Consider the following 144179-nt stretch of genomic DNA (forward strand, 5'->3'; position numbering starts at 1 on the left):
TGTCTACATTTTTTTATTTTTTTTTACTATTTTGGTTATGATTTTTGGAGTTAATGAACACTAATCAAGAGATAGGTGATTACAGTAAAGATGAAGTAGTTTAAGTGTAAGATGGAGTTTTTACATTGTTATATGAAGTGATTCAAATTTTGTTTGCTTCAAATTTGGATTATTTTTTTGGAAGGTTTAAATTAAAATATGAAGTTATTAAATACTCAGATGAAGTAATAAAAGTATAAGATGAAATTATTGTTACGTTATGAAGGTTTAAATTAGAATATGAAGATATTAAATTATTATTTGGGATAAATTTTGGATATTTGATTAATATGTGTATTTTCAATTGTATTAGACCAGAAGTGTGATGCCAAGAAGCCTGTTACGAAGAGGAATGTCAAGGCCAGGCGCACAGCTACATATGAATGGGAAAATGGATGCGATGTTGGCGAAAGTTAAAACAAGAAGATTAATTCAAGCATACACTATCCATTTTCATTGTATATTAAACCAATCGAATAAGATTTTACATATGTATTTTGAAATCTTATTCGGTTCACACTGATTATCTATTTGGTTCTACTAAACTTCCATTGGTTTCAATTTTTTGTGTATCATGGTGAACCAAATTACTAGTATTGTGGAACTAGTTCTCAATTTAGGATTTCTTGGTGCTCTTCATTCAAGATGAGTTTGGATTTTTTTCAATGGTTCAGATCTGATTCATTTTAAATGTATAAGGGGAATTGATTACAATATAAGATGAATTGAATTCTTAACAAGATGAAGAAATAATGTCATAAGATGAAATTATTTATTTTAAATTGTTGAAATTTGTTTCATTATAACTAAAATATGTCCACTTCTCAAGTGAAATTATTACACTAAATGATAAAGAAATTTGATTATAAGATGAAGTTATATAACACAACAACCACTCCCCATAATCCATTTTTCTTTTTAAATGTATTATATAATGCTCTGATTTCTTTTTAAACTGAATAAATTTAATTTCGGATTCATTCTCTTCATCCTCTTGGTTATCTAGTGTTGGAATAGAACCCAATGATCAATTGAAGACGCATGAATTGTGTGAAATTACAAGCGTGACTTGACAATGGAGATGTGATTGTAAACGTAAATTGATGATGGAGCTGTAATTGCAGGCATGAATCAATAGAGATGAAATCCCAAGCTTGAGCAATGTGTGTGGCAGACAATCTATGAATCTCGTTGATCTACCTTGTTGATGTGGTGGTGATTGAATCCTTCATTAATATTGGTTGAGTGTATAAGAAAAGAAAATAGTGATACTATCTATCTACAATAATTAACGTGGGATAATGGACAAATTTTGACAATATATTCCATATATAATTGTGAATGATATTAGGAAAGAATTAACTACTGAAAATATCAGTCTACCAATACAACCCCTAAGCCGATTTTTAAGATTAAAAAATTAAAGATTTGAATGATTTATTATATCCACAGGATTATAAAATCGGATGGCTGAGATTTGGTCTCTGGTTCGGTCTTTAAAATTAGTTCGACATTGAATACAATCCTATATATATATATATATATATATGGGTGCGTTATAATGATAACCCCAATTTCCGTAATAACCCTATAACTAAATCTGGACCACACATTTTTAAAATCACGCGGTCTAGATTCAAACTTAGATTTACTTCATAAAAAAAGCGTGGGGGTAAATATGTCATTTCGCTCATGATAAAATTTACGTATCCAAATTTCGCTCATTTAATTTCTGAATTTCGCTCATTTTATCATTTTATCAGTCAGTCAAAAGTATCATTTTATCAACTCAGAATATCATTCTATCCGGCAAAACTATAATTCTATGCAATAAACCTAACATATATCATTTTATCATTTTATCAGTCAGTCAAAAGTATCATTTTATCAACTCAGAGTATCATTCTATCCGGCAAAACTACCATTATATGCAATAAACCTATCATTTTATCATTTTATCATTTTATCAGTCAGTCAAAAGTATCATTTTATGAACTCAGAGTATCATTCTATCCGGCAAAACTATCATTCTACGCAATAAACCTAACATATATCATTTTTCTTTTTATCATTTTATCAGTCAGTCAAAAGTATCATTTTATCAACTCAGAGTATCATTCTATCCGGCAAAACTATCATTCTATGCAATAAACCTAATATAATCGGCACAATACATAATATACAAACCTACAAAGCAGTAAACGTATCATTTTATCAACTCAGAGTATCATTTTTATAAGGTTACTGTCATTTTATCCGCTTAGATTATCATTTTATCAGGTAAAAGTATCATTTTATTAAACAAAAATGTCATTTTATACACCAAAAATACATATCATTCTATCTGCTGAAAGTATCATTCTACCCGACAAAACTATCATTCTATCGGCTGAAAGTATCATTCTATCCGGCAAAACTATCATTTTATGCAGTAAACCTAACATTTATAAGCTAAAAGTATCATTTTATCAACTTAGAGTATCATTCTATCCGGAAAAACTATCATTTTTATAAGGTTTCTGTAATTTTATCCGCTTAGATTATCATTTTATCAGGTAAAAGTATCATTTTATTAAACAAAAATGTCATTTTATACACCAAAAATACCTATCATTCTATCGGCTGAAAGTATCATTCTACCCGGCAAAACTATCATTCTATCGGCTGAAAGTATCATTCTATCCGGCAAAACTATCATTTTATGCAGTAAACCTAACATTTATAAGCTAAAAGTATCATTTTATCAACTCAGAGTATCATTCTATCCGGCAAAACTATCATTCTATGCAATAAACCTATCATTTTATCATTTTATCAGTCAGTCAAAAGTATCATTTTATCAACTCAGAGTATCATTCTATCCGGCAAAACTATCATTCTATACAATAAACCTATCATTTTATCATTTTATCAGTCAGTCAAAAGTATCATTTTATCAACTCAGAGTATCATTCTATGCAATAAACCTATCATTTTATCATTTTATCAGTCAGTCAAAAGTATCATTTTATCAACTCAGAGTATCATTCTATCCGGAAAAACTATCATTCTATGCAATAAACCTATCATTTTATCATTTTATCATTTTACGTGATATTTGGCGAAATTCAGAAATTAAATGAGGGAAATGACAGTTTTACCCCCGCGCTTTTTTTTATGAAGCAAATCTAAGTTTGAATCTCAAAACTATCATTCTATGCAATAAACCTATCATTTTATCATTTTACGTGATATTTGGCAAGATTCAGAAATTAAAAGAGAGAAATGACAGTTTTACCCCCGCGGTTTTTTTTATGATGTAAATCTAAGTTTGAATCTCAACCGCATGATTAGAAATATGTGTGATCTAGATTTGGTTATAGGATTATTACGATATTTAGGGGTTATCATATGATCACGACTCTATATATATATATATATATATATATATATAGGGTAGTGATCTATGGCAAACACCCCTTAACCAAATAACTAGAGAACAAATCATAGCCACAAGATCAAGAAAATCAAGGGCTATTATTAATACATGTAATTTTTTAATTTAAAGGAGAAATTAGTTCCCCTATCACTAATTTACTTCATAATAACAAGGCGGGGGTTTAAAGGTCATTGCACAAATAAAATTAGGGTTAAACTCTAATTAGTCGCTCATTCCTGAAAATCATTTCTCCCGCTCTTCTATTTTCTTCTCTTCTCTACTCTCTTCTTCTCCTTGAGGGAGGTGGCGGTGGGGCTGTAGAGGAGCGAGAGAGGTTTTTATGGGTGGTGAGGTCGTCGCCGACGGAGGAGCAGGCGGTATCTGAAGCCGCCGGAGCCGGATTTGGAGGAGCTGCTGCCGGTGGGGTTCGTGGAGCGGATGGGGGAGGGGGATGGTGGTAAAGTTTGTGGAGCAGATGGCGGCGTGGCCGATGTACGCGGAGCATCACTTCAACAAAGTGGTGTTCGTGGAGTACATGGAGGTGGCAGTGAGGGCGGTGGAGGATGAGGAGGGGATCCTGTCGACGGAGGAGGTGGAGAAGCAGGTGGTGGAGCTGATGGAAGGGGCAGAGGAGGTGGGGAGGGAGGTGGAGAAGAAGAGCGTGGAAGGGAGAGGAGCCATGGTGAATGGGGGATCTTCCCTATCTGGGTGCGTGATTGAGAGAGAGAGAGTTGGGCGAAGACTATATCAGTTGATAGCAACTCATGATGTATGATGAACCACCATCTCAAAATTTGAGCAAACTTATCAATTCAAATTTAATCAGTTGTACTACTACTAATTTCCAGTTCACTTATCCAACTATCACGAAGGAAATCATGAGTTTTAATTTCCAATTCACTTAACAATAGTAATAGTAATGTATTTTGTTAGAATAAGAGTGATGTGTTTTGTAAACAAGAGTGAAGTAAAATCAGAATAAGAGTGATGTGTTTTGTAAACAAGAGTGAAGTAAAATCAGAATAAGAGTGACGTGTTTTGTAAACAAGAGTGAAGTAAAATCAGAATAAGAGTGACGTGTTTTGTAAACAAGAGTGAAGTAAAATCAGAATAAGAGTGATGTGTTTTGTAAACAAGAGTGAAGTAAAATCAGAATAAGAGTGACGTGTTTTGTAAACAAGAGTGAAGTAAAATCAGAATAAGAGTGACGTGTTTTGTAAACAAGAGTGAAGTAAAATCAGAATAGCAGTGATGTGTTTTGTAAACAAGAGTGAAGTAAAATCAGAATAAGAGTGATGTGTTTTGTAAACAAGAGTGAAGTAAAATCACAATAAGAGTGATGTGTTTTGTAAACAAGAGTGAAGTAAAATCAGAATAAGAGTCACGTGTTTTGTAAACAAGAGTGAAGTAAAATGAATAAGAGTGACGTGTTTTGTAAACAAGAGTGAAGTAAAATCAGAATAAGAGTGATGTGTTTTGTAAACAAGAGTGAAGTAAAATCAGAATAAGAGTGATGTGTTTTGTAAACAAGAGTGAAGTAAAATCAGAATAAGAGTGATGTGTTTTGTAAACAAGAGTGAAGTAAAATCAGAATAAGAGTGACGTGTTTTGTAAACAAGAGTGAAGTAAAATCAGAATAAGAGTGACGTGTTTTGTAAACAAGAGTGAAGTAAAATCAGAATAAGAGTGATGTGTTTTGTAAACAAGAGTGAAGTAAAATCAGAATAAGAGTGATGTGTTTTGTAAACAAGAGTGAAGTAAAATCAGAATAAGAGTGATGTGTTTTGTAAACAAGAGTGAAGTAAAATCAGAATAAGAGTGATGTGTTTTGGAAACAAGAGTGAAGTAAAATCAGAATAAGAGTGATGTGTTTTGTAAACAAGAGTGAAGTAAAATCAGAATAAGAGTGACGTGTTTTGTAAACAAGAGTGAAGTAAAATCAGAATAAGAGTGACGTGTTTTGTAAACAAGAGTGAAGTAAAATCAGAATAAGAGTGATGTGTTTTGTAAACAAGAGTGAAGTAAAATCAGAATAAGAGTGATGTGTTTTGTAAACAAGAGTGAAGTAAAATCAGAATAAGAGTGACGTGTTTTGTAAACAAGAGTGAAGTAAAATCAGAATAAGAGTGACGTGTTTTGTAAACAAGAGTGAAGTAAAATCAGAATAAGAGTGATGTGTTTTGTAAACAAGAGTGAAGTAAAATCAGAATAAGAGTGATGTGTTTTGTAAACAAGAGTGAAGTAAAATCAGAATAAGAGTGATGTGTTTTGTAAACAAGAGTGAAGTAAAATCAGAATAAGAGTGACGTGTTTTGTAAACAAGAGTGAAGTAAAATCAGAATAAGAGTGACGTGTTTTGTAAACAAGAGTGAAGTAAAATCAGAATAAGAGTGATGTGTTTTGTAAACAAAAGTGAAGTAAAATCAAAATAAGAGTGATGTGTTTTGTAAACAAGAGTGAAGTAAAATCAGAATAGCAGTGATGTGTTTTGTAAACAAGAGTGAAGTAAAATCAGAATAAGAGTGACGTGTTTTGTGAACAAGAGTGAAGTAAAATCAGAATAAGAGTGACGTGTTTTGTAAACAAGAGTGAAAAAAAATCAGAATAAGAGTGATGTGTTTTGTAAACAAGAGTGAAGTAAAATCAGAATAAGAGTGATGTGTTTTGTAAACAAGAGTGAAGTAAAATCAGAATAAGAGTGATGTGTTTTGTAAACAAGAGTGAAGTAAAATCAGAATAAGAGTGATGTGTTTTGTAAACAACAGTGAAGTAAAATCATGCTAAGAGTGATGTGTTGAGATAATTACAATTAGTATATTTTAATTGGAAATCTGAATTTGATTGTGTACATAATTGTTCACCTAATTTTTGGCAAGATACAAAATGCTCAAACCATGGTAGTGGCAAGCAATAAAAGACAATACAAAGATATTTCAAAATCGAAACAACAAAAAGTTGTGACATTAATACATAGATAAAAACAAATGCTCTATCTTAAACTTCTACATAAGAAATTCACTACATACACAAAACTATATTAGTGACCACTCCTTTAGCAAGTCAGTGTTGAGATCACAGAGTAATTAACCATGAAGGAAAAAAGTTCGAGGTTGAAGCAGCTGATATCAATGGTGAGTTGCATGACCAGAGCCAAATGCATAGCCGTCAGAAGCAAAACCGACGCCATGAGAGCGCTCCTCATGCTCACATCGCTCACGCTTCTCTCCAAGAAGAAGAGCTTCTCCATCGTCACCATCACCACCAAGATCAACCACATTTTCCACCACCACCACCACAAATCTGGTGACGAAATCGACGACAATGATCCGAGCAAGGCGATCGTCCTCTACAGTAGCAACTCCGCGGCCAGCTGCTGCAAAGACATCAGCGGCGGATGTGAAACTATAAGAGAATTCTACGGTGGCGGCGACGACGATGATGATAAATATCCAGATCTGAGGCACTCGCTGTTCGAGGAGGAGGAGAAGGAGCTGGCGGAGCTGCTGGATTATCCGAATTCGCAGATTTGAATGAATTTGATAGCATGTAAGACGCAGGTTTAAATTCATAATGTAATTTCCTAAAATACCCTCAGCATATTTTCTATAATTAAAATAAATAATATTTATTCCATTAAAATGTGTGGCTGAGATTTGATCTCTAGTTATACCCTTAAGAGTAGTTATATCTTGATCACTATCATATATATATATATATATATATATATATATATATATATATATATATATATATATATATATATATATATATATATATATAGGGTTGTGATCAATGTCGAACCAATTTTAAAGACCGAACTAGAGACCAAATCTGGGCCATTAGATCTAGTTTTTTTGATGAGATGTGCTGCTGTGTAAATTTTTCGGTCTTCATTACAAGCCCATTTTACTTCATTGTATAGATTTATTACTTCATTCCGTACGTAATACCTTGAAACTACAACATGTTTTTACTTTCTTGCAGTAGGTTTTGAAATGATTCAACATATGTTTCATTTGAATTCATTGACCTGAGTTTTTACTTTATTTACATTAAAAAATGCAATTTATTCAAGTGCGTTTATTACTTCATTAGATAAGGTTTTTACTTCATTCCAGTAGGACTTCACATACTTCATTCCAATAATTTATAGCATCATTCCATGTGTTTATTACATCATACCAGCGTTGTGGCGGTGGTGATAGATATTGTAGAGAGAAAGAACGACACGTGACGGCGAAACCGCATTTACGTACTGGAATGAAGTAATAATCCTACTGGAATGAAGTAAAAACCTACTGGAATGAATTTAAATCTTTGTAACATGTTTGTATGACTTATTTACCTTCGGATGAATTAAAATAGGCTCGTGATGAAGGTGAAAATAAATTATAAATTTGTGTCTCTCATCCATAAAAAAACTAGATCAAAAAACTCTAATTTGGTATGGTTCGGTGGTTCGGTCTTTAAGAGTGGATTTGTGAATAATGGGACTTTATATATATATATATATATATATATATGTCCATGATCAATTGAGATTTTTTACGCTAATTGAGAAATGAGATGCAACATCAGCCACTCATTTTTATTAAATGAGTGGTCCAGATTTTGCCACATAAAAAATATTTTTAGATTAATTTATTATGAAAGGGTATAATGGTAATTTCGTGGTTTAGTTTAGGGTTCTTCAGCCTTCAATCGCAATTTTGGTGAGATTGGCGATTTCTGTGAGATCTCTCTGATTCAATTGATTCCAACACTTTCTGATTCAATTGATTCGAAAATTAGAACACAGACGATTTCAACGATCTCTGATTCGACGAATCCTCAGCATATCAATTTTTGAAAAAAATGACTAATTCGACGGAGTTTGGTTGAATCTGAAGTTTTTAGGTTGATTTTATCGACTTTGATTCTGTTTTTATGCTTTATTTGTTGATGCCCAGTCGAATTTGTTTCTAACCAGTTTCTTTTTGCTTTTTCATCTTTAGCTTCGAGTTCAATTCGTAATCAATACCTAACGTGTTATCTGATGGATTCTTCATCTTATTCCGAGCCGACGTCGACGAATGGTGAAGGTAATTTGGATTGGTTTTCATTAACATGACTTTTTTGTACTTTGTTGGTGAATTATACTTTGTTGACATAAATGCACATCTATTGATATTTGAATTGATGTTCTGTTGACATAAATGCAAATCTGTTGACATGATGTATTTTACATGTTAAATATTATATATAGTTATGCTCTTTGTTGACATACAAAATAGATGTATGCAAAATGCACTCTCCCCTGGCTGAAGAGCCCCTGTTGTGGTGTTTGTTGGTGGAGGAAGGTGTTATGGGTAGGGTTGATAGTCCATGATAGGTAGTCTAAGATGTTAGTGTTGGTGTGTTGGTGCTGCGTATTTTGTGATTTTGATTCTGGTGTGGGTCAGTTAAGATATGCTAGTTAACATTATGTTCTGGTTTGAATTGATGTTCTGTTGACATAAATGCAAATATGTTGATATGATGTAAGTTACCTGTTAAATATTCTATGTAGCTATACTCTTTGTTGACATTTTGTTGACATACAAAATAGTTCTATGCAAAATGCACCCTCCTAGGGCTGAAGAACTGCTGCTGTGGTGTTTGTTGGTGGAGGAAGGGGTTATGGGTAAGGTTGAGAGTCCATGATAGGATGTCTGGTATGTTGGTGCTGCTTATTTTGAGATTTTGATTTTGGATTCTGGTGTGGGTCAGTTAAGATATGCTAGTTGACATTATCTGTTTTAGGTTGTTGACATATTTTCCCATTATGTCGTAGGATATGTTATTCCAATTTGCAACGTTGAGTTGAGGCCTTATGAAGGTAAAAAAATTTCTTCACTTGATGAGGGAATTTCCTTTTATGAAAAGTATGCTCAAGAGGCTTGTTTTGATTGTCGAAGATTTGGAAATAGGTCTATTGGTGGTGTTATTACTTTTCAGTATGTTGTTTGCAACAGACAAGGTTTTCATACAGTAGATCCGTTGGATGTCGATGTAAGTATATTTGAGGATGTGAACGTGTCAGATGATGATGAAGTAACTTCAAACAAGAAACACAGACGTGGCACAAAAAGGTGTGGATGTGGAGCAATGATCAGTTTCAAGTTTTTTTTCTGATTGTGGTGTTATATATTATCTTGTGTATCAATTCATTGAGGAACACAATCATGCTATGGTTGACAAAGATCATAAGTGATTTATAAAAGAAAATCGCAGTATGAATGATGTTCATCACAAGTTTGTTGAAGATTGCACCAAAGCTAACATCGGTCCTACTTCAACTTTCAACTTATTAAAGGAGTTTTTAGGTGGTTATGATGTTGTTGGGTGTACGTTGAATGATGTTAGGAATTGTTCTCGTGATATTAAAGAGAAACTGAAAGAAGTGGATGTTCAAATGATCCTAAATCAGATGCAAGAGAAGAAGAGAATTTGTGAAGGCTTTTTTTACAAATATCAATTATCACCTGATGATAATAAGTTAGTGAGCTTATTTCGGTCTGTTGACATTTGGTTATAAGTTGTTGACATTTCAATACAAGTTGGAGTCAGGCTTGCCTCTGTCCTCCAGTCTTGGCTGGAGGGGTAATTACAATTACAATTCATGTTTTTAAGGTTAATTACAATTAAAAATTATGTCAACTATATATACTAGCCATGTCAACAACTAATATAACTATGTCAACTATGGTGCATATCGTGTCAACGGCACATACATGTCATGTCAACTACGGTACATATCGTGTCAACTACACGTACAAGTCATGTCAACTGCACGTACAACCATGTCAACTACACGTACAACCATGTCAACATCAAACATTAATATCACTTTTTGTTTACTTCTTCTTTCTACGATTAAACAACTCCTTGTACTTGTTGTTTAGCTCAAGCAATTTGTCCATGTTTGCTTCTATCCAATCATGAGCCAGTTGTAACATCGGCGACCTCTGGTTATTGTAAATTGATGAAATCATCGTGTAGCAATACCTTCCTCTGAGTATCTAGGGAATCTTTACACTGCCCGCAGAGAAGCCAATATCCCATTCACTGCCCTTTTTGTCACGACCGCATTTTCAAAGGATAGAAAACACGGTTGATCGCGACTAGGGGAGGATTAAAGAAGCGGAGAAGAAAGGGGAAAACACAAATCGACACTTGCTAAAGATAGCATAGTCGGGGAACCGTGACTAGGGGTGGGGGTGTAAGAAGCGGGAAAAGAATTAAGGGAAAATAAAATCAGACATTGGTTGCGAGACATGACTAATTCAGTGCTGATACATAGAAGAAAGATACTCGATCATGAAAACTCGAGTAATTGTTTGTAAAAATTTCAAAATATCAGAGTTTTGAAGAAAATAGACTTGAGTCTTTTCATATGCACAATGGAAGCAAATGAACGCGGTTCCATGTATGAAGACATGAACCTCTGAGAGTCAAAATCTGACTGAATTAAATGCCTTGTCTCAATAGCACTTCATCCACCACTTCGATGCTCAACCTGCACATTTAGAAATATATGCAGGGCTGAGTACAAAAGTACTCAGTGAACACATTGCCGAAAAATACAAATATACATTTGACAATATTGTCAAGCCATCATCACAGTAACACTCAGGGGGTTATTGAAAAGGCCCGAGCTTACTAAAAATATTCACATTGGACTGTAGTCCCTTTTTCCTGTACTTAGCCATATCTGATCACATTGTGCCGTCGAGATGGTGTTCTCGCACGGTCACCTTCTCTGCCCATCATGTCAGAGGTATTCTTGTGCCGGGAAGGTGGCCACCTTCCTCGGTCACCTGCTCTGCCCAACATGTCAGAGGTAGCTTGTGTACACTAGTCCGAGCGGGGACACCACCCTCACTGGGACCCGAATTCGACTTATATCATTATTCATAATTCTTTTGGCCTTATCCAAACAGATAGGCATCATACAAAAACATTTATGGCAAGACAACATCTTTAAGAATCACGAACATGTGTTCGTGTTTTCATAAAATACGATTTGTATTTTTAGTATAGGAAAGCTCACCTTGATCGTTTAGTCCCCTTAACTTGAATATTTCGTTCCGACTTTACTTGCGAACGTACTCTTTTGAAAATATCACAATATATACTAATCAGACTTCAAGAAATTCTTAAACTTTAATAGGAATGCATGCCTCCTAATTAATGTCTTTTATTTTTCACTTATCCTTAAGAAAATTTCTAAAAAGCATATATTATCATTTAGTACTCCTTCATTCGCTATTCCAAGCTCCGACTAAAGTGATATTCCATACACTACTACAAATTTTACGCAAAATTATAACAATTCATATCGCAACTAATTATTTTACCTTTCTTAACCATTTTATTCTTTAGTCCAAAATCCCTTAGAAATTAATTCCATCCGGTCCAACGGCGCTTCTTGCTCAATGATAAATCTTGACCCAATAATTAATTATTCTAGCCTAGCTGTAAAATCCACAGACTAGCCCATAGTCTTTGGGCAAAAAAAAAAATAGAAATTTACCCAACTCTAATTAAATTAGTGGCCTAACAAACAAATCCCTTGGCCCAATAAATCTCCCATGTAAATCACCACATCTGTCTCTCTCTCCCTCTCTCTAATCCCATTCCTCAATTTCATTCTCCCCCAATCTGAGAACCCCAAACCAAATCCCAGTGTTCACTGACGGAAATCAGCCGGTTATCTTCTCCATCAAGACCCCCAACTTCTCCCTCCATCACTCCAGAACTGCGCCATCTCATTTCTCTCGATATCTCTGTTCTCCGGCGAATTCACGACCGGAGCGTTTCTCTCCACTTCCGTCGAGTTCCCTCCGGTTTTTCAGATCTGGAATTCCTTGACTCGTGAAGGAACGACGCTTCCAGCCGCTCGTCTCTCTCTTCTCCGGTGAAACGCTGCCCCCCTTGACAGCAATCTTGGAGTCCGTCGTCGTCCCGCGCCGTTCGCCGTTTCTCTTTCACGAGGCAGCCACAACATGCACCGGAGCTCGCGCTCGCTCCCTCCGTCGAACGCCCTCCGGCGAGTGTTTCCCCCTTTCGGCGAAGTCGGCGGTGGAGAGGAGGCGTCGCCTCCCTCTCTCTCTCAGCCGCGGCCAGTAGCTAACCCGCCGAGTTTCCGGGATTCTGCCGTTGCCGGACTGCTCCCCTTCCTAAGCTAAGTCTTCACCCCCTTTTTCCCTTCTCACTCGATTTATGTCGAGTTACGCAATATTTTGATGATTAAGAACTTTGTCTAGTTGTGATCAGTTAAATCTAGCTCTTTGGTTTTATTGTGAGTTGTGCAGTAGCTATGGTATTGAGATCCTAAGTTCTTGTAATCCTATCATGATGCATCGAGGGTATTGATTGAAACTTGAAATTGGGGGGAGTATACCTTCAACGGATTTTGAGAGAATTATCGATAGCTCCCTCTCTCGAATTTGGTTCTCGATTTCTGCCGGAAGAAGATCGAATGAGTTGACTTAAAAAAAACGTATAACATAAAGGAAGTTTGCAAGATTACCTTGAGTAGGAAATTAAAGAATAATTCTTGTTTTGTTGCAGAGACTAGAGAAACGAATGGCAGCAAAAATTATAGAGGAAGAAGATTTGGTTGAGATGTGGGAGAGATTTAGGGAGCAGGGAGATAGATTTATGGAAGAGATGGGAGGGACGGTGTAAGCAAGTTGCCTGACATTCCTATCTCTAATTAAATGCAACATTTAATGCTCTGTCTGAAAAAAAAATCTGTTCTTTTTTTTATTTTATTTTTATTTTATTTGTTTATTAAATTAATTATTTGAGTATTTGTTCACTTGTTCATTTAATTTGGTGTAGGTATAATCGGTTCAAGTTCGTGGCTGTCCACGTTGAAGTACCTGATTTTCGTAGAACGCAGGATGTATAGATTAAATTTTGTTGGACTTTTGTTGGATGTATCGGCCATTAAAATTTTGATTATGGGACTTGATTCTTTTATTATACATATATATATTTTTTTATATACTTGGCTGACGTTAGAAACATCAACGACGATCTATCGCAATTCGGATTTAATCGCATAAAGGTCACTTATATAGGTAATCAAGCTAATAATATTGTTTCTAATAATATCGGCTTAGCGGGTCGTTACACTTTTTGCCAACATAGGTCTCCATGTGCCTCATCAAATAGACACCACAGTCCTTCTTGTTCGTGCTTGTGGCCCACTCTAAAGGCAGAAAGTTGATTGAAGACTTGTTTATATTTTCTGAAATATCTAACATTTTCTTCTCTACGAAGTATGCTTAAAACATATCTTTCTGCAAAATATATAAATAACTAAATCAAACTACACAAACAAAGTTGGAAATTCAGTCAAATCTTCTAGTGCTTCCTTTTCTTTTTGAGCAAGAAGTATTGATTCAGAGATTGTTTTCCAACGATCAAAAGTATCAGGCTTGTCTTCATCAAACATCTTGGACAATAGTTGACACTTCTCATTCACAGACTCAATTGGCGTTGTTTGGCTTCCAACTGAATATCTAGCCATATCACACAACATTCCGAATAAATAATTAGTTTTGATGTGTGGAGGAGCTTCTTTAAGGGTCTTGACAAGATTGATCTTCCCGTAATTCATGTGAAAAATGTTTTTTACTACATTTTTTATGAAATTTTTTTGGATTAGTAGATTATGGGAAGACCCAACCCCACTGTCAGCAGGAATCTGTGGTTGAGGCACGTGTTCCTCCTGCTCCTCGTGTTCCTCATCCTCGTGCTCTTCCTCCTCCTCATGTTCCTCCTCCTCCTCCAAAATACATCTCTTCTTTATACTTCCTAAACCAAAAACTCCTTCACTGATCTCTTTATCTTCTCTATCCTGAAGATGTTCACTTTTCCATCCTTTCATTAATGGAAATGTGCGAGGAACATGACGCTTGTCTTGTATAACTCTATCTAAAGTAGCAGAGCTGCATATGTTAAAAAATGCATGTCAATTACTAGTGTGTAGTGTCAACTCAATATACAAGCCACTTAAATAACTAATACAACTTATGTCAACTATAGTACAATCTATATCAACTACACATACAAGTCATTTCAAAAAGTAATGTAATGCAAAATGTAAAACATACCATAAGGAAGGGAAGTGGTCCTGCAAAGGCGTTCTTCTCTGTCTTCGACCAATTTTTCATTGCAAACTTGAGCACAGAGATTGTATATGAACACCAATTGATATTTCTCACGCTATCCAAATCATTAATCACGTCCCCAAGCTTAGATTTTATCATTCCACAAGTTGAAGGCTCAATCAATGCGGATTCTAATAGGACCAAGAACAATCTCATGATCTGCTAACATAAGTTGTTGAACAGCTTTATGTTTCACGTTTCCTGGTTTAGAATCACATTCTTCTGCTAGATCCCTCATGAAACGTGCATTTCTTTTCCACTTCTCTCTGCATAAATTAATGTCACCTCGTGGAAATCCGTAAACAAGCTCCACATCTTCTTCAGTGATTGTAATACTCTTCCCATTATTCAGGTTTATCTTGCACTCTTGTTCATCAAAGCTCTTCAACAAAGAAAACGCTAATATGCTGGGAATGGAGTCAATTTTGAAATCCAGAATACTCTCAAACCCCATCTCCTTCACAGAATTAATCTGTGCATCATTCAATTTGCTTATTGCTTCAACAAAAAATAACGGCTTCCTTTTCACTAGAAGCCGTTTACTAAAGTAATTATTTCCTTTTTTCTGTTTTTTAACCTCCGTTTGCTTGTTATTTTGTCTTTTGCTTCTTGTCTCGGAAGCAACTAACTTTTCCTGGTCATTTCTTCTTTTGCTTCTTTTCTCAAAATCAATTAAGTCCATCTTCCTCTTTTCTGGTTTAAAATCAAGCATAATAAAAATGTCAATAATACAATAATATCATGTCAAATGTTTACATATAACATTTGAAGAGCATACATATGTTTTGTACCGCAATCCTAACAGCCATTCAAACAAGCATACACTATGTCAACAATTATGTTCAGCCCATTGACATCTTAACAGCCATACATATGACAAGGGCAAGCATACACTATGTCAACAATTATATGACAATGGCAAGTACACATATAAGTCAGCCATCGTAACAGCCATATATATAACAAGGGCAAGCATACCCTATTTTCTACACTATGTCTATAGCTATTGACATACTACTACAAAATGTCAACACCACTATGTCAACAGAGATCCTCTAATGTCAATAATCTTAAAAATTTAAATATATAGGAGTACGTAACTCGAAGAAGATTCTTCCTCTGTTTCTTTATTTCCCGCTTCTAACCCTTCGTCAATTTCCATAGCTAATCAACCCCCCCAAAAAAAACAGAAGTCGAACTCATCAGATAACTAAATTATGAAAACCTAAAAATAAAATTTTTGAATAATCAAACTTTGTTTTAAAAAACTAAAATCAAAGCCATACAATTAAAAAACGAATGAAATCTTTAACCTAAATGAGTCGGTTCAGTCGATTCGGTGTTGACCTCCAAATCGGACGCCATTTTTCCGGCAACGATCGACTGTTCAATCGGTTCCTGAATGTCAATCGATTCCCTTGTCATTGTTTTAGAAATTATTTGTTTAGGCAGGAGATAAAATCGGCTTTTAAATCTAACCTGTTGGATTTTGTAGATGAAGGGTTAGGAATTGAAAAAAAAGTCGACTTTCGATTTCTATCGACTTGAAGATTTAAGAGAAAGTGGTTGGGAGATAAATTTAATATAAATCTGCTTTTGAGAGAGTTGGGTTTTGAAATGATTTAGGAGAGAAATGATTTACTAAATTTATTACAACTCTGATTAACTCTGTTTTTGAGGAAGGAAGTTTTGTAAAGAATATGAACCGCCAATTTTTTTCCGCCATTTTATTAGAGAAACGATTTGTTGACATTTTAATACAAGTTGTTGACATTTGATATTTTGGCTATTGATATGAGAATTATTTTGTTGTTGACATTTTATACAATTTATTGATATTTTCTTATTTGTTTTTAACATTTGATTTGCTGTCTATTGACATGTATTATATGACCATAATTCATGTCCATGTGCCAAATAGGGGGAAAAATATTTGTTTTTGAGTTGTTGACATTTTATATGATGGCTATTGACAAGCTGCTGACATTTTTTTTAAAAAAATAACTCCTATATAATGGAGGAAATTACAAATAAACTCCTATACTATAGATATGAGGAAATTACAAATAATGTGTAAGCTCCTTGCCGCTATGACAAAGGCTCTGGACGACAAGCTGTTGACATTTTTGCTAAAAGTTATTGACATTTTATAACTTATAGCTTTATCTTACACTTTTCTTCATCAAAGCTCTTCAACAAAGAAAATGATAATCTACTAGGAATGTAATACAAGACACTCTCAAAACCCTTCTCCTTCACAGAATTAATATGTGCCTGAAGTCTTGTAGTTCTTAGTGTGTTTTTTTTTTGTTGTTGTGCATGTAGGGAAAAACCAATGCAATTGCTCGGTCAATACACCGCGCTTCTTAAATCCACTGGATCACTAGGTCCAGGAACTCAAGGAACACAGAGTATTTTTTTCGTTGAACACACTCGACTCTCCTTCAAAAATTAATCCCTCAACCCAGATTTACTATTAAATTAGTATAGGGAAGTGGGGTCGATCCCACGAAGATGGATTCGTGAAGTAGTGCTTAGAGACTCTGGAAACAAGCGGCTGCTGCCACGCAAAAGGGTTGAGGCTTAAACTACCACTAGACCTAGGCACGGAATTTAAATGCTAGACCTAGGACACCGAACACTTATCAAATCAGACATCATTACCGAAAGAAACAATTACTCACTAGACCGTGTAAATGACTAACTAAATATGACTAGGCAGAGATAATTAAAAAGTGGGGACCATGACATTCAATTAAAGCAAGTACGGTAAAAGCTGCAACTAACAAACTCATGCAGTTTCCTAACCAGCTCGGAAACGTAAATGAAGAAAACAGAGCACACTCCTAGATTCGAACAGAATATAGAAATCGGGACGTCGGAAACTTGCTACGAATCGGAAGTACATCAGATCTACATAAAACTAAACGAGATGAAACAAAAACTCGTAAGCTAGGCATAAAATTAAACCAACACGACTCAGATTCACGTCGAATGCTTAATCCACTCCGGATCCAAGCCATCCGAACTCAACACCCAGCACAATCAACTCCATAGCTCCGATTCTCACAGATCTGCTCAAATCAACTCCAAATACCAACAATCACAGACAACCCTACAACATCAGCAAGTAAAAAAACGATTCATCCACAAACAAACTCCATTCTCCCAGATCCAACCTCGAACCTGCAATAATCCAGAAAACAACCTCGAAAACAACCAACTCCAACAACTCAACTCAGAATTCAAGTAAACATAATCAACAAACATAGATCAACACAATCGGCATAAATGAAAACGAAACTTGCATAAAAAAAACAGCGAAATATCCAGAAAACAAAGAGGTCCGAGCTTCGAACAGCGAAGCTCGGTGAATGCAGCAGAAACGAAAACGGAAAATAAATTGTTTCTTCGCCCTCAAGAAGGACTGTGTTACAACCAGATTGAAGAGTATGTAAGCTATAAGTGAACCCCAAGATCGCCCTGAACTTCCCACGAAAGAACCCAAGTGTGTGAAAAAGTGAACTAAGCTACAGGCTGTTGGCGAGGTCTCCAACCGAGAAGATCCGTCCAGCGTGCATGCTTCTCCCTTTTATAGACGCGGACATAACCTTCTAGAGTCTTCGTAGAAATCTCTATTCTACCCTTCAACTCCGAGGCTTCCTCCGTCGAGCAATTTTTCCGCATAATGTCCACTTTTCGCCTTCTTCCTAGGTCCATGCAACTGTCTCCCTCCTTTGCTGGACCTGGCGAAAATCTTCACACACCTGGCTTAAAACGTGTGTTAGACCCAGAAATTTCACGAATTAAAGCCCTAGACCTATGCATGAAATTAGCCTTATCAAACTGCTCACACTTAAACCATGCTTGTCCTCAAGTATGAAAGACAAGAAAATGAAATAAGGCGAATTTCAATGCACGGTTCCCAAGAACGATTCTACAAACAAGATCTAACAAAAACAAAAACCTAGACCTAGAAAACTTACAGACTCGGAAAAGAAAATAACACACAAAGAACATAAAACACATACATAAACATGCACTAGTTTCAACTTTTAGGCGACTGTCCCCACAAGCTTAAGTTCTCTATGATCGTCTACAGTCTCCAAATCCTCCTTCTTCCTTCGTCAACCCAAACGGTTCGTCAGTTTGTCAAGAAACCTATGGATTTCCTAGCGGTTAGGTTCGCTCGATCACTCATTCCTCACCAGGGACGTTAGGATCGATTCACTCTCAAGTCAATGACACACCACTGATGCGTTGGGTTATGAGAGTTTCTCCTTTTTATCATCTCCCCTCTTTTCTGGGTCAGGCAAATATTTCCTCGGTCAGGTAATTTTTACTTCCTTTCCTTAGATAATTAAGCTTCTTTTTCCTCTTTTTATTTTCCCCCTGGACTTCGTCCAGCTTATACCTCCTTTTCTCTTTTTTTCCCCTGGACTTCGTCCAGCTTATACCTCCTTTTCTCTTTTTTTTCCCTTTATACTCTACTCCCTAAGCATCAAGTGGCTGCCCATTTTTTTACAAGTTAGCTCAAAGTGTTTAGGCTTATAACTCTCTTTATAGTAAGGTTGCACAGCCAAGTCATCTAAGGTATCCTCTATCGTCCTCACTTCATCCAAACCGCTTTTAGTTTATTAAGGAAGAGGGCATCAAAGTTGACGTGTATCCTATCTTCAATCGCTCTTACTAAGGGAATGTTTCTGCCTTATTGTATCCACTAGCTCATGCAACACGTAACACACAGACAAAACTAAAAAAAACTATAAGACTCACAGTCACAAACTGCACCTATTCCCTCCCCCTCCCACTTCACTCAAGCTTGTCCCCAAGCTATCCTAGTGAAGGGGGCAATAGGGAAGTACAAACATATAAAACAGAACACCGAACAAACAAACAACGTGCCAAAACAACAACTTCTCACACTTAGACCGTACACCGGGCTAAGTGGGAGAAAGCACAACAACCAAAACCAAACATGCAAAACAGCTCAACCCCTTCTCACACTTAGACCATAAATTGGGCTAAGTGTGGAAAGTAGCAACACATATGTACAGAACAAGCATGCTGGCACAGAACATTAAAACAAACAAAAAAATAGAAACAGAAAGCAATAAAAGACGAAAAGTAAAAGTTACTTGGGTTGGGGAAATTAATTCGGGGTCTAGCCCCCCTCGGGAGCCAGACTTGGGCGGCACGGCCTGTTGGGTCACTTTAGCTTTCTTTCTTGCCGGTGATTCCGGCTTCTCCTTCCTTTCGTCAGTTTGGCCGGGTACGGTCTTCTTCAAGGTCATGGGTATAGTAGAGGACGGGGTGATTAGAGGCTTGGTGACTTGTGGCTGCTTCCGGATAGATAGATCTCCCAGACTTGGCACCCTGTGTCCGCCACTAGGTCCAGGAAGTAATATTGGTGTGTCCGGGAACTTCTCGCGCAACCACTTCATCATTCTCATTATCAACGCGACACCCTCCGTCATCTTCTCAGTACATCGGGACGACATTACCACCAGATCAGAAACGCGCCCCTTGAGGGCCACCATTTCCTCCCTGACCGTCTGAACCTCTGTTCTCAATTCTTCAATTTCCGTTCGTACTCCGGCAACTTCCTTCCTTACGCTCTCAGCTTCACCACTGTCCTTCCCTCTACCCCGCAGGGCCACAATCCCTTCCATCACCTTTTGAATCTCGGATCTCATCCAACTGACTTCCTTTCTCATTGCGTCCACCTCCACAACCGGCTTCTTGGCATCACCTGCATCAGCAACGTCCTTCACACCCGCCACCTCTTGTTCTTGTTTGACCTGGGCCTCCGACTTACCAACTTCGTAAAAACAGACATCCCTCTTGTGCATAATTAGCAGTCCCTTGTTGAAGAAGTACTCCATATTGAAAACCTCGGGGGTAGACACATCTTCACTTCCCGGCAAGCCTTGTGGATCTTCATAATCACATTGCGCTGCAGATAAGCTCCCAGAAGGTGGCATGTGTATAGATGCCGGGAGGGATTGGTAGTTACTTGGTGGCAGGCTTGAGCTAACCAGTAGCCAAATGAACACGCACACCCGTGGCCATGCACAAGGAAAGTATAAGTTGGCGGTTGTCAAGGCGGTGTTGGCTGTGCCCATCAGATTGTAGTTGATGAAGGTTTGGGCGAACCTCAGAACCCTGTCTTCAATATGGTGAGCCTTCGAACAACTAGTTTTAAATTGACCCACCTAGTTTTAAATTGACCCACCCTCGGGTGAGTCAAGAACTCCCATGCGCTTTGCGCTTTGAAACCTGGCGTGAGCTTTGGTGGGCCAACCATTCTCTCATTCCATAATCCTTCGTCATCTTCTGTACGCGTCAGCAGACCCATCCGTAGAGTCCACTCCCTGATGCTCATCACATGCTCTTCATTGAAGAGCCTGAAGTTAATGGAATCGGCATCCAAATCGGTGGTGGATTTAAAACGGAAAGTCGAGAAAAATTCCCATGCCACGTCTATCGGAACCTCAAAGGTGCTATGCTTTAGCAACCAGTCAAAGCAGATTGTCTCTATATACCCCCGAAACTCGTCATTGCTTGAGATCCCCTTAAGCTCGGCCGAATCGTACATCTTCCCAGATTTGGCATGTTTCCCCACGGTACTCTTCTCCGCATATATTGCTGTACGTTTTGGGTCCTCAAACTTCCCCATCGCGTTCAGCAGTTCCTTAGTGATCCAGATTTCTTTCGGCTCAAAATTGAGCTCCACTTCTTGTTCTTCCTCGGAGTCACTGGACTCATTAAGGCTTTCCGACTCGGCATCGGACGGTACTTTAGCAGGTGGAGAGGGAGAGTGGTCAGCTGACTTCCCTTTTGCTTTCTTGGTTGAGGAAGGAGCAATCTGCTTACCTTTCCTCTTCCTCTCGACCGCGTGTCGGCGCTCCTCCTCGTCGCTCTCCCCATCGCCAGGTCTAGGAGAATCTGTCTGCTCAGGTGTTGTGGCCTCTCGACCCAGCATGTCCTCCTCCGTCTGCTGGACGGTTTCATCTATCGCATCAAGCAGACTCCGACGAGCCTGCCTCCTTGCTTCCCTTGCGTTTACCGGTGAACCGGTCTCATCGGGGACATCAATCAGATCCACCATTAGAGTCATCCCGTCGTTGACGGGTTCCTGTGCCTCGCCAGATACGAGGTCAACTTCCTTCTCAATCAATGGGGTTGCCCCCTCGATGTAAATAGGGGTTTCTACCCCAACCGGACTTCTCTTAACAAATTGGGCTTCGGCGCCCTCAACCATTTCTGGGGTTTCCCCCTCGACGAACTCCTCCGAAACAGGGGTTTCCCCCTCTGTAAACTCTTTCAAAACAAGGGTTTCCCCCTGTGTAGGACTATCAGTAACAGTAGAAAGATCCACCCCCACAGATTCAGGCAGGGTGTTTCTCTCAATAAAATCCACGGCGGCAAACATAGGATTTACCTCCTCAGTGACAGAGCCTAACCTAGGCTCACTTACGGCCAACAACTCCAACCCCGCGGTCAGATCTGCTTCTTCTTCGCGAGTGTCTGCGGTGGTTGGGTTTTGAACAGTGACGGCTTCTTCTGGTACAGCGGTGGTGGGTTCTGCGGCAGCCACCGGTTTGGGTGTTGAGACCCCTGAAGTTTCTGGTTGTGATACGGCAGATGTAGAAATGGCTGGTGCAGATTTCCCCATTACTGCCGCGAACATGGCAAACGCCTCCATCGCCTTTTCTGGCCCCCCAAATTTTTGTAGTATATCCGCCATATACGCCGCCGCACTTGAATCGGCAAATCCTGAAGTGTTTCCGGTACTTCCGCTTGTTATCCATGAAGAATTCTGTAGAAATCTTTGACAAAAACTTGGACAGAAATTTCTTTGATTAGGGTTAGAGAAAGAAAACCTAGAGAGAAATTTTGGGGAATTTTGTATGTAGAGAGATAGTGAGTAAGGAAAAATGAAAGGAGAACACAGTTATCAACCGATAAGTATGGGAGAGGACGGTTTGCAGGCGGTTGCAGATATGACGCAAGCGACCGTACGCCTTCCCATAAAGGTGTCCTTTGAAATTCGAACCGGTGCCAACTCCCTCTCAAAAATTTTGCTTCTCAACTCCTTGCCCTAGCAAATTCCTTCTGCAAAACCGTACTTAGGAAAAAACATTAAAAAAAAAGTAAAACGCCAGACTCCTCGGTTCTAGGGTATGACAGTATCAAAAACATTCCTAAAGAGTCTGGCATTTCGAAAATATTTTTGGAAGATTATTTTTTCTATTTTGTTTGGGTTTTTCTTGATTTACGAAAAACGATTAAATATTTACAAATTTCTTTCAAGTGTTCTCAAGATTCCTCGGGTAAGGGTATAAAAACTTTTCAGTCCCTCGACCCAGGAAATCTTTAAGAACACTTTCTTCCTAGACCCGTTTGCAGATATCAAGAAATGCGTGTAGCGGCACTTCGTCCACTACACACATCTCAGAGGCATCCCTAAACACCTTCAGACGATGACCATTGACAAGGAAGGGAGTAGAGTTTGAAGAACTTCCCTGGATCTCTACTGCTCCATTTGGACTTTAACTTTCCGGGCATTAACTTGAGCCGGGACTGGAACAGGAGAACCTTCTGCCCAGCTTGCAGTTCCTTGGTCCAGAGATTTTTATCATGCCACAACTTGGTCTTTTCCTTATACCACATTGCTGACTCGTAAGACTCAAGTCGTAATTCTTCCAACTCCTGGAGCTGCAGTTTCCTCTCTCCCTCACAAGCTTGAGGATTCATATTAATCTCCTTGACCGCCCAGTATGCCCTGTGCTCAATTTCCACCGGCAAGTGACACATCTTGCCGAATACTAACCTGTAAGGAGACATTCCAATGGGCGTTTTATATGCTGTTCTATATGCCCATAATGCATCATCAATTCTCTTGCTCCAGTCTTTCCTCGACGGATTCACTGTCTTTTCCAGGATCACCTTGATTTCTCTGTTTGATATTTCTGCTTGGCCGTTGGACTGAGGATGATATGGTGTGGAAAGGCGATGGTGAACTCCGTACTTTCTCATTAGAGCTTCAATAGTCCGGTTGCGGAAATGCGTCCCATTGTGACATATTATAGCTCTGGGCACTCCGTACCTGTTGAAAATATTAGCTCTAAGGAACTTCGCTACCTCTTTAGCTTCACACGATGTGGTTGCTTTTGCCTCTATCCACTTCGAAACATAATCCACTGCCACAAGTATGTAGGTGTTCCCGTATGAAGACGGAAATGGACCCATGAAGTCCATCCCCCAGACATCGAAGATCTCACATACAATTATCGGAACTTGTGGCATTTCGTCCCTCCTGGAGATTCCCCCGGTCTGTTGACACCTCACACAGTTCTGACAGAATTCAAAAGCATCCTTATTCAACGTAGGCAAGTAAAACCCACTGTCCAACACTTTCCTTGCGGTCTTCCTAGGTCCAAAGTGACCTCCACACGCTAGGGCATGGCAATGATTCAGCACGTCCCTCTGTTCCCACTCCGGGATACACCTCCGGATTACTTGATCGGCTCCCATTCGCCACAAATACGGGTCATCCCAGAAATAGTACTTAGCCTCGCTCTTCAATTTCATCTTCTGGGCCCGGGAGATTACTTGGGAACCGGGCACCTCTCCAGTGACTAAGTAATTTGCCAGGTCCGTGAACCATGGCTCAGTATTTGTCTGACATTTCCCTTTCTCGGTATCCCCTGGACCTATTAATGCCATGAGCTTTTCCCAATTGATGGGTTTAGGAAATTCTTCCAGATAATACAAATGTTCCTCGGGGAATGCATCTGGAATTGCTTCCTCGGTCTCCCCTTGAAAAATACGACTTAGGTGGTCAGCCACCTTGTTCTCAGTTCCTTTCTTGTCCTTAACTTCCCAATCAAATTTTGTAAAAGTAATACCCAACGGATTAATCTTGGTTTAGACTCCTTCTTCGCCAGCAAGTACTTAACAGCTGCGTGGTCTGTGAAAACGATCACCTTCGACCCCAGCAAGTACGGGCGAAATTTCTCAAATGAGTATACTACCGCCAGCATTTCTTTTTCGGTGGTGTCATAATTCTTCTGAGCTTGATTCAGTGTTTTGGATGCATAAAAGATCACATAGCTTTTTCCATTAATTCTTTGACCTAGCACCGCTCCCACGGCATAGTCGCTTGCGTCACACATAATTTCAAAGGGTAGATTCCAGTCGGGCGCGCTAATAATGGGGGCAGATACTAGTCTATCTTTCAACAACTGAAAAGCCTTTTTGCACTCCTCATCAAACACAAACTCCACGTCGTTATGCAATAAGTGAGTGAGTGGTTGAGCAATCTTTGCGAAATCCTTTATAAACCTCCTATAAAATCATGCATGCCCTAGGAATCCTCTCACCTCTTTCTGATTTGTCGGGTAAGGCAGTTTTGAGATGACATTGATTTTTGCTTGATCTACCTGTATGCCTCTTTCCTATACCACATGCCCTAGGACAATTCCTTCAGGGACCATAAAGTGGCATTTCTCGAAATTCAAAACCAAATGCTTTTCCTGGCACCTCCTCAGCACTATATCCAAACTCACCAAACACGAGTCAAATGAATTTCCGTACACCGTGAATTCGTCCATGAAAATCTCAATGCAATCCTCTAGGAGATCCGAGAAAATACTCATCATACACCGCTGAAAAGTCCCTAGTGCATTGCAGAGACCAAACGGCATCCTCCTATAAGCATACGTTCCAAAGGGACACGTGAAAGTTGTCTTCTCTTGATCCTCGGGATCCACATAGATTTGAAAATACCCACTATATCCGTCCAGGAAACAGAAATATTGCTTACCCGCCAGTCTCTCCAACATCTGGTCAATGAAAGGTAACGGGAAGTGATCCTTCTTAGTAGCCTCGTTCAGCTTCCGGTAGTCGATACACATCCTCCACCCAGTAATAAGTCGAGTGGGGACTAACTCATTCTTATCGTTCTTAACTACCTGTATTCCTGACTTCTTTGGTACCATATGTACGGGACTAACCCATTCACTATCTGGTATGGAATATATGATTCCTAGGGATAGCAGCTTCAATACTTCCTTTAGCACTTCTTCCCTCATGTTCGGATTCAACTTGCGTTGCGGATCCCTACAGGCCTTTGCTCCTTCTTCTAAACGAATGTGATGCATGCACATATCTGGACTGATTCCAACCAAGTCAGAGAGCATCCACCCAATGGCTTTCTTGTTTCTCCTGATTACATTCAGCAGTTCCTCTTCTTGTCTCTCGGTCAAGCTGCTGGTAATAATCACCGGGAAGTTTTCGTCCTCCTCCAGATAAGCATACTTGAGTCCAGGTGGAAGTGTTTTCAATTCTTTCTTGGGAACCTCTTTTTCCTGGGGCAAGGGATTTTTTTCTGTTGTCATTCCCTTCTTAGACTCAGTAGAACTGTTCATGCTCGCCACATAAGGTGTCTTCCTTGACCTAGCTAGCTCCGGAATTACACAGAATTCCAGGATTGCTTCCGCTAGTTCCTCATCTGATAACTCATTTGTGTTCATTGCTTGACACCAACTGGCTACTTCTATATCAATGGCATGACTCATCTCAGAATTCTCGATCTGTTTCTGCATTAACTCTGTCTCAAGATATTCCTGGACCAAGGGGTTAATAACATCTATAGCATGCAAATTTTCAACGTCAAGAGGTCTTTTCATTGCCTCATCTATGCTGAATGTATATTTCTCCCCATTGTAATCAAGGCAGATAGTACCGTCAAAAACATCAATGATGGTTTTAGCGGTGCGTAAGAAAGGTCTCCCTAGAAGTACTCCGCCAGACTCTGCAGACTCATTATCACTCATCCTAATCACATGGAAATCAGCTGGGTACAAGAAATCATGTACCTTTACTATCACATTCTCAAGCACACCTTCAGGACAAATGCATGACCTGTCTGCCAATTGGATCACAACTCTCGTGTCCACCATGCCTACCCCTACTAACTTCTTGTATATAGACAGTGGTAACACATTTATCGACGCACCCAAATCACACATAGCATGCTCGATTTTCACGTCACCAATAGAGATGGGTAAGGTAAACATACCTGGATCATTGCATTTCGAAGGCATCCTCCGCTTTTGAATCACTGCCGAGACATTCTCGCCTATCAAAATTTTCCCACTGGGTCTAGCCTTTCCAGCTATAAATTCCTTGATGAACTTGCTAAACACCAGCAATTTCAAGGCTTGCAGGAATGGTAGATTAATATCTAGTTTCCCAAAGATGTCCATGAAATCCACCGGCTCATCCTTCTTCTTCTTGGCTTCCCCCCGGCTTGGGAAAGGCTTCAGTCGTTTTCCTGCTCCTGTAGAGCTGGCGGCTGAGAATTCTCCAGTCTCCTCCCTTACTGCCTCGTTCTCAAACACTGGTTCTGGATCGAGGAAGAATGGTTCAGTTGACTTAGGCAAGGGTTTCTCCAAATATCCTATCTTAAGGTCATCCTTGACCAAGGAACTTTCTCCTTCCGAGTCCCTAGTCCTAGGAATTGTATCTTCTTCCTTACCTTCCTTGGGGCTTATCGCTTCCTTCGTTCTTAATACTGGCCCATCATATGCCTTCTCGGATCTCAAGGTAACCTGACTTATATTCGCCCTATCTGGTGGCCTTACTGAGGCGGGAATCTTTCCCTCGTTTTCCCTCATATCACTCAAAGAAGTGGCTATCTGGGACAATTGTTTAGCCAGCATATCCATGGCTGCATTTTGCTCCCGTTGAGCATCTTGAAGCTTATGCACTACGTCATTGTTCGATTGCAGGTTGCCTTGCATATGTTGCTGAGAACTGACGAGGTCGTGCACCATATCATCGATACTCTTTGGTGACTTTAGTGGTTGACTGGGCCCTGGCCCTATGCTCAGAGTCGGTCCACTCGCTTGATTCTGACGAGCATTTCCTTGACCGCCTGAAGAGTTGTTGTATTGATTTTCTTGCCCCTAGTAATTATTCTGAAAATTCCTTTGGTGCGGTGGCACAGAAGAGTTCCCTTGATTATTCTGATTTCTGTTCCCCCAGCTTTGGTGGTCTCCTTGGTTCCGATTGATCCAGCTGCCCTGCCCTTCTTGATTCCTTCCTGACCAGTTACCTTGCCTTTCGGGCTGAGGTGCAAACTGCTGACTTTGTTGTGGTGCTGGCTGATTCTGCTCATTGTCAGTCCATCTGAAATTTGGATGATTCCTCCAAGGTGCATCTCTCTGTCTTCCTGGATTCCAGCTCCCATCGGGATTCCAACTTCCCATTGCATTGACCTGGGCCTGATAATCTCCTTCCTGTGTCCCGTAATATTGCTGAATTTGACTATCTCCTGGACCAGGAGATTTCTCCTTCCCTTGTGAAGTCAGTGGATTCGCCTTCTCGAGCCTATCAATCCTTGCCTCCACTTTATCATCTTCTTGCTCTTTTACGGCATGCACCGACCCTCTTCTCACAGCATTCCTAGGGTTATCGTACGCCTTCTTGGCGTCGATCAACTTCCCCAGGATTTCCTTTGCTTCACTTCCCCTCTTTCTTGTGAAATTCCCCCCACTCGAGGAATTCATTAAGTCATTTGACTCAAGAGTCGCTCCTTCGTAAAACAGAGAGTAGGTATCTGCCTCTATCATTCGGTGGTTCGGGCATGCATCCAATAACCCCTTAAATCTCGACCAATACTGACTCAAGGATTCGTGGTAATCCTGCTTACACTCTAATATTTCTTTCTTCAGTGCATTCGTTTTGTTGGATGGGAAGAAATAATCTATGAACTCCAATTTGAAATCCCTCCATGTGCGGATAGAATCCGGGGGCAACCTTAATAACCACGTGTTAGCTTCTCCCTTCAAGGTAAACGGAATCGCACGTAGGCGATAATCCTCCTCTGTTGCATCATTCGGCCTCTTCTGAATACCACACAACTTACTGAATTCATTTAAGAATTAATACGGACACTCATTTCTACGCCCAGAGAACGTCGGCAAGATGCCGAGCACGTTTGTCTTGATCTCAATAGTTCTCTGGCGTGGATTCATCACTATGGCATGTGCTGGCTCTCCATCTAAATGGGCAGTGAGAGAGCCGATCCCTGGATCTGGATCTACTACCTGTGCCATGATTATCTCCTCTGCTTCCCCTGTTTCTGACTCTGATTCTGATTCGGGTGGAGATTCTGGATCTTCGCGTCCTGACGACGTCGAAGAGTCGTCGCTAGTGAATTCACTCATAAACGGATCTCCTGTGGTGAACCCTGATCTGGTGGTCACAGTAGAGGCTGTGTCCTTAACCCGCCAATTAAACAGGTCGTGCTTCCTCCCAGACGAGTTGCTCCAGTAGGTAGATCCTGAGCCTCTACTCATAAACTACAAACAAAAGAGAAAGGAAACAAATCAAAACTATTTACACCACAGACTCTGAACACTGACACTAAGCACGCCATCCATCTCCGGCAACGGCGCCATTTGAAGTCTTGCAGTTCTTAGTGTGTTTTTTTTTTTTGTTGTGCATGCAGGGAAAAACCAATGCAATTGCTCGGTCAATACACCGCGCTTCTTAAATCCACTGGATCACTAGGTCCAGGAACTCAAGGAACACAGAGTATTTTTGTCGTTGAACACACTCGACTCTCCTTAAAAAATTAATCCCTCAACCCAGATTTACTATTAAATTAGTATAGGGAAGTGGGGTCGATCCCACGAAGATGGATTCGTGAAGTAGTGCTTAGAGACTCTGGAAACAAGCGGCTGCTGCCACGCAAAAGGGTTGAGGCTTAAACTACCACTAGACCTAGGCACGGAATTTAAATGCTAGACCTAGGACACCGAACACTTATCAAATCAGACATCATCACCGAAAGAAACAATTACTCACTAGACCGTGTAAATGACTAACTAAATATGACTAGGCAGAGAGAATTAAAAAGTGGGGACCATGACATTCAATTAAAGCAAGTACGGTAAAAGCTGCAACTAACAAACTAATGCAGTTTCCTAACCAGCTCGGAAACGTAAATGAAGAAAACAGAGCACACTTCTAGATTCGAACAGAATATAGAAATCGGGACGCCGGAAACTTGCTACGAATCGGAAGTACATCAGATCTACATAAACTAAACGAGATGAAACGAAAACTCGTAAGCTAGGCATAAAATTAAACCAACACGACTCAGATTCACGTCGAATGCTTAATCCACTCCGGATCCAAGCCATCCGAACTCAACACCCAGCACAATCAACTCCATAGCTCCGATTCTCACAGATCTGCTCAAATCAACTCCAAATACCAACAATCACAGACAACCCTACAACATCAGCAAGTAAAAAAAACGATTCATCCACAAACAAACTCCATTCTTCCAGATCCAACCTCGAACCTGCAATAATCCAGAAAACAACCTCGAAAACAACCAACTCCAACAACCCAACTCAGAATTCAAGTAAACATAATCAACAAACATAGATCAACACAATCGGCATAAACGAAAACGAAACTTGCATAAAAAAAACAGCGAAATATCCAGAAAACAAAGAGGTCCGAGCTTCGAACAGCGAAGCTCGGTGAATGCAGCAGAAACGAAAACAGAAAATAAATTATTTCTTCGCCCTCAAGAAGGACGGTGTTACAACCAGATTGAAGAGTATGTAAGCTATAAGTGAACCCCAAGATCGCCCTGAACTTCCCACGAAAGAACCCAAGTGTGTGAAAAAGTGAACTAAGCTACATGCTGTTGGCGAGGTCTCCAACCGAGAAGATCCCTCCAGCGTGCATGCTTCTCCCTTTTATAGACGCGGACATAACCTTCTAGAGTCTTCGTAGAAATCTCTATTCTACCCTTCAACTCCGAGGCTTCCTCCGTCGAGCAATTTTTCCGCATAATGTCCACTTTTTCGCCTTCTTCCTAGGTCCATGCAACTGTCTCCCTCCTTTGCTGGACCTGGCGAAAATCTTCACACACCTGGCTTAAAACGTGTGTTAGACCCAGAAATTTCACGAATTAAAGCCCTAGACCTATGCATGAAATTAGCCTTATCAGTGCCCCATTCAATTGGCTTATTGCAACAACAAAAAAACAAAGGCTTCCTTTTCACTAGAAGCCTTTGAGATACATTTTCAGCAATCTGACTCTGTTTTTCATCCTCTACACTTTTCTTTTGTTTTTTCTCAACAATCATTAACTCTTTCTGAGATACCGGGTACTCCTTTTTCGCTTTGATATATCTATATCAATAATAAGTTCGGGCATTAAGTATACTCTGTTAATAAATCCAAAATGAAACACAATAAATCTATATCAATAACTCTTTCTGGTTCAATCTGCAGCCATCCTAATAGCCATTCAAACAAATCCTTAACTAGTTATTATAGCTATGTCTATAGTTATGTCAATAGGTATTGTATGAAATGATCCTTAACTATGTCAATAACTATTATAGCTATGTCAATAGTTATGTCAATAGCCATGTCAAACAAATCATATACTCTGTTCAAACAAGCATATACTCTGTTTTATAGCTATATCAATAGCTATTGTATGAAATGAAACACAATAAATCTATATCAATAACTCTTTCTGGTTCAATCTACAGTCATCCTAACAGCTATTCAAACAAGCATATACTGTTATTATGGCTATGTCAATAGCTATTGTATGAAATGTCAATAATCTTAAAAATTTAAACAAATCCTTAACTGGAAGGTGATGCTTCCAATTGTGATTCTACCATGGCTAATCAACAAAAAAATTCAGCAGAAATCGAATTCATAAGAAAATAAATCCAGATTTATTTTAATACACTAAAATCGAAGCAATATACTTAAAATTTGAATCAATTGCTGAACCTGAAGAAGTCGGAACCACCGCTGAAGAAGTCGGAACCACCGCTGGAGAAGTCGGAACCACCGCTGATGTGGAACGCCGATTCTCTTCGATCGGCACTTCAACTGATTCAGCTACAATCGGCGCTTCAACCGATTCTCTTCGAATTTGGTCTTCAATTGTTATTGTAGAAATTTATGTTTGAAGGTTTACGATTTGAATTTTGAAGACCAGCAAATTTGTGTTTGCACAATTGTATGAATTATATGAAGATCAGAAGATATTTCAGCGAGAGTTTTAGAGAGGGTTTTAGAAAATGATTTCAAAAATTCTGTTTGTTTTTAAATCTTGAGTATTTGACTTTAAAAATGGTGATAGGTGTGTACGTGTACCATTGGGAAGAAGAGTATTTCTTGTTTTTCTTGTTTAATCATTTTCCTAATGCTTTAGTTGGGATGGTTGGTTTAAAAGTGAAACATGAGGCAGCCTGTATTTTGGAATGGGGAATTTTATTCTTATTGTTTTAAAACCTTATTTATTCTTACTAATCCTAGTTTGAAAGTGCTTTTAGTTGGTAGATTTTTAAAGAAAATGGGATGTTAAAGTGCGTGTAAATATAAGGGAGTTTTTGTATTGTCATTAAATTGTTTATTTTACTTAATTGAAAGTGGCAGCAGTACTTAGGAAAGGGGTATGTGAACGTGTGTTTAGGAAAAAATGGTGTATGTTAATTTTTATTTGCTTTGTTATTATTTGAGTTTGGATTAATTGGCAGTGGAGGAGATACGTGTATTATTTTTGCGAATAGGAGTATACTATTTCCATCCTTGGACTCCTTAACTTATTTGGTTGGGCTTGTTTCTAATATGAATGGTTGGGGCGTGAGCGGCCAGAATTAATAAAAAATACCCAAGCCCCTAATCGTGAGAAATTGATAATCTTGAACGAGGAAAATAATTGGAGACATAGGATGCATGCATTTTATTTACTTATTTGAAAAGTGTGTTGATTTATGTATTATCTAAATGAAAAAGGTGAATCCTCGCAAGCGAAACGTGATACCAAGGGGAAGAAAATACTTGTGAATTAAGCAGTCGAGGTGGGCTTTCTTTTAAATTTCTTTTAAATAAGGACAATGTCCTAAATATTTTATCGATGGGAATGAAACTATGTTTATCATGCCGTGATTTGATTTTAACGTGCCTATCTGATGTGGCTTTTGCCATTATTATTTAAATCGAATTCGGGTCCTCGTAGGGCCACAAACCCTACTTGGATTAGTGTACACCTATGGTAGACTGTGTGCTAGCATATGGGTTGGCCGGTCTATTGACTTGGTTTGTGGCCACATTCCATGTCATGTCTGTGCATATATGGTTAACGTCTATGGGAAAATGACTGATCAGTCGACTTTTTACAATGTGAATGATTTTGAGTGCCTTGGGCCTTTCTAAAGCTAAACCCCGATGGTTACTTATGGATGGCATGATAAAACTTGTTTTGATAACATGTTTTCGGCATAAGTCCACTGAGTATTTTTATAGTACTCAGCCCTGCATGTGTTTTCCTTATGTGCAGGTTGAGCGGCGACGAGCAATTGGTGATGTTGAGCAATTAAAGTTGAAGTATTATTTGGTTATCTTTGAACTACGAGTGTCGTTGTGTCTCCACACATACGTCACTTTTTCTCTTGAATGCTTCCGCTGAGACATTGTTTTTTTTTCCTCATCATTTATTTAGTGTTGAACCTAATTATTTGGATATTTGAAAATTTGATATCTTTTGGATAATGTCCCTTGATCGTTTTTTTAAATATGAATTATTGGTCAAACTCTTTATTGAAACCCTAGTTTTCTACGTATTTATAAAACTCTAAAGGGCGGTCGTGACAAGTTTGGTGAAACATTACTATGGTAAAGCCACGTGGACCAAACGCCATGTTTAATTTTATCGAAAAAAATACAGTCGGATCAAATTATGAAAAATTATATAAAATTCAAAAGTTTATGATTCAATTGACTACTTATAAAGTTTATTGGAAAAAACAAAAGTACTATTATAAGTTGGTGATATAGTAGCTATTACTTCTAATTATAATCACTACTTTATCTTATTACCAACAATAAAAAAATTCCAATTCATATTTCAATCAAACGTACCTTAACAAACTTGTTGTTAAGAAGCTTTAATAAAATTAGAATATGCTGCCCTTAAACTAACCCACAACATAGTAGCTAAAATTAAACAACCATAATGCAATAAAATAAAATGAGTGATCTTCTTGTGAGCCTTAAAACTAGCACCATTGAGCTGTCACCTATTAAGCTTGATCCATTCAATAGCACAAAATCCAATTCATCCGTAAAACATACGCTGCCAATTTTCGTGTCCCATGCTTAAAATTATTTTCCTATCAATAATTTTATATCATCAACACTACTTTTTTTATTGCTTATTATTAATTGTCATTATTATCTTGACTATGAACTATTGAATCCTTACGGCACTGACCACTCTCTCATTCCAAAGGCAAGCCCTCTCTCTAAAGTTGGAGAGTTGTTTAATTACTTATTCGAATTCTTTGGTAAAAAGCTTTGAAATTAAAGTTCAGACATAACATAATGAAATTTAAACAATCAACGTCTCTTGATTTCAAACAAGCCAGTCCCTCAAGTCACCAATTTGGGTTTTTTTATTACTAGTTTCGAGGAAATATATTCATTTTTTTTATGGATGATAAAGTCTGTAAAGATATATTCGCTTTGTTGATATATCTAAAACATTAAATGGATCTAGTTGATTGAACTATATACTCACTCACATAATTATGACTAAAAACACTCGTATAGTTATAATTGATCTATCATTGAATTCATATTGCTGAAGCTTGAATAAATATAGCATGATAATGGTTCAATCAACAAAATAATTTATGAATTTCAATGATTTTGGAAATTACATAATTTATCCTTGAGATCTTCACTAGCCCTCTAAGTGACCCGAATCTTCCAACCGATTAATGAAATGAGGGAAAACATCCTAGCTACTAAGCTTTTGTATAGTATGCCCCAATGTATATATTGGTATAGTATTTCTAGCTAATTGAGAAATATAATAAATTTTAAAAATTATACAGTGATATAGTACTATAATAATGGTCAAATTTCTAAACTACTTTTGTTTGGAAGAGTGAGTCAATGGTAACTTACTTCAAGAGTGGTATTTTTTTAGCCCTTTGTTTTCTCTACTAATGTGATTGATCCATTATGTTTTGATTAATTAGCGTTTTAGTATGTATTTCATTGATAGTAATGTTATTAAGTGTATAAAAGACCATTTATTTTTTAAATTTATGCACGGTACTTTAAGCTTAAAATTTACTCTTTCTGTCGTTAAAATATAAATTCTTTCATATTTGGTCCGTTCCCTTGAAAAGAGAAACTCTTTTATTTTAGGAAAAAATTATCTCTAATAAGATGAGACTCATTTTTCATTAACCTACTTTTCTTTCTATCTCTCTTATTTTACTAATTTTACATTAAAATTCGTGTCATTTCAAAAGTTTATATTTTTAGGAGACGGAAGAGTAATGTGATTGTAGTTGTTTATGGTCGGTATTTCTATTTGAATGAGAGATTAGAATAAACCAATGTGAAATTAGTTCACATATGTTTGAAATTGGTTCTAAAGAAAATTAAAAATAGTTTGGAGACCCAATGTGTATATACATATATAGTTGATATTGGTGCAATAGGCATTCGGGAATTTGACTTCTAAGAACATAATTTAGTGTGCCCTTTCATAAACTAATTTATATGTAACTTCAAAATAAAATTTATTTATGTGTCCAACCTGCTTTATAGTATGTGCAATCATTTTGTAAGATTGTCGGGTGTCGTTTGTTCTCATTTACAAAAAGAATATTTCACATTCTTGCTATTTATTTGGCTATCTGTATTCAATTTAGTACTATCATTAAAAGTAACAATTTTTTTACTTTATTTATGTATATTTTTAGAATCAGTTAACCCTTTGTTATTTATGTATTTTCGAAATTATAGCATTGCAGTTGATGGAGTACGTACTAAACAAGCCCAACAGCAGTAAAGCCCATCAGCCTAAAGCCCAAGAAAGAGTATCAGTTCGGCATGACTAAAGAGTATCAGTCCGGCATGACTCAAGAGTTCAGTTCGGCACAACCACAGAGTTCGGCCCCAGCCTACAGCTCGGTAAAAGCCAACCAATCAAACTCTGCTCTCTGGTCGGCATCAAGCTCTACTCTCAGATCGGCAAAAGCTGCTCGGCAATAATTCAGCAGTTCGGTCTCAGTATTCGACTGAACTAGGAAATAGTGGACTCATGCAGGATTTCCACCTCCACTACACCCACGATCTATTTAGTGGTGTCAAGCAGTCATTAACTCATGCAGGATAGTGGACCCATGCAAGATCGCCACGATCTCCACGACATCCACTACCTAGTAAATAGCTGCATGCCACGATCTTGGTCCTTTGTATAAATAGAACCTAGATCAGATAGATAGGGTTACATTCTCTCGATCTCTAGAGATAAAATACAAAATAGCAAGTCTGTATTGTAAGCTGTAGAAAACAGATCAAGCAATACAACTCTGCCCTCTTTTCTTTCCGTGGACGTAGATTTACCTCAGTAAATCGAACCACGTAAATTCACCGTGTCGTGATCTGTGTTTTCCAGCATTCACTACATCAAAATTTTCGCGGATTCATCACTGGCGCCGTCTGTGGGAAACAGAGAACCAAATTTGTGATAAAGCGAATTTTTGACCCTTTTTCTACCCAAAAAAAAAAAAAATGCATTCCAGATCACACACTACCCGTAATACCGTTCGTGATAACCGTGAGGAAGCTAGTCCAGCTCGCAGGTCTGAAAAACGGCCTCGGGAGACATCTACCTCCGGTTCTCACGAAGAAGAAACAAGCCACTCCAGGAGTCATCACACCGAGTCTTCCCAGCAGCCCGATTTAAATGAAGCTGTCAAGGTGTTCTTGGCCGAGAAGCAGGAGGAGTTCTTAACCTTCCTGCAGAAGAGCCAACAGCCGGAGAAGACAACGGCGGATTCTCCCTCCTCATCCAGACATGAAAGTCACTACCGCAGTAGTGACGTGTCTTCCAGGAGAAAGAATCCTCAACCCCGACACGTTCCTGTTCCTCCTCGGTACCGGAACCACAGGAGAACTCCATCTCCTCCGTACCGAAGAGATGTTGGGTTCGCCATGTACGGAGCATTAAAGACTCCGTTCTCGGACGATATCACCCGAACTCCTTTGCCACGAAACTACCGGACACCGTCAATGACTTATGACGGGCTAGAGGATCCTCATGACTTCTTGGGACGCTATCAATATAATATGGCGAACCAGGGTCTCAATGAGGTCCATATGTGCAAGCTGTTCCCCGAGCTGCTCATCGGGAACGCCAGAAGGTGGTTCGACAGCCTTCCTCAAGGCAGCATTAGATCCTACCGAGATCTAATGGATGCTTTCCACAGGAGGTTCTTTCAGAAAGCGGAAGCCCGGATCACTTCGGCTCAGCTGCTTTCTATACGTCAAGGTCGCGACGAAAAGATCAGCGACTTCCTGACGAGGTTCCATAAGGAATGCCTACAAGTAGATAATCTCAATGATCTACTTGTCATTTCGGCATTCCAAAATGGAATCCTGCCCGGAGCTCTCTACAGAAAGCTCGTGGAATGCAGTCCGCAAACAGCTCAAGAGATGTGGGACATTGCGGACCAGTTCTCCCGTGCCGATGAGGCAGACCGTCGAAAACGGTCTTTAGACAGCTCATCTAGAGGAGACGAAAAGAAGCCCGATCATAGCGATCAGAGGTTTCCTCGCCGAACTCCTTTTGAAAGAATTCAAAGGGCACCGGTACAAGGCAGATTGGGACCACGTCTCAATCCTGAGAAGCCGCCCGCTCAGTTCGTACCCTTAAACAAGTCAAGAGCGGAAATTTTCGAACTACATTCCGATATGTTCGAAAAACCAAGGCGGATGACGAAATCGGCCGCGCGCCGACCTCAGGATCAATTTTGCTCCTTCCATCAAACCCACGGTCACGATACCGAGGAGTGCCGAAATTTGGCTGCAGGTATTGATGTTCTTGTGAAAACAGGAATGTTAAAAAAATACCAAAGCAAGCAGCCGAAAAAGAACAAAAAGCAGAGAGGTGCGAACTGCAATCCTCAGGATCCGAAAAGGCATGAGGATCCCGAAGACGACGACGAGCCGCAATATGATGGAGTAATCCTGACTATTGATGCTCTCCCTGCCGGGAAGACTAAGTCGTCCCTAAAAGCAGAACGCAGAGGTTCCAATCAAGAGGAGCCAACACATAAAAGGCTGAAGAAAGACGAAGTGATTACATTTTCAGACGCCGATCCCGTCCCAGCCATCTCTCCTCACCAAGACGCTATTGTCATTCAAGCCGGAGTGGCAAACAAACTGATCCACGGAGTATTTGTGGATACAGGAGCGTCAGTCAGCATTCTTTTTAAAGAATGTTTCGATAAAATGGAAGTGGATCCAGCTCGGCTCAGTCCGGCTCCACTTCCTCTGAAAAGTTTCGCCCAGGAGGACACCCGCCCTGAAGGTATTATCAGCCTTCCGATCACGGTGGGAAAAGCGCCTACAAGCTCCAATACGATGATCGAGTTCTTTGTGGTGAAAGCTCGGTCCCCGTACAACATCATCCTGGGGAGAGACTGGCTCAACACAGTTCGGGCCGTTTGCTCTACTTATCACCTCACCATCAAGATCCCCACTAAAGGTGGGATAGCGGTCATCCGAGGTGATCAAAAGAGAGCAAAAGAATGTCTGCAGATTGCGCTTAAAAGTGCCGAGCAATCAGTTCGGCACCATCAAGCATAGCAATCACAGCAACCGGAGTCAAAGGCAAGCGAGATGACCGAAGTCACTTCAGAGCCGAACTCAATGACCGTTCAGTTATACGAAGATGATCCATCCAGAACGATCAAGATCGGCTTCGCGGGAACGCCCCTACTCCGGGAAAAAACCATCCAGCTCCTCAAGGAGTATAAAGACGTCTTTGCATGGTCTCCGTTGGACATGACCGGAGTGCCCCCCGAGGTAATCACTCATCGGTTAAATATTGATCCTTCAATCCGGCCAGTAAAACAGAAGCAAAGACTCTTTGCGGCAGAAAGAAGCCAAGTCATCCATGACGAAGTCCGCCAATTACTAAAAGAGGATGTACTATTCGAGGTGAAATATCCTTCCTGGGTGGCCAATCCTGTGATGATCAAGAAAAAAGGAGGAGGATGGCGGATGTGCATAGATTTTACCGATCTAAACAAGCACTGTCCTAAAGATTGCTATCCCCTTCCGAATATAGATAAAAAAGTAGAAGCTTTGATCGGCTTCGAAATTTTCTGTTTTCTTGATTTATACAAAGGATATCACCAAGTATTGATGGATGAGAGTGACGCTCCGAAAACAGCTTTCATTACCGATTTCGGCATTTTCGCTTATAAAAAGATGCCATTCGGTTTAAAGAATGCCGGAGCCACTTATCAAAGGATGGTAGACAAGCTTTTTCGGCACCTGATTGGAAAGGAGGTCGAAGTGTATGTTGACGATATAGTCGTCAAAAGCAAAAGCACTTCGGAGTACGAGCACAACCTCAAGTCCACTCTCAACGTGCTCAAGAAAGCCAACCTCAAACTTAATCCCCAAAAGTGTACTTTTTTGGTAGATTCGGGAAAGTTTCTGGGTTGTTGGGTTTCAAAGGACGGACTCAAGGCAAACCCCTCAAAAGTTCAAGTCGTTCAGAACATGGCAATGCCGAAGTCCATACATGACGTGCAAAAGCTAACCGGTTGTCTAGCCGCACTGAATCGATTCCTTTCCCAAGCAGCCGAAAAGCAACTGCCGTTCTTCAAGGTGTTGAAAAAGGCACCAAAGTTCGAGTGGGGAGCCGAGCAGAAAAAGGCCTTTGACGAGCTCAAAAGTTATCTAGCCGAGCTTCCTATTCTCTCTGCTCCAACCGAAGCCGAAGTAATATTCTTATACTTAGCGGCATCAGATCAAACCATCAGCGCGGTGCTTGTACGAGAAGAAGGCCTAAAGCAGTTTCCCATCTACTTTACAAGCCGAGCATTAAGAGGTCCAGAAACAAGGTATCAACCTCTGGAAAAAATTGCTCTGGCGTTAGTAAATGCAGCAAGGAGACTGCGGCCATACTTCTATGCTCACAAGGTATGCGTCTTAACCGATCTGCCTCTTCGGCAAGTTTTGACCAAGCCAGAAGCATCAGGCAGAATCGCCAAATGGGCCATAGAGCTGGGAGAACACTCAATCGAGTACCTACCTCGGAAAGCCATCAAGGGACAAGCCTTGGCAGATTTTCTTACAGAGGCCAAGTTCGATCAAGCAATCCCTGTCATTGCCGAACAGAAAAATTCTACCAATGCCGAACTTGCACAGCCCTTGGAATCCGAAGTAGAGCCGCCAGACTGCTGGAGCGGATTCGTAGATGGAGCTTCAAACAAGATGGGAAGTGGAGCTGGTATTTTACTCGTCGCTCCCGACGGACACGAGGTAACTTACTCACTTCGGTTCCTATTCCCCACTACTAATAATGAAGCCGAGTACGAAGCCCTCCTGGCCGGGCTCCAGTTAGCGCAAAGTCTGCTCGTCAAATCTCTCAAAGTCCATTGTGATTCACAAGTCATAGTAAATCACATGTTGGGTACAAGTGAAGCTCGTGACGAGAGAATGAAGAAGTATTTGGACAAAGCGCAAAGCATCAGCCGAAGTTTCTCCTATTTTCGGATAATCCGCGTTCCCAGAGCGGAAAATAGCCGAGCAGATACCTTAAGTAAGTTGGCCTCAGATCCGAGCTCAAAGGCGGAAGAATTAATGCATCGAAGCATTGATGAAGCCGAGGTACATTCAGTATCCAGCTCGCCGAACTGGATGACGCCGATCTTGCAGTATCTGGATCAAGGACAATTGCCCGAAGATAAGAGAGAAGCTCGGAAGATCACGTGCCGAGCACTTCGGTACGAACTTCATGAAAGAGTCCTCTTTAGAAAGTCTTACCTCCAGCCGTTATTGCGGTGCGTAGGACCAGAAGAGACGGACTACATCCTCAGAGAAGTTCATGAAGGATCGTGCGGTAGCCACATCGGAGCCAGAGCTTTAGCTAAAAAAGTTCTGAGATGGGGATATTATTGGCCAACCATGGTACAAGAGGCAGTGCAGCTCGTCAAGAAGTGTACGAAGTGCCAAATTCATGCAAATATCCCAAGGATGCCGCAGACCGATCTATCCACTATGCAAAGCCCTTGGCCTTTCATGCAATGGGGCATAGACATAGTGGGACCACTTCCTCAAGCTCCTCGGCAAATGAAATTCCTAATCGTTGCCGTGGACTACTTTACGAAGTGGGTGGAAGCTGAACCATTAGCTACGATAACGAGCTCGAAGGCATTGGATTTCGTCTGGAAGAACATAGTGTGCCGATTTGGCATACCCCACATCCTCATCTCGGATAACGGGACTCAGTTCACCGACAAGACGTTCAAGAATTGGTGCCAAGAGCTGAATATTCAACAGCGGTTCACTTCGGTCTCTCATCCACAAGCAAACGGACAAACGGAGGTAACAAATCGTATCCTGGTGAAAGGGTTAAAAGCTCGGTTAGAACAAGCCAAAGGACAATGGGTAGAAAATCTCCCTCAAGTCCTATGGTCCTACCGAACTACACCCACAACCTCCAACGGTGAAACTCCGTACAGTCTGGTGTACGGCACTGAAGCCGTAATTCCGGTGGAGATCGGCGTACCCAGTCCCCGAACTCTAAATTTCTCCTCAGAAATAAATGACGACGGACTGAGAGCCGAGCTAGATCTTGCCGAAGAAAGAAGAGAATTGGCATGCATAAAAGCAGCCAAGTACAAGGAGCAAGTAGCCCGGTATTACAACCAAAGGGTGAAGAAGCTGCAATTTCAAGTGGGAGATCTCGTCTTGAGAAACAACGAAGTAAGCCGAGCAGAAAAGCTGGGCAAGCTCGAACCCACATGGGAAGGTCCGTATCGGGTGTCAGAAGTCCTCGGCAAAGGGTCTTACAAATTGGCTCACATGTCAGGAGAACAGGTACCCCGAACATGGCACATTTCCAACCTCAAAAAGTTCCATTTGTAAGAGACAGTCCGGTCAGTCAGTCTTGAGTCCTGTTCAGTCAATGTGCTTTATTTGGTTTACTTGGTCTTTATTTGTCTCTGTGCGTTTTGTCTGTGTGTTTTGTCTGTCTCTGTGCGTGTCGTCTCTTACAAATGTTACTGAGGTATCTTGTTCTTCGAAGGCTGATCCCCTTCTTAGAACATATATAAGCCCACGATTGTGAGTCAAAGCTTCTACAGAAGATACAAGACCACAATTCAGCTTAAACAAGCAGTTCGTCTGAAACGAGCTGCAACAAGCCAACGATTGTGAGTCAAAGCTTCTACAGAAGATACAAGACCACAATTCAGCTTAAACAAGCAGTTCGTCTGAAACGAGCTGCAATAAGCCAACGATTGTGAAGTCCAAGCTTCTAAAGAGGATACAAGACCACAATTCGGCTTAAAAATCAAGCACTTCGTCTGAAACGAACTGCAACGAAAGTCCGATTCTCGCGATAAAACTTGCCTGAATTAGGACAAGGGAAAGTCCGATCCACGCGATAAAACTCGCCGAATTAGGACAAGGGAAAGTCCGATCCCCAAATTAGGACAACGGAAAGTTCGATCCGAGCGATAAAACTCGCCAAATTAGGACACAAACCAAGTCCGGTCAAAGAAGAGTTCACTTCATCAGACCGAGGACAAACATCAACTCACCCCGTACCTTTATCCAGAATGCCGAAGTGATTCACTTCACTTTTCGGGGGGGGTAGTGATGGAGTACGTACTAAACAAGCCCAACAGCAGTAAAGCCCATCAGCCTAAAGCCCAAGAAAGAGTATCAGTTCGGCATGACTAAAGAGTATCAGTCCGGCATGACTAAAGAGTTCAGTTCGGCACAACCACAGAGTTCGGCCCCAGCCTACAGCTCGGTAAAAGCCAACCAATCAAACTCTGCTCTCTGGTCGGCATCAAGCTCTACTCTCAGATCGGCAAAAGCTGCTCGGCAATAATTCAGCAGTTCGGTCTCAGTATTCGACTGAACTAGGAAATAGTGGACTCATGCAGGATTTCCACCTCCACTACACCCACGATCTATTTAGTGGTGTCAAGCAGTCATTAACTCATGCAGGATAGTGGACCCATGCAAGATCGCCACGATCTCCACGACATCCACTACCTAGTAAATAGCTGCATGCCACGATCTTGGTCCTTTGTATAAGTAGAACCTAGATCAGATAGATAGGTTGACATTCTCTCGATCTCTAGAGATAGAATACAAAATAGCAAGTCTGTATTGTAAGCTGTAGAAAACAGATCAAGCAATACAACTCTGCCCTCTTTTCTTTCCGTGGACGTAGATTTACCTCAGTAAATCGAACCACGTAAATTCACCGTGTCGTGATCTGTGTTTTCCAGCATTCACTACATCAAAAATTCGCCGATTCATCAGCAGTATTATTTGTTTTACACTATACGTCTTTATCAACCATATTTGTGGTAGAATGTAAATGAGGATTTTTTATTTTTTATTTGGAAAAAACATGTAAAGGAGAATTTAAAACTATTTGGATGCAAACAAACAACTTGAAATTGAAAATGAAAATGAAAATGAAAAGAATATAGTATGTTTCTGTCACTACTAATGGAGTATAAATTAGTGCAAAGTGAGAGAGTAATTTGTCAGAGGAAATAAGCATTGCGCTAAAATTAAATCAATTTTCACAAGTTAACATTGTGAATGATTAATTTCTTAAATATTTTGATTATCCAAACAAATATTTAAGAAATTTGATGATATAATTAATAGTTAAAGTGATTTATTATAGTGTGGTCCCAAAACACAAAGGCGCAACCAGCTTCCACCAAACCCGATATAAGACAAAACCACTTAGAAGTGGTCAACGATTTTAGGCACCCATTTTCTATGCTTTTTCTTCGCTTGAGAATCACTCAATACTACCACTTTCCTTTATTTTATTTTATTTTATTTTATTTGAAATGACATCAATTTTATAGTTGGTCTGAATCAATGTTCTATTATATCATTTCGGGATCTTAGTGATTTAAAGTCTCATTTTTGTCCATTCTAAACAAGTAGACCTTATCATTCACTTAAACCATTACATTTACGTTTAACTATTTCTTATTGTTTTTCCCATTTCTTTTTAAATTTTTAACTTAATTTCCTAAAATCATCTATAATTACCATTCGTCATATATCATTTTTTTCCACACCAAATTCTCTATCTCACTCATTTTTCTCTCCAAATTTTCATTCTCAAATTAGGAGAACCAGCTGTACAAAGAAGGAGATCTGGAAGAAACTTCGAACGAATACGAAGCCACTGCTCGTCATGTTTACGTGCCCCCCGAGACGGGGAAATTGTTCGAAGTGTGGATCGCCACTTCGGAGGATCCAATGGTGGGGAACCAACAAAATCAGAATGAGTTTTGTACGAAGGTGACTGACACCTACAACAACAAGCGCCCGAGAGAAATGCCTTCCCCCCAACACACACACACAACGAAGATGCTTCGCTGTTATTTTGCTCTAGTTGACATGGACCTTAAAAAAAATTTCGGCGTGTACATGAATGATGAAATGCAATACCAAAGCGGAACAAGGGCATTCGACCTTTTGAAGGCGGCTATGATTTTCTTACAACAAGACACCGGGCAAGCCTTCAAGTATGACAATACTTGGGTGGAGGTCTAGAATATTAATAGGTGGGTGGGTGGCATCAAGTCCAACATGGACTCCAGGTCGTTAATGACGAAGAACAAGGCAGATGGCCAATGCACTTCAAGAGGTGGCGGTGGCCAATCCGAGCCGTACGAGGAGGAGGTCGTTAGCCAGTTCACGAGAGTTGATGCAGAGGCTTGAGCTCCAGTAGGCGACTTCGTCCGATTGGTGTGAAGGCGGTAAAGGTGGCTAGAGCTAGAGGCAGGGGAGGAGGCGAACCAAGCCCGACGACCAACTCTAGAGCGGTATGACCGTTTAGTTGATTGTGGTTCGCCGCAACAACGGTCGTCGCTTCTCATATGATGTTGTTACAATTTCGATGACGTTACCAAGGAATTGAGCATCTGAGGGTTCAATTGGGACTCCCCCTGTCGCCGCATCGCCGTTTGAGCAGCAACAAAAACCTCCTCCAATTTTTTTTATTTATTTTTCAAATTTCTAGGATTTTAAATTGTATATTTTTTTAATTTCTAGGATTTTCAATATTTAATTTTTAATTATACCATTTTTAATTTTTAGGATTTTAATTTATAATTTACAATTTTTTTAATTATGTATTTTAAATGGAATGTTTTTTGGGATTAAAATTAGATTGCTCAAGCTACTATAAGAAGAGGCGGTAACATAACAATTTATTTATATAAAAAAAAAAGATAATTGCAGCACTAAGTAGAAATATTTTAATAAAATGTTACTACTCCCTTCATCCCACGTTATTTGATACAAATATTTTTTGCATTGATTTAAAAAATGTGATAGTTATTTCTTTTTATCTCTCTATTTACTCATTCAATTAGACAAGCTCATAATCTAACCGATAAAAATATGGAGTTAGATTAATTTCTTAAAACGTAAGCTTTAAGGTGAATTAGCTTGGCCGTTAGCAAGGGCTTCTACTTAACTCTAATATTACAACCAAATACACTATTAATACCTGATAAGAGCTTTTATCTTATTGTAACATAGCTATTACATATCCGCTAACTAGACAAAGTCAGTTTTCGTATTAAAATACATACACTTATTATATAGTAGTACACTTTAAGATGTTTTTGTAACACATCGAATGTTACACGTTGTGTTGAAGTACTTTGCAATGTTGTGTAATGGGTGCACCGCACATTGTACGCCTACTCTGAGTGAAAATTTTACACAAGCGTTGCACTTGCACATGCCCTTAGGGCGTTAGCTGCACATTTTGGCAAAATATCGAACAAGTCAGAATAGTGTATTGGAAGCTTATCAATTTATCATTATTGTTGTTATTGTATAGTGTCTTATAAGCAACAATAAAATTACAATTGTATTTATTTTTTTAATTTCCAACCTGTCCTCTTCTTGTTTTTATCTTTATTTCAATTATGCTTTTGTTCCGAATTATGAATTTTCATTACCTAAGCTCAATTATTTAAATACTGACAATATGAGCTTTATAAAAGAGCAATGACTTCTTACTCATAAAGAAATTTACGGAAATAGATGCAGACTTAGTTTACCTCGTTTTGGAGTAACTATGAAAATAGATGCAAACTTATTAGTTGATTAATTGATTTATATAGGTTATTTACATAAGATAATAGGGTTAATTATAATTTTTATATTCTTTCATTTTTTTTTCTTTGAATATATTATAAGTAGCATTTCCTTTTATCACCTATTGATCGTATTTTTACTAAAATCGGATACTTTGGCTGTTAATTTCTTGAAATAAAGAAAATAGCTTTTGACCAAGAAAAAAAAAGTAATCCATGTATGATCATGAATGGAGGCAAAACTGATGCTAAAAAATTTGATGTACGATAACAAAATCCAACTTTTGAAAGAAAGAGAAAAAGATAAAGGCAAGATTTTTGAAAGAAAGAGAAAAAGATAAAGGCAATAGAGAGAGTAATGTTTTCATTTTAGAGCATCCGCAGCGGTGGCGGTTGGCGCCACCGCCGTCCGTGCCAGCGGCAAGGCGAAGGACCGCCACCGCTGCAACCGCGCCGCTGGCACGGCGCTGCTCGATGTATCGAGCACGTCCGTGCCAGCGGACGCACACGTGGCGGTCTCCGATTCGCCAACGGCATAGCCGTTGGTTTCAAACATTTTTTTATTTTTTTTTTAAAAAAATCGGATTTTTATTAAAAAAATCGATAAAAAATAAAAAAAAAAAAATTTTCACTTCCCCAAAAAATTATATCCGTTTATAACCGTTTTCCCCACTTTTTAATTTTTTTTATTTTTTTTACCCCAAAAATACACACTTTCATCTATAAATACCCCCAATTTCACTCCAAAAAATTCACACTTTCACTACACAATTCTCATCATCAATCTCTCATATCCATTTTCATCTTCCTCTCACACCCTACAACACCACTATGTCCGGTAACGACGACAACCCAAGCGGCTCTCACGGTTGGAACCCCGAATGGTTCGGTTCGCAACCGTTTCATAGTCCGGAAACGGAATATTCGGCCCCTCCTCTCACCCAAGATTCGGGCGTTCCGAGTGGCTACCGGCCATACCCAATCGACGATCAAGGTGCCTCCGATGGGCGCTACGGGTGGACACCGGAGCCTAGGCCTCGCGCCCCTTCCCAAATGCCGAATCCTCCATCTCGCGCCGGTGTCCGCACACCGTACTCACCGGCGGAGATGGAAAGATTGTTCAAGGCGTACTTGGAAATCTCCGAAGATGCGGTGGTTGGAACGAACCAATCCGGCGATCACTTTTGGTGGCGCGTCTCTAGCCGGTACAATGCACACCGGCCGCCGGGAACGATCGAGCGCAACGAGAGTATGGTGCGCAACTGCATCGGCCGAGCCAACGAAGAAATTGGCAAGTTCAACGGCTATTTCATCCAGGAGTCCCGGAATGCCGGGAGCGGCCGAAGCGAGGTCGACATCATCACCGCCTCGCTGAGCACCTACCAATCCATGAACGGTAAGTCGTTCAAATATCTTAACGTTTGGCAGGAGACGCGGACGCACCCGAAGTATAAGGGAGGCATAACATCCTCCTCTAGCGGCTCCTCCAAACGCTCACGGTCGGCATCCCTATCCGACGCCGGCGAAGAAGTGGCTAGCCAACTCGCCGAAGCTAACTTGGGTAGCCCCGATGCCCAACCAAGCAGTTCCCGACGCCGACCGCAAGGTAGGAAGAAGGCGGTGGCCGAACGATGTCGCGCCGCGACTCCATCTGCCCCTGCTCCCGAACCCGCACCCTATGTTCCACCTCCACCCCCGAACAACTCGTTGTGGGCCCTTTTGGCCCAACTCAATATGGCCGATAGGTCAACTATGACCCCCACGCAACTTCAAACGCACGAGTCCATGATATTGGGTCTCCAAAAACAATTGGGGTTGGTGCCGCCGGATGCGTAGTCTTCCTCGGGTTATATTAGCCAATAATTATGTAATTTTTAATTTTTAGGAGTTTAATTATGTAATTTTTAATTTTTAGTATTTTAATTATGTAATTTTTAATTTTAGGATTTTAATTATGTCTTTTTATTTTATTTGTAATTTGTTATTTTTATTGTGGTTTTTTTAATGAATTTTAGTATTATGAAAATGTTTTTGTGTAATTGAATTTTATATTAATTGTGCTCGTCCTTGCGGAAGTGCACAGTTGTGGGTGTTGTGCTCTTGCCAGAGAGCAGGCATGAATAGTACCGCCCGGGCCCACAACCGTGCCGCTGGTAAGAGCACGGTTGTGGATGCTCTTAAGAAATATACTTCGTATCTTTTAGAGTGAAACATCCCATAAATGAAAATATACTTATCACTTAGAATGAGATGAAGGAAGCAATAAAATAGTAATACGAAAAAATCAAGTTCCCTAAAAAATATTCTGAAATATAAAACATATGTTAAATCATTCTTATCTAATATCGTACTAGTTTTTAAAATTTTATAATACTAATAAACATACTTGAGTGTACATGTATATTCTAAAATTCTCCCAGTTTAATGGAGTATTCTACAATAAATATATATGAGTAATTTTTTTATTCCATACGTCACCCAATTAATGTTCCAATTTTGTTTGGTGCGAATTTTAGAAAATATTAACTTTATGAAAGAAAGTGAACAAAATATTAGTGAAAGATGTGTCCTACTCTTATATACTAGTTTTAATATAAAATGAGACTGAAATGAGTTAATGAAATATAAGATCTAATTACCAAAAAAAGTTAAGTGAAATGAGACATATATTGGCGGACAAGCTGAAAAGGAAAAATGAGACTTTTAATGAGGGACAGAGTGAGTATTATTTACTGGAGAAATCATGCATCCCTTTTTAGATTTTTAAAATAATTTTGTAATATAATTTATATCTCTAATTTTTTGTATGACATTGTTATGCATTATAATTAATTGATCATTAAAAATAAAAAAATGGTGTGAGTGAGATTAAATCCTTAGTTTGGCAAGTGAAAAACAAACCATTATACGGTATAACATTTTATTTTAATATTACGTGATACAAATATATTTATAGTAAAACATTTGAAGTAAGTTAAATTAAACAAAACAATAAGAGAACATTTAATTAAGTATCAAAACAAGATTAATCAAAGTCCAACAATTAAAACAGAATTAATCACATATTAGTACCAAATAATTCACCAAGTTTTCACCTAATAATCAAAATTCAAACAGAATATGCAAACCAATTCATAATATTCATACTTCATCCAACAAAAGTTACAAATCACACGCAATCAAGTGCTTTATTTTAACCTAACAACAAATATTTTTCTTAACTTCTATTAATTGAAAAATCAAAATCAAAATTTAAATTTAATCTAATTGCCCTTCTTATCGGTACTAACCGATCCGTTATCAAATCTAACTGATTAATGACTTTACTTAAGATCGGAGCAACCGTTTACCCAGGTCAAATTAGAACCCTTAAGAGCACTAGACGCGCGCTGGCCATATCCCATTTGTCTTATGCCGATGACATTATCATTTTCGTCAGGGCACACAGATAGTCCGTGGAGAGGCTTGTTCATTGTCTTGAGCACTATTCTGTCGTGTCGGGTCAGATGGTGAACAGGGGAAAGAGTCATTTCTACCTCTTTGAGAAGTTCGACGCTTGGGCGGCCGAGGTGGCAGCGGCGAGTGGATTCCAGCAGGGATTCCTCCCTTTCACTTACCTCGGTGTCCCTATCTATAAGGGGGGCTGAAGGCCGGCTACCTTTTAGATATCCAACAGAAGATGGTGGACCGGATTCACAGCTGGTCTCACAGACATCTTTCTCTTGGAGGGCGCCTCGCTCTGATCAAGAGCACCCTTGTCACCATCCCTCTTCACATCTTCCAGGTCCTGAAGCCGTATGAGTATTGGATGAAGGAGTTGGAGCAGATCTTGGCCCGGTTCTTTTGGGGCACGGTTGGGGAGCAGAGGAAGATTCACTGGGTTAGTTGGAAAAAGAAGATTTGTCTACCGTTGGATGAGGGAGGCCTCGGCATCCGTCATTTCCGCGAGGTCGTCAAAGCTTTCAGCATCAAGCTCTGGTGGAGATTTCTCGCGCAGGATTCTTATGGGCGCAGTTCACCATGCTCAAGTATTGTTTCCATGCTGGTCGTGCTTTCATTTCTCCTTACTCTGTGCATGATAGTCCTATATGGCATCGTCTCACGGACATTAGGGGTCAAGTTTATGGTCTCATTAGGTGCTCCCTCGGCGAAGGGCGGATTAGTTTCTGGGACGACGTGTGGGTCGGGGATCTTTCCCTTAGGACCTATTGTCCGCCTGGGACTGATCTCCCTGCCGCTGAGGTTTCTAGGTTTTGCCGTGATCATACTTGGCATGTTGAAAAACTGCATGATTATTTGCCTTTGTATGGTATGCCTTTGTATGTGTTGGATTCTATCAGGGTTGTTCCGATTGAGGTGGGCAGGCGGGATGTGATGCGATGGAGCCTCACTGGCGATGGCGAGTTCTCGACGGCCTCAGCTTGGGAGCTCATCCGGACACGGTCCCCTAGACATTTCGGACTTCACATGGTTTGGAATGCTGGGCTGACCCCGACCATCTCTGTCTTCATCTGGCGCCTCCTCCTCCAGAGGGTCCCTGTTGAGTGTTATGTTCAGGCCCGCGGTATCTCTCTTGCATCCAAGTGTCTGTGTTGTGTCTCTTCTTTTTCAGTTGAGTCGTTTCAGCATTTGTTTGTGTCGAGTCCTCTGGCGAGATCGGTGTGGGATTACTTCAATGGCTGGTTCCCTTACACTAGCACACACATTCACACGTGCACTGCTATTGCACTTAGATTAGGTTTTTGGTGGAGGTCCTCTCACATGGCCGCCGCCTTGCACATCAGCTTCATTATTCCATGTTTGGTATACTGGTTTATTCGGACGGAGAGGAATAGCTGCAAGCACCGCGGCATTTCTTTTCGTTCTTCACATGTTATTTGGCAGGTTGTACAACATCTGCGGATCTTGGTGGCGGTGGGTGTGCTAGTCCCCCTTCATTGGCCCGGTTGCACCCCGGCCGTTGACTTCGTGCCTTTGGCTCCTCCTCGCCGGCGAGTTCTACTGTCCCTGAGTGTGCTTTGGCATCCACCCGACGATCCTTGGGTGAAGCTGAACACCGACGGGGCCTTTATCATCTCGACGGGACAGGCTGGCTGTGACATCCCTAACCCGAAACGTACATCATTTTGCATCATTGCATATTTTATTCCGTATTTCAAATAAATCATGAATATATTATGTATAATATAAATTTGTTTAGTATATTAAATCATTGAATTAAAGTAGTAGTATATAATATATATATAAATAAGTATGTGTACAATATGAATGTGTGTATATGGCTACGTATAGCCATGCACAACTAATTATAGTTATAAATTAGTATGTGTAATAATAATGCGTGTGTATGTTTAATAGTATGTGTAATATTATGGGAGTGGGTGTGCATGGGACACGTAGGTGTTGTTGTGCATGGGACACAACACATATTTAGAGAAATAATTAGTCTTGTGCAAGGAAAATAGGTACTACACGTGTAAGTAGGAAAGGAATTGCATGACCTTTATGCTTATGTGTTTGCTTAAAAACAAAAGGGGTGACTAATGGCTAAGCCGACTTCTTTTCGACACATAAGAGATTATTATTGAGAAAATAGGGGGAAAGAGCATAAAAAAAAGTAGGAAGAGAACGCTCACCACCACAAGTACGGGAGAATTATTTAAGCTCTTTTGAGGTTTTTAATCATAGGATCGAGTGTTGTAGGCCGGGAAGCAGGAACATGTGCACGGTTAGATTACTTGTCGTGATAAGGTGTGTATAAATCACACTTTTAGTTTTACATGTGTTATGTGGTTGATTGTTATATATTGAATTGGAGTGAATTATTGGATTATATATTGTGAAATTGATATGATTATGAATTATTTGATATAGATGGTGGAATATGATATGGATATATGATTGGTGTGATGTTGTAAATGAATTATATGATAAAAATATGAAATTGATGTTTTACATATGGTATTGAAAGTACATGAATCATGTGATTAAAGAGGATCTGTGACAGCCTTGTACTGGATCTGAAATTTTAGAGGGACCTATGAGTCCAAATACAGAGGGACCTTCGGGTCAAATACAGAGGGACCTATGAGTCCAATTACAGAGAGACATTCGGGTCAAATACAGAGGGACCTATGAGTCCAATTACAGAGAGACCTTCGGGTCATAGAGGAATCCCGGGCAGATACCAGGCTTGACTGTTACAGAATAATAAACTGAATAGAGTGGCATATGCATATGAATATGAACTAGTTTGTTTTTAAATCATGGTATATATTGTTTCTGATTATATGTATTGATAAAAGAATATGCTTGATGTTTGTATCATGTGAGATTAAAGATGGAAATTTATATATACTGAGTTGTGGCTCATATAAACCACTAAAATTTTCAGGAATAAGATAGCAGTAAAGTTTTGACTGACATGGGTCATAGGAACTCCACGTGTTATTAGGTTCGGCGGCTGACGCATATTGGCAACCTTCTCCGTCTCATCTTTTTGCATGTAGATAAATGTATAGTATATAGAGTGGTGAGAGGGTTCCACTACTTAACAGGATATTTTGAAATGTGTAGCGGATAAGTGTTGGTTTGAACTTATATAATATGGATGTTCTATAAATTATACACGTGTATTGATTGCTTTTATGATAAGGGATTTATTTATTATAAGAGTATACGTCAGAGGGGTTAAGGTGTGACAGTTTAGGTGGTATCAGAGCAGGGATAAGGATCCCGCTGGGACATTGCATCTATGCATTGCATATGATACGTATTGGTTATAAGTATCATTTGCATTAGTATTATCATGAACATGTGTCACCGAGGAGAGAAGGGTCAGCCGCCCTGCATCATCAATTAATTATAGAAACATCTCATATGCATATTGCATCATATGGTGATTTCCAGTAAATACATTGACCAATGATGAGTCAAAGAGGTAGAAACATTAAATAGGACTGAAAAATGGAATTGTTGACTTTATGAGACTACTGATCCGGCCGAGGCTGAGATATGGTTGAAAAGGGTAGAACATGTGTTCAATCAGATGAGTTGTATATCAGAGAACGTTTTGATTACACAGTGTCTCTTCTTTGAAGCGATGCTTACTATTGGTGGGAAACAGTCCCACAAGCTATGATACAACAGTTCACACAATTTTCCTAGAGAATTTAATGATAAATATATGCAAGAAGTGTATTGTGATGATGAAGTAAAGAGAGAGTCTGTCTTTAAACAAGAACTATGTTTGTTGTTGATTATGAGCTGGCATTGTTTCGGTATACACGGTTTATCTAGACTGCGTGGTGCGAGTTAATTCAGTTGAGCTGCCAACGGATATTGATTCCCTTGTTCATACACAAATTTGATATTATCATGAGTATAGATTGGTTGTCACTTCATCGAACTAAGGCAGCTTGTCATGTTAAAGAAATGGTAATATAATCATCGAGACGAGATCAAGTGATATTTAATGGTATCGACCAATTGCAACTTGTTTTATATTAGCTACACCGGCTTTTTGATTTATTCGAAGTGGAAATCTTTCTAGAGTATCACCTGATCAAGAGACAAACTTCACTATTGAGTTACTACCACTGCATTTATTTATATTCACAATTATCAAATGTCTTTATTAGAATTTCAGGAGTTTAAGAAACAGTTACTTGTCAGACAAGAGATATGTATGACTCCATGTTTTACCTTAGAGATTACTAATATTATTTTCGAAGAAGAAAGAAGACACACTGCGACATTATATACACTATTGGAAGTCGAATCAAGTGACTGTGAAGAATAAATATCTATTACCGAGAATAGAAGACTTATTTGATCAATTTCAAGGTATGCAACTGTTTTCGAGTACTGATTTTCGATCAAGATACCATCAGTTGAAGATAGCTAAAGAGAATATTGCATAAACACCTTTTTAAACTCAGTACGACCATTATGAGTTTTTGTTATGCCTTTCAAATTAACTATTGCACCTACAATTATTTATGGCATTGATGAACGAAGTCTCTCAACCATTCCTATATCACTTAGTGATTATTTTTATTGACTTACGATTATATTTCACGAAGTACAGATGAGCATGTTAATCACTTGCAGCCAGTATTACAAGTTTTGCGAGATATACAGGTTATTGCAAGGTTGGGTAAGTGTGAGTCTAGCTAGATCATGTGGTATTATTGGGACACATGGTATCAGGTTGAAGAATAGAAATGGATATACAGAATATTGAAGTATTTGTCAACTGAAAATGATTCTCGATTATGGTTGAATTGATGAAGATGTTATTACGGAAGAGTTCTCCTCTTCTATGGAGTGAAGCATGTCAAAACAGTTTTTGATAAGTTGAAGCATTGATTGACTATGTCGTCTATATTGGTTAGTTCCACAGGTACATGATATTATGTTATTTACAGTAATGCACTGCAACATGGATTTGGTTTCTTCTATTAAAAAAATGGAAAGTTTATTGCTTATGTGTCAAGGACAATCACAAGTACATGGAGCTTCTTATTCTATTTCTGATCTGGATTTAGCAGTGTTGTTTTCCTTCGAAGATTTGGCATCCTTATCTGCATGGAAAGACTTTTTGAATTTCGGCCGATCATGACAGATTGAAATATTTGATGAGTTAGAAGGAGTTGAATATGAGACTAAGACATTGGATGTAATTTCTTAAAGAATATGATTACACCATCGTAATACCATCTTAAAAAGGCGAATGTTGTTACAGATGCTTTGAGTTACAAGTCAAGCAGAGTGATTACATATATACAAATATCATTATTAGAGTATTATTGTTGGTCGAAGAGGAAGAAGAAAGTCGTAGAGTTTGTTTCGAGGTGTTTGACGTGTCAACATGTTAAAGCAGATCATCATATGTCTACAGGGTTGTTAAAGCCTTTAGTTATTATAGTCTTGAAATGAGAACGCAATTACGATATTTTGCTAGAGGTTACTAAGAACACAAAAAGGGAAAAGATGTTGTTTAGATGATTGTAGACAGACTAACAGCACATTTCTTACCGATCCGATAGATTTCTTCGTTATATCACTTAGCTGAAAAGTATGTGAAAGATGCAGCACAGTTATATGGTATTCTATCTTTTATGTCTAGCAGAGGTCTGCAATTTACTATCTATGGAGACATGATTATATTTTAGTAATGTTTTTTTACCATCAGAAAGATGGTAAGTCAGAGAGAACTATAAAGACGTTGGAAGAAATGTTTTGTGCTCGTGTTATTGAATTTCAGGGTTCAGGGAATGAGTATATTCTGCTGATAAAGTTTGCGTATACTAACCAGTTTCATTTATGACACTGTATGAGACATTGTATAGTAGAAAATGTAGAAGTTCTATATAGAGATTCTAGAAATGTCAGAGATTATTCGAGAAACTGTCCAAGATTGACATTATTAAAAGCATGTTGAAAGCGACATGGGATAGACAGAAGAGTTATAAAGGTAAGTTGAGTCCTTGTTATATTGGTCCAGATGATATTGCCGAAAGAGTTGGACCGTTAGCATACATGTTAGCATTACCTCCAGAGTTAGAGCAGATTCATAATGTTTTTCACGTCAGCATGCTTCGACGTTATCGGTCTGATCCGTCACATGTTCTGAAAGGTCCTGATATAACAGATTTCTGAGAATCTGAGCTACATAGAGGAACCAGATAATATTGTAGACTGACAAGTTAAACAATTGTGAAGAAAAGAGATCCCAATGGTCAAAGTTAGTTGGCAGAATCACAGGGTCAAAGAGGCTACTAAGAAAAGTGAAGAAAAAAAATGAGAAAGAACTATCCACATCTGTTTACGGGTTAGTGATTTTATTAGATGCATTAGCTCATGGGGAAAGCCAATTTTGCGGACAAAATTCTTTAAGAGGGGAAGAATTGTGACATCCCTAACCCGAAACGTACATCATTTTGCATCATTGCATATTTTATTCCGTATTTCAAAATAAATCATGAATATATTATGTATAATATAAATTTGTTTAGTATATTAAATCATTGAATTAAAGTAGTAGTATATAATATATATAAATAAGTATGTGTACAATATGAATGTGTGTATATGGCTACGTATAGCCATGCACAACTAATTATAGTTATAAATTAGTATGTGTAATAATAATGCGTGTGTATGTTTAATAGTATGTGTAATATTATGGGAGTGGGTGTGCATGGGACACGTAGGTGTTGTTGTGCATGGGACACAACACATATTTAGAGAAATAATTAGTCTTGTGCATGGAAAATAGGTACTACACGTGTAAGTAGGAAAGGAATTGCATGACCTTTATGCTTATGTGTTTGCTTAAAAACAAAAAAGGGTGACTAATGGCTAAGCCGACTTCTTTTCCACACATAAGAGATTATTATTGAGAAAATAGGGGGAAAGAGCATAAAAAAAGTAGGAAGAGAACGCTCACCACCACAAGTACGGGAGAATTATTTAAGCTCTTTTGAGGTTTTTAATCATAGGATCGAGTGTTGTAGGCCGGGAAGCAGGAACATGTGCACGGTTAGATTACTTGTCGTGATAAGGTGTGTATAAATCACACTTTTAGTTTTACATGTGTTATGTGGTTGATTGTTATATATTGAATTGGAGTGAATTATTGGATTATATATTGTGAAATTGATATGATTATGAATTATTTGATATAGATGGTGGAATATGATATGGATATGTGATTGGTGTGATGTTGTAAATGAATTATATGATAAAAATATGAAATTGATGTTTTACATATGGTATTGAAAGTACATGAATCATGTGATTAAAGAGGATCTGTGACAGCCTTGTACTGGATCTGAAATTTTAGAGGGACCTATGAGTCCAAATACAGAGGGACCTTCGGGTCAAATACAGAGGGACCTATGAGTCCAATTACAGAGAGACATTCGGGTCAAATACAGAGGGACCTATGAGTCCAATTACAGAGAGACCTTCGGGTCATAGAGGAATCCCGGGCAGATACCAGGCTTGACTGTTACAGAATAATAAACTGAATAGAGTGGCATATGCATATGAATATGAACTAGTTTGTTTTTAAATCATGGTATATATTGTTTCTGATTATGTGTATTGATAAAAGAATATGCTTGATGTTTGTATCATGTGAGATTAAAGGTGGAAATTTATATATACTGAGTTGTGGCTCATATAAACCACTAAATTTTTCAGGAATAAGATAGCAGTAAAGTTTTGACTGACATGGGTCATAGGAACTCCACGTGTTATTAGGTTCGGCGGCTGACGCATATTGGCAACCTTCTCCGTCTCATCTTTTTGCATGTAGATAAATGTATAGTATATAGAGTGGTGAGAGGGTTCCACTACTTAACAGGATATTTTGAAATGTGTAGCGGATAAGTGTTGGTTTGAACTTATATAATATGGATGTTCTATAAATTATACACGTGTATTGATTGCTTTTATGATAAGGGATTTATTTATTATAAGAGTATACGTCAGAGGGGTTGAGGTGTGACACTGGCGGTGGGAGAGTGGTACGGGGCTCAGACGTTTCTCTCTTGGGGGCCTTTTGTACGCCCCTCATAGCTGGGTCGGCTTTCGAGGTGGAGCTCTTAGCTCTTCTTCACGGGTTGACACTGGCTATGCAGTTCTCCTCGCAGGTTTGGGTCGAGATGGATGCAGCAGCAGTGGTCGCGGTGTTTACTTCAGGACGCGGGGGAGCAGCGGATGTGAGACACCACATGGCTCGCATTCGCACTTTGATCTCACAGCTGCAGGTCATGTTCTCTCACATATTTAGAGAGGGCAACCGGGCAGCAGATTTTCTGGCAGGTAGGGGGTCCAAACCCCTGCCATCACCTTCTTTGATGCGGATTCAGCGCCTCGGTATTTGAAGTCGCTCGTCAGGATGGACCAGTTGGGCTATCCGAACTTCAGATTCAGATATCGAGATGGATGACTACTTCACATGGTTCGTGGTTTTGATTTATGGTTTTTTGTTTTCCTTTGGATTTGGCCAACATTTGGTCATCATCCTTGTTATTATTTTGATGTGTAGCTTTGGTATGTTTGTTTTCTCGTTAGTTAGATGGTTAGTACCCGGTCTGTGGGGATACCATAGTAGCTTTGTTAGCTCTTGTGATTTGTATCTCTCATGCGGACCGAGTCACTTTTGGGCTTGGTTGATGTATGATCTTTTGATGATTTTTGATATAGACAGGTTGGGGGTCAGCCTTAACCCCCCGCCGTGATGGTGTTTGAGGAAAAAAAAAAGCACTAGCAGTGGTGGCCCTTCTCCGGAGTCCATCTTAGAGTCTATCTCCCTGTAATGAGAGCCTATCTCAGAGCCTATCTCAGAGCCCATCACATTTCCACATGAACACTATTTTTATATTTTACTTTTAATTGTTAGTCTGAAATAAAATGATATAAAATAGCAAGAAAAATAAATTAAAGACCACTCAATGAAAAACAAATTTCATTAAAAATACAGAAAAAATAAACTAAATATATTGATAAAAACAATAAAAATATTGTGACTAGAGAAAAGTAAAATGTAGAGTGAGATAAAATAAAATGAGATTGAATGTGAATAATTGGTGGGGAATAGAGTATATATAGAGGATAAAAATTGAATTATTTTTTTAAAAAAGAATAAGAATCGGCCTAGCCGATATATTGGCTGAGGCATGGAGGCCGAAAAGAGTGGCCATCGGCACCCTCTCCACAATGGAAGCCGGTGGGAGCCGATTGATCGGCCCCCTTTTGCTACTGCTCTAAACAAGATGGCTTAAAATTTTAGTAGAATTTTTAGTTTACACATTGTCCAACTACTTTTTCGCTCTTCAAATCTTAAAATGGGTTAAAAATTGTATAGACTGTGTAATTCGAATTCATATCCTTCGAGGGTAAATCTAAATTAGGACAATAGTTTAAGTGGCGATATATATGATTTTACAGTTGTATGTATGCTGTACTGTATAAGAAGTAGTAGATCATTATTGTATGGCCTCTGAACATTCCCCCCATTCCAATTTCTCAAGGGCGCCAAAATTTTTAATTTTACTACCTAAAATAAAAATCTTCACTCACAAAAAAAAATAAAAAAAGAAAAAAAAATAGAGGACAGGCGTGAAAGGTCTCTCAGATAAAACCCCCTCTTCTTCTACCTATTTTGGTTAAGCCCTTTTCTCTCTTCTCTCTCTCCCTCTCTGCAACCCAACCCTTCTCAGAAAGTGCAAAACAAACATTACTAGAATGCGAGTGAGCCCAAGATTCAACCTTTCGAGCTTTCGCTTCTTGTCTTGAAAGATAATGAGCAGAGCCCCCTGCGTCTTCTTCTCCGAAGAAGAAGATGGTTGCCCCAATCCAGCTAACCCATCACCAAAATCCCATCTTTGACGCTCTCTACTGCGAAGAGGAGCCCAAATTCGAGGATCTCTCCGAGATTGAAAAACCCCCTTCTGCGATTCTCCTTGACCACGACTTTTACTGGGAGGAGCAGGAGCTTAAAAACCTGTTAATCAAGGAGAAAAATGAAATCCCCTTAATAATCGATGAAATTGATTCCGATTCGCCTCTGAAATCGGCGAGAAACGAGGCTATTGCGTGGATGTTGAAGGTGATTCGCTGCTACGCCTTCAACGCCTCTACCGCTGCCTTGGCTGTGAACTATTTCGATAGATTTGTCACCAGCCGCTGCTTTCAGGGGGAGAAGCCATGGATGAGTCAGTTGGCTGCTGTCGCTTGTCTCTCTGTAGCTGCGAAAGTGGAGGAGACTCAAGTGCCCCTTTTGTTAGATTTGCAAGTAGGTTTGATCTAATGCTGTTTTTGTCAAGTAAATGTTTGTTGAAATGCCTGTGAGAGTTATTCATTTGCTTTGGGCAATTTTTAGGTTGAAGAATCTAAGTTTTTGTTCGAGGCGAAGACGATTCAGAGAATGGAGCTTCTTGTGCTCTCCACGCTCCAATGGAGGATGAATCCGGTGACGCCAATGTTGTTTGTCGACCACATCGGGAGGAGATTTGAGTTTGTGAAGAATCTACATTGGGAATTTTTGGGGAGATGCGAGAGTGTGATTCTCTCAGCCATTGCTGGTATGTAGATCACTTGATTTTTGGCTTGATTGCATCTTTGATTGAGTTTGGAATGGATGGATTGATCTGTTGTCGAAATGATTTTTATGATTTCTTGAAAATTTAGATTGTTTTTTGACCAAAAAAATTACTCCATGTTAGTGCAGATTCTAGGTTGACTCGTTATCTTCCTTCTGTGGTTGCTGCTGCAACAATGATTTATGCAATTAGAGAGATTGGAGATGAAGCTGCTGTGGAATATGAAGATCAACTTATGATTGTGTTGAGAGCTAGCAAGGTTTGAATGTTTGATTCATTTGTTCGATCAAAAAAAAGTCTATTAACAAATGATGTAATGTAGTTTTGTGTATGGAAACCCGTTGTTAATGGATTTCTTGTTTGCTAAATATCGTTTGCAGGAAGAGATTGATGATTGCCTCTCCCTCATCTCGGAGGCAACTGGTGGTATAAGCCGTAAATCTTGCTTGAAGCGCAAATTTGATTCGATTCCAAGCAGCCCGAGCGGTGTCATTGATGCCTACTTCAGCTCTGATAGCTCTGTGGATTCATGGGCGTTTGCAATGTCAGCATCATCTTCACCGGAGCCTATGTTCAAGAGAAGCAGGGATGTAGCTCCTCTAAGCAGCATGTCTGCCGGCCTGGCTAATCGAGCTACTTGAACTCTTCTATTTCATTATATTGGCAGTGGTACTTAATAATCACTCCTCTAATGTTTTTTCAACTCATAATTTAGCTAAATCATGCAACGTTACTTGCTTATTTCTTGCTGTATTTCTGACCTATTCATGTGAGATGATGGATTATACATCCAAACAATCGACTCCACCGCCTCTTTGATTGTGGATGGAGAGTGAAATTGAAGAGAGAGGCTTGTTGAGGTTTTTTACCCTCTAATTCTCGGACCATTTTGGTTTTATGAGTATGGCCGTTTGAACTATACATTACGTTGGTGTTGCATACTATCATACATAGACGATGGCTGTAGGTAGGTTTAATGAAGAAGCACGGAGAGGGATGGGTGCATAGGGTACTTGAAACCATAAAAGGTTTTTAATCTAGGATAGATTAGGTTGTCAAAGGACTATGTGCTTCTCAACTTGTTTCCTATTATTGCTTGTCTAAATGCAAAGAGAAGTCTCTCATTCAACTTTTGCTTTTCTTGCTTTGTTTTTGGCCTAATTCACAATCACATGATCTCTAGTTTGTTTTTAGAGTATTTTCATGTTTAGGATAGTTGACAAGAGTCTCAAGATGAATTTATCCAATTAGCTTTGCATTAGTATGAGTCTTGGAGAGTTATGTGGTTGATTGCTTGTTGGGTTCGTTTTTTTGCATCAGTGCACGTTAGAAAGCAATGTATCGAGTCGAGGACTTTATGTACCACATCAGTTGGTTATAACATATGGGTTTAGTGTGAGATCGTCTCATGGTCAATTTTTGTCAGACATGTTTAGTGTGAGATTGTCTCATTGTCAATTTTTGTCGGACGAGTTTAGTGTGAATCGTCTCATGGCCAAATTTTGTCGGACGGGTTCAGAGTGAGATCACCTCATTGTGAAAAGGGTTTAGGGTTAATGAGAATTTGATGAGAAATTTTTGCTAGTGTGGTTGGCATTGAATATGGGTGAATGACTGGTGCTGAGTTATCTTTTAGAAGATTTCACATGGTTGATTCTTTAGCTTATGAAGATTTTTTTACACTTTTAAGGGGACCATAAGATATTACAAAATTTACATCTTGGGACCATTGTCTTCGAATATTATATATTGCACAAAGGTGAAATACTTGTATATTTTGCAATGTCACTAAGTGGAAAAAGCTGAAACAGTCAAGGACATCAAAATTAGGTTGGGAAGTAATCGAGATGTGTAGACTTCATGAAATAAATTAAGTTTGAATTTTGTTTAACGAATAATTGGACTTAAATTTAAATATTAATCCTATTTAAAATAAATAAATTTCTTGCTGAAAAAAGTGGTATAGGCTATATAAATTTAATATATTTGTTACTACTTTTTTAGTGTTGCATACGTATGATATGAATAGGTATTTATCATTTGTTAGAAAGTTATGTTGGTGAGTTAAAAATTTGGAATGAAAAGTTGAGAGTGATCCAATCAATATAAGCAGTGATTATGATTACGAATCTATGATTAGGATTATAATGAAAATGAGAAACAATAATGAATTTATGAGGGTTCGTACCAAGGCATTAAAATATAATTGGGATAAAAAAATATAATGCTAGCTATCTATCTGATATCAAAACAAAAAATATATTCAAATTCTTACTAACCCATTAAAAATACAACTAATATCAAAATTATATAATATAGTAGTAATAAAAAAACTACCTAATTTTTTTAAAAAGAAACCTTATAGAAAATGCAAACCATGTGCAGCATGAAAGAGAGCGGAAATCAGCTCTATATTTATAATTGGGTTGCTCTTTATTCATTATCGATGTATCATAGTCAAGAAGAGAAGAGTGTAGCTTGATCAACAATGCGTCCCCGAGCTTTTCCATTCTCTCGCAATACTTGATGAGAAAAGGTTCTAGGCCAGATTCAACGTTCGTCGTCTCCAGAGCCTTCCCCTTGGCCGTTTCATGACCCGCGAAGGATGAAATGAGTGTAATTTCAAATGCTATGAAGAATGAACATGTAGATGTATTTATAGACGAATTTTAGTAAAAAAATTTATTAAGTAAAATAAAGAAGTACCCTCCATCGTTGGAATTGACTACATGGATACATACACTAGGTCATTTGAATGCTCGACCTACTAAATGAAGGAATTATTGTTTACTAATTGGGTTACCGTTTGTAGTTGAGAGTAAAATATGATGTATGAGTAATATATTTAGTGAAGCGTTCAAATGCTAGTAGTTGTATATAAAACTATTGATATTATTTATTTAAATTCGTTGTAGCATAAAAATGGAATTTTTGTCATTTATGAATTCGAAGCTTAAACTATAAATTCGTTAAATAAAGTAATGAATTTATCATAGATCTTGAAAATCTAACGATTGAAAATAATTATTGACCCATAATAACCAGGACAGCTAATATTCCCAAGAAATGAAGAAACAGAAATTTGCAATAAAATTATAAGTTGTGATAAATTTAATGTAATTGTGCAATAATATCAGCTGCATACTCTAGTACTCTCAATTATGACATTTTTCATAAAAATGGGTATAAACAACAACTAAACTCCACCGAAAAAAAATACCATTTGCCAATGAGTTTAATCCCTACTCAGACCATAATCACTAGTTAATCAACATTGGTTGAAAATTAATCATCAATTCGTCATTAACGCATGAAACGTAATTAACACGTAAGGATTTCAGAAATTAATTGGAGTGTAGGGAAAAAAATCTTATTTTTATTAATTACGTTTGATGTAAGGATTTCACAATTTGGTTGCTATATTCGTGAAAGAGTATATGCATGATTGTTTGATGTATGATATATCCTCGTTAATCTTAAGAAGAAAGAATAAACTAGTAAGACTACAGAGAGAAAATTCTAATGAAAGAGATATATAGTATTAGTCTTAATTAAATCGATAAATTTGAAATAGAATCAATTAAATATGACAGTAAAAACAACTAAAGGAAATGCTATTTTATAACCTCAAATAATAGGTTCTAGAAAAAAGATAAAAAAGTGAAGCTAATGAGAAAATGATGGAAGGTTTTTTTTTGTAACATTCAAAAACGAATTATTTAACTTCAAATTACATTCTTACTATCATCATTAGTTTCTAAAAAATAAGGATAAGGAAAAGTGATGATACATGAAAATGGAAATTGTACAATTATTTTTAGAAATTAACAGAATAGTATTCATGTGAGCAGATCAGAGGAGACGCAGACAGCATAAATATATTACATAGTTGTCAACAGCTATATGTGATCATTCAAGTAAAGTCTCCCTAAATTTGATGAAATTATTCTTAACTTTTTATTTTTAATTTATTAGTACCTTACTTTTATGGCATTGCTCATAATTAATTTTTTATGAAAAATAGACATATCATCTTGCAGCATTTATTTCCCACTATTAGTAGGAAGACTTATTGTATTTTAATGTTGTTATAATCCGTTATCTGTCTGTCTAATAGTTAAATTCAAGACCCATGAAATAAATATTCTTGGATAGTGACTCAACAATTTATTAGAGATGTAAGTCAGTAACTGCTTTTAATGTGGAGTCGTTATTTGCACACATATATACATGTAACCAATTACTATCGAAAGGAAATTATATGGTGAGTTTTGTATATTCAAGGATTTGTTCAATTACAGCTGCTTCTTTTCTATTGAGAAAATATTTTGTTAGAGTTGCTACCAATTGATAAAGTTAGCTTGGACAATACCTCATTCACCATCTTTATCTTATCTTATGTATAAAAGCTAAGTTTTGCTTAGTTTGTTTTGCAAAATAATTTTCCGTTTACAGGATGAACATGTATTTCTATTTCATTTCCTAATTAACAATATACATTTACTCGTCCAAATTCTAAAAGTAAATAGTCACATATATTCAAGGGGAAATCTTATGTCAAACAATCTAACAACTCATGAAAAGTAGTAAAATAAAACTCCATCGTCTCTTTGTAATAGAGACATTTGTTATGGACACGGGATTTATGAAATTTATTTTAAGTCGTGATAAACATGGGTTTTGCATGCTTTTGAGGCTTATATTTGGCTCATTTTAGTTATCTGTCATGTAAAATATGTTCTTTAATTGCATTATTTGTACAATTTGATATTTTGACGTGTTTTTGTTAACAATGGACTTAGAAAAGAGAAAAAAGTCAAATTTCAAGATTAGGGGAATCAGACAAAGTCAGCGGTCGCCGAGCCACCCAGCGGTCAATGGAGGTCAAACGGCCCATTGCGAAAATTATGCCTGAGTTACCCCCCACCCAGCGGTCCGCTATGTCAAAGTCAGCGGCCCACCGAGTCCGATGCCGTGAGACCCAAGAGCAATCGGCGGCCTGCTGAGAACTGCTGAGTTCGAGTGACACACACATTAAGCCTTAATTCGCCCAAGACTTACCATTTAGGTTAGAGTTGTTACCAATAGGTGTTAGTTAATGAGTAACAAGAGTTCCAAGATAAGCTCAAGAGTTCCAAGAATACAACATTTATAATATCTAGTTTCAATAGTAGACTAGTTCCAAGAATGTATTTATTGTTGTATCTCAAGAGTCTCCAACACTCCTATAAATTCATAGATGTTGGATATCTTTTTCAATCAATAAAAATACAAAGCTCTCTGTTTCAACATGGTATCAGAGCAAGATTTCGATCCTAGTTTTTTTTTAGAACTCAGATAAGTTCTCATCATCATTCCATACCCCTCAACCTCTTGACTAATCCAAGGCAGAAATCAGCCCCTACCACCCTTTCCGAACCTGAAAACAACCAAAACCAAGTGAGCCCCATTCAACCACAAAATACCAACAAAAATGTCCAAAAACGTTGAATCTGTTTCATTAGGATTCAAGCTAGATGGGAAAAACTTCCCTGTTTGGTCCCCCTCATGCGAATAATCATCGGCAGCCGGGAAAAATTACAACACCTCGAAGGAGATCAAGCACCTCCCAAAACAACGGACCCAGAATTCAATAAATGGCAAGCTTCCGACTTCACCGTGTTCACATGGCTCATCCAAAACATGGAGCCCAAACTTGTCCTGCAATTTGCTCAACTCCAAACTGCCAAAGCATTATGGCGGAGCCTCATAACGACTTTCGGAGTCAGAGCTGATCTCGTTCAAGTCTACGACCTGGAAATCAGAACCAACCAGCTCAAACAAGGGAATGAGTCCCTTGAACAATATTGGGGCGACCTCCAACAATTGTGGATCAAAATTGATGCCCGGACGCCCTGCCCCTACACATGCTGCGAGAAGGGTATCAACACATACAAAAAAGAGACTGAAATCAAAAGGTTGTACCAGTTCCTATCCGGTTTGGATGATAAATATGATGCCCTCCGTCGAGAGCTCCTAAAACAGAGCCCCGAGCCCTCGGCAGAAGATGCCTTTGGCATTGTCAAGCAAGAAGAAACACGTACTGGAATCTGGAAGCCCTCAAACCCAATGCCTGATTCTGAAATTGGGGCTGGATTCGGAGGTCGGGCAGGCGGACCACCACCACAGCGCCGACACTACACCAGAACGCCGCCGCCTCCGAGAGACCGAGGCCGGTCCACAACTGATTACCTCTCCAATCGACCTCGGATAGACAAATCCAAACTTGTTTGCAGCCACTGTGGAAAGCCAAAACATACAAGGGAGACGTGTTTCGAGGTTGTTGGCTACCCAGAATGGTGGGAGGACGGCCACAAAACCAACCGGAACCCAGTTGCTAAGGGGAGATCGGCGATTAGGAGAACCGAAGGAGGAGAGATTTTTGCCGCCCCGATGGGCGGCCAAGCAGCCACCAGCACCGGAGGCGACAGTGGTAGACCGACGGCTCTCCCATCTGGCAGCGTCGGACAGACGACGGCGGCAGGCGGGTGGTCAGCGACGGGAATCGACGTTGGAGGAGGTGCAGCGGCTATGGCTAATTTTGCAAGCACCGTTGAAGGTAAAGGGTTTGGGGATTTATCCCCAAGACCTTCCAGTTTTGATAAATATCATATTTTACCCCAAGAGCTTGCATGTACACCCCTAAGAACCCTTAAATTGCAGATAAACCCCCAGACTCACTTTTTAAAACAAAATAGCCTTATATCTCCTGAAAAATATGATAATACCCCCCAGATTTTGTGTAAAAATCGTTTTTCAGCCTTAGAAGATGAATCTGAAATTTCTACTGCATGCAATGTCAAAAAGGGAAATGTAGAAAATGATAGAGGTTGGATATTTGACTGTGGGGCAACCGATACTATGACCTATGATAGATCGGACTTCGGTGAATTATCTAAGGCGAAACGAACATATGTCGAAACTGCTGGTGGTGATTTTGCTCCGGTCGAGGGGGCTGGCACTGTTCAAATTTCCCATGCATTGAAAATATCACATTGTCTTTACGTGCCGTCTCTTTCCCAAAAGCTAATGTCTATTAGTCATGTAACGCGGGAGCTCAATTGCACTCTTCTAATGCATCCTAAATTTTGTTTTCTTTAGGATATCCGGACGGGGACGATTATTGGGCGTGGCACTGAACGCCGTGGGTTATACTATGTGGATGAGACGGTTCAAACTGGCAAAGGAATGTTGGCTCATGGAAATTCAGAACGGGAAGCTTGGTTATGGCATAGGCGGTTAGGGCATCCGTCCTCTAGTTATTTAAAACTTCTATTTCCGCATCTTGTGAAAAATTCTATTTTTGAGTGTGAAACTTGTGTTTTGGCTAAGAGCCACATACAATCTTTTTTTAAATTCAACAACACTAGAGTTGACTCAGTTTTTTCTTTGATACATTCGGATGTGTGGGGTCCTTGTCCAATTTCAGGGGGGAACGGTTTGAAATACTTTCTCTCATTCATTGATGATTGCACTCGCATGACATGGGTGTATTTTTTGAAAAACAAATCTGATGTCTTCTCTAAATTTTCTGAATTTTATGCCATGATCCTTACTCAGTTTCAAACAAAAATCAAAATCCTTCGATCAGATAATGGGGGAGAGTTTGTCAACACAAAAATGAAAAATTTTTGCATTGAGAAAGGTCTGATTCACCAAACTTCTTGTGCCTACACGCCTGAACATAATGGGGTAGCTGAACGCAAAAACTGGATTATTCTAGAAATGACTAGGGCACTTCTTTTTGATTCAAAGGTCCCAAAATATTTTTAGCCCGAAGCAATTGCTACGTCAGTATACCTCATAAATCGTCTCCCTACTAGAATCCTTAATCTCAAAACCCCACTTCAAACTTTATCTACCTTAACCAGTGTCCCTCCAGCCTTATCTCTTGAACCTCGAATTTTTGGATGCTCCGTGTTTGTTCATGTCCCGAAACATGAGCGAACGAAATTAGCCCCCTGTGCGATTAAATGTGTTTTCATTGGGTATGTGATCAATCAAAAGGGATATAGATGCTACGATCCACAAAACCGACAGGTTATCACCACGATGAACTGTAATTTCCTAGAAACATAATTCTTTTACAACACTCAACTTACCAGTCAGGGGGAGAGGGAAATAAACGAGGTATCAAATGTTGACATGCTAAGCTGGATGCCTATGTCCCATAATCATAACCCCAATGAAGGTCAACCCGAGCCAACTACTTCTGTCGCCGAGCAGGTCTTAAACACAAGTCAACCTGCGGAACAAATTGTCGCCCCAACATCCTCTCATCCGATATCCGAGGTAAACAACTCTAATGAGAACTCTATTACTGTTACTACTGACAATATAGTTACAGAAGATGATGAGAGAGAGATCATTGATGAGGATACTGGACAGTATATTTTGCCACCTCGGAGTACTCGGGGAATTCCACCCAAAAGATATTCTCCGGAAAAGACAGGCGGAAGACAGTCAAGATATCCGGTGGGTAGTGTGGCAAAAGCAAACTTGACAAAACTGGCCAGAGCATTTGAGGCAGCTCTATATGGAGAAGAAGAAATCCCACAGACAGTAAGAGAAGCCCTGAAAATCAAACACTGGAGAGAATCGATGATGGTCGAATTAAACGCCTTGGAAAGAAACAAGACTTGGAAGAAATGTCGACTGCCAAAGGGAAACGTACCGTTGGATGCAGATGGGTCTTTACAATCAAACGGAGGCCTGACGGAACTATCGAGAGATACAAGGCCCGTCTTGTAGCTAAAGGATATACTCAGACTTATGGGGTGGACTACTCCGAAACATTTTCACCAGTGGCAAAAATGAATACAGTTCGAGTGTTGCTCTCTATTGCAGCAAACAAAGACTGGCCCCTACACCAGTTCGATGTGACTAATGCATTCTTACATGGTGAACTCAAGAAGGAAGTCTACATGGAAGCTCCGCCTGGTTTCGAGGATCACTTTGAAGATGGAGAAGTCTGCCAATTGAAGAAAACATTGTATGGATTAAAACAGTCTCCGAGAGCTTGGTTCGGGAGATTTACAGAAGCTATGAAAAAGTACGACTATCACCAAAGTAATGCAGATCACACTTTATTCTTGAAGAAGAGAGGGGATAAAATCACGTGCTTAATAATCTATGTCGATGATATGATCATCACAGGGGACGATTTTGAAGAGATAGAGCAACTTAAGAAGAATTTGGCGACGGAATTCGAAATGAAGGATTTAGGGGCACTCAAGTATTTTCTGGGAGTTGAAGTCCTAAGATCAAATGAAGGGATCTTTATCAATCAGAAGAAATACACTTTGGATCTTCTAGCAGAATCTGGCATGTTGGAATGTAGGCCTGCAGACACACCAATAGCCATAAACCATGGTCTCTAAATAACTGAGGGAGCTAAACTAGCCGACCGAGAGAGATATCAAAGGTTAGTAGGAAAATTAATCTACTTGTCACACACTAGACCAGATATCGCATATGCAGTAAGTGTGATAAGTCAGTTCATGCACCGACCTCAAGACGACCACCTTGAAGCAGCGTTAAGAGTTGTCCGATACCTCAAAGGAACCTTTGATCATGGAATTATGTTCAAGAAGAATGGACATTTGGAGATTCATGGTTATACAGATGCCGACTGGGCAGGAAACCCAATAAATAGAAAATCCACTTCTGGGTACTTTACATTTGTTGGAGGAAACTTAGTCACTTGGAAGAGTAAGAAACAGAAGGTCGTAGCGTTGTCAAGCGCAGAGGCGGAATTCAGAGGAATTCGAAATGGTTTGACAGAGTTACTATGGCTTAGAGGATTGATGGAAGAATTGAGTTTTCTATCACAAAAACCATGTCGATTGTTCTGTGATAACAAAGCTGTGATCAGCATTGCAGAAAATCCAGTCCAACATGATCGAACAAAACACGTTGAAGTAGACAGACACTTCATCAAAGAGAAAATCGAGGCAGAAATTGTTGAGTTTCCATTTGTTCGATCCAAAGATCAGCTTGCAGATATTTTGACAAAAGCAGTTGGAGCAAAAGTTTTCTCAGAAGCTCTTACCAAGTTAAGTATCGGAAATCCCGTTACTTAACTTGAGGGGGAGTGTTAGTTAATGAGTAACAAGAGTTCCAAGATAAGCTCAAGAGTTCCAAGAATACAACATTTATAATATCTAGTTTCAATAGTAGACTAGTTCCAAGAATGTATTTATTGTTGTATCTCAAGAGTCTCCAACACTCCTATAAATTCATAGATGTTAGATATCTTTTTCAATCAATAAAAATACAAAGCTCTTTGTTTCAACAATAGGGAGGAATTCGCCTACAAGTTTATAAATATTCTGCATAACTCTACATTAATAATTCATTCAATCTAGAATTGAGAATTCGTTTTCAAAAAAACATCCACCTGCATTCCACTAATCATCAATCTTCCCACACTTGGAGTTTGGACCAAGGCTAGATTGAAGACGAAGACTTCAAGATTCATCCTTCTCAGTTTTGTCTTTGGATTGTGTTTGTGTTTTGTTTCAATAATGTGGATTTTGTTACTCGTCTATGTGTAACTAGTTTGTTGAATTCTAGGGATTTGAGACTAACTCTTTAGGTTTATTTGATTTAATTCCAGTTTTTAATATCCAAGACTTTATTTATTTCGTTCAATTATATTGGATAATGTTTTTGGTTGTGTGACAGACAACGTACGTATTCTCCATTTAATATTTACACACACTCTTTCTCTCCAATTAACCACATTAACCAACAACTTATAAACTCCCGTGACAACTTTTTAAGCGGAACGGAGGAAGTATTAAACTAATCCAACTATTACCAAGCAAATTTGGTGATCGGTATTTTAGAAAGTTATTTAACATTAATGTTACCGAGTGTACTTTTGCTCGACATATATTTTTACCATTTGCTTCCGAGAAGAATCGTATACATAGTAAATTTAATTATTTAAATAATCTCTAAATATTTTGAGAAACTGTGTGCTCGGAAACATATAAGTATTAAATATATAATAGAGGGATTTATAAAGCAGAATGTCGTCGGAACTCGGAAACAATTTCAAGTTGGTTGGTTGAAAGGAATAACTCAATCTCTAAATATTTAAGCCAAACTCGAATTCATTTTTAAATATATATCATATTAAAAATAAATTTATTTTAATTATTTATTATAAATTAAAATTATAAAATTTTCAAGTTTATGTCTTATAAATATTTTGCAGTAGCTACAATATACACTCATATTTAGTATTGTTCCATAGAAAAACAAAAAAAAAATAGATTTTGGTTGGTTTACACTATTGGAAAAGTTTTTTACGCCAAAAATGAGAATTGTGATATGATTGAAGATGGTCTAAGCAGTTTCATCTACTCGGAAATTTATCAGTCCTTTAGTCGGCAAGTGCTAGGACATTTAATGATAAATGTATTGATAAACTTGAATTTTGCATGAATTTAGGTAGTAGACTTGGCTTATAAATTATGTAATGAGTTTGTGGAGTTGTGATGATGGGAATAGTCTATAAAAGTGAAAGTGGGAAATGACGATCACTGGAGTAGAAATCTTCACATCAAAGCTTCTGTTCAAAGTCAAATATGGATATAATCAAAAATCAAGTTTTATGTCGGGGAACAAACTTTACATGTCTATTTAAATATATTGTAGTATTTGATTATCTGAGTTGTTTTTAAATGTGTCACCAAACATGTCCTAGAGCACTGACATTTATTTAATTTTGGATTACTAATGTGGGACATTATGGTTGCTTATAGCATAAATGCACGATGGATTGGAGTAAATGACCAATATAGATTAAATTAGTGTTTGACCAGATTTTTCTTAATTTGATTCTTGATTACCAGAGTGTAATTAGTCATATATTATTTGCAAGTAAAGAGGTGGATTTTGAAATAAAATAAATTACAAGAAGTAAAAGAATAGCATAAGCAAAAAGAAAATACGAGGATTAGTCGGATTCCGCCATAAGCGGTACACCTGTGGTCAAACCAAAAAAAATATTGTACAATTTTAATTCACTAATACAAAATTCTAGGAATTAGATAAAACGTAGTTTTAACAAATCATTAGGGTCCGTGAAGAACATGTAATATCTACACAAACATTGAAAGAATAATTCTAACTCATATGCAATTTATGATTTCCTACACATGATCTAAATATGTACATCCACTCTCATTTCAATAATTCAGTTATCCTTTTTAAGTTTGGAGCCTAAATGGATTGAACACCGTAGATTTAATTAGCCAGGACGCATTGATATGATATTTTAGGCCCATGCTTTCTGACTTATACCGAACCCTAATGGCTTATTATGATTATCATTTCATTCTTACTTTATTTCATCATACTATGAAGGAATGAAACCCGTAGATTCAATTCGCCTAGACGCATTGATCTGATATTTTAGGTTGTTTTGTGTCATGTTCATAATGGACTTATGATTGTTATTTCATTCTTACTTTATTTCACTCCACACTCATTTCGTTCCATTATATCACAAATGCTCTAGAAACACAATAGAGAATTCATGGTCAAATAAAAAATTAACATGTACAATAGAGTCAAAGATAGAATTTAGAAAGAAATTTAAGAATGGGCCAAAATACAACAACCCCCTGCTTCATTCGGTCGATGACAATAAGGACTACTACCTCAGAGGCTTCCTTTGTAATAAAAGCAGTTATGATACTAATTTATGAATTTCTGACCCCAGATAATTCATTTTCTGGCTTTCCCATTTAGTATCATTGGATTCAATAAAACATGTTGTCAAAATTGGACAGCTGGTTTTTCTCAAATGATGTCAATAATTTAAATTTATACGGTTGTTGACACATATATATGTTACATTTTTCACAGTTACATTCATCAATTGAGAGCTGCAGTATTTATGTTACCCTTTGTATGATCTGCTCTCAACGATTCATACACCTAATCCTAACTAATCCAATAATTCAAAGCACATTTGGAGAATTAATCCAATAATTCAAAGCACATTTGGAGATGAAGCGGACACTTCCAATAGCCCCGCCCCCTTTTTTGTCCACAGCCCCAGTTTATTTGTACGCGTCCACAAAAAAAGTGTCCACAACTATAAGGTGGACACTTCCAATAGCCCCAAAATTTTTAGCCGCTTTTTATTTTATTTTTTTTTCGTTTATTTTAAATCAATTATAATTAAAATCATCGGAATGTAAATAATTAGAAAACGAGGTAATTGGGACCGAATATTCGTTGTATTGAAAACGGTAAAATTATACAACGAACATTTAAAAATAATACAAATAAAAACGCCGCCACCGTCTACTCGCTGGCGGAGTCGGTTTCCTCCTCATCTTCTTCGTCGTCTCCACCGTGCATTTTTTTAGAGTGAAAGTGTAGAGAGTGAATTAATAGAGAGTGTTTGAAAAGGTGTAAAATGGGCGGCCGGCGCGCTGATGACCGGTGCACTATAGGCGCGGCGAGGCGTGACCGACGCGTCCTCGCACCCTTATCGCCGGAGGGCCTAACGCTCCAAAAATGCTGTCCGCCTCGGGGCGGACGCTCCATGCACTATAGATTGGCAGGGCGGCGGCGGATTGGGGGCGGCCGGCGCGCCGCCCCTATAGTGGATGCCCTAATAATTGTATTCTCGTACACACTCAAATGATGGGTCATTCTTAATTAAATTAAACCCTTGAAAATTGTGAGGATTGGATGGTGCACAAATAAACTCCATATTAATATGATACTATTCCCTCCGTTTCCTAAAAATATAAATTCTTTTCTTTTTAGTCTGTTTCCTAAAAATAGAAACTCAGCATTTCACGAAATGAATCTCACAATCCACTAACACTAATTCCATCATTTTCTCTCCATCTCATGTACTTTATCAATTTTTTTTTCTTTCTCTTTCTTACTTTACCAATTTTACATTAAAACTTGTGTAGTTTCCAACTATACATAAGAAACAAAGAGAGTATTAGTTTTGAGTTAATCACTTTACAGATTTATTCTTTGGACACCTTCCAAAAGACCTTGAGTAGGTATTACTACTTACACATTTTTTAATTTTCCTATGTGAGGTTGTTTGAACCTTGACAAAAATGACCACTCTTTAATTAATAATATTAATTTGTGTTAAATAAAATAATGATCTCATGAAATCATTATTTTGAGTGTAGTCTAAAGTGGAAACAAATAAAAAACCAAAAACTACCATAATCTAGAAAATATATTGCTCTGGTTTGGTCAGAAATTCATGAAAATTCTGATTTTGCAGAAAATTCAAGAAAGTGTGGCATGGTATGGTACGTATATAGCATGAAAAAAAAACTGAAATCGATGCTGAAAATTAATTAGTAGCCATAAATGGTATAACAACTGAGATGAACAGCTGTGTCAAAACATAAATTTAGCATTTACTTTTACAGATAAAGATGGTAATGAGAGAATATCTTTGTAGTAAATGAGTTTGTATTGAGGGCAGGCATCTGCTTCACAACAAAATAAAGCTATGTAACTTGTGACAACACTACCTCAATAATAATGCTATTAACTCTACATATTTTACCCATTTTCAATTTTCACATGAACAAATACTATACATAATGTGGCCTTACAAAATCACTGCCATCTGCAATGAAAAATGATGCACAATTATGAATGTTGAAACATAATAAATTCACAAATTTGATCTATTTTCTCTGGAGAGTATCCTTGGCCGACTCAAGGGTAGAGACGACAGAGGCTGCGGCATTTGACAAAATGCCGCCGCTTGTGTTTGAGGCAGGAGCCGGTTGGGGTTGGGGATGCACCTCGTGCACGACCTGCACGCGCCTAACTGGCTCTTGCCTTTGCCCTGCCGATTCACAAATGTCAACTGTCTCTACCTTTTTCATTTGCCTCTGTCCAACACCCCCATCCTCAGATTCCTAAAATTCAATTTTATGATAAATTAAAAATCTCAAGGATCATGTCATTTTATCAATTCAGGAAATATAAAAGAAAAACATACTACCTTCTTGTTTGCTGATGCATTCATATTTGTGTTTACTGGTTGTTGATATTTTGGAGATTCTTCAGAGGAAATTAATATGATTGTTTCACTTTTTTTTATTTTGGAGAATTTGTTTCCGATGTTTTTGGTAAAGAAGTGGCTATGGAAACTGCTTGCTTCCGATATATTCGGGAAAATGCTTGTTCAACATACATTCCTCAATCCTCATTCAGTCAGAATTCTCAGAAATAGATAAACAAAAAAAAGGATTATATACCAAACAAAGTTGTTTTAATAAGTGGAACCTACTTTTTTGTATGGGACTTAGGACCGACCATCTTTGCACGACATGAAAATCCGATACCAATACATACAAAATTATGTTTTTGGCTCTTAATCGGATCGACCATTATTATTATTTTAAATATTTATATTATTTTGAAAAATAGTATTATACTTTAATTTTATTATTTAGACTGAAATCGTGATAAAATTTTAATTGTGGTATATTATGTTCTTATCGTGGAATATCAGACTTTATCGTATAAAATCGGGTTCAGATCGTTACCATATCGTGTCAACTCGAATTGTATCCATCTTTAATGGTAGGGTTAGAAATTTTCAATACGACGAGAAAATCAGACAAAGTTTGGATTTTTATTGGGTCAATCCAATAAAAATCTAATGATTTGAGGTTGAATCAGGATTAGACTTAAGAATATTTTATGCAACTATAGTAATACCACAAGGTTATTCTGCTGTGGACTAGAAACGCCAAATTTATTATTGGGCCGTCAAGTAACTACTATACTATAAATATGGCCCAAATTAAATAATAAAATACCGCTAAGAACCAAGAGAAGGCCCAAATAATACTCAAAACAGAGAGAATGAAGTCGACCATGAATAACATGATTTCCTCTTATTTGCAGAAACACAAGCAAAGTAGCACACATGAATTATACAGCAGGCTGCCAAAATAAGCACAATATCTAAAACATGGTATTTTTCAGTTATATTGATCTAACAAACAACAAGGTTTGCTGCTGGCCAATAATCTATTGAACCAGCAATATTATAGTAGATGCATTATCATAGTCTTATAATAGATGATCAGTATGTAACCAGAGGAGATCCACTGCAGTGGACATCAGACACTTCCGACAACCGTTGCCGTGGAGACAACGTGTTGCTAGCAGCAGCTTCAACATCAACATTGATAATGCTTTTCCTCTTCTGAGAATCACTCTTCTGCTTCCCCTCCTCCTCCACTTCCTCCTGCTGCTCTGATAACATAGCTTGAGCTTCTGCAACAACCGATGCATCATCTTCTGCAGCATACAAGATCCTTTTCATCGCTCCCACCACCTGTCATCGATATATATCACAATCAATCAACATTCTTTTATTCATAAAGACAACAATAAGAGTTGCGTTGATGTGGTGGTGCCTACAGGTAGTTTTTCAATATCAGGTGTCTGGCACAAGATCTCAATGTCTCTCAGTTTGGCAAAGTAGAAGTCTCTCTCCTTCTCCACTCTATCTATTGATAGTTTCAGCTCTGTAATCTGCACTCACACAAAAGTAGATAAGCTTTCATATTCTCATAAGCTTTTACTGATTATTCATTACGGGATATAATTTGTAACCTGTTGCTCGAACATTGTGCGTTCTGCTTCGGAGTAACCAGATTGTCCAACACTTGGAGGAGGTCGAACTGCCTTAATGGATTGATTTGCTGCATTTGCATGAGCAGCATCATTCCTTCTACCGTTATGAGTGGCTTGTTTGGGTACAGAGGCTGAACATTTGGTTGAAGGTTGTGATGCTACAGATTTCTTGATCAGCTCTTTCCCACCCTTGCATGCCTCTCTTCTTTCCAAGGGATTGTAACTAAACATTACCCAAAAATAATTAGATAATCTGAACAGCAGGCTAATCTATAAGCATGAAGGGGCAACATTTTGTATTTTTAAAGCAAGCTACTATAGTAAAAGAGTATAGCAGGTTAATCAACACATCAACACAATAATGCAATTTAAGCTCCAAGGGTGTCCATTAAGTGCTACAATCCCATAATGCCCAAACAACTTTTCCATACAGCTCTTAAAGCTCCTGTTAATAAGTAGCTAAATAGTACAGAAGATGAGCAGCAAGAAAAATCTCACAACAATTGATAAGGTACGCAGAGAAAACTGCAAATAAGTAGTTAAATAGGACTGAAACTACTGTTCAGTAATTAAATAGCTTTAGTTAAATAGTTTCATCCTGATATCGCATTGTGAAACACATGAAGGATAAATTGAATAAACAAATGAATACATGAATATGATTTATACAGTATATAAGAGCCAAACACATTCTAAATTTATATTCAATCTGAGCAATGATTAGCCGCATCAAATTTGAATCTAGATCATATGTACATATGAAACTGTATCGATATATTACACATAACTCAAATAATTAACATTATTAACAAACATAAAGAAAGGTGAACAAAGGTTTAGAGCGCAGAATTCACCTATTCATCTGTCCTCCATTAGCACAATCACAGTAGCGCTTCATCCATTGCATAAATTCCAAATTGTCCAGAGGCCTCCCTTTGATCAATTTGTTCACCTCGATATGCTGCAAACAATACCAATTTAATACTACAACGAATTCACACAAAAGTAAACCTAAGGACGGAATCAAATTAGACGGAAAAAACAGAGCAACTGTTACTTAAATCTTCAATTTCCTTGATCAAAACCTAGATCGGACGAATCGATACCTTAGTGATCTTAAGTTTGTTGAAAACGTCTTGAAGGACCTTGTAGTTCTGGATGGACTCGTACTCACTCTTGGCGTCGAAATTGACTTTGTGCATCGGAACCATCCCCGGATGAACCGCATCCATCAGCTGGCAATGGACGGCGCCGGTGCAAGCCTGAAGACACAGAGAGATAATTGATTGATGAAAGGTGGGGAAATTAGTTAGGAATGGCGATGAACAGATAGATATGTACCTCTTCGACTTTGGAGAGATTGAGACGGAGAGTGGAATTGATCCATGAGAGAATCTCCGATCTTCCGACGAAGTATGCTGAATCCATCATCCCGATATTGGTTGCCATTTTCTGCCTTGAAAGTGTGTTTGGATCTTTGATTTAGTGTGGAGAGGAGAAGAGACGCTCTGGTATAGAGAGAGCCGTTGCGTGACGTTGTTTTGAAATGAAGCGAGAGCGGGACAATTAATCATCAGGGTTTCGGGAGTGCTGGGCTTTTTTTTGTCGCGTTAGGCCCATTTAGGGAGATTGGAATATTTAATAACGGTTGTTTTTTAGAGGAGAATCTGAAACTAGTGATGAACACCACACCACTGTGGAGATCATTCTCAAACTAAAAACAATGGAGAAACTCTAATGGTCGGCGATATAATATTTAATTGAGTGAACGGGCACCCTAATTTTTCGCAGTGTAACAGCAGAGACCCCTAACATTTAAAAATATTATCACAGGTATCTAACAAAATATATAATTACAAATCGTGTGTATTTTGCCATTTTCCGGATGAAAATGCCCAAATGGGCTGAAGGGCAGTTTAGACTATTTACCCACTAAACATGCACCCTATGCTGCACATAGTCTGCATGTGTAAGACCTGTCTTGTCAAACTGAATAGTAATCATATTTCCATTATGCTATTTTCTTTTATTTTTTCCCTCCATCTCTAAATGATTTCATTCGTCGTCAACTCCAGAATAGACACTCTGTTTCTTTCATCTTTCATTTTCGTCGGCTTTCATATTTCCCTCTCTAAACATAATAGGCGATTTTATTTTGTTCGACATCTGAGAATTTAGGGGATTTCATATGTTCGGCATCTGGAATTTAGGGGATTTCATTTGTTCGGCATCTGGAATTTAGGGGATTTCATCTGGATTTCGCTAAATTTAGGGTAAAACTAATTTTCAATTCTTGGTCGAATTTAATGGTTGTAGGGTTACAGTCGGGGCATCTGAAAAATTTTGCAATTCTTGGTTGAAGTTTACAGTTGGGCGAAATTATGATTTTAGTTTTTGTGCTATGTGCTATCTTTCGGCGAAATTGCATTGTTGATTTGAATTTTGTACTGTCGAATTGATTTCAGGTCGTGTTGCAATGTCTTCTTCTTCTTCTTCTCAATCTTTCGGTTCAAGCTTCAATTGGAATTGGCCTCGTCCCAAAATTGTGAATTGTAATCACGATCTTGAGGCTGAGCTTGCGACATATAGGACGATTGCTAACCCGGGTAGACGTTACTATCGCTGCCCAATATGGAAGGTTAAAATCATGTATTTTGTTCGTTTTTCCATTAATTTTGTTGGCAGAAAGATTAATGAGAAAGTATTATGCAGGAAGATGATTGCAAGTTTTTTCGATGGGTTGATGCGAGTCTATCCCCAAGCCACGACAATTACTTTCAGAGAGTAAAACTTGAGCGAGACCAATTCGAATCTGAACTTCGAGCCAAATCGCTACTTGAAGGTGTTCTGCAAGAGAAATTGCGCATGAAAACTGTGGAGTTTGAAGCCTTGAAGTTATAACTGGGCATGAAAACTGAAGAGTGTGACGCATTGGCGCTAACAATTGGTAAAACGGCAACAACTCTCCGACAGTTAAAAATCACAATCTTGTTCTTATGTATTGTAATTTTTCTACTGTTATAACAAAGCTTTGTCGTGTTCACTCCGTTGTTATCTTCTGATGTTGATTGATTACGCTTTGTTTTCATCTATGCCTGCAATCACGAATGAGGTTACTCAACTATGAGTGAAATCACAAACTATGTACATAAATGAATACAAACCGACGAAGTACTATATCAAATGCCTTATGTTGATTGATTACGTTTTGTTTTCATCTATACCTGAAATCACGAATGAAGTTACTCAACTATGACTGAAATCACAAACCGTGTACACAAATGAATACAAACCGACGAAGTACTCTTTCAAATGCCTGATGTTGATTGATTACGTTTTGTTTTCATCTATGCCTGAAATCACGAATGAAGTTACTCAACTATGACTGAAATCACATACTATGTACAAAAATGGATACAAACCGACGAAGTACTCTATCAAATGCCACCAAAATATGTCATGATATCATTTCCACCAAAATACTAGAGTAATTTTTTACAAACTAGTCTGTAACATACATAACAGACCTATCATATTATCACTGCCACCAAAATATAACATCTCGTCGTTAACATACACATCATATCAACACTGCCACAAAATATTGTTCACCCATCCCAAACAAACAGAAAGTTTTAAGATTAAGTAAGGCCCGTCGATCATGATCACTGCAGCGGCCGCATCTCTGAGGCTGAGTCCTGGTCCGAGCGCTTGGTCCCGGGTCCGAAACATTAGACTGCAACATTTAATAGTATAGTACGTATATATGAGAAAGCATTGCGTACAAGTAGAGAATATAGTTGCAGATGCTTATTGCATAGTACCTCTTGGCGTCGGCGATTGTTTGACGATTCAGGCAAAGTACTCTCACCATGTTCATGCGACCCGTTGTAGTGCGAAGTCTCCCCAACCTGAGAACGAGCATCTGTCCGAGGATCATTGCTGCATGTCCTCCTATTATGACCTTCTTGACCGCACCGACGACATTTCATCACGAAGGTGCGACGCAATGACTCACCTCCGTCCGCATGAAGACGAATATGGGGCTTCTCACGTCTCAGTTTCTTTGGCCTACCACGCTGTCGCTTTGACCTCGGGGGCGCCAGTTCCACCGCACCATCAGAAGTAGTGTTGGGCCAATTGTCCACCCCATTGATTGAGTAAAGGACATTCTCGTACAACATGATCATTGTTGACTTCAAATAATAGCGGGAAACGAATAGCGTCACGTCGTCGCCATTCTTGTTGATTGTTGCGATAGCATGAGTGCACAGGATTCCGGTTAGCTGCCACAATCTGCAGGAGCATGTAAAATCGCGCATGTTGACAACATATTGGCCAGATGGCCCAGTTACTTGGTACGAAGACTGTCCGTTCCATGTAGCCCTCCACGATGAAGCGCGCGCGTACCACTTATCAACAAGCTCCTTGATAACAAGAGGGACTGCGTGATCGTAGCTTCTGATCCACTGCGTGATCAACAAGCTCCTTGATAACAAGAGGGACTGCGTGATCGTAGCTTCTGATCCACTGCGTGATCAACAAGCTCCTTGATAACAAGAGGGACTGCGTGATCGTAGCTTCTGATCCACTGCGTGATCAACAAGCTCCTTGATAACAAGAGGGACTGCGTGATCGTAGCTTCTGATCCACTGCGTGATCAACAAGCTCCTTGATAACAAGAGGGACTGCGTGATCGTAGCTTCTGATCCACTGGCCTCTGATCTGAATTCTTTCCATTTAACTTGTTCAAATGTCCTCCAACATGCTGATAATTGCTTTCTCTCGAGCCAATGCAATCTTCGAATTGAATGTCTCACAGATGTTGTTGAGGAGCACATCACAACAAGTGTGTGTAGAGAAAATTCCTTGACCCACTTTTCTTTGGGAGCAACTTCAGAAAGCCACTGATGTGCTTGGGGATACTCGGTCTGCAAAGCATCCATCTTGTCCACATAATGTTCGGGGGTGGTACTCGAGGCAATCTCCCACAACCGGTCTTTGAAATTTTCTCCGATAAATCTCTTCTTGAAATTGTTATATATGTGCTGCACACAGAAGCGATGCTCGCTCTGTGGGAATTCCTCAACAATCAACTTTGCAAGGCCCTGATGCAACACAACAAAACAAAAATTACCACAAAATCACAGTTGCATTACATAATGTATGGATCAAATCACAGATAACATTAAATCACACACCAAGTACATTGTGTAATATTGAAATCACAGCGGCCATACCTTTTGTTGGTCAGACATAAACACATATCGTGGGCCATTTGCATGCAATTTAAGGTCATCAGCCAAGTACTCCACGAACCACTTCCACTGGACATAACTCTCGGTCTCAGTCACAGTCCAAGCAATCGGCCACCAGCAATTGTTGGGATCAATTCCCATTGCTGTCATGAGCTGTCCTTTGTACATTCCTCGCAAGAAACAAGCGTCGAAGAAGATAATTGGCCGACATAACTGCATCCATCTCTTTTTCAATGGTCTTAGAAAGCAGTAGAACCTCAGGAATCTCGGACCCACGGCGCCAGAATCCCTTGTATTCTCATAATGTATATGTATGCTGGAATCAGGGTGCATCCGCTCCAATTCGGCTTTGTAGTAGAATAAGTTTCTGTATTGGTTTGCCGTAGACCCGAATATGCCGTCCAGTGCGTGCTCTCTGGCCCGATATGCCTTCATCCTACCTATCTTCAGGCCAAAATCTTCATCGACACACTGTCGTATAGCTGCAAGTGGACTGTGAGGGTTGGCTTTGATCTTCTCCATATAACGCTCACCTAGCCACTTTGTCGCCAGCCACTTCGAATCCAACACCTGAGAGCATGTGCGCGCGTGATCGCGTTGCTTATTCATCACCACGTAATCCTGACCATTGTGTACTGTGGAGTTTGAAGCCTTGAAGTTATAACTGGGCATGAAAACTGAAGAGTGTGACGCATTGGCGCTAACAATTGGTAAAACGGCAACAACTCTCCGACAGTTAAAAATCACAATCTTGTTCTTATGTATTGTAATTTTTCTACTGTTATAACAAAGCTTTGTCGTGTTCACTCCGTCGTTATCTTCTGATGTTGATTGATTACGCTTTGTTTTCATCTATGCCTGCAATCACGAATGAGGTTACTCAACTATGAGTGAAATCACAAACTATGTACATAAATGAATACAAACCGACGAAGTACTATATCAAATGCCTTATGTTGATTGATTACGTTTTGTTTTCATCTATACCTGAAATCACGAATGAAGTTACTCAACTATGACTGAAATCACAAACCGTGTACACAAATGAATACAAACCGACGAAGTACTCTTTCAAATGCCTGATGTTGATTGATTACGTTTTGTTTTCATCTATGCCTGAAATCACGAATGAAGTTACTCAACTATGACTGAAATCACATACTATGTACAAAAATGGATACAAACCGACGAAGTACTCTATCAAATGCCACCAAAATATGTCATGATATCATTTCCACCAAAATACTAGAGTAATTTTTTACAAACTAGTCTGTAACATACATAACAGACCTATCATATTATCACTGCCACCAAAATATAACATCTCGTCGTTAACATACACATCATATCAACACTGCCACAAAATATTGTTCACCCATCCCAAACAAACACAAAGTTTTAAGATTAAGTAAGGCCCGTCGATCATGATCACTGCAGCGGCCGCATCTCTGAGGCTGAGTCCTGGTCCGAGCGCTTGGTCCCGGGTCCGAAACATTAGACTGCAACATTTAATAGTATAGTACGTATATATGAGAAAGCATTGCGTACAAGTAGAGAATATAGTTGCAGATGCTTATTGCATAGTACCTCTTGGCGTCGGCGATTGTTTGACGATTCAGGCAAAGTACTCTCACCATGTTCATGCGACCCGTTGTAGTGCGAAGTCTCCCCAACCTGAGAACGAGCATCTGTCCGAGGATCATTGCTGCATGTCCTCCTATTATGACCTTCTTGACCGCACCGACGACATTTCATCACGAAGGTGCGACGCAATGACTCACCTCCGTCCGCATGAAGACGAATATGGGGCTTCTCACGTCTCAGTTTCTTTGGCCTACCACGCTGTCGCTTTGACCTCGGGGGCGCCAGTTCCACCGCACCATCAGAAGTAGTGTTGGGCCAATTGTCCACCCCATTGATTGAGTAAAGGACATTCTCGTACAACATGATCATTGTTGACTTCAAATAATAGCGGGAAACGAATAGCGTCACGTCGTCGCCATTCTTGTTGATTGTTGCGATAGCATGAGTGCACAGGATTCCGGTTAGCTGCCACAATCTGCAGGAGCATGTAAAATCGCGCACGTTGACAACATATTGGCCAGATGGCCCAGTTACTTGGTACGAAGACTGTCCGTTCCATGTAGCCCTCCACGATGAAGCGCGCGCGTACCACTTATCAACAAGCTCCTTGATAACAAGAGGGACTGCGTGATCGTAGCTTCTGATCCACTGGCCTCTGATCTGAATTCTTTCCATTTAACTTGTTCAAATGTCCTCCAACATGCTGATAATTGCTTTCTCTCGAGCCAATGCAATCTTCGAATTGAATGTCTCACAGATGTTGTTGAGGAGCACATCACAACAAGTGTGTGTAGAGAAAATTCCTTGACCCACTTTTCTTTGGGAGCAACTTCAGAAAGCCACTGATGTGCTTGGGGATACTCGGTCTGCAAAGCATCCATCTTGTCCACATAATGTTCGGGGGTGGTACTCGAGGCAATCTCCCACAACCGGTCTTTGAAATTTTCTCCGATAAATCTCTTCTTGAAATTGTTATATATGTGCTGCACACAGAAGCGATGCTCGCTCTGTGGGAATTCCTCAACAATCAACTTTGCAAGGCCCTGATGCAACACAACAAAACAAAAATTACCACAAAATCACAGTTGCATTACATAATGTATGGATCAAATCACAGATAACATTAAATCACACACCAAGTACATTGTGTAATATTGAAATCACAGCGGCCATACCTTTTGTTGGTCAGACATAAACACATATCGTGGGCCATTTGCATGCAATTTAAGGTCATCAGCCAAGTACTCCACGAACCACTTCCACTGGACATAACTCTCGGTCTCAGTCACAGTCCAAGCAATCGGCCACCAGCAATTGTTGGGATCAATTCCCATTGCTGTCATGAGCTGTCCTTTGTACATTCCTCGCAAGAAACAAGCGTCGAAGAAGATAATTGGCCGACATAACTGCATCCATCTCTTTTTCAATGGTCTTAGACAGCAGTAGAACCTCAGGAATCTCGGACCCACGGCGCCAGAATCCCTTGTATTCTCATAATGTATATGTATGCTGGAATCAGGGTGCATCCGCTCCAATTCGGCTTTGTAGTAGAATAAGTTTCTGTATTGGTTTGCCGTAGACCCGAATATGCCGTCCAGTGCGTGCTCTCTGGCCCGATATGCCTTCATCCTACCTATCTTCAGGCCAAAATCTTCATCGACACACTGTCGTATAGCTGCAAGTGGACTGTGAGGGTTGGCTTTGATCTTCTCCATATAACGCTCACCTAGCCACTTTGTCGCCAGCCACTTCGAATCCAACACCTGAGAGCATGTGCGCGCGTGATCGCGTTGCTTATTCATCACCACGTAATCCTGACCATTGTGTACTTCGTGCTTCCTCAAGTACACATACCACTCACAGCCTTGCCTTTTACAAATCGCACGAAGTTTGTCACCGTCATTTCTTTTCACGTGCACCCGCCTTCTGGTCATTATTGTGTACTACCTCAACACGTCATAGAAGAAATCTCTATGCTTAAAAACATCACCAGGCTTCCACAACGGAATCTCATTACTCATGAGCTTGAACGGGGTAAACTTTATGCCTCTCTTCTTCAAACCCTCTAAATCCTCAAGGTCATCAATATCTTGTAGCTCGTCCACCAATTCTTCCTCGAAAAGTGGGTTATCTGTCATGTTCCTATTGTCCACATAAGGCGAATACTTCCTCCTCCGTTTATCCCCTGACCCCCCTGACCCTTGCTGGACTTCGCCTTCACCCGGCTGCTCTACATTCTCTGGCTCCTGTCGCGCATGTTGTTGTTGGAAAATGGATTCGTAATATGAGGTGAAAAGCTGCTCATCTCGGCACATGTGTGCCAACAAGATAAAATGGTTCATCTCATCATCTTCATCATCGGTCGGCGGTCCCTCGTTATGGAGATGGCAGCCATCCGGAACGTACTCAAACGATGGAATGTATACCTCCTCTTGAGGTTCTACTTCTGGCCCATCATGTGCTTCCGGTCCACCCTGCACTTCAGGTCCAGCTTGCACTTCCGGTCCACCCTGCACTTCAGGCCCATCATGCACTACATGTCCAGCATGTTCCACATCACGTTCAAGTCCGGACATTAGCAATTCATCCGAAATCTCCTCGATAATGGGAACTTCTGACTGCAGTTGACATTGAGGTTCGTCTGAAAAATCCAGGGTCAGGTTGTACACATTGTCGTCAACATGTTGAACATCTTGACTATGAATAGATTGACCCATCTTATTTAACATAAAATCACAAATTAACACCATACATAAAAACATAAATCACAACTCTAGTTCAAAGGTGTGCACTAACCTCTGCCACGATATCAGGGTCTACAATTGCTTCATCTTCATGCTGCCCAATCTGACCAAAAGATGAATCATATATGAATACCAAACATAAATAACAAATCGCAAACATAGTCCACAGTGGTGTACTAACCTCTGCAGGGTCTACAGCTGCTTCAACCTCAACCTCAACCTCAGGTTGTATTACGTGTTCACCATGTCTTACTTGTTCAACTCCATCTTCTGCCTCAACCTCGGGTTGTATATCTGTAACAGAGGGGTGAATTGGAGTAGGCAATGATTGCCCAGTAGGAGGTCTTGACTTGGGGTGAATTGGGGTTGGGACATCATGCACCACAACAACTTCGCATGCATGGAACTCTCCTTGTCCAATAACTCCATTGACTGCATCATTCTCTTCAACCTCCACCACAACAGCTTCGGCTTGTTCTGCACTACATGATGCAAATGCATCCATCAAATTCTTACGTGCTGCCTCCTCTTCCCTCTTCCATTCGCGACGTTTGTCTTCTACACTGTTGGTCAAATACTCTTCAAACTCGACATCCCTAGGGTACCACTCAAGCATCAATAACGGCGCCGATGGTTTCATCTGCTCCTCGTGCTGATGTTTCTTCATTTTCGGTTTACGCTTCGGCACAATTGATTCCGGTTCGTCAAGCTCTTCAATGACCACCGTGGGTTTTTTACAAGCGTTCACAAATTTTAGAAACCCATCCGCTTCTTCCTTTCGCTTCTTGAGCAAGGCGGCCGCCTCTGTCATCTCCACGAGATAAATGTGAACTAGCTTTGTGCTAGTAGCCGCGACTTCGAGAAAAGGGGCCAGATGTGGATCGTCAGTAATGGGCAGCAACGGACCTCCTATGTTCACGCCCATACAGCCATCACTGTACCTTGGATGAACGTAATAGAACTCATGGTTTTTCTATCGTACCTCAACCGCAACACCATACTGGAAAGATTTAAGAGCTCGAATTGGCGAATATTGCAAAAGTCAAAGAATGTCAATTGCCCCCAACATACTTCTTCTGTCCATTGATTTCGAAGATTTACCCACCGTGATGAAAAGCGACGGAAAACATCCCGACACGGTCCCCTGTAAGGGTTTGTATAGAGTTAGAAAAATTCCAAATTTAAACCAAGAAATTTCACATATAAAGTCCTAAATCACAGTCAAAATAATTTCCCAAACGCGACGACATCAAAACAATTTCACAAAACAACCAATTTTCGGAGCCCTAAATCACAGTCAAAATCGGTTGCTTGGAATTTTAAATTTGAACTTACTATTCTTCTTCCGGGACAAAGAAATCCAGCAGAGGGTAGCGAATGCTCCATGTTTCTGGGTCTACGTCGATTACCGTATCTAGGTGATGCCGGAGGTGATGGTGACGAAGCCGATGGCGTTGGCGGCTTCTTTTTGCGCCTTGAAGAACTACGGGCAGAGGACGCTCCAGCGGAACTTCGTCTCCGTTTTGGACGAATTGATGAAAATGGAGTGAAAGGCAGCGGCGTTTTCCGAGAATGAGTAGAAAAATGTGGTGAGATAGGGTCATGCCAGACGAAAATGATGAAGTGAAAGTAGATTGGAGGGAAATAGGAAAGAGAAACAACCGCCTAAGTGTTTTGTAATTCACAAAGTTTTAGAAATTTCAATGCAGGTCTGAATCGGCGCGTCTACAGTGGGAAGATAAGAGACGACAAAAGACATGCTTTTCTGTCACATCAATTGCTTTTCGGAGTCCCGTCAACAGTAGATGCAGCAGCCAATGCAGTGGCGGCCATACAAAAGGGAGATTTTTCCCTTCCAAGCCCTGAGGTTGTTATGGTCCGGAAAAACACGATTTGTGATTATATATTTTGTTAGATACCTGTGATGATATTTTAAATGTTAGGGGTCTTTGCTGTTACAAGGCGAAAAGTTATGGCCCTTTTGTGCAGTTCACTCTATTTAATTTTATCGTTTTCATACTTACGCAATTAAAATTTACATAAGTGAATATCACTTTCCATTAAATTACTACCCCTTCCATCCCATAGAAATACCCATTTAGGAATGACATGATTTTTAATGGATAATTAGTAAAATAAAAAAGAATGAAAAAAATTAGTTGAAATTGTCCGGTGGATGGTGTGTCCATAAATAAGAAAAAATAAATATGACATATTTCTATGGAACGGAGGGAGTATATACTCTCCAGTTTTATTATTACTAACAAATTTAAATGGAGAATAAAGCAGGAAAAATAATAGAGTAAATAAAAGAAATAATATCATCCATAACCATTTATACTAAATTCAAATATATATTTTAGTATATATCACATTAAAAAGTAGTTTTACTCAACTCATTTACAACAAATTCTAGTTTTACAAAAATTTTCGTAGTAGCACCATATTCGAGGCTATTCGGTAAAAAAACCCAAAAAATATAGATTCTATACACCAAATTCTATTGGTGTATAGCTGGAGAGTTTTTAATAACACCAAAACGCATTTTAAATATATAGTTGGAGATGGTCTATAAAGTATGCATGTATGTACTTGTTTTCTTATCACTTGACTTAGACAGTTCTATTTTTATATGGAACAAAGAAAGGATATAAGTTTCTGATATGTTACCTTGATATCAGATTATAAATATGAGTAAATATAAAAATTAGTCCTGAAAATATGGTGAATTTATGATTTTGGTCATAGACATTATGTTTTCAATTTTTATATCTCAAACATTTCAACTCGGATCATAATTGGTCCAAAACTGACGGTTCAGTTAAATTGTAACGGATAACTCCTTTAAACGTAATTTTGACCCAATTAAGTATTTTAATTATATATTTTTATTATTCTGAAAAGAAAAAAATAATATATTAAAACAAAATAAAATAATTCATTATGTATTTCAACAGAATTGATGCTCGTGAACGCCTCAGATAAAAAAAATTCTCTCTTTTCCCAATTTGAAATTCCTCCTCCATCACAAAACCGAATCTCTCCATCACAACACCGAACACCGATTCTCTCTATCACAACACCGATTCAAAGTTGCCCAATTCATTTTCCCATGATTGAATGTTTCCAATTCTTATTTTAGACACAATTCAAACTTAAATTATATCTCCGTCGTCGTTTTCCGTCCTTTCACATATCCTTCAATTGTCTCCATTGTCAATTTCTCCCCACTTCCATTTTTCTCCTTCCGTCGTGACCGCCCCTCTTTCTTTTAATTGAGATGATTGAGAATTCATTGGAGTGACTGAATTTGAATTCAATATTTCACAAATTAGAAATCGTGAGGATGGGGAACGATAATTTGTTGTATAAAAAGAGTACAGGTGTTGTCGATTTGTTTAGAAATAAGTGAGGAAAAAATTAGAAATTAGAGAGACGGCAATAAACAATGGAATGATGTAGATTTTCAATTCGGTGAAAAAGCGACGGAGAATTGTGCAGTTTTAGATTTTGACATCGATAAGAATTCACAGAAAATTAAAATTGGGCAACACCGAAGAGATCGATGTCATGATGGAGGAAGACTTTCAGATTGAAGACGGCCATGTGGATGTCGCCGTCGAGGGTGGCGAAGACGAGGCGGGCGTGGAAGAGGATGATCCCGGAGACGGCGCTGGAGAAGCGGCCGAGGCTGTCGCGGTGCTGAGGGTAGAAGGTGGAGGCGGCTGGGGATGTGGAAGAGGCGGACGGCACCGTCGGAGAGGGCGAGGCGGCGGCAGCTGAGGCCGTCGTCGTTGTTGTCCGTGGGGATGAACTGGAGGGTTGCGCGCTCGTACCTGCACTGCACATTTATGAATTAAAATTTATTATTTTATTTTGTTTTAATATACTATCATTTTTTATTTTCAGAATAATAAAAAAATATAATTAAAATACTTAATTGGGTCAAAATCGCTTTTAAAGACGTTGAATTTGACTGAACCGTCAGTTTTGGACCAATTGTGATCCGAGTTAAAATGTCGGCGATGCAAAAATTTAAAATATAATGTATAGGACCAAAATAACCGATTCCATCCCTGGTGAGGTGCGTGCTCATTGTTTTTGGCATATGTATTAGATAAATTGCATTTGATTAATACAAAATATTCAATCGAAGCCAAAACTTGAAAACAAATTAACCTATGATAATATTATCAAAGATTGTTTAGTAAAAAAACTACAACATGTCAGCCATTCACTCATATCACACTGTGCCTACAATCAATCAATAACAAGCCGAAGAAAACGAAGCCGCCGGAAACCTATCTAGTGCTTGAAGCGCCTCCTTCATCGACGGTCTCTTCTGCGGCACCGCCGATATGCAACTGTACCCTAATTTAAGCAACGCCAGCAACTCCTCCTCCTTCCCTTCCATGTCAGCACGGATTGCCGCGTCGGCCATCCTCGCCACTTTCCCCCTGTCTTCGTCCGACGACACGGTCCCTGCTAATGCCAGTGCGGGGCCCGCATCCTCGGACACTATAACTTTGCCCGTAAGGAGCTCCAGTAGCACCACTCCGAATGAGTACACGTCCCACTTCGAAGTGGGCTTCAGGCTCCTAAGGGACTCGGGCGCGTGGTATGGTGACACGCCCATTATGCTAGGGCTCGGGCTTGGGGTGGCCCCGCTCGCGTAGTCCGGGAAGCTGTCCCGCGAGGCTGTGGACCGCTTGCTCCCAAAGTTCCGGGCCGAGCTGCCGGCCCAAGCCTTGGAGCTGCTGTTGTCACATGTGACGAGGCGCTGGAGTCCAAAATCTCCGATTTTGGGCTCCATATCCCAGCCCAGTAAGATGTTAGTGGGCTTGAGATTTCCGTGCACATGTTTCTTCTCGTGGATGTAGCACAGGCCCCGAGCCACGCCTTTGGCTATCTTGAGCCGCATTTCCAACGGTAAAGGGCATGGCGAGGAACCAGCTTTCCCTGAGAAAATCACACGCCCCAGGCACAAGTTAGCATGTAACAACGTAGAAAGATAAATCAAGTGTTTTAATTATATAAACAATTAAATTTTTAGTCCGCACTAATATCGTCCACGGTCTCTATTTTTCAAAACTATCATCATATAACATTGATATAATAATGCTTGAAAGACTGCATATTTGGATCAAAATGGAGTATACTATATCATCCACATTCTCGATTCTTCAAAAATATCATCAGATAACCTTCAACATTGATATAATAAAGCTTGAAAGACTTTTGCATTTTTTGGACCAAAATATACTAATATCATCTACGGTCTCTATTCTTCAAAAAATATCATCACATAACCCTAAATATTGATATAATAATGCTTGAAAGACTTTTGCATTTTTTTATCAAAATATACTTCATGCTATAATCGCTATTTATGTCTTTTCTATGAGAAAGAGGCGATACATTAGTTCATTCATTCTCCTTCAAGTAAGTGTCATGAAGAGTAATTATTCGCCACATCCTTTGGCGACTTCTCTTGGGAGAATACAACGGAAATGAATAAACCGCCAAAATGACAATTCTCTCTCGTAATAAAGACAAATAAATAGCACTCATAGATTGGAGGTATTTTGGGCAATTTTTTTTTAAAAAAAGTGCATAAATCCTATTAGGGATATTATGTTGTCGTCAAGGGACGTGTAATGATATTTTTAAAGAATAAGGAGAACAAATGCTATTAATGCAATGTCAAAGGACTAAAAATATAATTCAACGATGATAAAAGTCGCACACTAGAAGACGAAGCTGACAACCAACTAAAATGGAGGTGGCGCGCAGAAGAGAAGCATTTAATATACTCACTCCTACAACAAGGTTCAGTTACAACTACTCCTCCACCGCTTCAATTGCAGGTCGCACACGCCTCAGGATAAAACTCGTACACAATAATTCTACAACTTGACTAAACATTCATTCACATGACATATCCTACATTTTCAGTTATTCATTTACCAATGTACTAATTAAATTTAATAAAATTAAATAAAGAATGCGAACTTACTGTAACGGGCGTTAGCGAGACTAGCGTTGGCAAGGAATTCATAGATGATGAGCTTCTCCTCCGCGCCCCAATAGAAGCCTCGGATCCGAACCAGGTTCGGATGCACCAGCTTCGCGATGACCCGAACCTGGTTGTGGAAATCCCTAAATCTCTCCACGCCGCTCTCCCCAATCCGCCGCACCGCCAGCGTTGTCCCGTCTTCCAAAACAGCCTTGTACATAATACTCGAACCCGACGCCCCTAGAATGTACGCCGACGCCTTCAGCAGCGTCTCCAGCTCCAGCTCCTTCTCCCCGTCCACCGTCACCAGCGCTCCTCCGCTTTTCTGCGGCTGCTGCTCCGATTCTCCGTCGGAGCTCGTCGAATCGGAGGAGGCTTCTTCGGCGTCGTCCACCGCCGCATTGCGCTGCTTTTTGAGGCACGTCCACCCACGGAGCCAGTTGAACTCCTCGGATGCCGATGACGACGATGCCGAAGCCCAGTCAAACTCACCCCCAATTTCCGCCTCCTTTTTCGCGCTTCCTCTTTTCTTCACACTGTACACGTAACCAAATATAGCTAGTAAAACAGCGATTCCCGCCACATCGCCGGCGACGATCCCTAAAATTGTTCCGGTAGGGAGCCCGCTCGCCTTCCCCTGCTGCGGTGGACCGCCGCCGGCGGGGCTGGAGGTGATGGTATTCGGAATCGCAGCGATCGCCGGTGGAGATTCCGGCACCGACGAATTAGGCACGATTGCTGCGGAAGAAGGAATCGGGCAGAGGCTCTTCAACGGCTTGCCGCACAAGTTAGCGTTTCCGGAGTAGGAATCGCTCCGTTGGTTGGAGAAGAGGTCGGATTCTGGAATCGCACCAGTGAGGTCGTTGGATGAGAGATCGATTGTTGCATTCGCCGCTATTCCGGCGGCGAACTCCGGCGGAATTTCGCCGGAGAGTCTGTTGTAGGAGATGTTGAGATACTCCACCTTTCCCCCTCCGAAATTTACCGGTAGTGTGCCGTTGAACAAATTTGATGATAGATCTAAGAATTCAACAGAGTTGAATCCACCAGGAATCTCACCGGAGAAGTAATTGCTCCTCAAGGAAATAGCTGTTAAGTTCTGCAAACCTGACAGATTCTCCGGGAGCCTTCCGGCAAGGGCATTGTCAGAGAGGTTGAGAACGCGGAGACTTTTCAGGTTTCCGAGGAGCGGCGGGAGCTCACCGGAGATCAAATTGTTCGAAAAATCGAGGGTTTGAAGCTGGGAGGCGAAGAAGAGAGAGTCCGGAATAGAGCCGTTGATGGAGTTGTTGGAGAGGTTTAGAAGACGGAGGTGGGGGATGGTTCCGAGCGTGGCGGGGATTGATCCGAGGAGGGCGGAATTGGGGAGGGAGAGGGCGGTGACGGCGGAGCCAGGGGCGGCGCAGGTGACGCCGTACCAGGCGCAGGGAGTGGCGTCGGTGTAGTTCCAGGTGTGTAGGACTTGGAGAGGGTCGCTGAGGATGCTGTATTTGAAGGAGAGGAGGATTACGCCGTCGGTGTTGAGGCCGAAGGAGTCGGACTGTATGAGAATGATGGCGGCTAGAATCCTCCAGCGCCAGTAACGGAGGAGGTCAGGGTCGACGGAGATCATGCTGTCGTAAGGTGTTGCCGCATCTCTAGTTTTTCTAGAGAGAGAGAGACAGTGAGGTGGCAAAGTAACTGAGATTTATTGCATACAACAATGAGAAGGGACCATATGACTTTATGAGAGACGAGGTTGTATATTTTTAAATTACGCATTTTTTTATACAGCTTTAAGATATTGGTAGAGAGAATAAATTTTGTCAAAAGAGGAAACTACTCTGTTCAAAATTGTTGATCTCATTTTTCAAATTTTTTTTTTACTAATTTTTGTATAAAAAATTGATAATTTGATAAACTGAAATTCTTCTTTTTACTAATTTTTGTATAAAAAATAAATGGAACTTCATCCCAGATTTTATTTGCATAAAGTCGGCCATGGAAAGATAATTCATTGTGTACTCTGATCTGGATGATTATTAGTCTTACCAAAATTAAGTTAATCCATCTACCAAATTAAACATCTCTAATTAAAAGAATTTACCCATTTTATCTATAGTAGATATATAGATATTGTTCACTTAATTATCACAGTCAAACATTATCTCTTATTTATAAATACTGCTAGTGTGAATCCGCCGCAATTAATAAAAAAAAATGATACTGTTAATAGACCTATAATGCACTAAGCCAAATTAGTTTATTTCAAACTACACCTAAAATTGGATCATTGTCAATTTAATGAAATTTACCCTATGGAAAAATGGGAGAAGCACAGGTTAGAAGAAAACAAAGTTTCTAACTAAAATGCAGTGTTGTAGTTGATGATGGCATAAATTAATGGTGTGGGGATACATAAAGGACTGAAAATGGATAATTAATAATTAATTAATATGATATGACACTAATTGGGAAAAAGGTTGATGAGTTATTTTAGTTGGAATAAACAGTGATGAATGTGGGAGGGAATAGCATCTTTGCTACATGACATTAAGATGTAGTCAAGAATTCTTCAGTAACAATAATAATTCTATTAATCCTATTGACTTTACCAAAAGGGATCCAACTTGCAAATTATTGATTTCGTTTCTGTCTTATCTCTCCTTTAATAACATGGGATGTCATATTGCAAGAATTTGTTACATACTCTTATTATTATTATTATTAATATTAATCTCTGGACGACAAAATAGATCTAACTGAATCTTGTACTATACAATAATACCTAATAACATTACTCAATCTAAATGGAGTATAAGTGAGTTTTAAATTAATGCAAGGTAACTTGCATATAAACTAAAAGTTCTTTCTCCAAATTGATGAATTCTTAATACAGTATCTCCCTTTGTAATAGTATATGATTTTAGATAGTTAATTAGCTTAGATTGCATGAGTAATTCAAATATTAATCTTATGAAATCTTGACAGTTGAACTCATCAAAAATTCTATCAAGTATACGCATACGCATACGCATACGCATACGGCATACCACACTTTTGTGTTTCTCTAAGAATATGTTCAGTACATAGAATTGGAATTGAATTTAATTCATTTTTAAATCCTTTCAAATCCACCTATTTTTGTGATATCGAATAGTGGAATTGGAAGCTACAATTCCATTAGCAAACTCGAATTCCTTGGTACTGAACGCACTATTTGGTATCTGCCACTTTCATGTACATCTTCGTCTGATCATTTTTCCACAAATTAAATTCCCTCCGCCGAGAGGAGCCAAAGCATTTTCATTTTTGGTTCTGATTTTGCATTTTGTTTTTATGTTTGAGAATGGAATCATTTGTATTTGGGTTTTTCGAATTGGCCTTAGACACGATTGACAGATGTCTTCTCAAGTTCCTTCGACTCATAGTTGAAGTTAATGGGTTTTCTTTCGCTTTTGAATTCAAAGAATGTGATCGTCTAGATATTTTTTCTCGTGATGCGTTATCTATGTCATAACTACCCATAATTGGTTTATAGCATCTACAACATGAGCTATTTATGGCCCGTCCCGTAGGGAAGGGATGGCGGAGGGGCATGGTGCCAAGGATGAGCATCTCGCGTGAAAGGGAAAATCTATGAGCGGTCTCGCCCCTTTCTTTTATTTTTTTCATATTTTTATTTATCAATATACTCCGTCCGTCCTATAAATAGGAACTTTTGAAATGGCAATGAGTTTAATGCAAATTTAATATAGTAAGAGAGAGATAGAAATAAAGGTGTGTTAGTGGAAAATGGGTCACACCTCGTTAGAGAAAAATAATATTCTTATAATAGAATATTTATAATTTTAGGAGATGGACAAAAAAGGAAAGAGTCATATTTTTAGAAGACATGAAAGAAGTATATAAATATGGGTACAATAAAATTAAAACAGCCTTATTATACATAACAACAACCATAAATATTGTATGCACATATAATAAACATTTTAAATATTGTTGGAAGAAATCAAGCTAAAATCAAGGAAGATACACGAAGATTATGTAATCAATTAGAAGTATTCATTCCAGATTTATAGCTAGGGTAAATCATAGGGGATCTTACCATATGTAAATATTGTCTCTGCCTGTTTAGGCATGTAACCATCATTCTTGTGTATATACTGAAATAAATATGAGATCCTTTCTCAACATGGTATCAGAGCAGAAGCTCAGAATATAATTTCATCACAGCCATATACCTTATCCCGGCCAGAAGGCGGAGGACCACCCCCGGAACCTGAAAATGACAGAAGAGAAGGATGTCAAATACGATGATCTGAAGATTAAAGCCATCAAGAATGTTGTGGTAGAATTCAAGCTAAATGGAAGGAATTATCCATTATGGGCTCGACTTATGCGAGTTGCCATCGGGAGCAGAAGAGCACTACGACACATCACCGGAGTGCCGGAACCACCAAAACCAACTGATAAGGAGTATCTGGAATAGGAGGAGACCGATCTAGTGGTCTTCTTCTGGATTGTGGACAACATGGAGATCAAGATCTTCAGGGACTTTGCACATCACCAAAGTGCGAAGGCAATTTTGGATAGCCTGGCGGTGACGTATCAGAATACGTCGGACTCGTATATGATATACGATTTGGAGGACAAGGCCAGTCGAATTGTCCAAGGAGATATGGATCTGGAAACCTACTGGAGGACCCTGCACGGAGTGTGGATCGAAATCGATCGATGCCAAACCAAGACAATCACTTGTTGCGACAAAGGAATCGGTGAATACCGAACCATCATCAACACCCGACGATTGTACAAGTTCTTGGCCAGACTGAACCATCAATTCGAGGGGACCAGGAGAGATATCCTTAAAGAGATCCCGGCGCCACCAGTGGACGTCGCATACGGGTGGATCAAAAGGGAAGCCACCCGGCTGAAGATCATGCCGGCGGCAAACCCTGACCCAACCGGCGCAACGAACGGTGTAGGTCTCGGATTTGGAGCTCGGAACGTGCGATTCCCACCCCAACAGGCGACGCCCCGTCAAAGGCAAAATCTCGCCGCCACCAATAGCCGCCGCACAACACTCAAACCCGACAAGACCAAATTATGGTGCTCAAATTACAGGATGAACAAGCATACCAAAGAGACATGCTTCAAATTAATCGGCTTCCCGGAGTGGTGGGAGGAAAACCAAAAGGGGAAAGCAAAATTGGCCATTGGAGTGGAGGAAGTTGGCGGAACAGAGACTGCCGTCCGTGGACGAGCGACTGAGAGAGGAGGCTCGCGCGACGACGGCGGTAGACGAGGGGACGACGTGGGGCAGGCCGCTTTCGCCAGACGAATCGGAGGAGCAGAGAACGGCGACGAAGGAGGTACTGGGCTAGGGTTTTACAAACCCGCCCCACTTTATACGTTTAGATCCAGTCCCTGCACTTCTCAAAAATTACGGAAATTACCCCGTTTTATGCAAATTTCTCCCCATACTTTGCCTATTCCGAAAAAAAACCCCATAAATTGTGATGGTTCATATGTGAGTCCTAATAGTTTTGAAATATTGCATAAGTTACCTATTGCATGTGCGGTACAAAAAAAGTCTAGAGAGAAAGATAGGCGGTGGATTTTTGACTGTGGAGCCACCGACACTATGACACATGATAAAAATGATTTTGTGAATTTCTGTGGTACTATGAAAAGTCAGATACAAACTGCAGATGGGGAATTAACTTCAGTAGAAGGGAGTGAAAAAATTGAGATTTCACCGACGTTAAGGCTGTCTAATTGTCTCTATGTTCCTAAACTATCACATAAGTTGATGTCTATTAGCCACGTGACGAAGGAATTAAATTGCACATTGATAATGCATCCTAATTTTTGTGTATTACAGGGTATCGGGACGAGGAGGATAATTGGGCGTGGCACTGAGCGTCAAGGCCTCTACTATGTTGACGAGATGGCTCACCAAGGCAGTGCCGCAATGCTGGCTCACGGATCTGCAACCCGAGACGCTTGGTTGTGGCACAGACGTTTAGGTCATCCATCTCTTGGTTATTTTAAACTTCGTTTTTCTAATTTTTCCCATCTCAAGGATTTTGATTGCGAATCGTGTGTTTTGGCAAAAAGCCACAAACAATCTTTTAAATCTACTGAAACTCGAGTTGCAAGTCTTTTAGTACATGCTGATGTTTGGGGCCCTGCGCCCGTTACTGGTGATCATGGTTTTCGATATTTCTTGTTATTTGTGGATGATTGTTCGAGAATGACGTGTGTGTATTTTTTGAAAAACAAATCTGAAGTTTATGAAAAATTTGTTCTTTTTTACAAACTCATTCAAACTCAATTTCAGACGACCATTAAAGTCCTTAGGTCTGACAATGGGAGGGAGTTTGCCAATCGTGAAATGTCAAAATTTTTTGTTGATAATGGGTTACTTCATCAAACCTCATGCCCATATAACCCCGAACAAAATGGAGTAGCCGAGAAAAAAAATAGAATCATTATGGAAATCACTCGTGCTTTGTTTTTTGATTCTAATGTTCTGAAATTTTTATGGCCTGAAGCGGTTGCAACTTCTGTTTATTTGGTAAATCGTCTCTCCACAAAAATTTTGAAAATTAAAACTCCTTTGCAATTGTTGTCTTCACTAGCCGAGATACCTGAACCCCTCACCCTACCCCTTAAAATATTTGGATGTTCTGTGTATGTTCATGTTCCAAAACACGAAAGAACAAAATTTTCCGCTTGCGCTATTAAGTGTGTTTTTTTGCGGTACGGGATCAATAAAAAAGGTTATAGATGTTTTGATCCATCATCTAGGAAGATAATAACGACCATGAACTGCAACTTCTTGGAATGTGAGTATTACTATACCAATCTTAGTGGTCAGGGGGAGAGTTGTGAAATTAGGTCTGTTGATAGAACTAGTGGACCCCTAAATTGGTTTGTGTCATCACCAAGCGAATCCGTTTTGGAACCAACAGAGACAGTTAGCACTGCCGTCGAGCTCGTCTCATTGACAGTAGAGCCTCCTCAACCGCCGAGCCCTAACAATCCTCCTCCAGTGATATCTGAGGTAATTACTGAAACTGGGGTCAATAGTGCAAATATTCCTAATGACTCTGTCGCAGAACCAATGGAGAATGCTGCAATTGACGGGGATACTGGACAGTACATACTTCCCAATCGAAGCACAAGGGGCATTCCACCCAAGAGGTATAGTCCAGAACGGATATCAAAGAAGAGCAGATATTCAATGGAGAATTTGGCGACCGCAAACATGACAGAAATGGCAAGGGCTTTTATGGCAGCCCTATATGAAGAAGAAGCGATCCCCAGAACGGCAGAAGAAGCCATGGAAATCCAACATTGGAGAGAGGCAATGCTCGTGGAAATGAGGGCACTGATGAAAAGCAAGACATGGGAGGTGTGTATGAGACCAGAAGGATCATGACTAGTGGGTTGCCGATGGGTGTTCACAATCAAGAGGAAACCGAATGGATCAATTGATCGCTACAACGCAAGGATAGTAGCGAAAGGGTGCACACTCAAATCTATGGAGTTGACTATGCAGAAACATTCTCACCAGTAGCTAAGCTGAGTACTATTCGAGTGCTGTTCTCTATTGCTGCAACAAAGAACTGACCACTGCATCAATTTGATGTCACTAACGCTTTCTTGCATGGAGAGCTTACTCGATCGATCTACATGGAAGCTCCGCCCGGGTTTGAAGGGGAGTTCAAGGCAGGAGATGTGTGTATACTCAAGAAGACCCTATATGGTTTAAAGTAGTCGCCCAGGGCATGGTTTGGCAGATTTACGGAAGTAATGAAGAAATATGGGTACAAATAGAGTAATTCAGATCATACTTTGTTTCTAAAGAAGAAGGACGGGAAAATCACATGTCTGATCATCTATGTGGACGATATGATCCTTACGGGGGATGATGAGGAAGAAATAAGGCAATTGAGAAAGAATTTGTTTGCCGAGTTTGAAATGAAAGACTTGGGCCTATTGAAGTATTTTCTAGGCATTGAAGTGATGCGATCCAAGAAGGGAGTATTCATAAGCCAAAGGAAGTATGCGTTGGATCTCTTGGCCGAAGTAGGAATGCTGAATTGCAAGCCGGCAGAGACCCCAATGATGCAGAATCATGGCCTTCGACTGACTGAAGGAGCCGAACTCACCTACCAAACGAGATATCAACGGCTGGTGGGTAAACTTATCTATCTCTCCCATACTAGACCTGATATTGCATATGTTGTGAGAGTAGTTAGTCAGTTCATGCATAAGCCTCAAACCGATCACTGGGAAGCAGTCTTGAGGATTGTGCGCTATTTGAAGGGGACACCAGGATATGGGATCTTGTTCAAAAATCATGAGAATTTGGAGGTACATGGGTTTACCGATGCGGATTGGGCTGGAAATCCAAATGATCGAAAGTCGACCGCAGGCTACTTTACCTTTGTTGGAGGTAAGTTAGTGACTTGGCGAAGTAAGAAGCAAAAGGTAGTAGCACTATCAAGTGCAGAAGCGGAATTTCGTGGAATCAAAAGTGGAGTGACAGAAATCCTATGGTTGAAGAGTTGTTGGTGGAACTTGGCTTGATGTCAAAAGAGCCATGCAAACTCTTTTGTGATAATAATGCAGCAATTAGTATATCTGAAAATCCATTACAACATGATAGAACAAAGCATGCGGAAGTAGACCGACATTTTATCAAGGAGAATATAGAAGCAAAGGTGATAGACCTTCCGTTTGTTCGTTCAAAAGATCAGTTAGCAGATATTCTAACAAAAGCCGTGGAGGCAAGAAACTTCGCCGAAGTATTGGGCAAGTTAAAAATGGGAAATCCCATTGTTTAACTTGAGGGGGAGTGTTGGAAGAAATCAAGCTAAAATCAAGGAAGATACACGAAGATTATGTAATCAATTAGAAGTATTCATTCCGGATTTATAGCTAGGGTAAATCATAGGGGATCTTACCATATGTAAATATTGCCTCTGCCTATTTAGGCGTGTAACCATCATTCTCATATATATACAGAAATGAATACGAGATCATTTCTCAACGAATATATAAAGGACCGCCCCCTCAATTAATAAATGATTAAGGGTGTATGTGAATAGACTAATGGTTAAATTGATTCCTACATACCAAGAGGAGATATATAAATTATCATTCCTCATCATTAGGCTTTAGAACGGAAAACACCATTAAAAAGTTAATGAATCTGTCAATTTAAATGAAGATCGAAGCCAAAATAGGCCTGTATTTTTGGGCGACTTTGCTAAAAAAAATTCTTTGCCGATTCCTTTCCCGACAGAAAACATAAAAAGTTCCACTCAGAATAGAATAAAATAAAATAAAAACAACATAAAAACGTTACATTATGTCTATATTAATATGTTATTCTAATGTTGTTTCTTTATCTCCAATTTTTTTTTAAAAGTTATGTGCAAGGAGCCTTTTACAAAGTTCTTATCTTGTTCTTTTCTGCTTTCTGATGGATTCTTAAGAATAGATTATTATTATTCTACCCGAAAACCTCAATCTTTCGTTATTACATTAGAAAATTCTATATCTTAGCATAATAACATTGATCAACTAGAAATTTGAAATCTTCTTCTATTAATTAAATGAAACTTTTATAAGCAAAAATCACATACAGTTAAAAATTTCCTCAAAGTTACACATAACTATTTTCAAAGTAAATAGTGTGAATATTTCCAATTTCAGCGCATTTTTCTAAGCGATTACCCTCGTTAATATAAATACTAGTATATCCATTGATCAAGATACATATATACATAAATTATACATGCATGATGCTCCTACGATTTTAAATCAAACCATGTCAATTAGATTAAAAAGATTTGTGTTACATTTCTACATGATTTCAGTGTGATTGGAAGATAATTGTGGAGATATCTGATGAAAAAGTTAATTATTTCCAAAACCTACATATATTTATTATAGATAGATAATTCCAGAAATGCAGCTCAAATCTTGACCCTAGGATTAGATGATCTAATGGTCAATAATTAATTAAAAACACGAAAGGTCATAATTAAGCAGTTTTATGTCTTATTATAAGATTTAGGTTTAATGTCATGTTAAGATCATTTTAGGTCATTCTTTGTTAGTATGACCTAAAAATAGATTAACAATGACCTAAAAATGTCCTACGCATGATATTGTTCTGCGTTTTTTATTTAAATCTAGTTTTTCATAGATTAAAATCCTATAATATATTAATTCTCTTTAAATCAATTAATATTCATGAATCGATTTTTAATGTAAAATGCCTAAAAAGTTTAATTATATATACACAATGTACGTTTTAATTCATTAAATCTTTATTTAGTCAATGATAAATTCAACCAATAGTCATTGGATGATTATCTCGTGGCAGCTTTATAATTTTTGTGGCAAAGAACATGAAATTCCCATGTTAAAAGGCGTAACACGATTAACAATTGGGATTAGTGATGTCAATTCTCATCTATTTCCTCAGATTCCATTGAAGAAGAAAAGGTGAAAAGAAGGTCTCTTTTTTGATGAGGATTTCCTTTTGGAAAGTCACAAAAAAATTCACCATGTTTCACTTTCTCTCTCTTTTCAGGTGTGCCCATCTCAAAAGAAAAAGGTAATTATGAGAGAGTTTGTGTGGAATGCAAAAGAGGAATACTACAAAGTTAACTCCACTAAGCAATGCACACTTTTGAAATGTCGAGGTAAAAAACAAACAAAATGCAACAGTGAAGTAGTAGTATTAAATTCTTCATAAAATTTACAAGATGTGATCTGTAAAATATTGTTGCTGAAGAAAAAATGGTCAGTGCTGAGTCTGCTGACCTTAATAAATTGTGGTTTTGTACTTAGTTAATACTAGTGAAAGAATCCCCTACTGTGCTAAATATACACACACATCAAATTATTTTATAATAAAAGAAATTAATAGTATGAGTGGAACAACATCCCCTGTTGTGCTAGCAATCATAGCAGAGGATTCAAATCCTTTAACACCCACACCCCCAGACTCCAAAATTTTCAGTAACTAAGTTTTTACTAGTATACATATATTGGGTTAATATTTCAGATTTAAGTCACTACTATATATTTTTAGTTCATTATTTTATTAATCTCTGATTTCATATGACTATCTAAAATTAATTCTAAACTGAAAATAAATAATTGAAACTCAAAATTTACTTATATAACTAAAAATTCGAAAATAAATAATTTAAATATCAAAATTTCATTGTATATCAGTTTTTTTCTTCACACCAACTAATGATACCATTTGGTTTACATAACAACACCTTTATTATAAGGAAATCCCGAACGCTTATTTTTCAATAGGAATCAAAATAAAATTTAATGTAATTAAGTAAAGTAAGTACGTTGTTTATTGTTGAAACATCTATTGTGGAAGTATTTAGGTTTAGTTAAAGTTTTGATTCAATTTCATTATTTAATTTTACATATAACCCATAATAAATAGATGAAAATATTGAGAGGAGAGTGGGTGCCAAAGGCATATAGATTAGGTCAATGATGACAATTTTGGTAAAACTACTAATTGAAAATTGTTGACAGGTTGCCATCAATTTTGACTGAATCAATATATCGCAGCACATACATGGAATTTCAATTTATTATCTCAACATGATTCAAAAAACATACTACTACTGCTACAATAAATTGAATCCACCTACTCACAGAATCACAAAATATAAATACTCCTAGAATAAAAATAAATAAATATAATTCATTCTTCAACATACAATGATATAAATAGTGGAAATTAATTAGTCCAGACATGGGGGGTGTCACATGGTGAAGACTTCATAATGAGTAACCACACATTTTTAAAAATTTCATAGAAGAACGAGACATTTTACCTATGGTTTCACCAATTGTATGACTCACTTTGCTTTTCATGAAAATATGATGATGACATCTCAACTGTAGAATCTAATGCAAAATTTCAAATCATACATATGTATCTTTCTAAATTGAAATCCGATGATTGATTAAGACTAAGGCTTCCTATAATTTGGAAATTTTAGCCAACTAATTTTGTTAGCATAAAAGCGTGATTTTTTTAGTGTAGTACAAAGTGCTTATGCAAGATGGATTTGATGTTAGAAATTAAAAAATAGTTTAAAAAACTAAAATAACAACTAAATAATAAAAAAGCAAGCTATTTAAAATTATTATAAAAAAAATCAAATAAGCCGCACACGTTAGGACGTTATTTGTCAATCTCCATCCACAACTTTCTAATTCCATACAATGACGATTTTTCAAAAAATGCTAGTAATTAATTTCTTACTATGTACGTTTCGCTTAGACTTGCATGCATTATCCTCTGATTTTGCAGTTTTTATATTGCTAAGTTGGACAAGTTTATGCCAAAATTAGTTGTAATTACAATGTGATTTTTACTTAATTAATTCAAAGGGTTGAATCATTCTTTTTAAATTTTGCTTGATTTGTTTGTTAATTTAGTGACCGGTTGGCTGTTGATAGCTCCTTAAAGGTCAAGTGACTTAATTTAATGCTAAATATGCAGGTTCGTTTGGATTAAGGTAGCTATAAAGATTCAAAATAATTTCGCCAAAGAAATAAACAAATAAAAATTAAACACTTAACGTGAATGACTAATTTAGAGATTTAACTCCTCGAACTTGCTTAAATTAATAAGGCTATCCACAATGGCGCCTAGCGCACCGCCTAGCCGAGCGCCGGCGCTAGGCGGTCGCTAGGCGAACCATTGCAGCTTCCGAAAACCGCCGAGCGGTTTTTCGGAATTAAAAATCGCCTAGCGCTAGGCGGTCGACGGGCGCTGGGCGATCCGCTCGGCGCCATTGCAGCGTCGGTATCGCCCAGCGGTTTTTTGTTTTTTTTTAAAATTTTCGAGACACTATATATACGCGATTTGCACTTCATTTTCATTCGCACCACTTGTATTAACGAGTACTTTCTCTATCTTAATTTTGTAAAATGTACTTTTTTTAATGTAATTTTTATTATTAATATACTTTTTAAAAATTTTAGTACTGTTTTAAATTTATTGTACTGTTTTAAATTTATTGTACTTTTTTAATTTATTGTACTTTTTTTAAAATTAAAATAGTATTATTAATGTTTCCCGTATGTCTCGTAAATTAAATTACGTATATTGTGTTATTAGTGATGTGGCTGGGCTATTTATGATATGGTTAGGCTATGGCTGGGCTATTTCTGATGTGGCAGGAGGATTTTTAGTATTGATGATGTGACAGAAGGAGTTTGTGGCTGGGCTATGGCTGGGCTATTGCTGGGCTATCACCACGGTGGATACCCTAAGTGAATATTGATATGGTAATTTGGTAGACACCTTGACTACTATTTTATGATGATTTAATGTTATGCTATTTAAAATAAAATTCTATAGGTACGAGATATCAAATCAAGTTATGAAAGTTAGGCAGGAAATGAGTGGTACAAATACGATACAGTTGTCCTTTAAATTCTGGTAAACATAAATGTACAAAGAGTTCTTAACTATTAGAGTGTCCACTATAAGGCCGACACCCCCAATAGCTCGGCCCTATTTTTTGTCCATAGCTCCAAAATTTTGGTTCCACCACTATAGTGGACACCTTCAATAGCCCCCAAATTTTATAATCAATTTTCATTTTATAATGTTTCAAGTAATTATGAATAAATTTATCGGGTTATACGTAATTAGAAGAAGACGACTATACGAATTAATGAATGGAGTGAGGTGTATTTATAGGTGAATTAAAATGAAAAAAAAATTGAAAATCGTCAACCGGCGCGGCGGACGGTGCCGCCACTATAGGCGCCGCGCCTATCGCCGCGTCCGCCCCGGAGGAGCCGGTTCCTCGCCCCGGAGTCGGCTGAAGCCCGTCCGCCGCCTACCGCCCCCATTTCGGTGTCCGCCCGCAATTCCACTATAACTGCCCCCGCTTCCGCCCCCAACCGCGGCTATCCATAGTGGATACCCTTAGGCCATCCACGATGGGGCGCCCTAAAGTCATCAGTTTTATCCTCCTGCCCCCACCTGCAGTGGGGCGCCCTAAACCGCTCCCTATACATTTTTTTAATTGAATATTTAAATAACTGCAAAAATTGGGGAAAAACTTCATTTCATTTATAAAAATTAATACATTACAATACGAATTAAAAAAATACGCAAACTCAGCGACGGCGGTTACGGGCCCACACTTCTTCAATCATGTCGTTTATGAGCTGAGAATGGTCTTGTTGGTTGCGCATTGAGGTCTGTCTAGATAGAACCTCATTGAAGCCCGGCTGTCACGACCGCACTTCCTAAGGATAGGAAGCACGGGAAAATCGTGACTAGTTGGGGAACTAAGAAGCGGGGAAGAAGGGGGGATAATCAACTCAAGGCAATACAACTTAACAATCAAAGAGGAAATTCCATTTAAATCGATCAACGTTTCAAAACCCAAGTCTCATAATGAAAGATAACAGAGTTCAACCATAAGGGAAGTAACAGAGTTCAACAGTTCAAAGAAAATAATAGAAATTCTGAAAACATTGAGTAGCGGAAGCAAATTTGAGAGTTTAGCTACTGCTATGTATGGAGACATAATAGTAACCGGAACAGTGATTTAATACGTTCTTGGATCATCGCTCAACATCCTCCGCCTCCCGACCCCGCTCAACCTGCACATAGGGAAAACATATGCAGGGGCTGAGTACTTGGTGCACCCAGTGAACTCATGCCCAAAAATATTCACCGTTAAGATATGTCAAGCCATCATCGAGTGAATCCCGGGTTTTACTTTTAAAAGGCCGAGAGACACTAAAGTTCATTTCCTTAAAAAGTGTCCGCGCGGACCAACATCATCCTCCATCATATACCATATCTGAACCATCATGTGAAACGAGACTGTGGCCACAATCTCGATCACTGGACCGGACGACCTAGGGGACGGCTCACGATCCCCATCAGTGCACTAGTCTAAGTAGGGCGTAGACCCTAGTTAGACCCGAATTCGTTAACCATCAAAGTCTAGTAGAGTTTCATTCTAGTAGACAATCAGATAGGCAGTTTCAAAACATAAACACGGCATGACATACTTATAGAAACATCCTTATAACATCGTAAGCATATTGATTCAAAATAAACGTTTAAGAATAAAGCCCATCTCAAAAGCTTAGGATTTCCGTAAAATTCCTCGTTCCGACTTTTAGCGTGCGTGCGAACCACCTTTTCGGAAAACACATAAAATTCATATCAAACCTCTGTAACGACGATAATTAGAATGCATGCACTCTAATTAAAATCTTTTAATTCTCTTTCCCGATTTTCACGTATTTTCGGTTATTCGGCGGCCGCCCAAGGCGTCGCGTGCGACGGCGGTCGGCCGCTTACGCTCGTTCTTCCTCCGTTGGCTCCCCGTATTTTCCATAACGTCGAAAATAATTTCTATAAATTATTTACGCGCATACTTTAATTTCCGTAATTATTTACCATTGGAAAAGTATTACTTCATACTTAGGTAAATTATTCTTCTTCAAAAAGTCTTCCGGAAATTACTGAAATAATTTCCCCCGATTAAATTTTAATTATCGGCCCAAGCGATTAAATTTCTTAGCCACCTTATTCCTCCAAAATTACATAGTGAGCCCCATCAAATTAGTGAGCCCATCAATTTATTTAGACTTCCATTTTTAAAAGGCCCAACAACGAAATAAACTATTCCAAGGCCCAAATTAAAAACACATGGCCCAGATTTAATTATCTCCCTCTCTAACATCTTTCTCTCTCTCCGTCTTCTCTCTCTCTCGGCCACCACACAGCAGCCGCCGCCGTCGCCCTCTCCGGCTCGACGACGTCGCTGCTGGAATAGTCGGCGGGTCGTGAAGCCACCGTTGCCTTGCCGCCTCCACTCGTCGCCGTCGCAGGGTCGCCGGGAAGCTGCTGCCGTGGAGGGACTTCGCACGGCGTCGCTGCCAGCTGGAGTCACCGGCCGCTGCTGTCTCCCGTCGCGTTGCTGCTGCCGCCGTCGCCACCGGGAGCCGTCATCCGCACCGGGAACGTCGAGCGCGGCTGTCCGCCGCTGCCCGTCGCCTGCGGCGACTTCTCCTCCTCCGAAACCACTCCGAACCCGCCCGAAAACACCCCGCAAAGGCTCGCAACACGTGTTATTAACATAAAGCTAAGTTCTTTCTAAGCTTCGGCTAAGTACGGCGATCGTTTGGAAGGTTCTACGTTGAATTCTACTTAGTTTGATTATGGAAGAAAAGCTATGGAACAAGGATGTATATCATGTATGCAAGGATAGTAAACGACTCATGCTTTGAGGATGGAAGAAATGGTATACCTCAAGAGCTTAAATTTGATGGTGGTTGAACAAAAATGGTGGAACCAACTCCTTCTTCTCCCTCCTTCCTCTCGGCTATCTCTCGCCGCTTTTCTTCTCCTTCTTCTCTCTTCTCTCTTCTTTTTGCCAAGTGAAAGTGGTGAGTGGGTTAGGGGGGTTTAAGGAGGGTGTAGGTATTGATGAGGGAAGTGGAGAGGTGGAAAAACCGATCGGTCATCATGGGGGAAAAGAACCGTCGACGTGGGGGGGGGGGAGAAGGAGGAAAAATTATTTTGGGCTTAGATAATTTAAAGCCATACTTGGGCTTCCATAAATTAATTCCAAAGTTGTTGGGCTCAAAATCAACAAATAAATTACAAGCCCAAGTAGAAAAACTACCACTTGATGGATTTAAAGAGTTATTAAAATTCAAGTTATTTCATATTTAATTGGACTTCAAATTTATTTTGGAAAGTCCAAAATAAATTCATACATTTATATATATTTCGTATTTTCCTTCATCAATTAAAATTCACGGTCCTTTATTAAATTTTGTTATCTCGTTCTTCATAACCAAAAATTTAAAGTACGAGAAATCGTACATAATTTATATTTGGTGGTGTTCCAAATATAATATTCATTCAACCGTTCCTTGCTTTACGCGCGTCGTTATCCAAAAACATATATTTCTTTCCACTTAATTCATTCGTCTTGCTAAAGAATAGCAATTTCATCATCGACCCTTTCAACGAGACCTTAAACGTGTCTCCCAACGTTCAAAAAGAAAACACATTCCTTTTTCCCATCAAACTCATAAACCATAATATTTCCCATAACACATCTATCGAGAAGCATAGCATTTCGAAATAATTTTATCAGTTATTCTGTTACATAAAAGTAAATTTCAAACTTAAGGTACGGGTGTTACACCGGCGGTAATCCTCTAGCGGGGGGCTCGGTCGCCGTGCTGGACGAGCTAGATGCACCGTCATCATCGTTCCACTCGGTGATGCTCCCACATTCATGCTCGACTATCATGTTGTGCATGATTATGCACGCATACATGACATCGGCGATGACTTCCTTGAACCAGAGACGAGCCGACCCTTTCACAATTGCCCACCGTGCTTGGAGCACACCAAATGCCCTCTTGACATCATTCCGCGTCGACTCCTGCTTTTGCGCAAATAAAACCCTCTTCTCACCAATTGGGCAGCTGATCGTTTTCACAAAAACATGCCACCGTGGGTATATGCCATCGGCCAAGTAGTACCTCATGTGGTATTGGCGCCTGTTGGCAGTGAACTCGATGGCCGGGCCATTGCCATTGCATTGCTCGGTGAAGAGGGTGGATGAGTTGAGGACGTTAATGTCGTTGTTCGACCCGGCTATGCTGAAGTAAGCATGCCAGATCCAGAGCCGATGGTTAGCGACGGCTTCGAGGATCATCGTCGGGTGGCTGCCCTTGTATCCACTAGTGAATTGGCCTCTCCACGCCGTCGGACAATTCTTCCACTGCCAGTGCATACACTCGATGCTCCCTAGCATCCCAGGAAAGTCGTGCACCGTCTCGTGCATCTTCTACATGCCCTGGCAATCAGTGGCAGTCGGCTTGCGCAAATATGTGTCGCCGTAGGCCTCCACAAAATCTCCTCAGGCATTCCCGACATGTTGTATCCCCGACGTGGAGGTACTCGTCGAAGATGTCCGTCGTGGTGCCGTAGGCCAACTGACGGATTGCAGCCGTGCACTTTTGCAACGATGTAAGGCCTGGTCTGCCAATGCCGTCTTCCCGATACGTCATGTATTCATCACGTGACGACAACGTCTGGACAATGCTGAGAAAAAGGTAACGCGGCATTCTAAACCGGCGGCGGAAAACAGTCGGTCCCCACCGTGGTTGATCGGTAAAATAGTCTGCAAAAGCTGCCGCGTGGTCGAATAGGCCTGTGGATCTGCTCCGCCGCCGCCGCCGCCTCCTCGCGCTGCATTTCGACTAAGCATTCCCTCATGGCCTCTTCAACGGCTGCATCTAAGGCTTCCGAGGTCGAACTACCTGACTCCGAGGAACTAGAACTAGTGGTGTCGTCGTCGTGATTCATTTTGATACGCGAGAGGTAGAAATGTGAGAGATGAGCGAAATGAGAGAGGCGAGATGTTCGTATGAACAAGTGAATGAGAAACGAGGTTTAAATAGACAAAATTCGGAAAAATAAAAATAAAAAACGCGTGCCATCGTCCGCCTAGCCCACAATGGGGGGCCTGATGGCGCGGACGATAGGCCATTGTCCGCGCTTCTTCTGCGGATGATGCATCGGGCGTGTGCGTAGGGCGCGGACGATGGCGGGCACCCACAATGGAGGCATCGTCCGCGCCCGAGGACGATGGCCGCCATCGGGCGCCCCATTGTGGGTGCCCTTATGCCTATAGACAGGAGAATTTATTTTGGCCTTCTACTTTAAACATTTATAACAATTACTCCATCTTTCGCTATTAGGAGTCCCGTTGAGAATCTTCTTTACATTATTTCTTTCTTATTTTTACTATTTCTCCACTTTAACTGTTTATTGCTCGTCCCCGATAATTGTCACTCTTTGACTGGGCACAAGTTTTAAAAAATGTATAGAAAAGTTGGTTGAAAAAGTTTGTGGAATGTGAGATCCAATTTTTTATATTGGTTTTATAATAAAATGTGAGTGAAGTGAGTTAGTAGAATTTGAGACCTACTTACCATTTATGGTAAAAATGAAGTGTGACAATTATTGAGAGACAGACCGAAATGAAAAAAAGTGACAATTAATCGTGGACGGAGGGAATATCATTTTACAAAACGAGTGTAGAAAAGTCAACAGGACTCCTAATGGCGAACGGAAGGAGTAATTAAATTATCAAATTAGTTTATATTTTTTAAAACTTAAATGATAAATTTTAAATTTTTTAAAAATCATTTCTATTTGAATCAATTTTATTTATATATTTATATCTTTATTATTAAATTCAAAACAAAACCATTTAATAATCCATACAACTATTCATTTACGTCACCAAACATATGGACAACAATTTAGCATCAAATTGTCTAAAATAATTATTGTGTGACTATAAATATTTTTTTATAAAAAAAATAATCCCCTCTTCGTCTCATGCTACTCGCATTTTTCACTTTAGACCGTAAATTAAGGATTGAGTAATTATTGTAAATAAATTAGCATTTTAAGTGTAATAAGCGAACACTTAATTAACTCTAATATCTTAAAGAAATATTCTAAGTCTTAGAAATAATGCAAATAATTTGAAGCAGGCTAAAATAAAAAAATGCAAATAGCATGAGCCGAATCTAAATTTGACTAAATTTCATAACTTTATAAGTAATTTAACTATTTACATATAAGGTGGATTAACATAATTCAAGTTTTAACAACTGTTGGCCACCTAATTTAAATATTTTGATTACGATAATTATGTTATCATTTCTCTCACTCGTTACTTGTCAGATACTTTAGGTGAATAGCTTTTCGTTCAACTCTAATCTTAGTCAAACTCTTATTTCACGTGCTCTCCCTTTTGCATGCATATTCTGTAAAACAAGTAACACGAAACAAATTATCTTAATAAAAAAATTCTTCTAGACTAGCTTAGTTCAAAACTATTAAAAATTCTTTTGTTATAAGCTGGGGTAATCGATTATATCCTGAGACACCGAGCACCACCCAATAGAATACTTTATTCAATAAAATAAAAAAGAAAAGGAATGCTTGAAAATTGTATGAAAGAAATCAAATCATCAAAAATACAAGCAGAGAATTAGAGGAATGATTGTCTTACCAAGAATGCTTGAAAATTGTATGAAAGAAATAAAATCATCAAAAATACAAGCAGAGAATTAGAGGAATGGCTATCTTACCAAGATTAAAAGATTGTGATCCTACAAATTGTGCTTATCTTATATACATGTAAATCTACTCTATTAAGAGTATTTTAAACACACAGTATTCAACATAAACTAAAAACAATTCATGGATCCTTTCTCAAACATGGCGTCACAGCAGGAAAATTGAGGCTTTGAAAGTTCTCATCATAGCAAATACTTTGTTCTCGGCCAATTAGGCCATCCACGGAATAGCGCAGCCATAGCCTAGCCATTGCCACATCATCAGCACTAAAAATCCTTCTGCCACATCATCAAAACAAGCAAATAGCCCAGCAATAGCCCAGCCATAGCCTAGCCACATAATATCCACATCACTATTAACAAATATATACAAAATGAAATAATTAACAATCACACAATATACGAAATTTAATTTACGAGACATATACGGGAAAAATTTAATAATACTATTAAAATTTAAAAAAGTACAATAATTTTAAAAAATACATTAATTTTAAAAAAATACAATAATAAAAAAATACAATAATAAGATAGAGAGAGTACTCGTTAAAACAAGTGGTGCGAATGAAAATGACGAGCAAATCGCGTATATATAGTGTTTCGGAAAAAAAAATTTTAATTTCGCGCTAGGCGGTGCGCTGGGCGATCCGGGCGCTGCAATAGCGCCGAGCTGATCGCCCAGCGCACCGCCCAGCGCTGCGCGGTTTCTCTCTCCATTCGTCCGCTGGGCGACTGCAATAGACCGCCCAGCGCCGGCGCTCGACTGGGCGCTATTGTGGATGGTCGGCTGGGCGCTATTGTGGATGGTCTTAGGCAAAACCAACCTAGAAACAACCAACCAGAATCTGCACCAAAAAATGTCAGATGATAACAAACCAAATATTGATTCCTCAAACAAGTTAAGAACTAGCAAGATGCGTTCAAGCTCAACGGGAAGAATTACCCGTTGTGGTCACAGCTTATGAAAGTCGCAATTGGGAGTAGAGGGGCTTACTCCCACATCACTGGAATTCCAACACCGTCGGAACCAAGAACCGAATGAGATAACGATTGGGATGAGACAAACTTGATAGTCTTCTCCTGGATCGTTGACAATATCGAGAATGGCATAATAGGCGACTTTGCCCATCACCGACATTGAAGGCCATTTTGGGACAGCCTGTAACGCACGTACTTTTTATGTACTAAATTAATATGTCTTGTTTTAATAAAAATAAAATTTTTTCGTCATTCTTTGCTTCTCGTTTTGTTTTTTTAAAGTATAGTATTTATGGTACTTGGAACAACACCAAGTTACTACGAGACAAATAAAAATTTGTCTCAACGAAAGGAAACGAACAAAAAAAATTAATTAAGGTTTACGAACTTTAATTAGTGAAGAAGAATGCAATATAATAATAATATACTTGGAATTCTCAAATGATGAATTAGAGTCCAAATGTTTATTTAAAATGGCTTTGGGCCATAATAATCAATAAGTCCAACCAATTAATAATTATATAAACTTGGGCTTACAATTAATTGAGCCCAAAACAATTTAAATAATTTGGGAGCAAGCCCAAGAATTCTTTCCTTCTTCCTTCTTTCTTTCCTCCTTCTCGGCCGATTCTTCTCCATGGAGACTCTCCATGTTTCCAACTCCTTTATCTTCCATCTTCCACCTTCAATTCTAAAATCAAAAGTCACACAAATTAATACATAAGATCCTTCATTTATCTCCTCTCGTACCCTTCCACTTCAACATTTACAAGCAAAAATCACACAGAGAGAGAGAGGGAGAGCCAAGAGTTTCAGGAAAGCCACTGCCCTGTTTTGCTTCAATCTCATAACAAGCCAAGAAATCGAAAGTTCCAAATCCAAGGAGCTCTCTCTTTCGGACCGTGGCACCACTTTCCTTCAAACGGTTTGAGGTATAATCCCTTCCCAATTTGCAACTCATGTTTTGCATAGTGTACATCATACACCAATCAACAATAGATCAACCTTTTCCAAATGAACTTTCCCTCGGCAAAATAAAAATCGATGCGAAAAGAACATAATTTGAGTACGAGAACTTAGCTTTCGGGACGTTTCGGGGCTGTTCGGGGCTGCGCGGTGTCTGTTCGGGGCGGCGGCGACAGCAGGGGTTGACTGCTCCGGCGGCTGGACCTCTCTGCGACAGCAGCGTGCCGGCGAACAGCAGCCCGGAGCAGCAGCAACGACGACGGCAGCGTCTCAGGCGCGGCGAATCGGCAGATTGACGGGCAGCGGCATCGCTCCCGGTACAGCAGCAGCGACGACACAGCAGCGGCGAACGGCAGTCAACGCGACGGCGCGGGCGGAGAATTGAAGTCGGATCCCTCGGCGGAAGTTGGAGCCGTCGATTGTGTGGTGAGAAGGAGTAGGCGACAGGAATTGAAAGCAAAAGAGAAGAAATGAGAGAGAGAGAAGAAGATAGAAGGGGAGAGAGAGACGTGGGGTAATGAACTTTGGGCCTTGGTTTTTCTTTAAAAGAATTGGGCCTCAATAATTAAAATTGGGGTGTTGGGTCCTCTTTAATTGATTTGGGGCTTCTCAAGTTAATTGGAGGAATAAGGATGGGCCTTTTAATTATTGAAGAGTTTTGGTAGTGGGCAACTTTTAAATCCTTGGGCCGATAAATTAATTGTGGGGAATTATTTAATTAATTTCAACATATTTTGAAGCATGAATATTATTATCCCAAGTCCGAAATAAAATTATGGCGAAGGAAAATAGTTGAGATAAATTAATTATGTGCTTAATTAATTTTCAGAAATTATTCCGACGTCATGGAAAATACGAGGAGCCAACGGAGGAAAGAACGAGCGTAAGTGGCCGACCGGCGTTGCCCGCGACTCCTTGGGCGGCCGCCGAATAATCGAAAATGCGTGAAAACTGAGAAACGAGATAAAAGACGTTAATTAGAGTGCATGCATTCTAAATGTTTTCTTTCTTGAGATTGAAGTGCACTTTAATTTTCTCAAAAGGTGGTTCGCACGCTCGTTAAAGTCTGATCACGAAGTTTGTTAAGGAAACTACTAAGCTTTTGAGGTGGGCTTTATTGCTTAAACTCTTTATTTACAATGATATGTATATGGTGATAAGGGTGGTTTAACTGTTATGTTATGCCGTATTTTATGTTTTGAATTGCCTATCTGATTGTCTATTAGGATAATGTCCTACTAGACTTTGATGGTTAACGAATTCGGGTATGACTAGGGAGTGAGTCTTTACTCAGACTAGTGCACTGATGGGGATCGTGAGCCGTCCTTTGTGGTCGGCCGGTCCAGTGATCGAGTTTGTGGCCACATTCTCGTTTCACATGATGGGTCAGATATGGTACATGATGGAGGATGACGATGATGTTTGCATGCGCATGCACCTTTTTATGGAAATGATTTTAGTGTTTCTCGGTATTTTTTAAAGTAAAACCCGAGTTTCACTCAACGGTGGCTTGACATAACTTTATTGATGAAATGTATTTTGGGCATGAGTTCACTGAGTGCATCAAGTACTCAGCCCCTGCATATGTTTTCTTTATGTGCAGGTTGAGCGTGGACGGGGGGCGGAGGATGTTGAGCATTTGGACAAAGACAGTATTCAATAAATGATTCGGTTGCTATTGTGTCTTCATACATAGTAGTAGCTAACTCTCGATTGCTTCCGCTACGTCAAGTTTTAAAACTCTTATGTTTCCTTAATTTGTTGAACTAATTTCATTCAAACTATGTTGCTTCGTGATCTCAGACTATAATTTGATAATAAAGTTTCGTCTTTTGATCTACATGTCGTACCCCTTGATTGTTTCCCCTTTCTTCCCCGCTTCTTAATTCCTCCATTAGTCGCGACCCACCGTGCTTCCTATCCATAGGGAGTGTGGTCGTGACACAGCCTCCCTACAATGTTCGAGAATACTGCAAATCCATACCTCTTGTAAGACCTAGAGAAAAAGGCAAATACAATCGCACAAGGCAGTTTGGATCTAGAAACTGTTGGAATCGTGATTGGTCAAATAACTTTGACTAATAATAAATGTTATAAGACATTTAATTTTGTGAAATTAAATGTAATAACGCCGATCTACATTACGAGTAGATGACCGTAGTATATTCATTGTCTCAAATCCGATTCCCGGTGAGTGAGAAATGATATATTAAAGTTGGTCAAAATAAAGCTAGAAATGAGCTATGAGAAAAACTAAGGGATTAATTAACTAAGTGTTAATTATCCCACATCGGGGATGATAAACTTCTTTGATGAAGTATTTAATCAGATGAATTATTATGTGTAATAATTATCGTGAAATAAGACGGGTGACAGAGCCAACACGCGGCGCCGCCTCCCGCCTGCGACCCGCGCACCGTGCACCGTGTCCCGTGACCCGTGCCGGGCGCCTTGTGCCTTGGATCTTGGTTCTTGGCAATTGGTCTTTGGGTGGTCTTTGGGCTGTTCTTTGGAGCTAGTCGTTAAGCGTGGTTCGTGCCCCACTTGTTCTTTTTAGACCAACCCAAACTCCACGCTATCCCCGACGGGTCCTAGTCCACATCATGGTCTCGCTGGACCTCGACGCATGACGGGAGACAAAAGGTTCCCGCTGGACCCCGACGCACAACGGGAGACAAAAGGTTCTCACTGGACCCCGACGCACAACGGGAGACAAAAGGTCCCCGATGGACCCCGACGGTCCATGGTGTATCCCGTCATGTAGCATGTCCAGGTGCGTCGTGTCTCTTCAGCTCCCACTGGGTAGTGCACCAGTCAGTAACCCCCGACGGTTACAGTCAAGCCATCATGACACACATGATGGCTGTTGACTCCGTCAATGCTCCTGCGGGTGGACTTGGCCTATAAATAGGCAGTCACTTCATGCATTGCATATAATTAGACACACAACACATTTGCATAGCTCTCTCCCTCTCTCTGCATAGTCTTCCCGTCGAAGCTCTGCCCTCGCCATCATCTAGTTCGCCGGAGCTTGTTCCGTCTGCGGTGCTGCAACGAACAAGACGAAGCCGTTTTATCTTTGGGGACGACACGCCAAACTGAGAGCACTACCGAGGCGTATCTCATCTTACGGAAATAGGACTCCTTGGCTCGGCTTACATCTTTACGGTTTATTGTTTCGAATTCTGCTTTGTAATTTCAATTCAATTTATTTTCCGTTTAATTTCTCTTTTCTTCATTGGGTTGTACTACGCCCGGTTAGTGTATCTTTGTATCGTAGTTAAACAATCATTTTAGACAACAATCGCAAGACGAGATATACTTGTCGTTGAAGAAGGATATTGGACTATAAATTGAATCTAAAACTTTCGAAACTAATACCTTAGCTTGGAGATGGATCCCATCGCTGTGTTCCCCGTCGTCGCTTTCCCCGACTCCAACACCGACGTGCCCACCGTTCCCCGCTGGGTCCCCGTCGTGTCCCCGCCATGACCACGACTCCCGTCGAGTCCACATCACTACTCTTGATTACCCAAGCGCCTTGAGCGTTCATTTGGGTCGACTGGTGCATCCACCTTGAGGTGCACCGATGGTTCCACATTAAGTGGTTCCATGGGATCCTTGATAGGATCGAGTGTTGGACCTTTCGAGGTCAACGCGGGTGTTAGGGCCTTCGGGACCAACACGAAGAAAGACGGTTCCACATTTTGTGGTTCCGCGAGATCCTCGAATGGATCGTGTGTTGAGTCCTTAGGGATCAACACGAGTGTTTGGGGCCAACACGCAAATTGACGGTTCCACTATTAGTGGTTCCTTGAGATCCTCTAATGGATCAAGTGTTGAGGCCTTCGGGATCAACACATGTGTTGGGACCTTCCGGGTCCAACACGAGAGTTGATGCCTTTGGGATCAACATGACTGACTCCAATGTGGGGGAGAGACCTTGTGAATGTGAATGGTCGGTAAGTCCTACGGGACATCTCCCGTCGTTCCCATGGATAGGGTCGTTGGGCGTGTCTCATTGGTCTCAAGGGACGTGTCCCGTTCGTCGGGAGACATGGGAGACATTTTTCTCCCGTTCATGCCTTAGAAAATGTTCAAAGACATTTGGCACATATTAGTCCCACGGGATGTCTCCCGTTCGTCGGGAGACATGGGAGACGTTTTGCTCCCGTCCATGCCTTAGAAAATGTTCGAAGGCATTTGGCACACGTTAGGTCCCAAGGGACGTCTCCCATTCGTCGGGAGGCATGAGGGACATTCGACTCCAGTCCGTGGCATGGGAAATGACGGGAGACATTTCTCACCCGTTCTGCCTTCAAAACGTCAAGAGACATGGGGAGACATTTCGCTCCCGTTAGTGCATTAGAATATGTCGGTAGACGTATGACACACATCTGTGACGTGGGAAATGTCGGGAGCAAATTTTGCACCCGTCGGTCTCTTGATCGTCGGGAGACATGGGCTACCATCCGTGCCTTAGGAAACGTCAGTAGACGTGTTGCACCCATACATCCCATGTGAGATGTCGGGAGAAATTTTGCACCCGTTGGTCTCCCGGTCGTCGGGAGACATAGGGAGACATTTGGTTCTCGTTCGTGCCTTAGCAAATGTCGGAAGACATAAGGCACACGTCGGTCCCTTAGAAAATATCGGGAGACGTTCGACACCCGTCCGTGTCTTGAAAAAATGTCGGGAGACATTTGGCTCCTCCCATTTCATGGGAGATATCGGGAGACATTTGGTACCCGTCCAGATGTCGGGAGAAAAATAAAGCCTCCAACCAAGAAGCTTGGTGTAGCCAAATTTATCAAACATGCCAAAGGCAACATAGCCACCGTGGTAACTGAAGAAGTCAACCACGTCGAGAACAAAGGTGGTTGGTACATCGACACGGGCGTCCCTGCCTACGTGTGTGCCGATAGAAGTAAGTTCTACACTTACAAGACTATTGAGGGGAGGAAGCTCAACATGGGGAACCAAGCCTCGTCCAAATGTGTCAATTTAGGAGATATGGTCCTCAAGATGACGTCCGACGTGACAATCACACTAAGAAAATGCTACATGTCCCGGACATACGCAAGAACATAGTTTCTGGATCAATACTTGTAAATAGGGGTTTTTAAACTTGTATTTGAATCTAATAAGTTCTATGTGTATATAGTTTGGAAAATCCATCGGAAAATGTTATGTAATCGATGGTCTTTTTAAACAAAGTGTATCGGCTATTCGCCGTGTTGAAAAGTCATTGGCTAATAATGAAAATGCCAATACTTCCTCATATTTGTAGCATTATATATTAGGACATGTGAATCCTAATGCTATAAAAGTTTAGTAAACTTGGATTTACTAAAGACAAAAGAAGTCGATACCCAAAACAAATGTGAGATTTGTCTTGAGGCGAAAATGACTAGATTATCGTTTCATTCTATTTAACGAAATATGAAACCCCTTGAAAATTCACATTGATGTATGTGATTTAAAATTCGTGCAAACTAGAAGTGGTAAAAATTACCTTATCACGTTCATAGATGATTGCACAAGACGTTGCTATCTTTATTTTTTAAGAAGTAAAGATGAATCAATTGAAGTGTTCAAAAATTATAAGAACGAAGTCGGGAATCAACTTGGATTGTAAATCAAAATGATTCAAAGTGATAGAGGAGGCGAATACGTAGCCTCGTTTGAGGAATTATGCAACACAAGTGGTTTAACTCTTCAAACGGTTGCACCATGTTCACCATAATCTATTGGTGTTACAGAAGGCAAGAAACTGAACTCTTAAAGAGATGATAAATGAGTTACTGATTAGTCCAGGGATGCCGCAGAACATGTGGGGGAAAGTTGTTTTGACAGCTAACTACATCCTAAACAAAATCCCACTCAAAAGTAAGGATGTCACTCCTTATGAGTTGTGAAAGGGAATGAAGTCATCCTACAAATACCTCAAAGTGTGGGGGGTGTTTGACAAAGGTGATGTTCCTCTGCCGAAAGAAGTTACAATCGGTCCTAACACGGTTGATTGCATCTTTATTGGGTATGCACTTAATAGTAGTGCTTATCGATTTGTTGTCCACAAGTCTGAAATACCGACTGTGACCGTGGGAACAACAATTGAGTCAAGAAATGCTGTATTTCTTGAAAATATATTTCCTCGCAAAGATAAGGAAAATATTGCACCCAATTCTGAGACGAGAATTGAGGATGAAGCCACTAGTTCTTAATCAGCCGATGAAGAGCCAGAATCGCACAAACGAACAAGGCCCGATCCAAACGATACAATACTAAGACGTGGTAGTAGGGTCAGTACACCAAAGACATTTGGTCCTGACTATAATGCTTTTATGTTGGATGAAGAACTAACATTAATAAAAGTAGCATTTGCTTGCCCAGATAGGCTGCATTAAAGACAAACTGTTCAAAGCAAAATTGATTCAATTTTGCTAAACCACACTTGGGTGTTGGTTGATCTACCTGAAGGTGCTAAACCTTTAGGATGCAAATGAGTCATTAAAAGCAGGTTTAAGGCCGTTGGAACAGTTGACAAGTTTAAATAGTGATTTAATATGAAATCTATATGGAATAACCTAAAAGTTTTGTAGTACCTGGACAAGAGAGAAAGGTTTGCAAACTGGTTAAATCCATCTATGGATTGAAACAAGCGTCGTTGCAATGACACTTGAAATTTGATAATGTGATATTATCAAATGGATTTAAAATCAACGAATGTGACAAATGTGTCTACATTAAGAACACTGATAATGGATACGTTATAGTGTGTCTCTACGTTGACGATATGTTAATCATGGGTAGTAACACTTAAATGATTAACTATACGAAAACCATGTTAAAGAGAAACTTTGACATGAAAGATATGAGTCTAGCCGATGTGATTTTTGGAATGAAAAATTCTAATTCAAGGGAATCATCTTGACACGATCTCATTATATTGAGAAAGTACTAAAGAGATTCAACGCCTATGATGGCATCCCGGCTAAGAAGCCTATAGAGCTCAAAGTTCACTTGAGCAAGAACAAGGGCAAGCCCGCTGCATAAGAAGATTATGCACGGGGCAATGAGTGCATTATGCATTTGACTAATTGCACTAGACTTGACATTGCTTGCATTGTGAACAAGTTGAGTCGTTACACGAGTAATCCAAGCAAAGAGCAATGGAAAGCTCTTGTAAGAGTTTTGAGATATCTCAAGTATACTCAAAATCATGGGCTACACTTTTCGAGATACCCCCCAGTACTTGAAGGGTACTGCGATGCAAATTGGATATCCGATAACAAAGACTCACTTTCAACAAGTTGATATGTCTTTACTATTGGGGGTGGTGCTGTCTCATGAAAATCCACGAAACAGACATGTATAGCCAGATCCATTATGGAATCTGAATTCATAGCTTTAGATAGCCGCGGAAGAAGTCGAATGGCTTAAAAAAACTTCCTTGAAGATATTTCATGTTGGTCAAAGCCCGTGCCTCCAGTGTTAATTTACTGTGATAGCCAAGCCGCTATTGGGAGGGCAAACAGTGGCTTGTACAATGGTAAGTCTCGACACATTCGTCGACGACATAATACCGTGAGACATTTGATCACAATAGGGGTGATTACAATTGACTATGTAAAGTCATTGGATAATCTAGCGGATCCGCTAACTAAAGGGTTAAATCGTGATTAAATGAATAAATTGCTAGAGGGAATGGGTTTGAAATCCACAAACTAAAAAAGTGTCATAGTGGTAACCCAACCATGATGACTGGAGATTCCAAGAACTTGGTTCAATGGGAAAACTAAGCTATGAGAGTTCATGTGAAACACTCATCTATATCTATTCCCTAGAGAGCAATAGAGTGTTGTAAAACTTGCCTAGTGGTGAGGCTAAGTCTATGACTTTTAATGATCCCTAAAGGATCTCGTTGAGAAGAAGTTCTCAAGGAGACTAAGTATGGCAAGATACTTAACGAGAAATCACCTATGTAAGTGTGAAGTGGAGCCGCTTCAAACAATACACTTATGAATCCAAAGTGGTGTCCAAGGCCTGAAATGGACACAAAACTCGAGAACGGATGAGGTTGAGGTGTTTAAGTGTTAACATCATTGTCTCGGTGCACGCCGTGGAGGAATAGTTCAAAGCATCGCGCTACTAGTCCGTCTGTGTATCCGATGGTGTTGAATATGGATGGTTCAAAGCCAAAAATTACCTATCCTTATGCTTACATACCTCTTGAGGGTTGAGCTTGTGTCTGCATACATATGCATTTGGCAATTTCCACTCATGTGGGGGATTGTTGGAATCGTGATTGGTCAAATGACTTTGACTAATAATAAATGTTATAAAACATTTAATTTTATGAAATTAAATGCAATAACGTCGATCTACATTACGAGTAGATGACCGTAGTATATTCATTGTCTCAAATCCGATTCCCGGTGAGTGAGAAATGATATATTAAAGTTGGTCACTATAAAGTTAGAAATGAGCTATGAGAAAAACTAAGGGATTAATTAACTAAGTGTTAATTATCCCACATCGGGGATGATAAACTTCTTTGATGAAGTATTTAATCAGATGAATTAATATGTGTAATAATTATCGTGGAATAAGACGGGTGACAGAGCCCACACGTGCGCCGGCGCCGCCCGCCCGCGACCCGCGACCTGCGAGCCGTGCACCGTGTCCCGTGACCCGTGTCGGGCGCCTTGTGCCTTGGATCTTGGTTATTGGAAATTGTTCTTTGGGTGGTCTTTGGGATGTTCTTTGGAGCTAGTCGTTAAGCGTGGTTCGTGCCCCGCTTGTTCTTTTTAGACCAACCCAAACTCCACGTTATCCCCGACGGGTCCTAGTCCACGTCATGGTCCCGCTGGACCTCGACGCATGACGGGAGACAAAAGGTTCCCGCTGGACCCCGACGCACAACAGGAGACAAAAGGTTCCCACTGTACCCCGACGCACAACGGGAGACAAAAGGTCCCCGCTGGACCCCGACGCATAACGGGAGACGAAAGGTCCCCGATGGACCCCGACGGTCCATGGTGTATCCCGTCGTGTAGCATGTCCAGGTGTGTCGTGTCTCTTCAGCTCCCACTGGCTAGTGCACCAGTCAGTAACCCCCGGCGGTTACAGTCAAGCCATCATGACACACAGGATGACTGTTGACTCCATCAATGCTCCTGCGGGTGGACTTGGCCTATAAATAGGCAGTCACTTCATGTATTGCATATAATTAGACACACAACACATTTGCATAGCTCTCTCCCTCTTTGTGCATAGTCTTCCCGTCGAAGCTCTGCTCTCGCCATCATCTAGTTCGCCGGAGCTTGTTCCGTCTGCGGTGCTACAATGAACAAGACGAAGCCGTTTTATCTTTGGGGACGACACGCTAAACCGAGAGCACTACCGGGGCGTATCTCGTCTTGCGGAAAGAGGACTCCTCGACTCGGCTTACATCTTTACGGTTTATTGTTCGAATTCTGCTTTGTAATTTCAATTCAATTTATTTTCCGTTTAATTTCTCTTTTCTTCATTGGGTTGTACTACGCCAGGTTAGTGTATCTTTGTATCGCAGTTAAACAATCATTTTCGACAACAGAAACGTATTATCGTCGATTATGGATAAACCTTAATAAATGCCAGAAACAACCAATTGATTGGGAGTTAGCCAATTTCGGCAACATACAACCATGAAGCGGCGGTACAAATTCCTAGCCGGGCTGAACGAGGAGTTTGACGACATCTGACGGGATGTACTAAAGAAAGTACCCCTTCCCTCGGTTGAAGCAGCCTACGGTTGGGTGAAGAGGGAGGCGGCTTGATGAAAAATCATGCTACCAACATCCTCTTGCCCGACCGTGGAAGCTCACGGCAGTGCCGACTTGTCTTTGGGAGGAATCGGATATGGGATCGGTGCCCAGAGCCATCTCCAAACCAACAGGAACGGACCATCATGGTCACTGTCCACGTCCGCAGCCACACACCACCGTCAGGGAAACAAACCGGATAGAACCAAGTTTTGGTGTTTGATGCACTATTTTATTAGCATACAACTTTTTCCAAGTATGACATGACAATTACTCCCCCCGTCCGCGAATAGGAGTCTTGTTTTTTCATTTTAGTCCGTCCGCAAATAGGAGTCTCGGTTCATTTTTACTATAAATGGTAATAGGGTCTCATATTCCACTAACTCATTCCACTCACATTTCATTTAAATCTAATACTTCCTTCGTTCCGCTATAAGTGAGGCGTTTGTATTTGGTGTTGTTTTGTAAAAATGATAATAAATAGTTCAGTTGAATGATAGTAAAGTAAGTAAGAGAATAATGTATATACGATTCTCTTCTATATTAGTATCTCTCATATTTTACTTTCTCTCCACTATAACTATTTATTATCATCTTGGCAAAACAACAACAAAAAAAGAAACGCTTCTCTTATAGTGGGACAGAGGGAGTACATACAAGTGAGACTCATATTCCACTAACTTTTTCTCACCTACTTTTCTTAAAATTTCTTAAAACTCGTGCCACCAAGAAATGAGGCTCCTAATGGCACGGAAGGAGTATAATATTGCCAAAGGGTAAGCATAGAGTTGTCATACTCAGGAATATTGTAACAAACTTGCTACCAAATGCTAAGCTTCTACTTAGGGATGTCAATCGGGCCGACCCGCTCGGGTTGTCGGGTTATTCGGTGCGGGCTATTAGGTTTGTGGTTTTTTGGGGTTTGCAGTTTTTCGTCCATAACCCTAACCAGTCGGGCTAATCAAGCAAAAAATGCTTAGTTCCAAATTTTTGTTTAACTAAACTTAATATTCATTTCCACTACTTCACATAATAAAGTAATTGAATTACTTAATCTTCTTTATTTTGAAACAATATAATTATTATAATGATAACACAATTATTGTATAAGCTCTATCCTATGCTACTAGCACATTTTTCTTTTTGAGTCGTAAATTAAGAATTGAGGTATTAGTGTCGTTAAATTAAAAATTTAAGGGTAATAAGGAAACACTTAATAAGGGACACTTAATTAACTCTAATATTTTAATTAAAAACGGTAATGTTTACTTAAAAAAGAAATAGTATAAATAGTTTAGAACGAGCTGAAAAAGAAAAGAGCGAATAGCATGGGACGGAGGAAGTGTAAAATAATATAATAAAGTATGTATTTTTAAAATAATAATAATATTATTATTTTAAATATTATCGGATGACCTTTGAGAAAGAATAATTTTAAAACTAATTTATTCTAAATAATATAATCATAAATATGCAGAGAACAAACATGTTTAACATGTAATTAAACTCTTTTGTCTTTATTAAGATTTCTAAAAAATTGCTCCATCTGTCCCATAAAAATATGTGCACTTTCCATTTTCGTCTGTCCCACAAAAATATGTGCATTCCATTTGTGGAAAGTTATATCAATTTGTGGAAAGTGCATTCCATTCCATCTGCCCTCAGAACTTTAGAAAATTCAAGAGCATCCCAGGATTTCATAAAAATATATTTGCAGGAGTTGAGGAACATGGAGAACGACAATTCACCGTAGGAGGAGGTCATGAGGGGTCGAATGGACGAGGAAAACAACCGAAGGTCACGTCGGAAGCCTTAACTGATGGTGGGGGTGACGTACGGGTCGGGAACATCGTGAAGAGGACGTAGACAGTGTAACTGAGAACGCAGGTAAAGGGTTACGGGATAACCCTAACTATTATCCATTTTGCAAAACAAGTCCCCCATATTGCCTTTATTACAAAAAATACCCCATTGCACGAGGCACGAGTCCCTTAAGTACAGAAAATTTGAAAATAGTCCCCCAGAACTTTAGGAAATTCAAGAACAGCCCCAGGATTTTATAAAAATATATTTGCAGCCTCAAAATTTTAATTTATGCAAAGCAACCCCTATTGTTCATGAATCTTGTTAAATAAGCCCTTTTGTGACTAAAAATCGGTTTGCTCCCCTTGAAGAAATTCCCGCTGAGTATAATGTGCAAACTGAAAATAAAACGGGTAGTCAGGAGTGGATCTTTGGTTATGGGGCTACAGATTCCATTACACCTAATAAAAATGTCTTTATTGGTTTTAGTGAAATTACTAAAATATACTCCCTATGTCCCACCATAAATGAGGTGTATTTCTTTTTAGGCTATCACACTAAATAAGAGCATCCACAATGGTCGGCGGACAAGCAATAGCCCAGCCATAGCCAACCCATGCCACATCAGCATCACTAAATTCCTCATACCACATCAGCTGGACAAGCAACTGGACAAGCAATAGCCCAGCCACAGCCATGCCACATCATCAGCACTAAAAACAAATAATTAACAATCACACAAAATACGGAATTAAATTCACGCCACATATACGGGAAAATTCAACAATTTCATTTAAATTAAAAAAAGGTACATAATTTAACAAAATTACATAATAAAAAAATTATATAATTTAACAAAATTACATAATAAAAAAAAACCTATCTTCGTGCAGTCCTCCGTGCCCACAACTCTTCAATTAAATTCTTTTGGAGTCGAATATGAGCATCCACTTGGCGCATGTCGGCATGTGCCTGGAGGCGTCCGGCTTCATCGTGAGGTACCCCGCTTCGTATGTTGGGGGCGGCCGCGCCGTGGCTTGGACCGGCTTCATTATCGTCGTTGGTCCAACTAGTCAGTTGTACACCTTCATCTTCGACAATCATGTTGTGCATGATAATACAGGTGTACATTATATCAGCAGTGCAGTCGACATGCCACAAACACGTTGGACCCATAACTGCAGCCCATCGTGACTGGAGCACACCAAAGTATACCTTCCTCTCATCTGATGCGCATCAGATCGTCTTCACAAAGACGGGCCACCTAGGGTATATCCCATCCGCCAAGTAGTAGCCCATATCATGTTGGTTGCCGTTGGCGACAAAACTGATGGCCGGACCGACGCCCTGGCACTGCTTGTTGAAAAGGGGCGACGAGTTGAGGATGTTGAGGTCGTTGTTCGAACCGGCTACCCCAAAATATGCTTGCCAAATCCACAGCCGATAATCAGCTACGGCCTCGAGGATCATTGTGGGATTCTTTCCCTTGTAGCCGGTCGTGTAGAACCCTTTCCAGGCAGCAGGGCAGTTCTTCCACTCCCAATGCATACAATCTATGCTGCCTAACATACCCGGGAACCCATGCTTCTCCCCGTGCATCTGCATCAGCTCCTGGCAGTCTTCGGGGGTTGGGCTTCGAAGGTACTGCTCACCGAATATTTCAACCACGCCCTGACAAAAATACTTCATACATTCAAGGGCAGTCGTCTCGCCGATGTGGAGGTACTCGTCCCACATGTCTGCCGCGCCTCTGTAGGCCAGCTGTCTGATTGCCGCAGTGCACTTTTGAATAGGTGTGTGCCCGGGTTTGCCAGCCGCATCGTGCCTGAAGCGGAAACACAGATATCGACGCTCCAAAGCGTCGACAATACGCATAAACAGGGCCCTGCTCATCCTAAAACGCCGCCTGAAAAGGTTGGCGTTAAACCGCAGCTCCGGTGCGAAGTAGTCTTCGTATAGCCGCTGATGTGCAGCTACGTGATCCCGGTCAATCACTGCTCGGAGGTGGACAACGGGTCGAGGTTGAGGAACCGCCGGCTGCGAGTCCCGTTGTAGCAGCCGGTCTATCTCTCGGGACGTATAGGCATCCAAATGTTCGTTCAAACGCCGTTCGTACTCCTCTGCATCCCCACCACTACCACTACTACTACCACCCGCGTTACTCATTTCACGTTGTTGATCTTGTACAGAAATTAAGATAGAGAGAGTACTCGTTAAAACAAGTGGTGCGAATGAAAATGTCGTGCAAATCGCGTATATATAGTGTTTCGAAAATTTTTTAAAAAAAATGGCTCGCCGGTTCCTCGCCGATCGGGAGGCTGCAATAGCGGCGAGCCGATCGGCGAGAGAATCAGCGAGCGCCAGGGAACCGGCGTTCCCTCGCCGAAATTCTCGCCGATTTGGCGCTCTCCGGCTGCAATAGTTCGGCGAGCGCCAAAAATCGGCGAGCCGCTCGCTAGCCGACCACTGGAGATGCTCTAAGTGAGACATTTTTTATTGACAAAAAAGCAATAATCTATCTTTCTTTTAGTTTATCATTTCTCCTACTTTTTGTCTCTATTTTTTTTATTCTTACTTTATTCTTTTTTCATTTAACCATTAAACATTATTACTAAAAAACTTGTGCCCAAAACAAATATGTCACGGTAGTACGACGGAATACATGCAAGTGAGGAATTGATCACTTGTAATATGATTTAGATTCACCATAATCCTTGTCCATATATACATATAATCGAAAACTATGACCAGTTTGGAAATGTGTTGAATGATTACGTCGTTAGCTTCGATAATTGCACATAACATAAGTAGTCTACCCTTGTGAACAAGGCTATTTATATAAATTATCTAGGATTAAATAACTAATAGAATATGTTATTGTAAAATATAATGATTGAATATTCACCAAAGCTAAGAGATTAGTATGTAAAAATTCTCAGAACTCTGACATACAACTATTCTTCATCCAGTATAACTCATTGCCTCATTGGTTTTGTGACTTTGTCGGTGTTGGCGTACGTTTGTAGATGGAAATCGATTTTAAACGTCGGCAAAACACACATTTATACTATACCTTTTTTAAACGTCGTCTAAATTTCTTTTTCAATAAAGTCAAATTTGATTAGTTTTATTACAGAAAAATATCACGAAGATCAATTTTTCAATTTATTTTCGCTAATGAATACTTCCATAAGATCCTTTTGACACAAAATTTTAAAAATTAATACTAAAAAATTTAGTAGAGAGAGAGTGAAATATAAAGGAACAAAATATAGAGAAGTAAAAAAAGAATAAGTAAGAGAGAGAAAATACATTCCCCCGTCTCATACAAAATTGAGACTCTTTCCATTTTAGTTCATCCTATAAAATAGTCAAATTCTATTTTTTATATCTTTTTTTCTTCCTAATGAGGTGGACTCTATTTTACATTAACTCACTCTAATAACTTTTTTTTATATCTCTCGTACTTTACCAATTATTATGTATTAAAACCCAAGCGTCCCCGAATGTTTCTATTTTTATGGAACGAATTATTTTTTTATAAAAGAACACCCGAAAAAAAACACTCGTTTATAGTTGGATGTAGTACATACTAGTATAATATTTTTAACAGTTTTTCAAACACAATTTTGTGATATTATTTAAAAAATGTCGAAACATTTTGAATTGATTTGATAAAAAAATGGTAGGAGAATATTCTTCGGAAAATATTGAAAAGAAATATGTGTACAATTTGATAATAATGGGAAAATGGCATTATTCAAATAATTAGTCAAACTTTTACATATTTTAGTGGAGTATAGTTGTTTCATGATATTTTTATGCGGGGTGCAAGGGAACAAGTTTGAGTATAATTTAAAACTAAACGATAAAAGCCAAATTTTACCTACATTCCTTTTAAACTTACTTTCATGAAAGAGGTGGTTTTTCTGTTAGTTTTGGTTTTTTTTCTCTTGGTTGTTAACATGTTTTAAAGTAAGGTTATTTGCATGTAAATATATGAACTATCAATATTTTCTGATTTTTCCTCAAAACTTTATTTTTTGAATAAAACAAACAACAATAGAGTTATTACTTATTAGACTCATTAAGTTATAATGAGGGGACCTATATATCTGTATATATGGGGACTGTCCCAATAAATCACTATTCCTTTATTATCGTATTTAATCGATTATTTTCCAAACTGGTATGAGTTGGGAACGGAAAATTGTTAATACTGATTTATAGAGATTTTGCAATATTTGTTCTATTGGTAACTCTTATCATAACGTCTAACACTCCCACTTGAACAAAATTACAAATAATTAGATTAAATAACAACAATAATAATTATAATAATGCACAAAAAGGGCATTGGAGTTAGCTGAATTAGTTGAGCATGAGAGCATCCACAGCGGAGAGCACACCACTGTCCGTCCGTCCGTGCCAGCGACGTGACGCGTTTCTATTGGCCGTTGACATTTTCTTTTTTAAAAAAAATGAAAATAATACCAAAAATTAAAATATATATATTTTTTGATTCCCAAAAATATACAGATTTTATTACCATTTTTTTGAAATTTTTTAAAAAATATTTAATCCCAAAATCATCTATATATGCACACATTCATCATCCATTTGGACGAAATTCGGCCACGAGTAGTGAGTTTTTTTATTTTATAAATTTAAATATGTAATTTTTTATTTTTAGGATTTAAATTATGTAATTTTTAATTTTTAAGACTTTAATGAAGAAAATTTTAATTTTTAGGATTTTAATTATGTAATTTTTAATTTTTTTATAATTTGTAATATTATTCCGGTTATTTTTAATGCATTTTAATATTATGGAAATGTTTTTATTTAAATTGAATAATAGAATGGTGAGACCCTTGAGCTTGTCCTTGCGGAAGAGCACGGATGTGGTTGTTGTGCTCTTGACTAAGAGCAGAGAGTAAAAGTGGGTCCGGACCCACATCCATGCTCATTGGCAAGAGCACGAATGTGGATGCTCTGAGTGGCATCCACTCTCACATTAATCTCTTTAATTCATTGGCCTTTAACAAAGCATATTCTACTCATTATACCTAATCAATGAAGTAGCCGAAAATGAAAATATCGCATTAAATTGTTTATCCCTTACTCACTTTCTCGTTAGTTAATTATAGTATTATTTTTTTGACGCCTCTGTCTTCTTCAATATGGTAAATGGTACTCCATTCGTCCCATTGAAAATAACCTACTTTCCTTTTTGGATTGTCCCAATCAAGATGACTCATTACTAAAATTAAAAATACATTTTATCTCTACTTTATTTCATCCCTCCTACTTTACTCTTTTCAATTAACACCCAAAATAAAGCTACATTAAATCTTGTGCCGCCCAATGAAGGGGTCATCTTCCTTGGGACGAAGAGAGTAGTATAAAATGTTTTCTCAAATGAAAAATTGCTAGAAGTTTCTAATTTTTTAATTACTATTCTCTTCGTCCCAACTAAGTTGAGTCGTATTCTTTTTTGAGACGTCCCAACAAAGTTGAGTTATTTCTTTTTTTAACAAAAAATAAAACATCTGATCACTCTTATTTTATTTCATAATCTACTTTACTCTTTCTTTATTTCTCCTACTTTTTTCTCTTTTCTTTTTTATTTTACTTTCATTTAATCAATTCAATATAATTTCTTAATCTCTATACCTAAAAGTTTTATATCAACTTAATTAGGATACTACTAATATTTAACTTTCATAATTTAGTTTAATACCCATATGCCAGTTGGGAGGTCGGGCCCAACTTCTGGCCCATTTGATGTTTTGTTTCCCTTTACATTTATTTTGTTTGGCCATTCTTATTTAATTAATAGTCAAAAAGTAATTGAGTATTCTTTTGGGAAGGTCCTAAGAAAATTGAATTGTTTCATTTTTAGCCCAAAAAAGGAAATTGAATTGTTTCATTTTTAGCCCAAAAAAAAGTAACGTAAGATTAAGAAAAATATAGAGAAAAGTCATTTCTATATTATTCATTCTCTATAATATTTACCTATCTTAGTTCATTACTTTTAATGCACTATTTATTACGGTGATAATTATTTTAACTTCACGATCATTTTTTTTTCTAGATTCCAAATTTTGAAATTGGTGACCATCTTTATCAATTGGAGTATTTTTTTTAAGCTTCAATTTTGCATTTTATTCTCTATGAAGACTGATTTTAAGTTTTTTTTTTCAAATCCCAATATCCCATCACAATAATTTCTTCAAATGCATCATTTATTGGATATGAATAAACAAATTATCCCAAACTGCTAGCAACAGCCTTATCATATTGTCAAGTTTATTGCTCATTTTTATAAACAATATATTAACCTATTTTTTTTAATCAATTTGGATTAATCCTCAATACTTGAATGTCACTTTACTTTTCTCTTTTTTAAAGTAGAGGAGTACTATATAAGTTTACATCATTGTTTTCCACATTTCCTGGCTCGTGAAGTGGAATTTGGCAAAGTAGAATGAAGCTTATCCTAACAAATAAACCCACTGTTTTGGGTGAGTTCAAGGGAAAATTTTAATTATTTGAAACCATGTATATTTAGGGGTTCGAATGAACGGACAAATCTACTGTGTCCCACTCTTTCGTAGTGCAATTAATCATCAATTCAAGATGTCTAATCACAGACATTGAACAATCCATTATCTATTAATTACTCCCTCCATCCCTCAATATTCTTCACCATTTTGACCCGTCACAAATTTTAAGAAACGTAATAGAAAGTGGGTTGAAAAAATTAGTGGAACGTGGGTCCTACTTTTATATATTAGTTTCATAATAAAATGTGAGTGTGAATGAGTTAGTGGAAGGTAGAGTCCACTACTAAAAATGGTAAAAGTGAAAGGTGACAAATTTTTAGGGACGGAAGAAAATGGAAATATGTGACAAATTTTCAGGGACGGGAGGTGTATTTTTTATAAATACTTTCATTGGTAGTTCCCCATTTCAACATTACTTTTCAACGAATATTCTACCGTTGTCAAACACACACACATTGTATTTTATTTTGCATTAAGCAAGAATTAAAATTATGTTAAGAAAAATTATGTTAATTGAGTTAAGTAAAGAAGAAAAAAGTAAGAAATGAAAAAGGTAGAGATATAAAGATAGAATAAAGTAAGAGAGATTAAAATAAGTAAGAAGAAATATGTTGACTTTTACTAAAAAAGTGAAATGACTCACTATTATAGAACGCATCAAAATAACAAAATGACTCAACCAGTATGGAATGGATGAAGTACATAATTATGAGGAAAAGAAAAGAAACAAAGCTCACAGCCTCATCGGTTCTTAGATTTCTTCTTTAATCATAGGTATATATTAGTATTAATATTCACCCTCTGTCCACCAATACAGACCAAGTTTGGTTAAACATGAATTTTAAAAAATGTAATAGAAGTATAAAGTAAGTGGAAAAATTAGTGGAATGGGTACACTTGACGATATGAATCATTTGAAAAATAAGCGCATTCGCTCTGTAGCGGATCTTTTACAAGATCAATTCGGATTGTCTCTGGTTCGTTTAGAAAATGTGGTTCGAGGAACTATATGTGGAGCAATTCGGCATAAATTGATACCGACTCCTCAGAATTTGGTAACTTCAACTCCATTAACAATCGCTTATAAGTCCTACTTTTATCTATAGTTAATTTGATTGAAATATAGTTAGTAGAATGTGTACGGACGAAAAGTTATATAAAAATTGCACATTTATTTGTGTACGGACGAAAATAACAAAATAAGACGATTATTAGTGACTAAGGAAGTAACTATATTTAGTGATAATTACACCGAAATACTCCACAACTATTAACTGTGATTTACCCCAAAAGTAAAATCTTTGTTTCGTCCCCTTACACAACATACTAACCTAACGCCTTAGTATACCTCGTGACGCACCATTACCTCATGACATCGGCGAGGACTTGCTTGTACCAGAAACGCACCAGACCTTTCACTATTGCCCAACGCGCTGGGAGCACACCCAAGGCCCGCTCCACATCCTTCCTCGCAACCTCCTGCCGTTGCACAAATAAAGCTCTCTTCCGATCCGTTAGGCAGCTGATCGTCTTCAGTAAAACAGAACACCTTGGGCATATGCCATCGTCCATTTGCAGTGAACTCGATGGCATGGTCGTTGCCATTTCATTGCTCTGTGAAGAGATATGATGTGTTCACGATGTTGATGTCGCTGTTCGACCCCGCCACACTGAAGTAAGCATGCCTTTCCAGAGCCGATGGTCAGTAATGGCTTCCAGTATCATCGTCGGGTGGCTGCCCTTGAATCCACTAGTATTTTTGGCATCTCCACACCGTGGGCCAATTCTTTCATTCCAGTGCATACAATATATGCTCCCTAGCATTCTAGGAAAGTTGTGCACCATCTCGTGCATGTTCAACAGACACTCTTTCCGACAATCATCAGCGACGCCTTCGCAAATATGTTTTGCGGAAAGCCTCCACAACTCTCTTGCAAAATTTCTTCAGGCACTCACGGCGAGTTGTCTCCCTGACGTGAAGATACTCGTCGAACATGTCCGTCGTGGTGTCGTAGGCCAACTGCTGCAGCGCAACCGTGCACTTCTGCAACGGCGTAAGTCCGGGTCTGCCGATGCCATCAGGACGATACTGGAAGTATGTATCACATGCCTCTAACGTGTGAACAATTCGGAGAAAAAGATCTCGCCGCATTCTAAATCTGTGGTGAAAAACAGTCGGGCCCCACAGTGTTCATCGGCAAAATAGTCTGCGAACAGACGTTGGTGAGCTACGTCATGCACGCGGGGACAAAGGTCCGACGTTGGATTGGCCTCTGGACCTGCTACGCCTGTTAACGCTCACGCTCCATTTCGGCCAAGCAATCGACTGCAGCCTCATGAACCCAATCGAATAAGGCCCGAGTCAAGGTCCGAGTAATGCCATCCGAGGTACTCCAGTCGTCGCCGGGATTCATTTTTATAGAGTGAAAGAGAATTGAGATGGGAAAGAAAGATTGGTGTGAAAAATGGAATGAGAAATGAGGTATATATAAACTAGAAAATAAAATAATAAAAATGAAAACGTGTCGCATCATCCACGCCTATTGTACGCGTCCCCCGCAATGGGGTGAATGATAGGTCGGACGATTCCTAATCCAAGGCCATCGTCCGCGGAGTAAGCTTAGAGTGTCCATAGTGGGGGGCGCCAAGTTGTCGGCAAGGACGAGGCGCAGGGACCAGGGCCGCGTTGGCCTATAGCACGGCCCGGTGAGCTGTGGCGGCGCCATCCACTTTTTTTAATTTTTTTGAATTTTCAGGTTTTTTTTATAAAATAATGTGATTTGTGCCAACAATGGATAAAATAATATAATTTGTGGCCGTGGACAAGTCCACTATTGGGCTGGACAAGTTTTTGTGGTTGTAGACAAGTTTTTATGGCTTGTCCACCGGCCGTGTCCACATTATTGTGGATACTCTTAGGACGTGGAGGAAGGAGAAGCCATCGTCCGCCATATTACAGTGGCGGACGATGGAGCGGACGGTGCATCGGACGGGCTATCGTCTGCCTCAATGCAGTCGCTAAGATGCAGTTATTGTCTAAATACATCTATGTATAATAAGAAGCATATCATAATTTATTGCCCGCACGGGCTTAACTCAGTTGGTTCCTGGGTGGTAGATTGTCCCTAAGCAGACAGGATCGAATGCTGGCAGCCGCAGTGTGGGAGTTTCACCACTGTGGTGGCTCCTTGTGTGCTGGTTACCAGTGTAAGTTCCTCCCACCTAATGGGCCGCTGAGGTACCGTGTTTGAACCCCTCCATAGCGATGTCGGGCCGGGTTATGGGTGCGCCTGGGGTGAGCGAATCACCTTTTGTCCCTAAGCATATCATAATTTACTCTCAACATATCTTTTCTCTTGAAAATAAAATATTTTTTCTATCCTATGTTTTGATTTCTATTTTCTCACTTTATCCATATATATGGAAAAAGTAGTTGTTGGATTGGCAAAATCAGAATACATTTTGTGTATCTTTATCATAAAACAATGTCTGCTCCTGTCTGTAGGTTGGTGGTATTTCAGTTGGAATTGAGAGACTAAATTAATTAAAGTAATGTGTCGTATAATAAAGAACCGTGGGGACAACTGCACCACAACAATATTATTGGAATCTCATTCGTTATTTTCTAATCGACTTAGATTGAATTGTATCATAGTCCTTGTTTAATATTAAAAGGCTCTAGATCCACAAACTATGGGGTTTTGACTTTTTATAGATTTCCAGCTAATAATTCCATACTAAACTAATTAAGGTTCATCCACGCTTTATGATTTAATCTACAAAATGATTTATGATAAAAAAAATACTCTCTCCGTTTCTTCATAGTTGAGGCGAAACTTTTCGGCACGGAGTTTTAGAAAGTAATGTTGGGTGTGTTAAATAAATAGATAAAAAAAAGTAAGAGAGAGGAAAAGGGGGAGAGAATAAAGTATAAAGTGAATAAAGTAGAGAGAATAAAGTAATAGAGAGTAAAGTAAGAAAGAGAAAAAAGTTACCTTATAGGGAAATGACTCAACTATGAAGAAACTTTCCGAAATGCAAAAATGACTCAACTATCAACAAACGGCGGGAATATTTAACTATTTTGTTTTTTGGTTTTTAATCTCATTTATTAACAATATCGTAGTGCTTAATCTTAATTTATCTTGTCTGGATCACAATTTCTTCTTAGCAAAACAATCAAAGTAATTTATCTTATCTGGATCTCAATTTCATCTTAGCAAAAGCAAAACAATCAAACTTGAGTCATAAGTAAACAATACCTATCTCTCTTGCATTGTAGCTAAATACTATAGTTAAAAATTATGAAGTTTATTTAAATTCTGGTTAACTCATAATGTTTGAAACTATAAGAGTATTAAATTATTTCTACTTATCTCTTCTATGTATATAACATAATCCCTCTGTTCTTTTATAGCTGAATCATTTTTTCCATTTTAGAAAGTTCTCTCATAGTTGAGTCATTTTTATATATAGTAACTTTTTTTCTCTTTCTTACTTTACTCTTTCATACTTTATTCTTTATTTTTTATTTACTTTCTACTTTATTCTCTCTATTTTTTTTCTCTCTCTTACTGTTTTATCTATTGATTTAACACACTCTACATCCCTTTTTAAAACTCTGTGCCGAAATATTTTGCCTCAAATATGAGGGAATGGAGGAAGTATATCTTTAATTGGTAATCAGAACAACACGATTTCATTGATACTCCTTCCACCCATGAGTTAAAGATCTATTTTGGGAGGGATGAATTAATTTAAACGTTTGTTGTCGTTTCATTAGGAAACTTCTGCGTTTTGTGGCACAGCATGGGGTCCTTCTCCATTTTAGGATGTTCAAGATTTAAAAATTTATTTACTTTTTTCCACTAATACGCATATTTTATATTTTACTAACTTTTTTTCACTAACAAATAATATATATAATACATTTTAGTTGGACAAAGCATTGTAAAATCCCAAACTGACAAATGTCTACGCGTAGAGATTTGTACCTATATTCTTTTTGAACAGTTTCGATTAAATACTAGTACTATATAATTTTCTGATAAAAATCAATATTTTTTTTATGTTTCTTACTTAAATATTTTTTTCTCGATTTATTTATTTTTATTTTCTCATTATTATAACTACTAATACTACTCTCTTCTTTACAAAGAAGTTGAGTCAAACTTTTAGGCACAGGGTTAAGAAATTACATTGAAAAATAGAAGAGATAAATAAAGTAGGAAAAATGAAGATAGAGCAAAGTAGGTGATGAATAAATGAACAGTGATTGAATGTTTTATTTTTATAAAAAAAATGACTCAACTTAATTAAGGTATCCCAAAAATGAATACAGCTCAATTTAATTGGATGGGATAATAACACTTTAAATTCCATTTTCGAAAAGCGAGTATGTTGTAGGCTCGTAGCATAGAAATTTGGAAAGAAACATCAAATGCAACCAAATTATTATTATTCCATCCAAAATTAAAAAAAATAATTATACGTTTGGATGTAGCTTACAAAAGCGGGAATCGTGGGATGTGTAGTTGGGTGATTTTGTAGCATTGGCCACCACTCCAGATGCTGCTGCTGTCTTTTTCGAGGATCTTAAACAAACAAATTCTGTATCTACATCATCCCCTTACTTTACTCTCCTAATTATTCAAACTGATCCTTTTATTTTGCCTTTCATATAATTTTAAAATGTCCACAAATTTCAATGCATTCTAGCTGTCATGCACCCCACACTAACTTCCTACACTGTCCTGTCCTCATTCGGACCTTTATTTTCTTCTATCTCAGTCATGCTTTAAAGACCATCTGCAACACTGTTACTTAATTGCCCAACTTTACTCCATCTCTTAACTAAGGGATGGAACCTACAACCCTCCGTCCCTTAAATTACTATTCATTCAATTTCATTTTTATTTTTATTTCCAACTAAATTCAATTAAAAAAAACACACTTCATTAAAAAAAAAAATTACATCATAAAATAAAAATACAACCTAAAATTCAAATAAAAATAAACACATAATTAAAATCCTAAAAAAATAAAAATGACATAATTTAAAATATAATTTTATAGAAAATAAAAAAAACTACTCCGCCGGCGAATCATCCTCCGGAGGCGGTGGAGGTGCACTGAAGCCGTGAGGAGGCGAAATGCCAAGTTTTGCCACCATAAACGCAATTCCGTTAAGATAGGCTTGGTATTGGGGAGGCGTCATGCGGGAAGTGTCCGCCATTGTGGCGGTCATGTACATGGACATAAGGGAGTTCGAGGGTCCCCCCGAGGCCGAGCTCGTCTGGCTTGATTCGGCTCGGCTCCTCCTCCCTCTAGCCTAAACATGCCCACCGGTTCCGGTTCCGGCGGTTAACCGCCGAACCGGAACCGGAACCGTGGCCTTTTTCCCGAACCGGAACCGTCGGAATTCGGGTTGCGGTCCGGTTCCGGTTCAAGATATTTCGAACCGGAACCGTGACCGAACCGGCGGTTCCGGACGGTTCGGGCGCTAATTTCAAGGCATGTGGATGGGGCAACCGGCGGCAGCTTTTCAGCTGAAAAACCGGCCGGTTCTGGCGGTTTTTGGGCGGTTAACCGGCGGTTAACCGTTAAAACCGGCGGTTAACTGTCGGTTCAGGGGTTCCGGATGCGGCGCGAGAAACGAGGCGACATGACGCAGCTTTTGCAGACGGTTTCGTTGACCAAACCGGCGGTTCCGGCCCGGAAACCGGCGGTTTTGGCCGGAAAACCGGCGGTTCTTGCGGTTTTCCGCCAAAACCGCCGGTTTTTGCGAAAATTCAATTTTTTTTTTCAAATTTCAAATTCGAATTCTTCCATTTTTCCCCCCCATTTTTATCTATAAATACCCCCCTCTATCCTCATTTACATTCACCCCACTCTTGTGTTAATAAGAGTTTCTCTCTTCAATCTCTCAATTCTCTCTCTTTGTCTCCAATTTCTCATTTGTGCTATTGTGCTTCCATTTAATTACGCATTGTTATACACTTATACTTGTTCCCGTAGTTCTATAAGTTGTCTTCCTTTCTCAATTGCTAAAACAAAAAAAATATTATTCCATACTTCTACATTTCTACTTCTACATAGCAATATGTCTTCATCCTGAGAAGGTCGTGTTGATAAGGGAAAGGGAAAGGCCAAGAGGCCATCTCGGAGATCCGTTATTGATGAAATTTCTCAAATGAACATGGATGAGTGGCAGGTTAATATTTATTATCTACTAATTTAATTAATTTTGAATTACATTACATTATTGTTCATAATTTTATTTTGTATTTACAATACAAATATTATTTTGTAGGCTCGAGAAGAGCAAGATGTGGCACATGCTATTGCTCTCTCTCGCTCTCAATACCGAGGCGATGCTTATGTTGGTACCGGTAGTGGTGCTCCTGGTCGCGGTGCCTATTCCCAACAAAGTCCAACCCCTGTGAATGTTGATGAAGACGATGATGATGATGACGACGAGGAGGAGGGGGAGGAGGTAGAAGAGGTTCAAGAAATGCCACCCCCACCACCACCAAGGAGTCGGCGTGGTCGTGGACAACCTCCTCAACCTCCTAGACCAGCTGAAAGGTCTTTAACCTCCAACATCATGGTGAAACATTTCAAGAAGGTACAAGATAGTAACGATCATAACACTTATAATGTGTATTGCAACTATTGCGAAAACGTATACACATTCCGAAGGGGTGGAGGATACGGTACATTTATTAGTGCTATCTATTAGTGCTAACTATTATTGCTAATTTTTTCCATGCTTGAATAATATTCTGACTATGTGTGTATTCGAACACACATAGTCAGAACATTATTCAAGCATCTAGCATGGAAAAAATCAGAACAAACTATCTATGTGTGTTCGAGATGCATTGATTGCTTTGGAAGATCAAATTGCCCCTATTAGAAATGCAGCAATGTGTATATGGTGTGCTGATATGTGTTTGCTTAGAAAATGGGCAACATTTTGCAAGAAAAAATGGTTGATCCTAAGGTAAGAGAACTACGTGGGCTTTGATTCCTCAATAAAATTGTGGATACGTAGGCAACTCAACTTAAATTTGAAGAGTTTAACTTTGAAAGTTTAAGTTGATCCCAAGCCCTTTTCAATTTTTCCTTTTCCCCCCCATTTCATGTTTTTTTTATTTACCTTCCGAGTCCCACGAGGCGACGACACTTGTAAATTATATTATATTGTTGTATGTTGTTGTATTGTATTGTATACTTATGTATTGTAAATTGTAATGTATCGTTGTCCGTTACAACTCAAAATCAATAAAATTTATTTCATTTTCTCCTTATTCGTCTTATTTGTGCTTGAATTATGCATTGTCTTGTTCCAATTTATTGTATAAAGCCAAATTTCAATTTAAAAAAAAAATAATAATAATTGAACCGCCGGTTTCGCCGGTTCGAAAACCGGAACCGCCAAAACCGCCGGAAAACCGGCGGTTCTGAACCGGAACCGGAACCGCCGGTTTTCGAACCGGAACCGTGAAATAGCCTCACGGTTCGGTTCCGGTTCCGAAGACGACCGAACCGGAACCGGCGGTTCCGAACCGGAACCGCCGGTTCGTGAACCGTGGGCATGTTTACTCTAGCCGCCTTCGCCGCATTTCTACTTGCGGCCGACGGCGCCCACGGGAGGACCTACCGGCATCGTCTGCCTGGGCCTCAACCTCCTGCGAGGAAAACTCTTGTGGCCCACTGCCCGAACCGCCCTCACCAGACGAGTATTGGCCACCCGCCGTGTGCTTCGTGCGCTTCGAGGTCGAGCCCGAGCTGGACCGGACACCGCCGGCCCACCTTTCCTCCTCTTTGATGACCTCCCAAACATCGGCATATTTGAATTGTTTGCCGGTGTCGTCGAAGTAGACCCGCAAAGCCGACCTCAGAATGTCGGCTCCCGTGGCTCCGCTTTGGTAATGCGCCGCTTCATACTTGTGGATGGCGCAGAATCGTTTGACCTCTCTGTCGACTCGGTCAAAGTGAGCGCGTAGCATCTTATATGTGCGGCGGCGGGACCCCTTCGGCTTAATCTCGTGGTAGGCCTCGGTGACCTTTTCCCAGAAGTACTTCTGAGGTTGTTTATTCCCGACGATGGGATCGTACGAGATACTGATCCAGGCGTTGTACACCGCCAACGTTTCTTTGGGGCCGTACGGATGCCGGCCTAGATCCACCTCGTCTGCCTCTGCCTCCGCCCTGGAGCTTCCACCACCTCGGCCTCCTCCACCACCTCGGCTTTCTTCCGGAGTGGGATCAACGGAATAATCCTCCCGAATCTGGAATAATCCCTGTGAATACCTCGGGGCGGAGGGACGGGCGTATGCATCCACATCAAAATGGGGTGGTTGGTACCACCCCGGCGTCGACGAGCCGGAACCACCACCGAGGACATTGTACATGCCCCCCCAGTCGCCGAACATTTTGTGATGAGAGGTTAGATGAAAATTGGAGAGGAAATGGAGATGATTTGGGAAGAATAGATGTGTATTTGTGTGTGAAATGAGGATGAATTAGAAGTATTTATAGAGTAAAAAAATTTAAAAAAAAATAAAAAAAAATTAAAAAAACGGTAATATAAGGTAATATTACCGTTTTACATTTATTATTATTATTATTTTTTATTTAATTCGTATTTAAAAAAAAATGAATTATTGCGTCAGCGTGACGATGCCCACTCGCGGGCCGGCGAGTGGGCGTCACGCATGGCGCCGGAGCGCGCCACGTGACGTCTTGCCAACCGTCACGGCGTGACGGAACGCGGAAAGGGCTGGGGACGGGCTGGGGACGAGACGGGGCGCTGCAACACGTCACGCCGCCGTCCCGTCCCTTCGTGATGGAATACGGGCCACCCGCGTGATACGTTGCGGGTGGCCTAAAAGGGGACAATAAATTATAGGTCTCACAACACCACACCTTTCTGGTTAGTTGGGACATCTATTTTGGATTTAATTGAATACTCTCTTGCTTATTATTACAAGGCTCACTTTACCGTTCAACATTAGGAACTTTGATTCACTTTTAATATAAATTTATAGGTAGATCTCACTTTCATTTAACTCATTTCACTCGTATTCTATTGTAAAATTAATATATATATATGGATCTCACATTCCACTATTTTTTCTCACTCACTTTCATTTACATTTCTTAAAACATGTGTCGAACTCAAATAAGACTTCTAATTTGTTTAAATTTGTTTGACTTCCGTTGTAAACCCAACAATTGGTATCAAAGACAACTTTTGGATATGATTATATAGATTAATTACGTGCTTATCAGAAGATCCGTGATTGAGATAAAACATCAAGGGTCAATTCAAATTCATTTTGTTGAATACCTACATTACAATTTATTGTATTAATTGCATGCATTCAGTATGAACTCTGATTATATGCTTACAAATATGATTTCTAAATGCAATTTGATTTTATGCATGTACAGATTTAAACCTTTCCATTAAACTCAATATATATTGTATTTGATTTATCGTAATTGCAAAACTTCTACTGCAAACCCCAAGAGTAACTCCGTGTTAAAAGTAAAACCTTTTTTTTAGAATTTTCAATTGTGAAGTGTCTTAAGTATTGAGTAGACGACCAGTTTCCTACTCTATACATAGTGCACTTTCAACTTTCTTATGCTTGTAGCTTTGTTAAGGGCACTGATCAAATTCAAAGGATTTGACAGCTTGGATGAATCACATATTCTACGCTCTAGAAGTTTGGCTAAGACGATAAATGGTCTAAGTAAACTTCCAAATCAATTGTTCGTTGCCCTTTATTATATAACCATTAGGATGTTCCTTGTAAATGAACTCCTCATAACTTTAATTAAAGAAAAATGTCTTCACAGATACCCCCTGTGTCCCTAGGTAGTTAAGTCGTATTCCTTTTTAGGTTGTCAAAAGGTAGTTGAGTCATTTCTTTTTTTGGCAAAAACTTTATCCTCTCTCATACTTTACTCTCTCTCTTCATCTCTCTTGCTTTATTCACTTTCTTACTTTACTCTCTCAACTTTAATCTTTAATACATCAGTTTCTTAAATCGATTGCCCAAAAGAAATGACTCAACTACCTTGGCACAAAGAAAGTGTAATACATACTCCATCCGCCCAATAGAAACAATAGATCTTGAAATGACACAAGTTTTAATATATAATTGATAAAGTAGGAGAGAGATAAAAATAAAATGCGATTGGAGTATGATTAGAGAGAAAAAAATAGTAAAAATAGAATTTTCTATTTTTATGAGAATATTAAAAATGAAAAAGTAGTCTATTTTATGGCATGGAGAGATTACATCCTAAATCATCTAGGCTACAAGACAATATGATACAGATGGACTCAAACAGAGTGGTAGACAACAAAATCCTTCTCTCTTGGTATGACCATTTTTCATTATTCTGGTCTTTTAAGATCCATGTTTACACTGTCAGATCCACCAGTTCCCACTGGTTG

At 39.3% G+C, this 144179-nt stretch overlaps 6 protein-coding genes and 1 long non-coding RNA gene across 7 annotated transcripts; 3 read left to right on the forward strand and 4 right to left on the reverse strand.

Annotated features, from left to right (window-relative positions):
- The first annotated feature begins 6546 nt into the window (after nucleotides 1-6546).
- Nucleotides 6547-6987, forward strand: LOC121804118. Its single transcript, XM_042203658.1, has one exon. It carries the CDS (start codon nucleotides 6547-6549, stop codon nucleotides 6985-6987), a length of 441 nt encoding a protein of 146 aa, XP_042059592.1.
- Nucleotides 6988-59101: 52114 nt separating this feature from the next.
- LOC121805991 (cyclin-D3-3-like) lies at nucleotides 59102-60971 on the forward strand. Its single transcript, XM_042206054.1, has 4 exons — nucleotides 59102-59745; nucleotides 59833-60034; nucleotides 60181-60311; nucleotides 60433-60971. Exons 1-4 carry the CDS (start codon nucleotides 59293-59295, stop codon nucleotides 60691-60693), a joined length of 1047 nt encoding a protein of 348 aa, XP_042061988.1. The 5' UTR covers nucleotides 59102-59292; the 3' UTR covers nucleotides 60694-60971.
- A 15036-nt stretch (nucleotides 60972-76007) lies between these two features.
- Nucleotides 76008-78282, reverse strand: LOC121802968 (microtubule-associated protein RP/EB family member 1C-like). Its single transcript, XM_042202666.1, has 6 exons — nucleotides 78104-78282; nucleotides 77869-78024; nucleotides 77617-77723; nucleotides 76742-76985; nucleotides 76547-76660; nucleotides 76008-76460 (listed from the first exon to the last, which is right to left on the reverse strand). The coding sequence occupies exons 1-6, from the start codon at nucleotides 78209-78211 to the stop codon at nucleotides 76206-76208; spliced, it is 984 nt and encodes a 327-aa protein (XP_042058600.1). The 5' UTR covers nucleotides 78212-78282; the 3' UTR covers nucleotides 76008-76205.
- Nucleotides 78283-79851: 1569 nt separating this feature from the next.
- Nucleotides 79852-82872, reverse strand: LOC121804119. Its single transcript, XM_042203659.1, has 4 exons — nucleotides 82003-82872; nucleotides 81641-81870; nucleotides 80587-81292; nucleotides 79852-79857 (listed from the first exon to the last, which is right to left on the reverse strand). Exons 1-4 carry the CDS (start codon nucleotides 82870-82872, stop codon nucleotides 79852-79854), a joined length of 1812 nt encoding a protein of 603 aa, XP_042059593.1.
- Nucleotides 82873-85538, reverse strand: LOC121804120. The gene is made up of 4 exons (XM_042203661.1): nucleotides 84780-85538; nucleotides 84360-84647; nucleotides 83608-84264; nucleotides 82873-82878 (listed from the first exon to the last, which is right to left on the reverse strand). Exons 1-4 carry the CDS (start codon nucleotides 85536-85538, stop codon nucleotides 82873-82875), a joined length of 1710 nt encoding a protein of 569 aa, XP_042059595.1.
- A 4923-nt stretch (nucleotides 85539-90461) lies between these two features.
- Nucleotides 90462-94078, reverse strand: LOC121805411 (probable LRR receptor-like serine/threonine-protein kinase At4g37250). The gene is made up of 2 exons (XM_042205253.1): nucleotides 92365-94078; nucleotides 90462-91307 (listed from the first exon to the last, which is right to left on the reverse strand). Exons 1-2 carry the CDS (start codon nucleotides 93974-93976, stop codon nucleotides 90613-90615), a joined length of 2307 nt encoding a protein of 768 aa, XP_042061187.1. The 5' UTR covers nucleotides 93977-94078; the 3' UTR covers nucleotides 90462-90612.
- A 19914-nt stretch (nucleotides 94079-113992) lies between these two features.
- Nucleotides 113993-116365, forward strand: LOC121802423. Its single transcript, XR_006050778.1, has 3 exons — nucleotides 113993-114491; nucleotides 115569-115632; nucleotides 116129-116365. It is a non-coding gene; the product is annotated as an uncharacterized LOC121802423 (long non-coding RNA).
- Nucleotides 116366-144179: the final 27814 nt, after the last annotated feature.

Source organism: Salvia splendens, chromosome 5, assembly GCF_004379255.2.
Source record: "Salvia splendens isolate huo1 chromosome 5, SspV2, whole genome shotgun sequence".
Taxonomy (NCBI): Eukaryota; Viridiplantae; Streptophyta; class Magnoliopsida; order Lamiales; family Lamiaceae; genus Salvia; species Salvia splendens.

Bases quoted from the DNA above. Each gene is read 5' to 3' on its own strand.
- LOC121802968 (XM_042202666.1), bottom strand. From the start codon at position 78,211: ATGGCAACCAATATCGGGATGATGGATTCAGCATACTTCGTCGGAAGA. The intron at 78,025-78,103 runs GTACATATCTAT...CTGTGTCTTCAG, and splicing joins ATCTCTCCAAAGTCGAAGAG to GCTTGCACCGGCGCCGTCCA. The intron at 76,661-76,741 runs GTTACAAATTAT...GTGTGAGTGCAG, and splicing joins GCACAATGTTCGAGCAACAG to ATTACAGAGCTGAAACTATC.
- LOC121804118 (XM_042203658.1), top strand. From the start codon at position 6,547: ATGAAGGAAAAAAGTTCGAGGTTGAAGCAGCTGATATCAATGGTGAGT.
- LOC121805991 (XM_042206054.1), top strand. From the start codon at position 59,293: ATGGTTGCCCCAATCCAGCTAACCCATCACCAAAATCCCATCTTTGAC. The intron at 60,035-60,180 runs GTATGTAGATCA...ATGTTAGTGCAG, and splicing joins GATTCTCTCAGCCATTGCTG to ATTCTAGGTTGACTCGTTAT. The intron at 60,312-60,432 runs GTTTGAATGTTT...TATCGTTTGCAG, and splicing joins TTGTGTTGAGAGCTAGCAAG to GAAGAGATTGATGATTGCCT.
- LOC121805411 (XM_042205253.1), bottom strand. From the start codon at position 93,976: ATGATCTCCGTCGACCCTGACCTCCTCCGTTACTGGCGCTGGAGGATT. The intron at 91,308-92,364 runs GTAAGTTCGCAT...TGATTTTCTCAG, and splicing joins TCTCGCTAACGCCCGTTACA to GGAAAGCTGGTTCCTCGCCA.
- LOC121804120 (XM_042203661.1), bottom strand. From the start codon at position 85,538: ATGACCAGAAGGCGGGTGCACGTGAAAAGAAATGACGGTGACAAACTT. The intron at 84,648-84,779 runs GTATGGCCGCTG...GTGTTGCATCAG, and splicing joins TTATGTCTGACCAACAAAAG to GGCCTTGCAAAGTTGATTGT. The intron at 84,265-84,359 runs GTGAGACATTCA...GAAAGAATTCAG, and splicing joins TGTGCTCCTCAACAACATCT to ATCAGAGGCCAGTGGATCAG.
- LOC121804119 (XM_042203659.1), bottom strand. From the start codon at position 82,872: ATGAAAACAAAGCGTAATCAATCAACATCAGAAGATAACGACGGAGTG. The intron at 81,871-82,002 runs GTATGGCCGCTG...GTGTTGCATCAG, and splicing joins TTATGTCTGACCAACAAAAG to GGCCTTGCAAAGTTGATTGT. The intron at 81,293-81,640 runs GTGGGTCAAGGA...TTGATCACGCAG, and splicing joins GAAGTTGCTCCCAAAGAAAA to TGGATCAGAAGCTACGATCA.